We start from the raw sequence: 144,179 nt of genomic DNA on the forward strand, positions 1-144,179 counted from the left end.
GCAGTCGTCCTGTCCCCTTTGCAGAAAAGCATCCCCAAAGAATAATGTTTCCACCTCCATGCTTCACGGTTGGGATGGTGTTCTTGGGGTTGTACTCATCCTTCTTCTTCCCCCAAACACGGCGAGTGGAGTTTAGACCAAAAATCTCTATTTTTGTCTCATCAGACCACATGACCTTCTCCCATTCCTCCTCTGGATCATCCAGATGGTCATTGGCAAACCTCAGACGGGCCTGGACATGCGCTCCCTTGAGCAGGGGGACCTTGCGTGCGCTACAGGATTTTAATCCATGACGGCGTAGTGTGTTACTAATGGTTTTCTTTGAGACTGTGGTCCCAGCTCTCTTCAGGTCATTGGCCAGGTCCTGCCATGTAGTTCGGGCTGATCCCACACCTTCCTCATTATCATTGATGCCCCACGAGGTGAGATATTGCATGGAGCCCCAGACCGAGGGTGATTGACCGTCATCTTGAACTTCTTCCATTTTCTAATAATTGCGCCAACAGTTGTTGCCTTCTCACCAAGCTGCTTGCCTATTGTCCTGTAGCCCATCCCAGCCTTGTGCAGGTCTACAATTTTATCCCTGATGTCCTTACGCAGCTCTCTGGTCTTAGCCATTGTGGAGATTTTGGAGTCTGTTTGATTGAGTGTGTGGACAGGTGTCTTTTATACAGGTAACGAGTTTAAACAGGTGCAGTTAATACAGGTAATGAGTGGAGAACAGGAGGGCTTCTCAAAGAAAAACTAACAGGTCTGTGACAGCCGGAATTCTTACTGGTTGGTAGGTGATCAAATACTTATGTCATGCAATAAAATGCAAATTAATTACTTAAAAATCATACAATGTGATTTTCTGGATTTTTGTTTTAGATTCCGTCTCTCACAGTTGAAGTGTACCTATGATAAAAAATTACAGACCTCTACATGCTTTGTAAGTAGGAAAACCTGCAAAATCGGCAGTGTTTCAAATACTTGTTCTCCCCACTGTATATTTTTTGTACCATACTGTTTCACGGAAACATGGCTCTCTCTGGAAATACTGTCCCCGTTCTTTATGCCATCTGGGTTCTCAGTACATCGCGCAGACAGGAATAAAGACCTCTCAGGGAAGAAGAAAGGCGGGGGTGTATGTTTCATTATTAACCACTCATGGTGTGATTGTGATAACATACAGAGTCCTTTTGTTCACCCAACCTAGAATACCTCACAATCAAATTCTGACCGTATTACCTCCCGAGAGAATTCTCTTCGGTTGTAGTATTCCCCTTCAAGCCGATACCACAACGGCCCTCAAAGAACTACACTGGACTTTATGCAAACTGGGAACCACATATCTTGAGACCGCATTTACTGTCACTCTGAATTTTAACAAAGCAAATTTGATGAAAATGCTACGAAAGTTCTACCAACCCATTGACTGTAGTACTCGTGCTGGTAAAACATTGGACAACTGCTACACAACAGTTGCTAATCAACTGCTCTCCCTTCGGCAAATCTAATCACGACTCCATTTTACTCTTCCCTTCCTATAGGCAGAAACTCAAACAGGAAGTACTCGATTAATGTCTATTTAACGCTGGTCTGACTAATTGGAATCCATGCTTCAAGATTGTTTTGCTCACGCGGCCTGGGATATGTTCTGGGTAGCCTCTGAGAATAACATCAACGAATACACAGATATAGTGACTGAGTTCATCAGGAAGTGTATAGGAGATGTTGTACTCACAATGACTATTAAAACCTACCCAAACCAGAAGCCATGGATAGATGGCAGCATTCTCGCAAAACCGAAAGCGCGAACCACCGCATTTAACCCTGACAAGGTGACTGGAAATATGGCCAAATTCAAACAATGTAGTTATTCCCTCCGTACGGATGCAATTCAACGGGTCTACAGACAATCACGGACTACAAAGGGAAAACCAGCCACGTCGCGGACACCAATGTTTTGCTTCCGGACAAGCTGTATGGTCACATACACATTAGCAGATGATATTGCGGGTGTAGCGAAATGCTTGTGTTCCTAGCTCCAACAGTGCAGTACAGTCGGGGCCAAAAGTTTTGAGAATGACACAAATATTAATTTCCACAAAGTTTGTTGCTTCAGTGTTTAGATATTTTTGTCAGATGTTACTATGGAATACTGACATATAATTACAAGCATTTTATAAGTGTCAAAGGCTTTTTATAAGGTCAAAGTTGATGCATAGAGTCAATCTTGCACTGTTGACCCTTCTTTTTTCAAGACCTCTGCAATCCGCCCTAGCATGCTGTCAATTAACTTCTGGGCCACATCCTGACTGATGGCAGTCCATTCTTGCATAATCAATGCTTGAAGTTTGTCAGAATTTGTGGGTTTTTGTTTGTCCACCCGCCTCTTGAGGATTGACCACAAATTCTCAATGGGATTAGGTTTAGTATCAGCTCCGATAGTACCAGTTATGTCCTCTGGGTGGAGACTTATTCAAAGGATTGCAGTATAGGTTTGCCTGGGTATTTTGTAGACAGCAATCAGTCAGTACCATGGGTAGCCTACTTGTATTGTTAAAATTGTTTTCTTCAGGTTTGTTTCAGGACCTCAATACGCTAAAGCAGAGTGAATATTAAACAATGAGCACAGCCATATATACATACATCCCTATACATGACCTTATACATGGACAGCACATTTGTTCTGTTTGCAAAAGAGAATACATGCACAGGGGTGTCTGGACCATTTCATTGTTTTGTAGACAATGCCATTCACTCTACCCTTCACTTGCATAGTGCATTTTTTGAATTACATCATACAAAGAAAAGTGCATATCTATTCTATATAGAGAATACAAAGACAGATATGGACATGCCATATGCATGTGTGTACTGAGCACTCCTCCATCAAGCTTTACAGCTGTCACTATGCATGGGGCAGGTAGCGTTCTCCTGGCATCTGCCAAACCCAGATTCGTCCATCGGACTGCCAGATGGTGAAGCATGATTCATCATTCAAGAGAAAGCCTTTCCACTGCTCTAGAGTCCAATGGTGGTGAGCTTTGCACCACTCCAGCCGATGCTTGGCATTGCGCATGGTGATCTTAGGCTGCTCGGCCATGGAAACCCATTTCACGAAGCTCTCCACGAACAGTTCTTGTGCTGACGTTGCTTCCAGAGGCAGTTTGGAACTCGGTAGTGAGTGTTGCAACCAAGGACAGACAATTTTCAGCACTCGGCGGATTCTTATTTACAATGATGGCCTACCAAAAGGCAAAGGCCTCCTGCGGGGATGGGGGCTGGGATTACAAATAAAAATAAATTCAATAAAAATATAGGACAAAACACACATCACGACAAGAGAGACAACACAACACTACGTAAAGAGAGACCTAAGATGACAACATAGCATGGCAGCAACACAACATGACAACAACATGGTAGCAACACAACATGACAACAACATGGTAGCAACACAACATGCCAGCAGCACAACATGGTAGCAGCACAAAATAGGGTACAAACATTGTTGGGCACAGACAACAGCACAAAGGGCAAGAAGTTAGAGACAACAATACATCACACAAAGCAGCCACAACTGTCAGTAAGAGGGTCCATGATTGAGTCTTTGAATGAAGAGATTGAGATAAAACTGTCCAGTTTGAGTGTTGTTTGCAGCTCGTTCCAGTCGCTAGATGCAGCGAACTGAAAAGACGAGCGACCCAGGGATGTGTGTGCTTTGGGGACCTTTAACAGAATGTGACTGGCAGAACGGGTGTTGTATGTGGAGGATGAGGGCTGCAGTAGATATTTCAGATAGGGGGGAGTGAAGCCTAAGAGGGTTTTATAACATGATTCCATATGTGTTATTTCATAGTTTTGATGTCTTTACTGTTATTCTACAATGTAGAAAATAGTAAAAATAAAGAAAACCTCTGGAATGAGTAGGTGTGGCTACCCAGACGATTTGCATTACCACCCCCCCACTCCCCTTTTTAACGCTGCTGCTACTCCCTGTTATTATCTATGCATAGCCACTTTAATAACTCTACCTACCTGTACATAATTACCTCAATTACCTTGACTAACCAGTGGCCCCGCACATTGACTCTGTACCGGTACCCCCTGTATATAGCCTCGCTATTGTTAAAATTGGATTTGATTTGAAAATAGTAAAAATAAGAAAAATCCTTGAATGAGTAGGTGTCCAAACCTTTGACTGGTACTGTATGTATGTAACGGCTTTCTTCCTGGGATGAAGGAGAGGACCAAAATGCAGCGCAGTTAGTGTTCAACATGTTTAATAAAGAATGACAATAACGTGAACACTATACAAACTACAAAATAACAAACGTGAAAACCGAGACAGTCCTATCTGGTGCAGAACACAAACACAGAGACAGGAAACAACCACCCACAATCCCCAACACAAAACAAGCCACCTATATATGATTCTCAATCAGGGACAACGATTGACAGCTGTCTCTGATTGAGAACCATATTAGGCTGAACACAGAAACAGACGAACTAGACACACAACATAGAATTCCCACCCAGCTCACATCCTGACCAACACTAAACAAGCAAAACACATAAGAACTCTGGTCAGGACGTTACAGTACCCCCCTCCTGAGGTGCGGACTCCGAACGCACCCCTAAAACTCAAGAGGAGGGCCTGGGTGGGCATCTGTCCGCGGTGGCGGCTCCGGCGCAGGACGAGGACACCACTCCACCACTGTCTTTGTCCCCCTCCTTAGCGTCCTTTGAGTGGCAACGCTCGCCCACGACCTCGGCCTAAGAATCCTCCCCAAGGCCCCCACATGATTTAGGAGGTAGCTCAGGACAGAGAGGTAGCTCAAGACAAAGGGGCAACTCCGGACAGAGAGGCAGCTCCGGACTGAGTGGCAGCTCATGACTGTAGGGCGGCTCATGACTGTAGGGCGGCTCATGACTGTAGGGCGGCTCATGACTGTAGGGCGGCTCCTGACTGGCTGGCGGCTCCTGACTGGCTGGCGGCACTGGCGGCTCCTGACTGGCTGGCGGCTCTGGCGGCTCCTGACTGGCGGCTCTGGCGGCTCCTGACTGGCTGGCGGCTCTGGCGGCTCCTGACTGGCTGGCGGCTCTGGCGGCTCCTGACTGGCTGGCGGCTCTGGCGGCTCCTGACTGGCTGGCGGCTCTGGCGGCTCCTGACTGGCTGGCGGCTCTGGCGGCTCCTGACTGGCTGGCGGCTCCTGACTGGCTGGCGGCTCCTGACTGGCTGGCGGCTCCTGACTGGCTGGCGGCTCTGGCGGCGCTGGGCAGACGGATGGCTCAGATGGCGCTGGGCAGACGGATGGCTCAGATGGCGCTGGGCAGACGGATGGCTCAGATGGCGCTGGGCAGACGGATGGCTCAGACGGCGCTGGGCAGACGGATGGCTCAGACGGCGCTGGGCAGACGGATAGCTCAGACGGCGCTGGGCAGGCGGATGGCTCAGACGGCGCTGGGCAGGCGGATGGCTCAGACGGCGCTGGGCAGGCGGATGGCTCAGACGGCGCTGGGCAGGCAGATGGCTCAGACGGCGCTGGGCAGGCAGATGGCTCAGACGGCGCTGCGCAGGCGGATGGCTCAGACGGCGCTGGACAGGCGGATGGCTCAGACGGCGCTGGGCAGGCGGATGGCTCAGACGGCGCTGGGCAGGCGGATGGCTCAGATGGTGCTGGGCAGACGAGCAGTGCAGGCGGCGTTGGGCCTACGGCCGACTCTGACCTGCTGAGGCGCACAGTAGGCCTGGTGCGTGGTGCCGGAACTGGTGGTACCGGACTGGAGACACGCACCTCAGGGCGAGTGCGGGGAGAAGGAACAGGGCACACTGGTTTCTCAAAGCGCACTATAGGCCTGGTGCGTGGTGCCGGAACTGGTGGTACCGGACTGAGGGCACGCACCTCAGGGCGAGTGCGGGGAGAAGGAACAGTGCGTACAGGGCTCTGGAGACGCACAGGAGGCTTGGTGCGTGGTGCCGGAACTGGAGGCACTGGGCTGGAGACACGCACCATAGGGAGAGTGTGTGGAGGAGGAACTGGGCTCACTGGAAACATGGTGCGTGGTGTAGGCAGTGGTGGTACTGGACAGACCGGACCGTGAAGACGCACTGGAGGTCTTGAGAGCAGGGCTGGCACCATCCGCCCTGGCTGGATCTTCACCCTAGCCCGGCAGATGTGGGGAGCTGAGATGTTGCGCACCGGGCTAAGCACACTCACCGGGGACACCGTGCGCTCCACCGCATAACACGGTGCCTGCCCGGGACGACGCCCTCTCTCGCCACTGGAAGCACGGCTGGGAGAGCTGTAGCGGCGAGCTGGCAGAGGACGTGCAGGGCTAGGAAGGCGCACAGGAGGCCTGGTGCGTGAGGCTGGCACAGTCTTAACCAGACGGCTAGCACGCACCTCAGGACGAGTATGGAGAGCTGTTCCCGGTGACATCAACTCCCCGACACGTTCAGTCGGGCGGATGTCGTGCCTTATGCACCAAACCAGCACCTCCCTCATAACTCTCTCCTCCAATTTCCCCATTAACTCCTTCACTGTCTCTGCGTCGCTCACCTCCAATTCCACCCTGACCGGCTCCTTACGGTAAGCAGGGGGAGTTGGCTCAGGTCTGAATCCTGACTCTGCCACACTCCCCGTGTGCCCCCCCCCCCCCCCCCCCCAAGAAATTTTTGGGGCTGCCTCTCGGGCCTCCAGCCGCTCTGCCGTGCTAGCGCCTCATAATAGCGCCTCTCCGCCTTCGCTGCCTCCAGCTCTTCTTTGGGGCGGCGATATTCCCCTGGCTCTGCCCAGGGTCCTTTGCCGTCTAGGTCGTCCTCCCATGTCCATTTCTCCAAATAGTGCAGCCTCTCCTGCTGCTGCTGCTGCTGCTGCAGCCTCTCCTGCTGCTGCTGCTTGGTCCGGGTTAGGTGGGTGGTTCTGTAACGGCTTTCTTCCTGGGATGAAGGAGAGGACCAAAATGCAGCGCAGTTAGTGTTCAACATGTTTAATAAAGAATGACAATAACGTGAACACTATACAAACTACAAAATAACAAACGTGAAAACCGAGACAGTCCTATCTGGTGCAGAACACAAACACAGAGACAGCAAACAACCACCCACAATCCCCAACACAAAACAAGCCACCTATATATGATTCTCAATCAGGGACAACGATTGACAGCTGTCTCTGCTTGAGAACCATATTAGGCTGAACACAGAAACAGACGAACTAGACACACAACATAGAATTCCCACCCAGCTCACGTCCTGACCAACACTAAACAAGCAAAACACATAAGAACTCTGGTCAGGACGTTACAATGTACATATATTTTACTTATATATTTGCTAAATATATTTCTCCAATATATTTAAATATATTCATATTGTATTGAAATATATTATTTTTCGTATGGGCCAGGTTGTAACATCAGATCCAGCTCAGATATGAGCCCCAGTTCCAGTCAGTGTATAAACTGTGAGACTGACACCAACCAGCATCCCTTTATGAAACGATGCAGTGTCTGTCTGTCTGTCTGTCTGTCTGTCTAATACAGCCATAAGCACATAAATCAGTGCTTGTAAGGAAAACAATGGCATTTCATGAGGGTCTATTGTTTCACCAAGCAGCCCGGGGATGCTTTGGATTTAATTATTCGATTTGATGATACATTTCTCTCTGTTTGTACCAGTGACAGTATAATTCACTGTTTGTTCTGAGGCCAGTGTGTACAGTGTGCAATAAAGACAGCTGCGAGAGATGAGTCTCTCATTGTGATTGTTAGCCTGCCAGCTGAACTACTAATGCAAGCTGCCATTTGAAATCAGCTATCAGTAATGGGCTATTACTAATAGGGTATAAGTTCTGAGCAGTGCGCAATACTCAAATGTAAACAGTTATAATAAATAACAGCTTTTTCAACTATATTTGTCCCATGTAACCTGTCAGATCTGATATAGATCTTCATCTCATCTCGAGTTAGCTGTCTGTTGAGAGATAATAAAATGATAATAAACTATTAGTTATGTCAGAGTGGGATGATTTTACATGACAGTTATCAGCTTCTGCCAACTGATGGGGTTAAACCTGTGAAATCAATCAAATCTGATCTCTGGTCAGTCTCTCTGGGTGCTAAAACATTTTGAAAATGATTGGTGTTAAATTGAATACATTTTATGTTTATGAACACTATAGGCCAATTGCTAATGGATAAGGGGGCCTTCACCAGAATAAATGTGCACGTTGGTGCTTGCCATCTGTATTCATGGGAGTCTTGTATGTTAATCCAAAACAAAAATCTATCAACAATTTCTAGTGTGGGCTGTATGAAAAATGTCATGGTCAACTGTTAAGAGAAATGTCAAAGTAAATAGTGCAGTCAATGGGGAGCCATCTTGTCTCTTAGGCCTGTGGTGTATGATGAGTTATATGCGGCAAGCTGAGCGAATCTAAGGCTTTCTTGGCTAGTAAAATTTCTGACTAGTAGCACAGCTGGATGAGGAGTTTATCAATGTATAGAGACCATTTTTATCATAGGGGAATTAGGTTAGTGTTTGTCATGTGTCTTAAAACGTGTATGGTTTGATATGGCTCTATCTCTGCATGGCAATGTGAATGGCGTGTCACTCATAAATTGTGTAAAGACATACTTTTCCCTGGCAGGGCGACAATTTACTCTGGTAGAGCAGATATCTATGGAGTGCACGTATCTGGGGCTTAGTGTTGTAAACATGGTGGGTTTTAAGACTTGACTGTCAGAGATTGACAGGATAGTATAAACTCCACCGGTCATTTAAAGGAAGCATTTGGTCTTGTTTATCTTCCTTCCTTTATTTTAATGGCATGGTTTACTATGTCACAAACTCCATGTTTACCTTTAAAACAAAACTGTAAATTTGGTGAGCATTATGCTAGGAGAAGCTACAAAATACCCTGGGTGTTTAGGTTGGGGAGATGGTTCAATTTGGTATTTTTATAAACAGGAAGACCAACTTGACCAAGGTTGTTGTGTTTTCAGCATCAATCTCCAGCTGTCAAATGACATCATCGCTATGGAAACAGAGCTCCTATGGAATATTTTTCAGAGGGATTATGTGATCATATTTTTTACGATATTTTCTCACTTTTTTCTAACTCTTTGACCCTTCTGACTGCCATCTTAGTCTTTTCAACTTTGTTTAAATAGAACTTCACAGATCTCTTTTGTGCTTCTTGTCCATTCAGATGCAGTGATATTCCAAAGAAAAGCCTGTCACAACCACATTTAACTCCCTTTCTATACCTCAAGGCCAGATTAGGTTAAATAACTAAAATTGTAATCAGCAGAGAGCAGGAAACGTTCTAACAATCCCTTGCATTGTTGCACAAGAAGCATAGGAACATGAAGCAATGAATGACTGAGGATGAAATCAACAAGCTGGGTTTAATACATCTTTCTGTCGAGCATATACCTTGTATCACTGATCTGACATCGATGTTTTGAAACATTCGTTTTTCTCTCAGCTTTACAAAAAACATTTTCAGAGGAAAATTTGATTTGATTTTAGTTTGCTGGAGAGAAGGAACAAATTATTGAATATATAAATAAATGTGTGTTATTTTACTCCACCTAAGAAGAACTCAGACACTTTCCATCTGACAACTTTGTGAGACAATAAGAGACTAGGGTTTGAGGTCTGCACCTTTCAGAAAAAAAGGGGGACAGAACTAGAAAGAACTAGAAACTAGAAACCTTAACTTTTGAAAAGCAATGGAACCTAAAGGATTCTGCCTGTCATAGTTGAGGCAGGGGAAATATGGGGGAAATTTACAAAAATAATAGAATATTTCAGTCATCCAGTCTTCAAAATGAATGATTGTCCCTATAAGTTTAAATGTCTCTAGAAGCAGATTTCAAGGGGAATTGTAATGGTGTTCTAGGGATGTCTATAGGGAACAGTGTTGACCACCACCAAGGAATTCCACTTAAAACTTTTACCTCAGTATTCAGCACTTAGGCCAGAAATGCATCCTTACATAAAAGCATAATGACTCAAGACATTGTTGTCTGATGTTTCTGATGTTGATTCATACACTGGCTCAAAGTTGTACCTGGGACATACAAAGGTAGGCTGCACAGTGTTGGTCACAGGAAGGTAGCTAAGGTGGGCAATAAACTGTTTTTTTGTTGTTTACACAACTCACTGTGCTGTAACCGTTTGGCCCCTGAGTCTGTTGCTAAGGCCCTGGGGCCTGGGATGTTTGTGTGCTATCAGGCCCCTTCATACCTAATGACGGCAGGTGGGTGAGTCATAGGATGAGGCAAGGAGCACCTGGCACGCTCCCTGTCAGCCCCTACCTGTGAAAAAGGCAGACCAGACAGATATGTATTTGTGTATTTGAGCTGTGAAATGAATCAGCCATGACTCAAAGGATCCAGTGGACAGTAATTGTCATGTTCATAGAGCTTCAAAGGCGGAGGTGAATTCCAAACCTCTAGGGTAGTTGGTTGACTGACAGGTCATCCATGTTTTTGTTCATGAGAACACTGAAAAAGGTGCCAGTTAATGATACTGTATGGGAATAGTAGGCTACACAAAAAAATGGAAACAGACTTATAATTTTAACATGAATGAGTTACCAATGAGTGTGATAATCATTGAAACTGTTTCAGCCAATTGATTGCACACACTCACAGACTTAGATGTGTGACATTGCACCAGCAGATAGCCTACACACAATCCCACACTGATCTGTACAAACACTCATACTCACTCTCTTCCTCCACCCTTTCAGTTTTGATACAATAGCTTGGTAACCAATAGCATTGCTGGCCAGCATTGATGACTTCAAATCATGCTGGATACTAGAAACAGACTACAATATCAAACACTTAACAGTGAACACAATAACCTATTTTAAAGTACTTCTTATGAGCACTTCGCGTTTTCAGTGATTTAATAGAATGTAAGATATACATTTCAGTATTATCAACAGCATTTCAATAAAACGGTGACGTTTGTTACATTTCAAAATGAGTTTATTAACTTTTTCCAAGGATTGGACAGTTGGAATATGGACACTACCCACAGCGGATTGCGCGCGTCGTCAACTCTGCGCGCGCTGTCAAGTGCCGTCTCCTCCACGAAAGAGAAAACAGTGGTGCGCGCTCTGTCAGCTGGCAATAACTACTACAGAGTTCATTGAACACAACAAACTGTATGAATGCATTCAGCTTCCATAACTCTGAACTTCCGAAGCATATTTATTTTGACATGTTCTCTTCTATCTGAATTGATGTGTGGAACTGGGACATCATCATGTCGCGCAGGAAACAAGCAAAGCCTCAACATGTACAGTCGGATCATAATTTGGCTTTATCAGAACGCATTGGTAAGTTTTGGACGAAACTGTAGGCTAAATGATTAATAGGGGACATATGATGCAATTGAAAATGATATGAAGATCATTTAATAGTTGTGTGCAATTCTGTAATAGGTTTAGGGCAATTTTAGGCTTACAGAAGTTGAAAATGATAACTTTTTCATTGTGTGATGATTGACAATGGAGGCTTCATTTTTTTATAATGTCAAATATTATTGTTAGGCTAATTGTCCATAGCCTACATTTTATTACTAATAATGTCTCAAAAACAGTCATCACAAATCAACTTTTTTTAAAAATTTTATTTCACCTTTATTTAACCAGGTAGGCTAGTTGAGAACAAGTTCTCATTTGCAACTGCGACCTGGCCAAGATAAAGCATAGCAGTGTGAACAGACAACAACACAGAGTTACACATGGAGTAAACAATAAACAAGTCAATAACATGGTAGAAAAAAAGAGAATCTATATACAATGTGTGCAAAAGGCATGAGGAGTTAGGCAATAAATCGAATAATTACAATTTAGCAGATTAACACTGGAGTGATAAATCATCAGATGATCATGTGCAAGTAGAGATACTTTCATGTCAGACATGAAATCTGTGTGTCTGCCCCTTTCAATTGAACAGAAATTATGTAGTCATAAATTATGAGTTAACATTTTCTACTATTCCTGGCTAAATAAGTAATACATCTTTTTTATAGTCAATAATTCATTGCATCTAACGTATTAGTTTATTTGGAAATTTATGAATTTATGAATTTTTTACTTAACTAGGCAAGTTCAGGGGAAAAACAACAGATTTTTACCTTGTCAGCTCGGGGATTCGACCCAGCAACCTTTCGGTTACTGGCACAACTTTCTATCCACTAGGCTACCTGCTGCTAAAAAGGGTGGGTAATGTGGCTGCTAAACTACAGGACCAACAAATTATTTTTGATCACTGTCCTTGTGATACTCTTAACTGCAATACTATTAATTGGTGGAAAAAGTACCCAATTGTCATACTTGAGTAAAAGTAAAGATACCTTAATAGAAAATGACTCAAGTAAAAGTGAGTCACCCAGTAAAATCCTACATGAGTCTAAAAGTATTTGGTTTAAATATACTTAAGTATCAAAAGTAAATGTCATTTGTCAAATATACAGTACCAGTCAAAGGTTTGGACACACCTACTCATTCCAGGGTTTTTCTTTATTTTTTACAATGTAGAATAATAGTGAAGACATCAAAACTATGAAATAACACATATGGAATCATGTAGTAAGCAAAAAAGTGTTGAACAAATCAAAATATATTTTATATTTGAGATTCTTCAAAGTAGCCACCATTTGCCTTGATGACAGCTTTGCACACTTCTTGGCATTCTCTCAACCAGCTTCATGAAGTAGTCACCTGGAATGCATTTCAATTAACAGGTGTGTCTTGTTAAAAGTTAATTTGTGGAATTTCTTTCCTTCTTAATGCGTTTGAGCCAATCAGTTGTGTTGTGACAAGGTCGGGGTGGTATACAGAAGATAGACCTATTTGGTAAAAAACCAAGTCCATATTATGGCAAGAACAGCTCAAATAATCAAAGAGAAACGACAGTCCATCATTACTTTAAGATATGAAGGTCAGTCAATGCGGAACATTTCAAGAACTTTGAACGCTTCTTCAAGTGCATTCGCAAAACCGTCAAGGTCTATGATGAAACTGGTTCTCATGAGGACCGCCACAGGAAAGGAAGACCCAGAGTTACCTCTGCTGCAGAGGATAAGTTAATTTGAGTTACCAGCCCAAATAAATGCTTCACAGAGTTCAAGTAACAGACACATCTCAACATCAACTGTTCAAAGGAGACTGCGTGAATCAGGCCTTCATGGTCAAATTGATGCAAAGAAACCACTACTAAAGGACACCAATAATAAGAAGAGACTTGCTTGGGCCAAGAAACACGAGCAATGGACATTAGACCGGCGGAAATCCGTCCTTTGGTCGGATGAGTCCAAATTTGAGATTTTTGGTTTCAACCACCGTGTCTTTGTGAGACGCAGAGTAGGTGAACGGATGATCTCTGCATGTGTGGTTCCCACCGTGAAGCATGGAGGAGGAGTGATGGTGTGGAGGTGCTTTGCTGGTGACACTGTCTGGGATTTATTTAGAATTCAAGGCACACTTAACCAGCATGGCTACCACAGCATTCTGCAGCGATACACCATCCCATCTGGTTTGTGCTTAGTGGGACTATCATTTGATTTTCAACAGGACAATGACCCAACACACCTCCAAGCCGTGTAAGGGCTATTTGACCAAAAAGGAGAGTGATGGAGTGCTGCATCAGATGACCTGGCCTCCACAATCACCCGACCTCAACCCAATTGAGATGGTTTGGGATGAGTTGGACCACAGAGTGAAAGAAAAGCAGCCAACAAGTGATCAGTATATGTGGGAACTCCTTCAAGACTGTTGGAAAAGCATTCCTCATGAAAAATGCCAAAAGTGTGTGAAGCTGTCATCAAGGCAAAGGGTGGCAACATTAAAAAATGTGTTTAACACTTTTAGGTTACTGCATGACTCCATATGTGTTATTTCATAGTTTTGATGTCTTCACTATTACTCTACAATGTAGAAAATAGTAAAAATAAAGAAGAACCCTTGAATGAGTAGGTGTGTCCAAATGTTTTACTGGTACTGTATAAATAAATAACCTTTGCCTCCTTCTTGTCTGTTTCAGGGGACACACACGACAGTTTAGCGACTCCCCCCATTTTGGTCTCTTGTACTCATGTCTGCAGCAGATGCTGTGCTGAGTTTGTTGAACTATCAGATCTGGAACTACATGTCAGGGATTGCTCTCCCAATCAGTTAGTCCTGATCGTCAATGGTAATGAAGATCCAGTGTCGTCTGCTGAAATGTTCCATCTAGCCTTGTCGCCTCGTAAAGCAGTGGAACCAGGCGAAACAGTCAACAACTCTGAAATGGAAGAGTGCGGTGATCTGTCGGAGGAGAAGTCAGAAGTGAAGGAAGAATCCATGAATGTTTCCAGAACTAAGAATAGCCATTGCCGGCTAGATAGCCCCAGTAGCATCAGTAGCAGCCGGAAAAGCAGTACAGACAGCATGACTGACATTGTTTCATGTACCTCAGTTCTCCCAATTTCACTACCTCAACCTGGCAGCGATCTGTTGGAACATCAGGGGACATTCTCATGGTTCAACAGCAATGTCATCTTTGAAAACCTAGAGAGCACTAAAGTGGCAGTGGCCCAGTTTCCCCAGCAGAGCCGATCGGACACCGGCAGCAGTGGCAGCAGTAAGATGGCTGTCTCATCTCTGATGGAACAACTCCTGGCCTTGCAGCTGCATCAGATCCAACAGCTGCAGCTGATTGATCAGATTCGTCACCAGGTCTTACTATTTGCTTCCCAGAGGTCTGAGGTATCAGAGACACTGACACAAACACCCATCAGCTGCCCTCAGGTTAGTCTAGCATCAACGCAGGCCAGTCAGTTGACAACCCTCAGTTCCCAACTCTCCCAGCAGCTAGCTGCAGCTGCTGGGTTAGCCCAGAGTCTCGCCAGCCAGTCTGCCAGCATCGGACACTTTAAACGATTAACAGCAAAAGTACAATTACCACAGAGCCACTTTAGAAGGAGTATTGTGCACTCTAGCACTGAACCCTTACAAAGTATACATAAACACATAGCTTCAGCAGTTAGCAAGCCCCACTCTAGAAAGAAGTACACTCCTGCTAGCGGTCTGCACCCTCAACTCAATTTTTCAGCCCAAACCATAAGGAGCTCACCGGCACTTGGCACAGGTAGCTCGCTAAACCGATCAAATACACCACGTCTACCTCAGCCACCACCTAGCAATCAAACACTCTCTAGCGCTAGACCAAGCATTGGCACAATTGTGCAGGACCTGAATGCCTTAAAGGTGCTAGCCGAACAAAGGAAAGGAAAACCACCCAATGTGGCTTCTTTCAAACCCAAAAGCTCTTCCAAAGAGGCTTTCTTTAAACATAAATGCAGGTTTTGCTCTAAGGTTTTTGGAAGTGACAGTGCCTTACAGATCCATTTGCGATCCCACACTGGGGAGAGGCCATACAAGTGCAACATCTGCGGGAATCGTTTCTCCACCCGTGGGAACTTGAAGGTACACTTCCAGCGGCACAAAGAGAGGTTCCCCCATATCCAAATGAACCCTTACCCTGTTCCAGAACACCTGGACAACATCCCAAACAGCACAGGAATCCCTTATGGCATGTTTATGCCACCAGAAAAAACAGTTACATGCTGGCAAGATAGTAAACCATCCCTAGCCACCTTGACTACTTCTGTAGGCCTGTTGCTCCAAACTGGATCACCCAACTTACCCTTTCTCATCAAGAAAGAGGAGCAGCCTGTTTCAATAACTGCATATTCCAGTCCAGTTGTACGTGATTCATCTAGTCCAGTAAAGTCTACCAAGAGCGTAGACTTGATAGAGGCTGGAAAAGTCCCAACGCTCCCCACCATGAATCTGAAAACAGACAACCTTATACCTCCATTGACCTTTAGCTCGAAGATGAGCTCCACAACAGAAAGATCAGCTGACTATGTATCTGCCAATGTCACTTCCAACAGCACAAATCCCATTAAGTTGGAGCAGTTCAAGACCAAACATCCCTTCAGAGGAGGAGTCCTTGATCCCATGCAGACATCAGAGACCTTGAAACTCCAGCAGCTGGTTGAGAACATTGACAAGAAGGTGACAGACCCCAATGAGTGCGTCATTTGCAACCGCATACTCAGTTGTCAGAGCGCCCTCAAGATGCACTACATCACCCACACAGGAGAGCGGCCCTTCAGATGTAAAGTGTGCGGTCGGGCGTTCTCCACCAAAGGGAACCTGAAGACGCACCATGCGGTTCATCGCACCACACCGCCACTGAGGGTCCACCACTCCTGCCCTATCTGCCAGAGGAAGTTCACTAACGCTGTTGTCCTTCAGGAGCACATCCGTATGCATATGGGTTGCCAGATTGCCAACACCCTTCTCTCTGAACAGAACTACCCAATGTCAAGGGAGTCTGATGGAGGTTCAATAGATGAGAGGAAATTAGAAGAGTTGGAGAACCCTTCTGATGATATAGACTTCAATGACAGTGGGATCGCAGGCATGTCTAGGTTTAATAACTCCTCGTCCGGCAGCATATCTTCCTCTCCATCTGATAGTACAGAAGCAGGCTCCTCTGATGCCGAAAGGACAACTAACTATCATAGGCCAGTGGAGAAGAAGCAGGTCAACTGGCTTAAGTCAAAGGGAATGGCTAAAGAGGATCAGAAGGTCTATGACTCGTCATCTCTTGGAGGTGACCAAAGTGGTAGGAGCCTTGCTGTTTCTGAGAATACCGTTGACAAGCAGTCTCTTTCCCAAAGCAAGAGTGTTCCAGTATGTTCTAGCCACACAAGCTTTGAGGAAATGTACCAGAAAGCTTTATCCCAGGCACATATCACTGGCACTGGTCCTCTGGTGTCCCTTGACCACCTAAAATCTTTAAACCCACTGAAGGATCCCACTAACATGGTCTACACTTTCCATGAACAACTAGAAATATTCAAGAACACTGAATGTGATATTTGTGGTAAGACCTTTGCCTGCCAAAGTGCCTTGGACATCCATTATCGAAGCCATACCAGGGAGAGACCATTTATTTGTACAGTGTGCAACAGAGGGTTTTCCACCAAGGGGAACCTCAAGCAGCACATGCTAACACATCAGATGAGGGACCTGCCATCCCAGTTGTTTGAGCCCACCACTCCCAGCCTTGCCTCCAGCCCCAACAACTCTGTACATCCTCTGAGCTCCCAAATGATCAAGACAGAAGTGAACAGTTTCCTGGGTAGTGCCCGCTATGGGGTACCAAGGGATCTTCAAGGCAGTTTGAGTTTGAGGACGTCCTCTGCCTCTTCCTCCCCAGCGCTTGCCACACCGCCAGCTCGACGGACTCCCAAGCAGCATTACTGCCACACTTGTGGGAAAACCTTCTCTTCTTCTAGTGCTCTGCAAATCCACGAGAGGACTCACACTGGGGAGAAGCCGTTTGCCTGCACTGTCTGTGGTCGGGCATTCACCACCAAAGGGAATCTGAAGGTACATTCCACTTTTACACTTATGAAATAGGGTTTGGAGAGATTGTCAAGAAACAAAATGTGAAAACTGTGAAAGAGATGGACACTTGATATAAAATCATGCAAAGTTCAGCTTTTTTTTCTTCATTAATTCAGTATATATAATTTAGAAAACCCAGAACGGAAATCTTGCGCCAGTTACTCGATTCAAGTCTATGGGCCAAATGTCCCCTCCCGTTCCGAATTTAAAAAGATGCTCACACCTGCTAAATCTTAATCTTAATCTTCCAACTAATCAGTGGCGAAAAGAAAGTTCACCGGAACAACTGTTGCTTGTTAGTCTTCTGACAGATGTTACGATACCATTTATATTACGTACTCTGTCCACGAGAAATGTAGTATATCGAACCATTTGTCTTGATAAAAGGAGTGTGACTCAACCTTGCTCTCTTCCCCATGTAGGTCCATATGGGAACTCACATGTGGTGTAGCACCCCCACCAGGCGAGGACGCAGACTGTCTGTGGACGGACCATTGACGTTTATGGGAACTCATCCTGTGAAGCTACCAGAGCCTCCCCAGAGGCCAGACATTAGGTCCAGTAATGGAGACTCCTTTTTTATCTGGAACCACTGTACAGACTCCTTCTCCAAGAACTTGGCCATGAGGACCAATGATATCTCAGTCGGAGGTGGGCCTTACCTCTCTGGACCAATGGGGCATGGGACCAGCTCACCCATAGGGGGCGTAAATGTTGGTCGGGACAAATTTCACCATACAGAACACAATGCTGCTCTTGCGCTGCCTGGTAAAGATGATACCAAAAGAGCGACTCACTTCTGTTTCACTCGTTTGATAGATGAGAGGAAGGAAATGATTACAAATTAAAGAGACTGAATATTATCTTAGGAGGAAATGAACTGCGATGTTGGAATAAACAGAGTTTTTAGGAGTTTGTATATAAATGATAATAACCTTATTTGGAGTCAAGTGGCTAGGAAAGTCTCCTTGCTTTTCAGTGTGCTTATTAGAGTTGGACTATTTGTATTACCTATTCACATGGGTAGAGTAGCATACTGGTTGTGTACAGATGTAGGGTCTTAATTTGAGCCAGTTTGCTTCCTGCAGCGACAGGAAATCTGAATTATTATGTGGATCATAATTAATGGACATTTTTTGTAGGGGTTGATAGGGCAAAAACGTTCAAATAGCTCTTCGTTAACTGTTGCTTGGTGTTATCAACAATCATCAGCACCGGCCTGTACCCTACCTGGCCTAAACTCTCCTGGCCCCTTACACTAAGTCTGAATTTGTCCTGCTAGGTGACCTAAACTGGGACATGCTTAAACAACCTGACCAAGTCCTCAAGTAATGGGACTCCCTACATCTTTCTCAGTTTATTACCAATCCCACAAGGTATGACTCCAAACACCCAGAAAAGGCTACTCTCCTTGATGTTATCCTCACAAATAATCTTGATAGGTATCAAGATGGTGTTTTCTGTAATGACCTTAGTGGTCACTGTTTTACAGCCTGTGTTCGTAATGACTGCTCAGTGAAACGACCTGTCCTAATTTGTCATAGACGCTTGCTAGAAAACTTCCATCATGACCTGTCCTGGTACAGAACCAGCTTGATCCCCTCTATCGAAGACGATTGGACCTTCTTTTTTTGATATTTTCAGTGATATTGTTAACAACCACGCCACTATACAGAAAATGAGAATTAAAAACAGGTTCAGCCCCTGGTTCGACCTTGATCTTGCAGAGTTACTTCACCTCAAGGCTCGGCACACACATACTCAGGCTGACTGGCTCTCTTTCAGGCAAACGAGAAATAAGTGCACTCAGGCCTTCGGGAAACCAAAGTTAGTTACTTTAAGCAGCAGTTCTCTCTCTGTGGGTCTAACATCAAGAAGTTCTGGAAAACGGTTAAAGACCTGGAGAATAAACCCTCCTCCTTACAGCTGTCCATGTCCCTTAAAGTTGATGTGGTTGTTACTGACAAGAAGCACATGGCTGAGCTTTTTAATTACCACTTCATTAAGTCAGGATTCCTTTTTGACTCAGCCATGCCTCCTTGCCAGTCCAACATTTACTAATCTCCCAACCCTTCTAATGTGACTAGCCCCGATGCTCCTCCCTCTTTTTCCCCTGCCCCGCTACAAAGCTTCTGCCTGCAGGCGGTCTGCTAAAGAAGCTCCTTAAACTTGACCCCCAAAAAACATATGGGTCAGACGGTTTAGACCCTTTCTTCTTTAAGGTTGCTGCCCCTATAATCGCCAAGCCTGTCTCTGACCTTTTTACCTGCCTCTCCTCTCTGGGGAGGTTCCCATTGCTTGGAAGGCAGCCACAGTTTGTCCTTTATTTAGAGGGGGAGATCAAGCTGATCCTAACTGTTATAGGCCTATTTCTATTTTGCCCTGTTTATCAAAAGTGTTGGAAAAACATGGCAATAATCAACTAACTGGCTTTCTTGATGTCTATAGTCTTCTCTCTGGTATACAATCTGGTTTCCGCTCAGGTTATGGATGTGTCACTGCAACCTTAAATATCTTTAATGATGTCACTATTGCCCTTGACTCTAAGCAATGTTGTGCTGCTATTGACTTGGCCAAAGCTTTTGATACGGTAGACCATTCCATTCTTGTGGGCCGGCTAAGGAGTATTGGTGTCTCTGAGGGGTCTTTAGCCTGGTTTGCTAACTACCTCTCTCAAAGAATGCAGTGTATAAAGTCAGAACATCTGCTGTCTCAGCCACTGCCTGTCGCCAAGGGTGTACCCCAAGGCTCGATCCTAGGCCCCACGCTCTTCTCAATTTACATCAACAACATAGCTCAGGCAGTAGGAAGATCTCTCATCCATTTATATGCAGATGATACAGTATTGTACTCAGCTGGCCCCTCCCCGTATTTTGTGTTTAGCGCTTCACAACAAAGCTTTCTTAGTGTCGAACAAGCTTTCTCTACCCTTAACCTTGGTCGGAACACCGCCAAAACAAAGGTCATATGTTTTGGTAAGAAGAATGTCCCTCTCCCCACAGGTGTGATTACTACCCCTGAGGTTTTAAAGCTTGAGGTAGTCACCTCATACAAGTACTTGGGAGTATGGCTAGATAGTACATTGTCTTTCTCTCAGCACATATCAAAGCTGCAGGCTAAAGTTAAATCTAGACTTGGTTTCCTCTATTGTAATCTCTCCTCTTTCACCCCAGCTGCCAAACTAACCCTGATTCAGATGACCATCCTCCCATGCTAGATTACAGAGACGTAATTTATAGATTGGCAGGTAAGGGTGCTCTCGAGCTGCTAGATGTTCTTTACCATTCGGCCATCAAATTTGCCACCAATGCTCCTTATAGGACACACCACTGCACTCTATACTCTTCTGTAAACTGGTCATCTCTGTATACCCTTCGCAAGACCCACTGGTTGATGCTTATTTATAAAACCCTCTTAGGCCTCACCCCCCCCCTATCTGAGACATCTACTGCAGCCCTCATCCTCCATATACAACCCCGTTCTGCCACTCACGTACTGTTAAAGGTCCCCAAAGCACACACATCCCTGGGTCGCTCGTCTTTTCAGTTCACTGCAGCTAGCGACTGGAACAAGCTGCAACAAACACTCAAACTGGACAGTTTTATCTCAATCTTTTCATTCAAAGACTCAATCATGGACACTCTTACTGACAGTTGTGGCTGCTTTGCGTAATGTATTGTTGTCTCTATGTTTGTAAACTGTGCTGCTGCCATGTTGTGTTGCTACCATGTTGTTGTCATGTTGTGTTGCTACCATGCTGTGTTGTCATGTGTTGCTGCCTTGCTATGTTGTTGTCTTAGGTCTATCTTTATGTAGTGATTTTGATTTAGATTTTTAATCCCAGCCCCCACCCCCACAGGAGGCCTTTTGCCTTTTGGTAGGCCGTCAGTGTAGATAAGAATTTGTTCTTAACTGACTTGCCTAGTTAAATAAAGGTTAAATCAATTTTTATTTTTATTTTTTTAAGTCTGACATTTTAAAGTGGAAATTACAAACTTTGGAAGCGTTTTAAAACCTTGAATACACTACAAGTTTGCGTTTCCTGCTGAGCAGGAAAATTCTCAGCAACAAAAGAGTGATCAAATTAAAATCCTATAATCTGCATTTATGTTTTTTTTTTAATCATTGAGGTGTTGATGTTATTGAAAAGGAATTCAACTTGTAACATACAGTATCTTGTCATATATTTGTAAAATACATGGTTAGATCATTTATTTGTGTCAATATCAGTGTTCTATTGTAATTTGTGTTAGTTTGATATTTCTCAAAACAACAACATATGAGTAGTATGTAATAACGATGTTCAATATGTAACGGATGTGAAATGGCTAGCTAGTTAGCGGGTACGCGCTAGTAGCGTTTCAATCAGTTACGTCACTTGCTCTGAAACCTAGATGTAGTGTTGCCCCTTGCTCTGCAAGGGCTGCGGCTTTTGTGGAGCGATGGGTAACGATGCTTCGTGGGTGACTGTTTTTGATGTGTGCAGAGGGTCCCTGGTTCGCGCCCGTGTTGGGTCGAGGGGACGCCGTAAAGTTAAAACTGTTACATTGATGCTGTTGACCCGGATCACTGGTTGCTGCGGAAAAGGAGGAGGTTGAAAGGGGGGTGAGTGTAACGGATGTGAAATGGCTAGCTAGTTAGCGGGTACGCGCTAGTAGCGTTTCAATCAGTTACGTCACTTGCTCTGAAATCTAGATGTAGTGTTGCCCCTTGCTCTGCAAGGGCTGCGGCTGTGTGTGTGTGCTTGCACACCTGCATCTGATGCCCTCTGCTGAAGATACTCTGTGTTCATTTGATATGACATATCACTTTCCAGGTAACAGCTAATGCAGACATGTTGCCCTAAAGCAGATGAATTTTGTGACTTGTTGTCTTTCCTGTTGTGTAATATACCGTGTCACTGTTAAATTGGAGAGAATGCGATGTCAGTCACTCAGGATCACCTCAGGATATTATGTGTGGTTATCTTGACACCTGGACTCAACATTGTCTTGCTATCATATTGTCAATTTGTCAGTGTTTAAACGAAGACCAATGACCGTATTTTGGCTTTGCTGCAAGTTTAATTTCACATTTTCAATAAATTCTGAAACGTTTTCTGTTTGAATATTTTCATGTTGATACAATAACTCACCAAATGAAGATTTGAGCCAGGACTGTTGTCTCCTGTTCTACACTAGGGAGTAAACCTGATATAAAATGCACCACCAGTCTGACTTCCCGCTGGTTGTGAAACACTACCCCATTGAGTCATCTATGCAGCATGTATGGCTGTAGCAGGATCCCAGTGAAAAGCTTAACGAAATGCACAACACCTCTGACTAATAATGGCCACTAATATGTCCATTGACAGTAACCACATTCATCCCACATATCAAATCTCCTGTGAAAGAGACATGGTCCCTGTGCCACTGTCACAACCTATTGCACATATGTCACAGTCCCACTGACCAGCTGACAGGGCTGAAACCTTAAACCAGCCCTCTGTCATTAGCATTAGAACATGAGTAATCAACTGGAATGAACCATCGCAGAGCCCTAAACAAAGGCCAGTTGGTCTGAAGCTTTTCAAAGATATATATCTGATAAAGACAGCGATGAATCAGTCACACGCATGCGGACACACGCACGCACACGCACGCGCACACGCACACGCACCCAATACAATTTGTTAAAGTGTGTTATCACTTGAGATATAACTAATTTAAGTCATAAGCCATGTTAAATTTGGAGAATTTTGATGTTCTCTTTTTGAGAAATTAGATACTGGCAAGCGGAAAAGTTTTCAACAACATGTATTGATTGTCAGACTGAGTTTGCCCTTGACTTGCCAATAAATAACAGATAAAGTCAAAACAGTTGGTTAACTAGTTCACATTTGATAATCTTTTGAATGTGAGTCTGCCACCGCAGAAAAATATCTCTGGTGATATCAATCTTACAAATTAATGGTTTGTGTGGGTGTGAGTGAGTGTATGTGCTTCACAGTGGAATAACGTCCTTGGTGTTGACTCGTTCCACAATAGAACCATAGAATACTCTGGACTGGAGTGTCAGAATACATTCCAAAATGATTATACCTCTGTCCAGGTTTCCAGTGTATTTTTTAAATGTCTTCAGTGTTTTTCAGAATACATTGAAGAGGAACAGACAGAGGAGTAAGGCAGGTGGGGGTTTCAGAAGCGGCACACTCATTGCAGGAAAACAAACGTGCCTGTCTAATCATTGCATATTTCACTTCAAAACTGCAGAGGTCAGCGTGCTGTTTGCAAGATGGCATTTCCTTTGTAAGCATTTGAACAGTGATCATCACACTTTTGTTGCAGTGACAATGGAAATATTCAATAACAGAAGACCTGCCAAATCTCCGGCAGGGTGAAAATCTAACCCCCCCCCCTCCCCGAACCAGAGCGTTGTCAACATTGTTCTTATGCTTTTGTGTCTATCTGACGTGCCTATTGCACAGATAATTTCTGATCATAAACTTGCATGGGTCAACTGTTTCATGGTGACCCGCCGGCCGGGCCGGGACTGTTTATGCCTGTGTTTCTAGAGCGAGGTTGGCAGTAGGCAGCTTTAGCCTGGTCCATATTTGTCAACCTTCTGATAGCTCAACGTTCATAGCTGGCTTAGTTCCGTCGCATAGTGCTGTATAGCCTCTCAATTTGAACATGACAAGAATTGTGTTATTATCTGAATAGAGTTATAGGCCCCACTTCAAATTAACTGCAACTCGTGAATGTAATCTTTACAGGCATTAAAGGTCTATGAAGGTTTATTGTGGCATTAAGCCTTAAAAGTATTACTTTGTTGAAAGTATGACTAGAAGGGTGATTCCATACTAATAATAATCAGTTATTTAAAATGACTTGGTGGGCTACTTTTTTGTAAATGTTTTCTGTTAGCTGCAATTTGCATTTTTCTACAAATAACCTCATGTATGAAATCTTTAATAAATGAAGCTGTTCTTCCATCCAGACATTTCTCTTCTCGTCCATTAGTAAAGGCTGGGGCCTCATAACTGACACTTAACGTTAACATAATCTTTCAAGTCTGCTTGATTTTATACAGGTATGTATTTGTCAGTCACTGCCTGAATCCATAAAACCGCATTGTGTGGATTTAGTTAGTTAACAGTGACAAATAGCATTGTGTTGATGCGTCTGTCATCAGTCATACTGTATGATCACTTCTTCTTCCATTATCAACGAATCACGCCATTGCCCTCATGATAGGATAACAGCCCCTGTCTGTGATATTAGTAGATATGGATTTAGTGGTGTGTCAGTAATACTATTGTTTGTGTCCTCACTCCTCTCACTGCTGTAAGCTGCCCTCTCCTTTTACAAGCTTACTGTTTATCATACCTGTATTAAATCAATCAATATCTCATCTCTCAATGTTGCATTGAGGCATATGCCAAAATCAGAGAGCCAACATCCAATATACCTTTCTTATTCAGTATGTCCTATACAGTGGTGTAAGCTCTACTTTGAGTGACATTGTATCAGGTGTAGCGGTGTATAAGTTATCCTTCCCTCAGGGTTGGCTAGTTCTCTGTCTATCCTAATATCACTCAGCAACTGTCATCTTAACCTCATATCCTCACTAAACACCTGATCTCCACTTTGTCACACACAGCGGCCCCCTGCTGATATGCTTTAATACATTATTAGCCTGTGGCTAGGAGAGTCTGCACCTGGGCTGCATTCCTCTAGGGCTACTGGACTGCGTTTGTTTTCTAGTAATCTTGTATCTTTTCGACCCAGTTGATGTACAAAAGACATGACAGTATTTCATTCTGACCAGCAGGCCTCTGACCTCCAATACATGGGATGTGTACAAAATTGCACTCTATTCCCTATATAGTGCATTACTTGGAGTTTTAGAAAAAATGTTCAAGTTGATGATTGGCAGGGACAGATAGCCCTTTAAAAATCCAGCTGAGAGAGATGGGTAACCCTAAAAACAACCGTTGGATGTGCCCCAAATGGCACCCTAGTCCCTGTATAGTGCACCACATTTGACCAGAGCCCTATGAAGTACGCTACACAGGGAATCAAGTACCCTTTGGGACATAGATCTAGTGTGGTGTTTCATTCAGTGAGAGAGCTGTGTGCTTTCTGAATAGTAATAGCTGGGTGCTGCTGTGATGTCTGTCACAGAGGAGAGACGGGGGATTTGAGCAGGGTGGTGGGGGTGAGGGTGGACATGGAAGGAGATAGTGAGAGAGGTGAAACATTGGCGTTCACAAGGTTTTGATCCACCCAAGAGGAGCAAGAGAGAGATCACCTGCGCTTCACTGAGATTAGTAGGGGGAGAATGGGGAAGGAGGGGATAGAGAAGGAGAGAGAGAGAGAGATACAGCATATACCCCCCATTCACTTCCTATTCTGCTCTTTAACTTGACACACCGTAGAGGAAACTGTCATTGTAAATAACAGTATTACCCATGCATTGTGAATAATGCCTGTATAATAATAATAAAAACCTGATAGGGTATAGCCTACTGGATCCATCTGAAAATCTTAGTAAGAATCCTGTGTTGTCCAAGCAAGTGGTTAATACCAGTTCAGTTAAGGTGAATGACAAACATGCATCTCCTACTATCTGCAGCTACACCTTTTATCAGTAACCTATAATATAAATATGCAAATCTACTGCTCAGTCATTACAATCTTCACTAGAGGCTATTCACCTCCTAATATATTTAATTTGCATTGGTAGAGGGACCATGCATCATTGCGTGACACTTTTGAAACCAAATTTAAATAAATTGTGAGACCGAGGCCTGAATTGGCCCAAAGCTGGCAGGCTGATGTACACACAGCAAGGCTATGGACTTAAAACTCTGATGTACATATTCACCCCTATAGTGGGGACGAACGTCAGATGATAATTCTGCTTTGGCATCAAAATTCATTATTAAGGAGCAAGAGCTGCCATTATCAAATCAAATCTTATTGGTCACATGCACATGGTTAGCAGATGTTATTGCGAGTCTAGCCAAATGCTTGTGCTTCTAGTTCCGACAGTGCAGCAATATCTAAAATGTAATCTAACAATTCCACAACATCTACCTAGTACACACAAATCTAGTGAAGGAATGGAATAAGAATATATAAATATAAATATATGGATGAGCAATGACAGAGCAGCATTGGCAAGATCCAATAGATGGTATAAAACACAGTATATACATATGAGATGAGTAATTCAAGATATATAAACATTATTAAGTGAGGAGTGATCCATTTATTAAAGTGGCCAATGATTTCATGTCTGTATGTTAGCAGCAGCCTCTCTGTGTTAGCGATGGCTGTTTAACAGTCTGATGGCCTTGAGATAGAAGCTGTTTTTCAGTCTCTCGGTCCCAGCTTTGTTGCTCCTGTACAGACCTCGCCTTCTGGATGGTAGCGAGGTGAACAGGCAGTGGCTCGGGTGGTTGTTGTCCTTGATGATCTTTTTGGCCTTCCTGTGACATCGGGTGCTGTAGGTGTCCTGGAGGGCAGGTAGTTTGCCCCGGTGATACGTTGTGCAGACCGCACCACCCTCTGGAGAACCCTGCGGTTGTGGGCGGTGCAGTTGCCATACCAATTGGTGATACAGCCCGACAGGATGCTCTCAATTGTGCATCTGTAAAAGTTTGTGAGGGTTTTAGGTGACAAGCCAAATTTCTTCAGCCCTCTGAGGTTGAAGAGGCGCTGTTGTGCCTTCTTCACCACACTGTCTGTGTGGGTGGACCATTTCAGTTTGTTCGTGATGTGTACGCCGAGGAACTGCTGTCCCGTCGATGTGGATAGGGGGGTGCTCCCTCTGCTGTCCACGATCATCTCCTTTGATTTGTTGACGTTGAGTGAGAGTTTGTTTTCCTGACACCACACTCCGAGTGCCCTCACCTCCTCCCTGTAGGCTGTCTCGTCATTGTTGGTAATCAAGCCTACTACTGTTGTGTCGTCTGCAAACATGATGATTGAGTTAGAGGCATGCGTGGCCACGCAGTCATGGGTGAACAGAGAGTACAGGAGGGTGCTGAGCACGCCCTCTTGTGGTGCCCCAGTGTTGAGGATCAGTGAAGTAGAGATGTTGTTTCCTACCTTCAACACCTGGGGGGTGGCCTCTCAGGAAGTCCAGGACCCAATTGCATTGAAGTGGGTCTAGGGTGACAGGTAAGGTGGAGGTGATATGATCCTTGACTAGTCTCTCAAAGCACTTCATGATGACAAAAGGCAGCGCTACGGGGCGATAGTCATTTAGTTCAGACTACGGGGCGATAGTCATTTAGTTCAGACTATGGAGCGCTAGGCTCTGACTGTGCTACAAGATTGATAATGACTGTCTACTGTGGGGATCATGCACTGTGGGCTGCACCGCTCCGCTCAGATAGTTAACTTTGACTTTAAAAGGTGTTGAAAGTGTTCCACAGGGATTCTGGCCCATGTTGACTCCAATGCTTCCAACAGTTGTGTCAAGTTGGCTGGATGCCCTTTGGGTGGTTGACCATTCTTGATACACACGGGAAATTGTTGAACGTGAAAAACCGAACAGCGTTGCAGTTCTTGACACAAACTGGTGCGCCTGGCACCTACTACCATACCCCATTCAAAGGCACTTAAATATTTTGTCTTGTCTGAATGGCACACAATTGTCTCAAGGCTTAACAATCCGTCTTTAACCTGTCTCCTTTATCTACACTGATCAAGTGACATCAATAAGGAATCATAGCTTCCACCTGGATTCACCTGGTCAGTCTATGTCATGGGATGAGTGGATGTTCTTGATGTTTTGTATACTCAGTGTATAAGCATCGTGTCTGTCTGGGAAGAAATTGATGTGAACAGATTGTACGTAGAACACTATTTATGGTATTCACTGGAATTGTACAAAAACATCACATCATCATTATTAAACTTCCTTGATTTGAAATAATTTGTCAGCATTCTGTTCAAAGTTGCTGTAACTACTTAGTATTGCCATTAGAGGCCTTCCATTCTATTTCTGTTTCATTGGTCTTTTCTGTGCTGACATCATGAGAAAATGACACTGTCCAGACCAGCTGTGTTACAGTGGTCTGGACAGTGTCATATAGTGCACTACCTATGGGCCCTTGTCGAAAGTAGTGCACTATATAGGGCATAGGGTACCATTTGGGATCCAACCACTGACTGTACAACAACTGGATTAACTGGTACTGAATATGACTATGAATACTGTCCGCCAAGCATGGCACGCTGCCCGGCTGGCACATGCTGGTACATCATTGTTCACAAATTATGTCCCAGGGCAGCTGGCTGATATGATAATCGAGAGTAACTGATGAGCCATTGTTTGTGTTCATCTGTGTGTGTGTGTGTTTCTGGTTTTACTATCCTTGTGGGGACCAGAAGTCCTTACAAGGATAGTCCCCACAAGGAAAATGCCATTTTAGGCCAAGGGTTAGGTTTAGGGTTACAATTAGGGTTAGGATTTTGGGGTTACAGTTAGGGTTAGGATTTTGAATGGGTATCAATTGTTTGGTCCCCACACGGACAGTAAAACAACATGTGTGTGTGTGTGTGTGTGTGTGTGACTCAGCACTACAAGAACAGATACGATGTACAGTGCATTCGGAAAGCATTCAGACCCCTTCCCTTTTCCACATTTTGTAATGTTACAGCCTTATTCTAAAATTGATGAATACATTTTTTCCCTCATCAACCTACACATAATACCCCATAATGACAAAGCCAAAACCGTTAATTTTTTTGTGAAAAAAAATAAAATAAAAAATACCTTATTTACATAACTATTCAGACCCTTTGCTATGAGACTCGAAATTGAGCTCGGGTGCATCCTGTTTCCATTGATCATCCTTGAGATTCTATAACTTGATTGGAGTACACCTGTGGTAAATTCAACTGATTGGACATGATTTGGAAAGGCACACATGTCTATATAAGTAAGATGGCGATGGAGAGAAAGGCAGACGTTTTACGTGTCCCCAACCTATTGTGTTTTTTTTGTTTGTTTATTTGCGTTGTTTGTAACTTATTGCTTTACTTATTTTGTACATAATGTTGCCGCTACCGTCTCTTATGATCGAAAATCACTTCTAGACATCAGGACTGCGATTACTCACCATGTATTAGCAGAATCCTTTTTTTCCTTTAACGACTCTGACTAGCCCAACGCGAAGAATATACTGCCTTCTCGGGAACAGGCCCAGATCCCCACGATTTGCGTCAAGAGGAGGTCAGAGAAAAAGGGGCCAAAGGGTGGACTGCCTTCTGAGAATTCGTAGGCGATTGAATAAACCCCCACTTCCCTCCATTCTGCTAGCAAATGTGCAATCTTTGGAGAATAAAATTGACGAGGTATGCGGAAGATTAAACTACCAACAGGACATTAAAAAATGTAACATCTTATGCTTCACAGAGTCGTGGCTGAACGACAACACTATCAACATACAGCTGGCTGGTTACATGCTATACCGGCAGGATAGAACAGCGCCGTCTGGTAAGACAAGGGGCGGCAGACTATGTATTTTTGTAAATAACTGCTGGTGAGCGATATCTATGGAAGTCTCGAGCTATTGCTCGCCTGAGGTAGAGTATCTCATGACAAGCTGTAGACCACAATATACATCTATAGTTTTCATCTGTATTTTTCGTAGCTGTTTACATAGCACCACAGTTTGCCAAAAGGCACCTAAATGACTCTCAGACCATGAGAAACAAGATTTTCGAGAGATTGAGGGAAAGATGAACAGAGCAAAGTACTGGCACTAAGACAGCATTGAATGAGCTGTATTCCGCCATAAGCAAACAAGAAAACGCTTACCCAGAGGCGGTGCTTCTAGTAGCTGGGGACTTTAATGCAGAGAAACTTAAATCCGTTTTACCAAATTTCTATCAGCATGTTAATTGTGCAACCAGAGGGACAAAAAACTCTGGACCACCTATACTCCACACACAGAGACGCACACAAAGCTCTCCCTCACCGTCCATTTTGCAAATCTGACCATAATTCTAACCTCCTGATTCCTGCTTACAAGTTAAAATTAAAGAATGAAGCAACAGTGACTAGATCAATAAAAAAGTGGTCAGATGAAGCAGATGCTAAGCTACAGGACTGTTTTGCTAGCACAGACTGGAATATGTTCCGGGATCCCTCCGATGGCATTGAGGAGTACACCACATCAGTCATTGGCTTCATCATTAAGTGCTTTGATGACGTCATCCCCACAGTGACCGTACGTACATACCGCAACCAGAAGCCATGGATAACAGGCAGCATCTGCACTGAGCTAAAGGCTAGAGCTGCCGCTTTCAAGGTGCGGGATTCTAAACCGCAAGCTTATAAGAAATGCCACTTATGCCCTCCGGCAAACCATCAAACAGGCAAAGCGTCAATACAGGACTAATATCGAATCATACTACACCGGATCTGACGCTCGTCGGATATGGCAGGGCTTGCAAACCATTACAGTCTACAAAGGGAAGCACAGCCGAGTGCTGCCTAGTGATACGAGCCTACCAGACGAGCTAAACTACTCCTATGCTTGCTTCAAGGCAAATAACACTGAAACATGCATGAGAGCACCAGCTGTTCCAGAACATTGTGTGATCACGCTCTCCACAGCCGATGTGAGTAAGACCTTTGAACAGATCAACATTCACAAGGCCGCAGGGCCAGACGGATTACCAGGACGTGTACTGTGAGCATGCGCTGACCAACTGGCAAGTGTCTTCACTGACATTTTCAGCTTCTCCCTGTCCGAGTCTGTAATACCAACATGTTTTAAGCAGACCACCATAGTGCCTGTGCCCAAGAACATTAAGGTAACCTGCCCAAATGACAACCGACCCGTAGGACTCACATCTGTAGCCATGAAGTGCTTTGAAAGGCTGGTCATGTTTTACATCAACACCATTATCCCAGAAACCCTAGACCCACCTCAATTTGCATACTGCCCCAACAGATCCACAGATGATACAATCTCTATTGCACTCCACACTGCCCTTTCCCACCTGGACAAAAGGCACACCTATGTGACAATGCTGTTCATTGACTACAGCTCAGCGTTCAAAACCATAGTGCCCTCAAAGCTCCTCACTAAGCTAAGGACCCTGGGACTAAACACCTCCCTCTGCAACTGGATCCTGGACTTCCTGACGGGCCGCCCCCAGGTGATAGAGGTAGGTAACAACACATCCGCCACGCTGATCCTCAACACAGGGGCCCCTAAGTGGTGCGTGCTCAGTACCTTCCTGTACTCCCTGTTCACTCATGACTGCACGGCCAGGCACGACTCGACTCCAACACCATCATTAAATTTGCCAATGACACAACGGTGGTAGTCCTGATCACCGACAGTGTCGAAACAGCCGATAGGGAGGATGTCAGAGACCTGGCCGTGTGGTGCCAGGACAAGAACCTCTCCCTCAACGTGACCAAGACAAAGGAGATGATTGTGGACTAGAGGAAAAAGAGGACCGAGCATGCCCCCATTCTCATCGAAGGGGCTGCAGTGGAGCAGGTTGAGAGCTTCAAGTTCCTTGGTGTCCACATCACCAACAAACTAACATGGTCCAAGCACACCAAGACAGTTGTGAAGAGGGCCCGACAAAACCTATTCCCACTCAGGAGACTGAAAAGATTTGGCATGGGTCCTCAGATCCTCAAAAGGTTCTACAGCTGCACCATTGAGAGCATCCTGACTGGTTGCATCACTGCCTGGTATGGCAACTCCTCGGCCTCCGACCGCAAGGCACTACAGAGGGTAGTGCGAACGGCCCAGTACATCACTGGGGCCAAGCTTCCTGCCATCCAGGACCTCTATACCAGGCGGTGTCAGAGGAAGGCCCTAAAAATTGTTAAAGACTTCAGCCACCCTAGTCGTAGACTGTTCTCTCTGCTACCGCACGGCAAGCGGTACCGGAGTGCCAAGTCGAGGTCCAAGAGGCTTCTAAACAGCTTCTATCCCCAAGCCATAAGACTCCTGAACATCTAATCAAATGGCTACCCAGACTATTTGCATTGCCCCCACTCTCTTTACACCGCTGCTACTCTCTGTTGTTGTCATCTATGCATAGTTACGTCAATAACTCTACCTACATGTACATACTACCTCAACTAACCGGTACCCCCCTGTATATAGTCTCACTATTGTTGTTTTACTGCTTCTCTATAATTACTTGTTACTTTTGTCTCTTATTCTTGTCCGTATTTTTTGAAACTGCATTGTTGGTTGTGGGCTCTTCACTGTAAGATCTACACCTGTTGTATCCGGCGCATGTGACTAATACAATTTGATTTGATAAGGTCCCACAGTTGACAGAGCATGTCAGAGCAAAAACAAAGCCATGAGGCCTGAAGGAATTGTCCATGGAGCTCTGAGACGGGATTATGTCGAGGCACAGATCTGGGGGTACTTAAAAATGTCTGCAGCATTGAACGTCCCCCAGTGGCCTCCATCATTCTTAAATGGAAATAGTTTGGAACTACCAAGACTCGTCCTAGAACTTTCCAAATGCACTGTATACTACCACTAAACACAATTAGCATTTTCCCCCTTCAATTTCTCCAAGGGTTGCTGAAATGTGTAATACTGTACTTTACAATGGTCTGCATTAGTAATAATTTCAACAAGCAATGGGTGTTTGTTGGGTTTCTATTTAAGCTGCCATTCCTAAAGATGTAGGATCTTAATTTGATCACTCTTTTGTTGTTGAGAATTTTACTGCCCCCCAGGGAATGCAGATGAGCTTCCTGATTTCCATAAATTCACTGAAAACCCACACTAACAGATGTTTATATATATTAATAGTATTGCACGTTTCATGTAAGCTACTTTAGGCCAGATAATTGCCCAGGGGTATTAAACTCTTACCCTACGACAGGCCTGGGCAATTCCAGTCCTTGGGGGCAATGATTGGTGTCACACTTCTCCCCCACTCCTAGCATACACACCTGATTTAAACAAGTTGCATTATTAACTGAAGATCATGATTAGTTGATTATTGGAGTCAGGTGTGTTAGCTGGGGCTGGGGCAAAAGTGTGACACCAATCAGGCTCCCGAGGACTGGAGATGCCCAGACCTGCCCTACGAGGTTCGGAGCCTGCTGGTGTTCTGTTCTACCTGATAACTAATGGCACACACCTGGTGTTCCAGGTAAAACTGCAGTGGAACTGGGTTCGAGGTCCAGAGTTGAGTTTGTAGGTAATACTGATCAAGCAACATTATGGACTAAACATAAAAATCCTGTTGCTGCAGAACTATTTTGCTGTGACAATATAGGTCAAATTAAGATCCTACATCTGTATAACAGACACATCAAATCCATAGAGGGAGAGATGCTATGTATAAATGTATTTAAAAGGTGAATATCAACATGAAAATATAAGGATGAGAGTGTTGTCGCTCTGTGACACTCACGACCATAGCAGCTCATGCAAATAGCATTTTGTAGCACAGTGGCAGGTGCATTTTGAGTGCCAAAAGGTATCTGACTTGATTTGAAGAGACCAAAGGGTCTGGAAGGACATGGATAATTAAGAGAGAAACATCCTGCCTGAGTTTAGGTCACAATAGTACAGTGGGAGCAAAAACAGCATGATGCTTTTTACCATGAGCCAATCATGTTTTACTATCACTCTTCAGGAAGCACATAGGGCCATTGACAAATCTCCATCACATTCTGTTCTGGGCAGTCTTCTCCAGCTCGCTCCACCCTATCCCGGTTTTCTTAGTATCTGCCTCAAGCTCCTGCCTCCATGTGTTTCTTGGCCTATTCCCTTGTGGGTTTCAGGTTAAGGCCTAACAGCATGGAGTAAAGGCAAACAAAAAGAGTACTAATTTAAAAAATGATTGGGCGTCATTTAGACAGTTCACCTTTTGAGTAGGAGCAATTAATTACCTGACCCCAGAAAAAAAACTTCAAACATATCAAAGAAAAGAAGCCAAAGGCACGGGAGGTAGAGCTTTCGTGTTCTTTCAGGAAGCATCCAGCTTCAGTGGCGGAGAAGCACAGCCCAGGAGTCTTTTTTGTTGTTGTTGTTGCTAATTTCTCCTCAATTGACCAATAAACCATGAAATGAATGAGCTTCTTTTCCAATCACAACTTTATTTAAGAGCCAACACTTTGTCTCCGACAAGACCAACAGGTAGATAAGTTGCATCTTCTGCTCCAGCCACCCCCAGAACCACCAATTGAGAGAACTGGATCTACTCCACATCTGCCCACTAAAGCTATGTTTACACAGGCAGCCCATTCTGATCTTATTGGCAAAAGAGCTGATCTGATTGGTCAAAAGACCAATTAGTGGAAAAATATAAAAAATGGTCTGCCTGTGTAAACACAGCATTAGTGCCACAGATCCTGCCAAATGTCAAAAGGTGGAAAATTGAAGGGGTTGATTTTGGATTGAGCAGCAGCATGAAGTAGAAGCTAACACAAATGAGTACACATTTAATAAATAATAGAATGGTTTATACAGTTTTTCACCTCAGCCGGGGAAATTATCTGAACACATTCACACAGTCTCAGAAACAAGCATTCAATAAACCATACAAATAAAACGGTTCAAAAGAAAATAAGTGAAAAGCACAGGAAGTGGTGCAGCCCAGGAAGCAGCCGTCTGCTTTCCTTGTAGTTTTTGTCTGTCAAATACATTCACCACTTTCTCAACAAGACAGAACAAAGGGTTAAATATAGTACAGATGACCACTTAAATAGTCAATTATTTAATTTCCATTAGAGTCAATTAATACATTTAAATTATAGGCAATTAGTTACATCTGTGACATAGCCATAGTCACATTTTGTTGTGTGAATGCCTTTTAGTTGGGTTTATTGAATGTATCTTTAACCCAGGTATCTTTGCTGTGGACAGAGCTTTGTCAAAGTCACAACATAACACACCACTGTCCATGTTGTGATTATTGTAACCTTGACATATTTCAGTTCAAGAGCAGGAAGCTTTGTATTCTGTACCATTGAAGTTAAGAGATGGGATTATGGCACATTGCTTATTTACGTTTGAGTAATTTAGCAGACATTCTTATCCAGAGTGACTTACACAAGCAATTAGGGTTAAGTGCCTTGCTCAAGGGCACATCGACCAAATTTTCACCTAGTCAGCTCGTGGATTCAAACCAGCAACCTTTTGGTTACTGGCACAATGCTCCTAATCGCTACGCTACCTGCTGCTTATGACCTAGTCAGGTTTCAGCCCTGGCTATCTTCAACAGCTGCGGTCGGACTGTCCCCCTTACAAATCAGATGTGGAGAGAAAATACGTATTATTATGATCTGATAAACTATTGGCTCATGGTATTCCCAGACAAAAGCACTAGCAACACAAGAGAAGGAACAACATTGACATATGTACATGTGGAGACAGTTGAATGCCTAATTGAAAAACTAACAACAAAGACATTCACATAAAGCACAATCCCTGTCCTCCTGTATACTCCTCACACATTATAGAAGTCTGTGATTTTTGTGATTCAGTGATTCTGTACTTTGTAAAGACCTCAGGTCATCTCACCGTAGTATTTTACTACTGGATATACATACAGCACCATCTAGTGGTGAACATCTAGTGGTGAGCTTACTGACAATCACAAACATAACATCTTGTGATGAATTAAGGGCACTTTTGCATGGTTCCTAAGTAGATCTTTTTATTTCCAAAGGATGATTCTTTTTAAAGGAAAGACAAGTTAAACAAAGACATGTACAAGTACTACATCGCTTAAATTAATTGCTTCAGAAACGGATAAAGGCACTAATCACACTGCCTACGATAAAATAATATGCTTTATTTTTTATTTATTTTACAACAATGTTAAGACAAAGACATTTGCCATGACTTTTCAGTTGCTGATCAACAAAACGATAACATGCCATTGTGACTAACAACACAATTATAAAATGTATTGGATACTAAAAGTATTACTGTATAATTAATGGAAGCTACATGAGACAGAAAACAAATATTGTTGTCAGTGATTCTACTACTAAGTATCGTCATTGCTAAAAAGGAAAGTTACTGTTTCTTGCTAACATATCTAAAGTTAGAAAAATAGCATACATATGTTACGGCGGCAGGTAGCCTAGTGGTTGTGTTGGACTAGTAACCAAAAGGTTGCAAGATTGAATCCCTGAGCTGACAAAGTAAAAATGTGTTGTTCTGCCCCTGAACAAGGCAGTTCCTTCCCACTGTTCCAAGGCTGTCATTGAAAATAAGAGTTTGTCCTTAACTGACCTGCCTAGTTAAATAATTATACACAAAATAACAACATAAAATTAAGCTCAAAGACTTTGGAAAAGAAACCCGGCAGTGTTACAAAAGCTTTAAAAATACTTATTTGAAATGCTTGCATGTACTCAAGACCAAACAAGGTACAAAATATTTTAAGAACATGGTCATTGTTAAGTGCTTTCTTCTCTTCTGACGCAACTCATTAAAAAACTCATCTTATAAACTTCTGAGATATGAAATCCTAAATAGATACTGAATATGAGTGTAATGATGGATTTTGTCTCAAGAAGAATATCAAAACACTGAAAGGAATTCATTCATAGTATATAGAACAGCTAAATTCTGAGCATGAGCATGTTAGTAACACTGATAGAATACACTTCAAAATGCATGTGATTTTGAATTATACTCCACCATATATGCAAACTTGCAAAGCTCCATAACAATGGCGGTCCATTCTGTAATTGCTGTGTATTCTAGACAAAATATATTCGACTCTGGACATACACAGTGTCCAAAACATTAAGAACACCTGCTCTTTCCATGACATAGACTGACCAGGTGAATCCAGGTGAAAGCTATGGTACGTTATTGATGTTAAATCCACTTCAATCAGCGTAGATGAAGAGGAGGAGACAGGTTAAATAAGGATTTTTAAGCCTTGAGACAATTGAGACGTGGATTGTGTATTTAAGTGCCTTTGAACGGTTTATGGTAGTAGATGCCAGGCGCACCAGTTTGAGTGTGTCAAGAACTGCAACGCCGCCGGGATTTTCACTATCAAGTTTCCTGTGTGTCAAGAATGGTCCACCATCCAAAGGACATCCAGCCAACTTGACACAACTGTGGGAAGCATTGGAGGCAACATCGGCCAGCATCCCTTTGGAATGCTTTCGACAGCTTGTAGTCCATGCCCCAACGAATTGAGACTGTTTTGAGGGCAAAATGGGGGGAGCAACTCAACATTAGGAAGGTGTTCCTAATATTTTGTGCACTCGGTGTATATAGAAAAATATGGTGTTAAGGGACTCACAATCTGGCCATGCTAGAACAGACGGAAGTAACCTCAAATCTGATGTTTAACTACCAACCACCAATAGTTCAGGCTAACTTTGAACTTAAACCATCATACTAACCTTAGACTAGAAGATCTTATCCTTTATGAAAAACAAATGTATCCTCATCAATTTTGATATTGATGATGTTGCCAGTTTATTTGTTTCTAACATGGCAGTCTAGTATGGTGACTACCGACTTCAGCCAGTGGTGTGTTCTGAAGGGGGTGTGTTCAACCTTAGTGGGAGGAGCTACAATGGTTGGCCACGTCTTGTAGCCTGCGGAAGAGGGCTGTCTGGTTGTTCGGACACAACCTCTTGGGGGACGGCTCCTCCTCCAGCTGCATGCTGCGCTTCTTGGTGGGCGTCTCCCCGGTGCGGATCATACTGTTGATCTCCGCCAGGCGCTGCACATAAAGAGATAGAGGTCAGAGACACAGGTTAGGGAGGTTCATCATCATCATAGGTCAGGTAAGGTTCCAGAAACAGTTAGGGTTTTTAGATTAAGGACACTAGTACGAGACGCCATCAAAACCTGGTCCTGAAGCTCCACTATAGGGAGTGTAGGCTTTTGTTCTACTCCAGCATTAACACACCTGATTCAACCAATCAATTAGCCACTGTAAGGCTATGAAAAATACTGTGCTGAAACAGTGTACATGTGTGCATGAGTAATGTATGTGCGTGTACTTGTGACTCACGTTGGCTGGGCCGCTGCAGATGTAGTAGAATATCTTGTCCTGTGCGGTAGCGGTGGGGGGGCTGTCACTAGCCTTATGGGGAGAGATATAGATGGAGTGGTTGTGGGACAGGAGGACCCTGCGAGGGGAGCTGGTCCTCAGGGAGGGGTACAGGCACAGGGGAGGAGACTCTAGCTGTCAAGGATAAACACACGCAGCAGAGTTCGTTTTCAAAACAAAAGACAATGCAAAAAGTGAAAGGTTTGCAGAATAGAGGCTAGTTTGTAAACATAACTTCCTTCTTTTCTCTCTCTCTCTCACCCCTGCAGAGGATGAGCTGGGCGAGTAGCGCAGGGCAAAGTGGCGCATCTGTTTGATGTAGACCCGGTTGTAGAAGTGGATGAGGTCTCCTCGTTGCTCCCCCCCCACCACCACTCCCCCTTCATCATCCTGCTGCTGGGAGGGAGGGAGGGATGAGGAGAGGAAGGTGGAGGGGGACAGGGTGGGGGTGGATGGGGTGCTGCCAGGCTGAGGGGTGGGTAGGGTGCTGGTGGAACGCATGGGTACGGGGCTGCTGTCTCCACTTCCTAAGGGGCGTAGAGAGAAAGGGAGATGGAAAATAGCGTTTGTATGTGTGTGTGTGTGTGTGTGTGTGTGTGTGTGTGTGTGTGTGTGTGTGTGTGTGTGTGTGTGTGTGTGTGTGTGTGTGTGTGTTTGTGTTCCTACCCTCATGGCTGGTCTGTGTAGGAGAGCTCTGTCCATTTCCCTCACTGCTTCCTGAGTGACGTCTCTTCCTCCCAGAGATCAACACACTCCTGTAGACCTAGTAAACAAAATCAGACAGCTGGTGGTCCAATGATAGCTTTGCCACTACCAACTGACAATACTCCAGTGTCTATAAGGGAAAAACAATGACGCTGCCACAGTACAATAGGCTCAAACTAGAGCCTGGAGTTATTACTGGTCAGGAAAATCTCCTGACCCTAGTCATAAGGCCCTAGTACATTACTCACGCTGCTGCTGGCCTGGGGCTGAGAGCGGTAACACTTCATGATGTTCTGGAAGGACTTGTCCTCTTTGGTCACCTTAACAACGGTAGGAAACACAAATACAAGTCTTTAGGAAGAGGACACACAAACAATCTGCATGCTACACATAAACGGCATGGTACAGTACCTTATGCACACGCACACCCATAACCCCCGCCCCACACAAACATCCCACACACACACACTCTAACCTACCTTGGTCATGACGTACACAGCACACATGAGGAGCTGGTCTAGGTGTCGGTCCATCATGAGCTCTGTGTAGTGCACCAGAGAGTACTCGAAACACGTCCAGATCTTCCTCCGCAGCTCACTAGAGATGTCCAGCTTGGCACACATGTCTCTGAGACGCACACTGGCCAGGTGGTACACCTGTTGGCACAGCACAGTGGCTTTAAGTCTTTAAACTCAAGCAAAAATGTATGGTATGAAGCACTATAGTTGTAGGGTTCTTAAAGCTTGGCAGAAACAGACTACTAGGACGGATCCAAACGATTTTATCCATATCCAAAAGATGAGTTAGATTTGTAACATGCCTGAAGTATCCCTTTAAATTCCGTGCCAGATGAAGATGGTGTTTGTGTTCCCTTACCTTGCGGAAGAACAGCGAGAGGGAACTCTTTTTCTGAGGCCCGTTATTGGACGGGCCCTGGGCTGCCGGCTTCTTGATTGGCTTGCCGGCGGCGTGGCTGCCCTGGAGAGTGGGTCTGTTCAGGGTGGTGGTGGTCTGTGGTTGGCTGGTCAAAGTGCCAGTCAGGGACTGGGCAGACAGGGGCTGGAGCGTGGCCATACCTTGTCCCGTCACACTGACCTTGACAGGGATGAAGGTGATGCCTCCGTTCTCATTGGCTATTCCTAAAAAGGTCAGAGAGCATGATATTGCTCATTTATAATATGAAATATTTGTATAGGATTCATCATAGTGTAGCAACCTGCATGCTGCATTGGAGTCAGAAACCCCCCTATATAATGCATATAGGAGTCATACAGTAATTTGGCAGTAGGGGCATAAGGTGTACAAAAAAACAATGACATACTGTACAGTAATTCATCTGCAAATGTCACCTTGCACAGGTATGGTGACCGTCTGTCCGTTGTTAGCGGTAACTTTGGGCGTTTCCATGGTGACCACCGTCTGTCCAGCAGGGATGGCCTGGGAGGTCCTGAGGTTGGTAGTAGGGGTGGTGGTGGAGGGGTCCGAGGGGGCGTCGCAGGACACATCCACAAACAGCCGTCTCCTGGCCGAGCCCATGGTGGGGCAGCTGTAGCGGTCCAACATGGTGGTGGTGGACACACCTGGGGGGGAGAGGAAAGGGAGGGGTGACATGGTTAACTTGACATGGTTAATAGGACCACCACCCAGGACAATGGACCTAATCCCAGAAGCCGACCCAAAACAACGGCACTGCAGAAGGGGCAGACGGAGTGGCCTCCTGTTCTGGCTCCGTAGACGTGCACGTCGCCCACGAGTATACTACTCGCTAATGTCCAGTCTCTTGACAACAAGGGAGATTCGAGCAAAGGTTGCCTTCCAGAGAGACATTAGAGATTGTAACATTCTCTGTTTCACGGAAACATGGCTCTCTCTGGATATGTTGTCAGAATCGGTTCAGCCACCTGGTTTCTCCATGCATCACGCAGATAGAGGTAAACTCCTCTCTGGGAAGAGGAAGGGCGGGGGGTGTATGCTTCATGATTAACGACTCATGGTGTAATCCTAACAACATACAGGAACTCAAGTCCATCTGCTCACCAGACCTAGAATTCCTTACAATCAAATGCCAGTCATTTATCTCCCAAGGGAATTATTGTAAATTATCGTCACAGCTGTTTACATTCCCCCTCAAGCAGACACCACGACGGCCCTCAAGGAACTTCACTGGACTCTATGTAAACTGGTAATCATATATCCTGAATTAGCATTTATTGTAGCTGGGGATTTTAACAAAGCAAATTTGAGAACAAGGCTACCTAAATTCTATCAGCATTTTGATTGCACTACGCGCGGGTGTAATACACTCGATCATGTATACAAAGCCCTCCCCCGCCCTCCCTTCGGCAAATTCCACCACGACGCCATCTTGCTCCTACTGTCTTATAGGCAGAAACTCAAACAGGATGTACCAGTGACTAGAACCATTCAAAGCTGGTCTGACCAATTGGAATCTACGCTTCAAGATTGTTTTGATCACGCGGACTGGGATACGTTCCGGTCAGCCTCAGATAACAACATTGATCTATACGCTGACTTGGTGAGTGAGTTATTAAAAAAGTGCATTGGAGATGTTGTACCTACTGTGACTATTAAAACCTACACTAACCCGAAATTCCGGATGGATGGCAGCATTCACGCAAAACTGAAAGCGCGAACCACCTCATTTAACCATGGAAAGAGGTCTGGGAATATGACTGAATATAAAATATAAACAGTGTAGTTACAGTGTAGGCAAAATGTCAGTATAGAGACAAAGTGGAGTCGCAATTCAACGGCTCAGACACGAGACATATGTGGCAGGGTCTACAGGAAATCACGGACTACAAAAAGAAAACCAGCCACGCTTCCAGACTAACTAAACACTTTCTTTGCCCGCATTGAGGATAATACAGTGCCATCGTCGCGGCCCACTAACAAGGACTGCGCCCCCCCCCCCTCTCTTTCTCTGTGGCCGACGTGAGTAAAATATTTAAATGTGTTAACCCTCGCAAGGCTGCTGGCTCAGACGGCATCCCTAGCCGCGTCCTCAGAGTACACGTAAACCAGCTGGCTGGTGTGTTTACAGACATATTCAATAGCTCCCTATCCCAGTCTGCTGTCCCCACATGCTTCAAGATGGCCACCATTGTTCCTGTACCCAAGAAGGCCAAGATAATTGAACTAAATGACTACCGCCCCGTAGCACTCACTTCTGTCATCATGAAGTGCTTTGAGAGACTAGTCAAGGATCATATCACCTCCACCTTACCGGCCACCCTAAACCCACTTCAGTTTGCATTAGGCCCCAACAGGTCCAGAGACAATGCCCTATCCCATCTGGACAAGAGGAATACCTTTGTAAGAATGCTGTTCATTGACTACAGCTCAGTACCCTCCAAGCTCATCATCAAGCTGGTGGCCCTGGGCCTCAACCCTACCCTGTGCAATTGGGTCCTGGATTTTCTGACGGGCCGACCCAGGTGGTGAAGGTAGGGAACAACATCTCCACTTCGCTGACCCTCAACACTGGGGCCCCACAAGGGTGCGTGCCCAGCCCCCTCCTGTACTCCCTGTCACCCATGACTGCGTGGCCATGCACGCATACAACTCAATCATCAAGTTTGCAGACGACACAACAGCAGTGGGCTTGATTACCAACAACGACGAAACAGCCTACAGGGAGGAGGCGAGGGCACTCGGAGTGTGGTGTCAGGAAAACAACCTCTCACTCAACGTCAACAAAACAAAAAAGATGATTGTGGACTTCAGGAAACAGCAGAGGGAGCACCCCCTATTCATATCGAAGGGACAGGAGTGGAGAAGGTGTAAAGTTTTAAGTTCCTCAGCGTACACATCACGAACAAACTGAAATGGTCCACCCACACAGACAGCGTGGTGAAAAAGACGCAACAGCGCATCTTAAACCTCAGGAGGCTGAAGAAATTTGGCTTGTCACCCAATTGAGAGCATCCTGTCGGGCTGTATCACAGCCTGGTACGGCAACCGCAAGGCCTTCAACCGCAAGGCTCTCCAGAGGGTGGTGCGGTCTGCACAACACATCACCGGAGGCAAACTGCTCATCTGCGTGAACGTGCCTTATGCATGCTGCAAGGAGGCATGAGGACTGCAGATGTGGCCTGGGCAATAAATTGCAATGTCCGTACTGTGACACGCCTAAAACAGCGCTACAGGGAGACAGGACGGACAGCTGATCGTCCTCGCAATGGCAGACCACGGGTAACAACACCTGCACAGGATCGGTACATTTGAACATCACACCTGCGGGACAGGTACAGGATGGCAACAACAACTGCCCGAGTTACACCAGGAACGCACAATCCCTCCATCAGTGCTCAGACTGTCCGCAATAGGCTGAGAGAGGCTGGACTGAGTGCTTGTAGGCCTGTTGTAAGGCAGGTCCTCACCAGATATCAGCGGAAACAACGTCGGCTATGGGCACAAACCCACCGTCGCTGGACCAGAAAGGACTGGCAAAAAGTGCTCTTCACTTTTATCGTCAAAGGAATGAGCATTTATCGTCAAAGGAATGAGCGTTACACCGAGGCCTGTACTCTGGAACGGGAGGTGGAGGGTCCGTCGTGGTCTGGGGTGGTGTGTCACAGCATCATCGGACTGAGCTTGTTGTCATTGCAGGCAATCTCAACGCTGTGCGTTACAGGGAAGACATCCTCCTCCCTCATGTGGTACCCTTCCTACAGGCTCATCCTGATATGACCCTCCAGCATGACAATACCACCAGCCATACTGCTCGTTCTGTGCGTGATTTCCTGCAAGACAGGAATGTCAGTGTTCTGCCATGGTCAGCGAAGAGCCCGGATCTCAATCCCATTGAGCACGTCTGGGACCTGTTGGATCGGAGGGTGAGAGGGCCATTCCCCCCAGAAATGTCTGGGGACATGCAGGTGCCTTGGTAGAAGAGTGGGGTAACATCTCACAGCAAGTACTGGCAAATCTGGTGCAGTCCATGAGGAGATGCACTGCAGTACTTAATGCAGCTGGTGGCCACACCAGATATTGACTGTTACTTTTGATTTTGACCCCCCTTTGTTCAGGGACACATTATTCCATTTCTGTTAGTCACATGTCTGTGGAACTTGTTCAGTTTATGTCTCAGTTGTTGAATCTTGTTATGTTCATACAAATATTTACACATGTTAAGTTTGCTGAAAATAAACGCAGTTGACAGTGAGAAGACGTTACTTTTTTTGCAGAGTTTATGTACATATTCTCATTCACCCCTTTAGATTTGTGTGTATTAGGTAGTTGTTGGGAAATTGTTAGATTACTTGTTAGATATTACTGCACTGTCGGAACTAGAAGCACAAGCATTTTGCTGCACTCACATTAACATTTGCTAACCATGTGTATGTGACCAATAGAATTTCACTTGATTTGATTTTGAGCTAAATGACAAACTGACTTTCTGAATAAAAAGCTAACTGACTAACCTTTCCCACCACGGTTGGCGCCCAGGTCAGTGCCATGGTTGTTGGGGGTGAGAGGGGCGGCTCCGTCCCCATCTTCCAGATGCTGTGATGGCATCACCTGAACATCAATGAGAACAATTATTATTTTGTACTAATTTCAGTCCAGTCCATCTTTTTCAAGACATTGAATTCAGTATTCCTTTGGGTTCACATGATTCAGCATGTGGGTGAGAAGTGAGACTTGGCATCATTTTCCTGTCTGTTAATGTGATGAGGATTGGGAGGGGTACTGTGGATGTCCTACCTCCTGGCAGGAGGGTGGTTGGTTCTTGGCGCCCTTGACGCTGTCCCACAGCGGGGATCCCCCCCTCCAGGCCAGGCTCTCCAGAACCTGCTCCTCCACCTGGTTCAGATGCTTCACCACCTTCCTGAACAGACCCTGCTCCACCCGCACCAGCACCTCGATCACCTGAGATACATTAAACAGATATGATATGCATGCACACATATATCCATAAACACATGGAAGCACTCAGACAGGGGTTACATGCAGTCTAATCAATTACTCGTGAATAGAACAGTCAACACATACAGTATGTGTGATGATTCCAAGATGGCGTAGCAGTCAGACGTCTTTGTCCTTTCGTGTCCCTTGTATATATCTTTTTATATATTTTTCTTCGCATATCTTTTAAAAATATTTTCCTAAACCTCAACTTCTAAATACTCTCCTGCAACCCGCCTCACCCAATGCGGCGTGGATCTGTTTTTTTCTAAAGTATTTCTATTTACTTCGGATCTGGAATCCCTCAACTGAAGCTAGCCAGCTAACTAGCTACCAGCTATCAGTCAGCAAACCACTGCTAGCGGTCATCAGCTAACCTTTAGCTCGGAAAGCTCTCGCCAGTTCATACAATGTGACTCAAAAAAGTGCATAACGGACCTATTTTTCTCTCCATATCCCCGGATTCCTACCACAAACTCTGAACCTTTTCATCTGGATCTTCGCAACTAGCTAACCGCAATCCCGGGTGACTACTTCTGGCTAGCGTTTCCATCCTGGAGCAAGCACCAATTAGCCTGAAGCTAGCCCGGCTAGGCTACCCACTCCTGGGCTACAATATCCGGACCCCTTCTACTGCCGGTACGGTGCAGGGAACACCGCCAATCCTCTACGACTGGAATACCGACATAATCTGCCCGAGGATTCCAACAAGCCCCTCAGGCGCGACGTCTGCAGAAGGCCCATTCTGCTAACTTTGGCCTGCTAGCTATCTAGAGCTACTTGGAACCATACTAATCCACGACTGGTCTATCGACGTCACAGCACGAGGAGGTAAAAACAGACTTACCTCCATCGTGACGTCCCCCAAAGGCCCTTCTGCTAACTTACTATCCCCGGTCTGCTAACTGCTAGCTTGCGAGCCTCGGTCTGCAACTGCTAGCTTGCTAGCCCCGGTTTGCTAATTGCTTGCTTGCTAGCCTCGGTCTGCTAACTGCTAGCTTGTTAGCCCCGGCCTACTAACTGTCTGAATCGCCATGTCCCCAGCCAGCCCAACCACTCACTGGACCCATATGATCACTTGGCTACGCATACCTCCCTCTAAAATCAATATTCCTTGTCCATTACTGTCCTCGTTAGTGATTACTGTCTTATTTCACTGTAGAGCCTCTAGCCCTGCTCAATAGGCCTTAACCAACCATGTTGTTCCACCTCCTACATATGAGATGACATCACCTGGTTTAAACGTCTCTAGAGACTATATCTCTCTCATAATTACTCAATGCCTAGGTTAACCTCCAATGTACTCACATCCTACCTTACCTTTGTCTGTACACTATGCCTTGAATCTATGCTATCGTGCCCAGAAACCTGCTCCTTTTACTCTTTGTTCCGAACGTGCTAGACGGCCAGTTCGTATAGCCTTTAGCCGTACCCTTATCCTACTTCTCCTCTGTTCCTCTGGTGATGTAGAGGTTAATCCAGGTCCTGCAGTGCCTAGCTCCACTCCTACTCCCCAGGTGCTCTCATTTGTTGACTTATGTAACCGTAAAAGCCTTGGTTTCATGCATGTTAACATTAGAAGCCTACTCCCTAAGTTTGTTTTACTCACTGCTTTAGCACACTCTGCCAACCCGGATGTCTTAGCCGTGTCTGAATCCTGGCTCTGGAAAACCACCAAAAACCCCTGAAATCTACATCCCTAACTATAACATTTTCCGCCAAGATAGAACTGCCAAAGGGGGCGGTGTTACAATCTACTGCAAAGATAGCCTGCAGAGTTCTGTCTTACTATGCAGGTCTGTACCCAAACAATTCGAGCTTCTAAAAATTCACCTTTCTAGAAACAAGTCTCTCCCCGTTGCCGTCTGCTATAGACCACCCTCTGATCCCAGCTGTGCCCTCGACACCATATGCGAATTGATTGCCCATCTATCGTCTGAGCTCGTGCTACTAGGTGACCTAAACTGGGACATGCTTAACACCCCGGCCATCCTACAATCTAAGCTTGATGTCCTCAATCTCACACAAATTATCAATGAACCTACCAGGTACAACCCCAAATCCGTAAACACGGGCACCCTCATAGACATCATCCTAACTAACCCGCCCTCCAAATACACCTCTGCTGTTTTCAATCAAGATCTCAGCGATCACTGCTTCATTGCATGCATCCGTAATGGGTCTGCGATCAAACGACCACCCCTCATCACTGTCAAACGCTCCCTAAAACACTTCTGCGAGCAGGCCTTTCTAATCGACCTGGCCGGGGTATCCTGGAATGACATTGACCTCATCCCGTCAGTAGAGGATGCCTGGTTATTCTTTAAAAGTGCCTTTCTCACCATCTTAAATAAGCATGCTCAATTAAAAAAATATAGAACTAGAAATAGATATAGACCTTGGTTCACTCCAGACCTGTCTGCCCTTGACCAGCACAAAAACATCCTGTGGCGTTCTGCATTAGCATTGAATAGCCCCCGTGATATGCAACTTTTCTGGGAAGTTAGGAACAAATATACACAGGCAGTTAGGAAAGCTAAGGCTAGCTTTTTCAAACAGAAATTTGCATCCTGTAGTAGAAACTCAGAAAAGTTCTGGGACACTGTAAAGTCCATGGAGAATAAGCGCACCTCCTCCCAGCTGCCCACTGCTCTGAGGCTAGGAAACACTGTTACCACCGATAAATCCACTATAATTGAGAATTTCAATAAGCATTTCTCTATGGCTGGCCATGCTTTCCACCTGGCTACCCCTACCCTGGTCAACTGCCCGGCACCCTCCACAGCAACCCGCCCAAGCCCCCACCATTTCTCCTTCACCCAAATCCAGATAGCTGATGTTCTGAAAGAGCGGCAAAATCTGGACCCCTACAAATCAGCCGGGCTAGACCATCGGGACCCTCTCTTTCTAAAATTATCTGCCGAAATTGTTGCAACCCCTATTACTAGTCTGTTCAACCTCTCTTTAGTATCATCTGAGATTCCCAAAGATTGGAAACCTGCCGCGGTCATCCCCCTCTTCAAAGGGGGTGACACTCTAGACCCAAACTGCTACAGACCTATATCTACACTACCCTGTCTTTCTAAGGTCTTTGAAAGCCAAGTTAACAGATTACCGACCATTTTGAATCCCACCGTACCTTCTCCGCTATGCAATCTGATTTGAGTCTGATTAGACTGTAAACTCTCCTTCCAGACTCACATTAAGCATCTCCAATCCAAAATTAAATCTAGAATCGCAACAAAGCATCCTTCACACATGCTGCCAAACATCAGTAAAACTGACCATCCTACCGATCCTCGACTTCGGCGATGTCATCTATAAAATAGCCTCCAACACTCTACTCAACAAATTGGATGCAGTCTATCACAGTGCCATCCGTTTTGTCACCAAAGCCCCATACACTACACACCACTGCAACCTGTATGCTCTCGTTGGTTGGCCTTCATACTCGTCGCCAAACCCACTGGCTACAGGTTATCTACAAGTCTCTGCTAGGTAAAGCCCCGCCTTATCTCAGCTCACTGGTCACCATAGCAGCACCCACTCGTAGCACGCGCTCCAGCAGGTATATCTCACTGGTCACCCCCAAAGCCAATTCCTTCTTTGGTCGCCTTTCCTTACAGTTCTCTGCTGCCAATGACTGGAACAAACTGCAAAAATCACTTTTGTATGACTGATGCCTTTAGTGAGAGGTCTAATGCTTTAATATTAAATAATTTCTGCCCTCCGAATTCATATTCGTTATATAAATAAGCCCTTTTAATTTTATCTGGCTTGCAGTTCCAAATAAGATTTAATATTTTTTGTTCATATAATTTAAAAATCAGGTCACTAGGTGTAGGCAAAACCATAAGCAAATAGGTAACCTGTGATATAACTAAAGAGTTAATCAGGGTGATTTTTCCACAAATAGACAGGTATTTTCCTTTCCATGGTAGCAAGATCTTATCTATTTTAGCTAACTTTCTATAAAAATGTATTGTAGTGAGATCATTTCTTTCTTTTGGGATTTGTATACTGAGTATGACCACATCTCCGTCAGACCATTTAATTGGTAAACTACATGGTAATGTAAAATGTGCATTTTTTAGTGATCCAATACGTAATATGGTACATTTATCATAATTTGGTTTTAATCCAGAGAGGATAGCAAAAGTATCTAGATCCTCTAAGAGGCCATGGAGAGACTCTAATTGTGGTTTTAAAAGAAAACATGAATCATCAGCTTACAATGACACCTTAGTTTTTAAGCCACGGATATCTAATCCCTTAATATTATTGTTTAATCTAATCTTAACAGCTAACATTTCAATGGCAATAATGAATCGATATGCCGATAGTGGACAACCTTGTTTTACTCCTCTAGATAGTTTAAAACTTTCTGAGATGTAGCCATTATTTACTATTTTACACCTAGGGTTACTATACATAACTTTAACCCATTTTATAAGAGATTCCCCAAAATTGAAATATTCTAGGCATTTATATATAAACTCCAGTTGTAGTTTATCAAAAGCCTTTTCAAAATCAGCTATGAAAACCAGGCCTGGTGTCCCCGATATTTCATAGTGTTCTATTGTTTCCAGTACTTGTCTTATATTATCTCCAATGTATCGTCCATGTAAAAAACCTGTCTGATTAGGATGAATAATATCTGACAATACTTTTTAAATTCTATGCGCCAAGCATTTTGCTAGGATTTTTGCATCACAACACTGAAGTGTAAGAGGTCTCCAATTTTTTTAATGGACTGGATCTTTATATATACCACTTGGGTCCTGTTTCAGTAATAATGATATCAGACCTTCTTGTTGCGTGTCTGATAATCTACCATTTATATAGGAGTGGTTAAAACAAGCTAATAATGGTGCTTTGAGTATATCAAAAAAAGTTTTGTATACTTCCACTGGTATGCCATCCATCCCTGGAGTTTTCCCATCCTTAAAGGCCCCAATTGCATCAAGCAGTTCCTCCTCTGTAATTTGGCCTTCACATGAGTCTTTCTGTACAGACGTTAATTATACATTATTATTAGGAAAAAAATCCATACAATAAGTTTCAGTTAGTGGAGATGGAGGAGCCTGAAATGAAAACATATTCTTAAAGTACTTTACTTCCTCTTTCAAAATATAATTTGGTGAATCATGCGTGACTCATTTGTAACAAGTTTTAATAAATGAGAACCTTGACGACCTTATTTTCCTCATCTATGAGAACTTTGTAATTTTTTAAATAACCATGGAGTAGTCTTTGTGTCTCTGAACAACTGGTTATCAATATATAGTTTATCAACAACGAGAGCTACTCGTTTCGCTTTTAATCTATTTTCTTTGAAAATTGGATACAGAACTTTGCGCCGTTCTGCAATTTCCTTCGGAAACTGATCATTCATACCAATTTTGGTCCCAGAAAGTCTGTTACCCAGGCTTTTAACCATTATTTTATCTTTAAATGAAGCAAATTTGGCAACGATTGGGCGTTCATACCTTTGGCCTCTCTGTCTGAATCGGTGTACACGTTCAAGTTGGATTTTGTCGATAACTTCTTGTGGGATCTGAAGCGCTGTAAGGAGGAACTCTCTAACTATAGATTCAGGAACTTCCCCTTCTTTCTCCTGGATACCTGTAAGTACCAGATTCTCTCTCATTGATCTAGTCTTTATGTCAAGTAAAGTTCATTCATTTCGGTTTCAATCTTATTGACTGTCCCTTTTAGCTTGTGTGTTTCCTTCTCCAATGTCACTCTTTTATATCCTTACTAACTAATTCAAGTATACCCAGTTTGTCATTTATTGATTTTAACAGATCGGTTTTGACCTTTACCATTCCCGGTGGTTAAAATATTAAATCGTCTGTGTCTGTAGAAGAGTCACGTTTGCGTTTTGAAATCGGTTCCCCTGTCTTACTCTCCGTCCTGTTTGGGTGCTGCTTGTTTTCATAATATTTGTCGATAAATGTCTCTAGTCTTAAGATTTGTTTTGTGTTATTATCCAGATTGAAGGTTATCACCCACCAGATTATGTAGTGCTAATATTTTAGTCTAACTTGCCGATATTGAATATTACGTTTTATCTTGAGGTGCTCTACATAACGTCGCTCAGTCCGCCATTACCTTTACGTCCGCCACCATTGGTTATCTATGGGGATTTTGTATTGTCTAGGGGTATGTAGGTTTATGGTGGCCTGAATGGGTATCCAATCAGAGACAGCTGTTTATCGTTGTCTCTGATTGGGGAGCCTATTTAGGTTGCCATTTTCCATGTTGGTTTTGTGGGTAGTTGTCCATGTTTAGTTGCCTCGATGCACTACGTTGGCGTCACGTGTCGGTTGGATGTTTATTGTTTTGTTGGCGACATCGTTAAATAAAGAAGTATGTACGCTCAAAACGCTGCGCCTTGGTCCACTCCTTTAAACGGCCGTGACAGCTATATTGGAATTACTTCGCCACCATGGCCTATTTATTGCCTTAACTCCCTTATCTTACCTCATTTGCACTGACTTTATATATAGTTTTTGTTTTCTTTTTTCTACTGTATTATTGACTGTATGTTTTGTTTATTCCATGTGTAACTCTGTGCTGTTGTATGTGTCGAATTGCTATGCTTTATCTTGGCCAGGTCGCAGTTGCAAATGAGAACTTGTTCTCAACTAGCCTACCTGGTTAAATAAAGGTGAAATAAAATTAAATAAATAAAAAGTACAAATACATAATACAGAAATAAGTACAAGTATGTACCTTATAAAAGTGGTATGCAGGGAGATGGAAAATGTGTATGATTCGTGGGAAGTCCCCTGGGGGTCGGTAGGAGAAGATGACAATCTCCAGACAGCAGGCCAGCAGAGAGCGCTGGAACACATCCTGCTCCAGAATACCCTAAGGACAGACACCAGAACACAGGGCTGATTGTTCATATTTTACAAGCAAGACTGGCAGGGACAACAGTGTCAAAGGTGTCATAACATGCAATATCTCAACATATGGATAAATTCTAACACATCTGTGAACCAAAAATACAAGAGCGTAACTTGGACCTTTCTATAAATCATGCTTTGACGTCAATTGGAAACTTCTGTGAAATGTCTAGTTAGTTACAGCAAACTGAGCTAAGCTAGCAAGGCAGGTGAGACTCACAGAGAGATCCAAGTTGCCCAGTCTCTTCTTCTCCTGGTCAATGACGGCCTCCAGGGTTTTATAGTAGAGCGCCTCCGCCAGGCAGAAGTACACCGTGATGTCTTTCCCCAGTCCTGTTTTCTCTTCCCCGTTGCCCTCATAGTGCTGGCAGAAGAGCTGACACATGTCCTTCAGCCTAGTGGAGATGACCTCACTGGGGTCTCTGGCACACGCCCTGACACAAGACAACACAGAAGAACGTACTCTTACTACACCACTGCTGTTACAACACCCCTGCTGTTACTACACCACTGCTGTTACAACACCACTGCTGTTACAACACCCCTGCTGTTACTACACCACTGCTGTTACAACACCCCTGCTGTTACTACACCACTGCTGTTACAACACCCCTGCTGTTACTACACCACTGCTGTTACAACACCACTGCTGTTACAACACCCCTGCTGTTACTACACCACTGCTGTTACTACACCACTGCTGTTACTACACCCCTGCTGTTACTACAACCCTGCTGTTACTACACCACTGCTGTTACTACACCACTGCTGTTACAACACCACTGCTGTTACTACACCACTGCTGTTACAGCACCCCTGCTGTTACTACACCACTGCTGTTACTACACCACTGCTGTTACTACACCACTGCTGTTACAACACCCCTGCTGTTACTACACCACTGCTGTTACTACACCACTGCTGTTACTACACCCCTGCTGTTACAACACCACTGCTGTTACTACACCCCTGCTGTTACAACACCACTGCTGTTACTACACACCTGCTGTTACAACACCACTGCTGTTACAACACCCCTGCTGTTACTACACCCCTGCTGTTACAACACCACTGCTGTTACTACACCCCTGCTGTTACAACACCCCTGCTGTTACAACACCCCTGCTGTTACAACACCACTGCTGTTACAACACCACTGCTGTTACAACACCCCTGCTGTTACTACACCACTGCTGTTACAACACCACTGATGTTACAACACCACTGCTGTTACAACACCCCTGCTGTTACAACACCCCTGCTGTTACAACACCCCTGCTGTTACTACACCACTGCTGTTACTACACCCCTGCTGTTACAACACCACTGCTGTTACTACACCCCTGCTGTTACAACACCACTGCTGTTACTACACACCTGCTGTTACTACACCCCTGCTGTTACAACACCACTGCTGTTACTACACCCCTGCTGTTACAACACCACTGCTGTTACAACACCCCTGCTGTTACAACACCACTGCTGTTACAACACCCCTGCTGTTACTACACCACTGCTGTTACTACACCACTGCTGTTACTACACCACTGCTGTTACAACACCACTGCTGTTACAACACCACTGCTGTTACAACACCCCTGCTGTTACTACACCACTGCTGTTACAACACCACTGATGTTACAACACCACTGCTGTTACAACACCCCTGCTGTTACAACACCCCTGCTGTTACAACACCCCTGCTGTTACTACACCACTGCTGTTACTACACCACTGCTGTTACAACACCCCTGCTATTACTACACCCCTGCTGTTACTACACCACTGCTGTTACAACACCCCTGCTGTTACTACACCACTGCTGTTACAACACCCCTGCTGTTACAACACCACTGCTGTTACAACACCCCTGCTGTTACTACACCCCTGCTGTTACTACACCACTGCTGTTACTACACCACTGCTGTTACTACACCACTGCTGTTACTACACCCCTGCTGTTACTACACCACTGCTGTTACAACACCACTGCTGTTACAACACCACTGCTGTTACAACACCCCTGCTGTTACTACACCACTGCTGTTACAACACCACTGATGTTACAACACCACTGCTGTTACAACACCCCTGCTGTTACAACACCCCTGCTGTTACAACACCCCTGCTGTTACTACACCACTGCTGTTACTACACCACTGCTGTTACAACACCCCTGCTATTACTACACCCCTGCTGTTACTACACCACTGCTGTTACAACACCCCTGCTGTTACTACACCACTGCTGTTACAACACCCCTGCTGTTACAACACCACTGCTGTTACAACACCCCTGCTGTTACTACACCCCTGCTGTTACTACACCCCTGCTGTTACTACACCACTGCTGTTACTACACCACTGCTGTTACAACACCCCTGCTGTTACAACACCCCTGCTGTTACTACACCCCTGCTGTTACAACACCCCTGCTGTTATATCGTAGTTCCTGAAAAAACAACACTACTTGACTGCCTGTCTGCCTCCTGCACAGCTAAGCCAGTGTTTGCAATGATGATGAAAAGAGAACATTCAATCGCTGTTTAGACTGCATGTCTGTGTCTTGCTGCGTTCCACCTCTGGGCAGCCGAACATTCTAAGCAGCCGAGCGTGTATCCGGACTGGTAAACATGGGCGAGTTCGTTTTGCATCGCTCGGTGCCATAGCTATGCCACAGGCCATATATGCAGACATACAGTTGAAGTCGGAAGTTTACATACACCTTAGCCAAATACATTTTTACTCAGTTTTTCACAATTCCTGACATTTAATCCTACAAAAAATTCCCTGTCTTAGGTCAGTTAGGATCACCACTTTATTTTAAGAATGTGAAATGTCAGAATAATAATAGAGAGAATGATTTATTTCAGCTTTTATTTCTTTCATCACATTCCCAGTGGGTCAGAAGTTTACATACACTCAATTAGTATTTGGTAGCATTGCCTTTAAATTGTTTAATTTGGGTCAAATGTTTTCGGTAGCCTTCCACAAGCTTCCCACAATAAGTTGTGGGTGAATTTTGGCCCATTCCTCCTGACAGAGCTGGTGTAACTGAGTCAGGTTTGTAGGCATCCTTGCTCCCACACACTTTTTCAGTTCTGCCCACAAATTTTCTATGGTTTCTAGGTCTCTTACCTGGCTTCGCCACACTCCCCGTGTGCCCCCCCAAGACATTTTTGGGGCTGCCTCTCGGGCTTCCTACCGCGCCAACTCCCCGTGCTTACTATGGAGAGAGAGAGCGTCGTACTGGTCAGGCCCCGTGTTATGTGGTAGAACGCACGGTGTCTCCAGTACGCGTGCTTAGCCCGGTGCGCTACATCCCAGCTCCCCGCATCTGCCGAGCTAGGGTGAGGATCCAGCCAGGGAAGATGGTGCCAGCCCTGCTCTCCAGACAGCCAGTGGGTCTCCTCGGGCCAGGATATCCTGCGTCGGCGTTGTCTCCCGTATGTCTGCACAGCCCAGTGTGTCCTGTGCCTGCGCCCCGCACGTGCCGAGCTAGAGTTACCATCCAGCCAGGACGGGTTGTGCAGGCCATTAGCTCGAGACCTCCAGTGCGTCTTCACGGTCCGGTCTATCCAGTACCACCAGTGCCAACACCACGCACCAGGCTTCCTGTGCGAATTCCAGAGCCCTGTAAGCCCTGTTCCTCCTCCCCGCACTCGTCCAGTGGTGTGTGTCCCCAGTCCGGTACCACCAGTTCCAGCACCCTGCACCAGGCTTACTGTGCGTATCCAGGGTCCAGTATGCCCTGTTCCTGCTCCCCGCACTCGTCCAGTGGTGCGTGTTCCCAGCCCGGTACCAACAGTTCCGGCACCACGCACCAGGCCTACTGTGCGCCTCCAGGGTCCAGTATGCCCTGTTCCTGCTCCCCGCACTCGCCCAGTGGTGCGTGTCCCCAGCCCGGTACCACCAGTTCCGGCACCACGCACCAGGCCTACAGTTTGAGCTGCCCGTCTGCCCAGTGCCATCTGAGCTGCCCATCTGTCCAGCGCCGTCTGAGCTGCCCGTCTGCCCAGCGCCGTCTGAGCTGCCCGTCTGTCCTGAGCCGTCAGAACCGCCCGTCTGTCCTGAGCCGTCAGAGCCGCCCGTCTGTCCTGAGCCGCCCGCCAGTCAGGAGCCGCCCGCCAGTCAGGAGCCGCCAGAGCCGCCCGCCAGTCAGGAGCCGCCAGAGCCGCTCTTCAGTCATGAGCTACCCCTCAGTCATGAGCTACCCCTCAGTCATGAGCTACCCCTCAGTCATGAGCTACCCCTCAGTCATGAGCTGCTCTTCAGTCATGAGCTGCCCTTCAGTCATGAGCTGCCCTTCAGTCCAGGGCTGCCCTTCAGTCCGGAGCTGCTTTTCAATCCTGAGCTGCCCCTCAGTCCTGAGCTGCCCCTCAGTCTGGAGCTGCCCCTCAGTCCAGAGGCGCCCCTCAGTCCAGAGGCGCCCCTCAGTGGAGTGGGGTCATTTAGGAGGGTCGTCGTTCCTAGGAGGCCGTCTGAGCTGCCCGTCTGCCCAGCGCCGTCTGAGCTGCCCGTCTGTCCTGAGCCGTCAGAACCGCCCGTCTGTCCTGAGCCGTCAGAGCCGCCCGTCTGTCCTGAGCCGCCCGCCAGTCAGGAGCCGCCCGCCAGTCAGGAGCCGCCAGAGCCGCCCGCCAGTCAGGAGCCGCCAGAGCCGCTCTTCAGTCATGAGCTACCCCTCAGTCATGAGCTACCCCTCAGTCATGAGCTACCCCTCAGTCATGAGCTACCCCTCAGTCATGAGCTGCTCTTCAGTCATGAGCTGCCCTTCAGTCATGAGCTGCCCTTCAGTCCGGAGCTGCCCTTCAGTCCGGAGCTGCTTTTCAATCCTGAGCTGCCCCTCAGTCTGGAGCTGCCCCTCAGTCCAGAGGCGCCCCTCAGTCCAGAGGCGCCCCTCAGTGGAGTGGGGTCATTTAGGAGGGTCGTCGTTCCTAGGAGGCCACGGAAGTGGGAAGTTGACTATGGTGGAGTGGGGGCCACGTCCAGCGCCAGAGCCACCGCGGATAGATGCCCACCCAGACCCTCCCCTATAGGATCAGGTTTTGCGGCCAGAGTCCGCACCTGGGGGGGGGGGGGTGGGTACGGTCACGCACAGCCTAGTTTGCTCTGTATGTTTTATGTTTTGGTTGGTCAGGGTGTGATCTGTGTGGGCATTCTATGTTGTATGTCTGGTTTGTATATTTCTATGTGTTTGGCCTGATATGGTTCTCAATCAGAGACAGGTGTTTTGCATTGTCTCTGATTGGGAACCATATTTAGGTATTTGTATTGTGGGTTGTGGGTTATTGTCTATGTTATGTTGCATGTTAGCACAGTGTTTATATAGCGGTCACGTTCGTCTTATTCGTTTTGTTATTTTTGTTTAAGTGTTCTTCATTAAAATATAGAAGAATGTATTCAAACCGCGCTGCGTTTTGGTCCGCTTCTTACGACGATCGTGACAATTTGCGACCAAGCTTTAACTTCCTGACCGATGTCTTGAGATGTTGCTTCAATATATCCACATAATTTTCCCTCTTCATGATGCCATCTATTTTGTGAAGTGCACCAATCCCTCCTGCAGCAAAGGACCCCCACAACATGATGCTGCCACCCCCGTGCTTCACGGTTGGGATGGTGTTCTTCGGCTTGCAAGCATCACCCTTTTTCCTCCAAACATAATGATGGTCATTATGGCCAAACAGTTCTATTTTTGTTTCATCAGACCAGAGGACATTTCTCCAAAAAGTACAATCTTTGTCCCCATGTGCAGCTGCAAACCATAGTCTGGCTTTTTTATGGCGGTTTTGGAGCAGTGGCTTCTTCCTTGCTGAGCGGCCTTTCAGGTTATGTTGATATAGGACTCGTTTTACTGTGAATATAGATAATTTTGTACCTGTTTCCTCCAGCATCTTCACAAGGTCCTTTGCTGTTGTTCTGGGATTGATTTGCACTTTTCACACCAAAGTACGTTCATCTCTAGGAGACAGAATGCGTCTCCTTCCTGAGTGGTATGATGGCTGCGTGGTCCCATGGTGTTTATACTTGCGTACTATTGTTTGTACAGATGAACGTGGTACCTTCAGGCGTTTGAAAATTGGTACCAAGGATGAACCAGTCTTGTGGAGGTTAACAAATTTTTTTCTGAGGTCATTGCTGATTTATTTTGATTTTCTCCATGGTGTCAAGCAAAGAGGCACTGAGTTTGAAGGTAGGCCTTGAAATATATCCACAGGTTCACCTACAATTGAGTCAAATTATGCCAATTAGCCTATCAAAAGCTTCTAAAGCCATGACATCATTTTCTAGAATTTTCCAAGCTGTTTAAAGGCAGAGTCAACTTCATGTATGTAAACTTCTGACCCACTGGAATTGTGATACAGTGAATTACAAGTGAAATAATCTGCCTGTAAACAATTGTTGGAAAAATTACTTGTGTCATGCACAAAGTAGATTTCCTAACCGACTTGCCAAAACTATAGTTTGTTAACAAGAAATTTGTGGAGTGGTTGAAAAACGAGTTGTAATGACTCTAATCTAAGTGTCTCTAAACTTCCGACTTCAACTGTGGCTGCATGTAACTCAGCAGCTAAGAAGATCATGAAATCGCCAGACTGCCTGTTTGTGTCGTGCTTATGTTTGCAATACTGACAACAAAGTTTGTACGAACATGTCGATAATGTATTTTGTATAAAACATGTAAATAGCTGCATGTAGCCTACTCCCCTCCTGAAAAAGGAACATGAAATGGCTATTTTGCTTACTGAGACAGGGAACGCAATAGTGAGAACAGTTTTGTGTACAACATGAAGTTTGTAGGCTACACCAGCGACCAGACAAAGGAGATGAAGGAAGGGGGAGAGGCAGCGCAGCACTCAGCACAGCAGCTACGTTGACAGCGGAGCACTCAGCACAGCAGCTACATTGGCAGCGGAGCACTCAGCACAGCAGCTACGTTGACAGCGGAGCACTCAGCACAGCAGCTAAGTTGACAGCGGAGCACTCAGCACAGCAGCTACGTTGACAGCGGAGCACTCAGCACAGCAGCTACGTTGACAGCGGAGCACTCAGCACAGCAGCTAAGTTGACAGCGGAGCACTCAGCACAGCAGCTACGTTGACAGCGGAGCACTCAGCACAGCAGCTAAGTTGACAGCGGAGCACTCAGCACAGCAGCTACGTTGACAGCGGAGCACTCAGCACAGCAGCTAAGTTGACAGCGGAGCACTCAGCACAGCAGCTACGTTGGCAGCGGAGCACTCAGCACAGCAGCTACATTGACAGCGGAGCACTCAGCACAGCAGCTACGTTGACAGCGGAGCACTCAGCACAGCAGCTACGTTGACAGCGGAGCACTCAGCACAGCAGCTACGTTGGCAGCGGAGCACTCAGCACAGCAGCTACGTTGACAGCGGAGCACTCAGCACAGCAGCTACATTGACAGCGGAGCACTCAGCACAGCAGCTACGTTGACAGCGGAGCACTCAGCACAGCAGCTACGTTGACAGCGGAGCACTCAGCACAGCAGCTACGTTGACAGCGGAGCACTCAGCACAGCAGCTACATTGACAGCGGAGCACTCAGCACAGCAGCTACGTTGACAGCGGAGCACTCAGCACAGCAGCTACGTTGACAGCGGAGCACTCAGCACAGCAGCTACGTTGGCAGCGGAGCACTCAGCACAGCAGCTACGTTGACAGCGGAGCACTCAGCACAGCAGCTACATTGACAGCGGAGCACTCAGCACAGCAGCTACGTTGACAGCGGAGCACTCAGCACAGTAGCTACGTTGACAGCGGAGCACTCAGCACAGCAGCTACGTTGACAGCGGAGCACTCAGCACAGCAGCTACATTGACAGCGGAGCACTCAGCACAGCAGCTACGTTGACAGCGGAGCACTCAGCACAGTAGCTACGTTGACAGCGGAGCACTCAGCACAGCAGCTACGTTGACAGCGGAGCACTCAGCACAGCAGCTACATTGACAGCGGAGCACTCAGCACAGCAGCTACGTTGACAGCGGAGCACTCAGCACAGTAGCTACGTTGACAGCGGAGCACTCAGCACAGCAGCTACATTGGCAGCGGAGCACTCAGCACAGTAGCTACGTTGACAGCGGAGCACTCAGCACAGCAGCTACATTGGCAGCGGAGTGGGCACTCGGCCAAGTAAAAAACAATCCTGCTCATGCGCAGAAATATCCGTAATTTTTGCCTGGGCAAATTGGGATAGAGAAACTCCGTATCCCGTAGTCGCTCTGTAAATGTATTATTTGTATGGTGTGCAATACCTCAGTAAGTCTGTGAGTCTCCGACTGGGGCCGCGCTTCAGTCCAGTGAGCAGGCTGTGTAGTCGACCAACACTCTGCATGGCAGTAGAGACCGGCGTACACAGACTGTTGTCCTGGACATAATTAAGACCCGTAAAGGGAGTGGACACCTTCAGGACTGAGGCCTACAGGGCACACACAGGAGACATAACACAGGGATTACTGTACATGTGATTGAATTCAGACTCAAAGACACAAGTAACGGATGTGTGTGTGTGTGTGTCTTACAGTCTGACTGCTGTCGAGTCTGTATGCTGAGGCGTCCTGGTTCTCCCCTCCCTCACAGAGACAGGGGCCTGGGGTGCCAATGTCTTCATTGGCCCCCTCTCCCAAAAATATCCTATCATCCAGACCTCCAGTGGCCAGAACATGCTCCTCATACACACGGCCCATGGACACACTACACAAACAAATGTATACACAAATATATGAGTAATGTCACTCAAAAGACTATCAATATAGTCTTATAGGATTGACACATACGAACTGTCTCCAAAATTCATAGGATCTAAGAAGCCAGTCAAGCTCTCTTCTTTCCCTTTGAGAATCTGTTGAGGACACAGAATATCCAAGATGAGGCAGAGCATACAAGTAGGACTGAGGCGTGTGTGTGTGTGTGTGTATGCGTGTTTGTACGTGCCTGTGCGTGTGTTTGAGTGCATGTGTATGTGTGTCTGTGTGGCTCGTGTGTGTGTGTATTTGCCTAACCTTCTTATGGAAGAGCCTATTAATGAAGGGTTTCCAGAAGTGTTCCTTCACCCCTTTGGCCTCCAGCACCAGGCCATCATGCAGTTCACACAGCTGCTCTATGAAGCAGTAAGGCCCTGCAGTGGGCTTGTAGTGCTTACTGCTGAAGTCATCAGGAAGGCCTGTGGATCAGAGGAGACATAATAGCTTCCTGCATTAGATGCGTGATAAGGTATTTCAGTAACTATGCATATTTGTATACACAAACGTACCATACAGATTTAACATACTCTACGTACACAGGGTAGCGTATACTAGAGGTCGGCATGGCCGATTAATTAGGGCCGATTTCGAGTTTTCATAACAATCGGTAATCTGCATTTTTGGACGCCGATTACATTGCAATCCATGAGGAGACTGCGTGGCAGGCTGACCACCTGTTACGCGAGTGCAGCAAGGAGTCAAGGTAAGTTGCTGGCTAGAATTAAACTTATCTTATAAAAAAACAATCAATCTTAACATAATCACTAGTTAACTACACATGGTTGATGATATTACTAGTTTAACTAGCTTGTCCTGTGTTGCATATAATCAATGCGATGCCTGTTAGTTTATCATAGAATCACAACCTACTTCGCCAAACGGGTGATGATTTAACAAAAGTGCATTCGCGTCAGGGTATATGCAGCAGTTTGGGCTGCCTGGCTCGTTGCAAACTGTGTGAAGACCATTTCTTACTAACAAAGACCGTAATTAATTTGCCAGAATTGTACATAATTATGACATAACATTGAAGGTTGTACAATGTAACAGCAATATTTAGACTTAGGGATACCACCCGTTAGATAAAATACGGAACAGTTCCGTATTTCACTGAAAGAATAAACGTTTTGTTTTCGGAATGATAGTTTCCGGATTTGACCATATTAATGACCTAAGGCTCGTATTTCTGTGTGTTTATTATATTATAATTAAGTCTACGATTTGATATTTGATAGAGCAGTCTGACTGAGCGGTGGAAGGCAGCAGCAGGCTCGTAAGCATTCATTCAAACAGCACTTTCCTGTGTTTGCCAACAGCTCTTCGCAATGCCTGAAGCTAGAGGTCGACCGATTATGATTTTTCAACGCCTATACCGATACCGATTATTGGAGGACCAAAAAAGCCGATACCGATTAATCGGCCGATTAAAAAAGAATAATATTTGTAATAATGACAATTACAACAATAATGAATTAACACTTATTTTAACTTAATATAATACATCAATAAAATCAATTTAGCCTCAAGTAAATAATGAAACATGTTCAATTTGGTTTAAATAATGCAAAAACAAAGTGTTGGAGAAAAAAGTAAAAGTGCAATATGTGCTATGTAAGAAAGCTAACGTTTCAGTTCCTTTCTCAGAACATGAGAACATATGAAAGCTGGTGGTTCCTTTTAACATGAGTCTTCAATATTCCCAGGTAAGAAGTTTTAGGTTGTAGTTATTATAGGAATTATAGGACTATTTCCCTCTATACAGCCACCCAGGTCATAGACTGTTCTCTCTGCTACTGCATGGCAAGCAGTACAGATGCACCAAGTCTAAAACCAATAGGACCCTGAACAGCTTCTACCCCAAGCTATAAGACTGCTAAATAGTTAGTTAAATAGTTAACCAATAGCTACCTGGAGTATCTGCATTGATCCTGTTTTTCACTAAAATTTGACTCATCACATATGCTTTATTTCCTGTTTATTTTCTATCCTGTTGCCTAGTCACTTTATCCCTACCTTCAGTGCATTCGGAAAGCATTCAGACCCCTTCCCTTTTTCCACATTTTGTTACGTTACAGCATTATTCAAAAAAGAAAAATAATACAAATAAATCCTCATCAATCTACACACAATACCCCATAATGACAAAGTGAAAACAGGTTTCTAGAAATTTTAGCAAATGCATTAAAAATTAAAAACTGAAATACCTTATTGAAATAAGTATTTAGACCCTTTTGTTACGGTCGTCTTGTGGTGATTGAGCGGACCAAGGCGCAGCGGGTTGTGAATACATAATGAATTTATTTACAAACAGACGAAAAACGAAGAACACTTGAAATGATTACCAAATACCAAAACGAACGTAGACAGACCTGAACTATGAGAACTTGCATACAACACGAAGAACGCACGAACAGGTACAGAATACAAAACAAACGAACGAACAAACGAACGAAACAGTCCCGTGTGGTGCACAGACACAAACACGGAAGACAATCACCCACAAACAAACAGTGAGAACAGCCTACCTTAATATGGTTCTCAATCAGAGGAAACGTCAAACACCTGCCTCTAATTGAGAACCATATCAGGCAACACAATAAACCCAACATAGAAACACAATACATAGAATGCCCACCCCAACTCACGCCCTGACCAACTAAACACATACAAAAACAAGAGAAAACAGGTCAGGAACGTGACACCTTTGCTATGAGACTCGAAATTGAGCTCAGGTGCATCCTGTTTCCATTGCTCATCTCATCCTTGAGATCTTTCTACAACTTGATTGGAGTCCACCTGTGGTAAATTCAATTGATTGGACATGATTTGCAAAGGCTGTCTATATAAGGTCCCACAGTTGACAGTGCATGTCAGAGCAAAAACTAAGCCATAAGGTCGAAGGAATTGTCCGTAGAGCTCCGTAACAGGATTGTGTCGAGGCACAGATCTGGGGAAGTGCACCAAAAAATGTCTACAGCATTGAAGGTCCCCAAGAACACAGTGGCTTCCATCATTCTTAAATGGAAGAAGTTTGGAACCACCAAGGCGCCCGGCCAAACTGAGCAATCGTGGGAGATGGGCCTTGATCGGGGAGGTGACCAAGAACCCAACGGTCAATCTGACAGAGCTCCTGAGTTCCTCTGTGGAGATAGGAGAACCTTCCAAAATGACAACCATCTCTGCAGCACTCCTCCAATCAGGCCTTTATGGTAGAGTGGACAGATGGAAGCAACTCCTCAGTAAAAGACACAGGACAGCCCACTTGGAGTTTGCCAAAAGGCACCTAAAGGCTATCAGGCCATGAGAAACAAGATTCCCTGGTCTGATGAAAACAAGATTGAACTCTTTGGCCTGAATGCCAAGTGTCACGTCTGGAGGAAACCTGGCACCAACCCTACGGTGAAGCATGGTGGTGGCAGCATCATGCTGTGGGGATGTTTTTCCGTGGCAGGGACTGGGAGACTAGTCAGGATTGAGGGAAAGATAAACGAAGCAAAGTACAGAGAGATCCTTGATGAAAACCTGCTCCAGAGCGCTCAGTACCTCAGACTATGGCGAATGTTCACTTTCCAACAGGACAACGACCCTAAGCACACAGCCAAGACAATGCAGGAGTGGCTTCGGGACAAGCCTCTGAATGTCCTTGAGTGGCGCAGCCAGAGCCCGGACTTGAACCCGATCAAACATCTTTGGAGAGACCTGAAAATAGCTGTGCAGCGACGCTCCCCATCCAACCTGACAGAGCTTGAGAGAATCTCCAAAGAATGGGAGAAACTCCCTAAATGTCATATTTCCGTTTAAATTTTTCATAAATTTTCCAACATTCCCAAAAACCTGTTTTTACTTTGTCATAATGGGGGGGGAAACAATTTCATAAAATGTTACAATAAGGATGCAACGTAACAAAATGTGGAAAAAGTAAAGAGGTCTGAATCTTTTCAAATGCACTGTATGTACATATCTACCTCAATTACCTTGTACCCCTGCACATCGACTTGGTACTGGTACCCCGTGTAAATAGCGAAGTTGTTACTCAATGTGTATTTATTCCTTGTGTTATTATTTTTTATTTATTCCTCTATTATTTTCATTTTTTCCTACTGTTTCAAATAACATTCTCTCTGCATTGTTGGGATATAGGCCTACGAAGGGGATATAGGCCTACGAAGGGGATATAGGCCAACGAAGGGGATATAGGCCTACGAAGGGGATATAGGCCTACGAAGGGGATATAGGCCTAGGGAGGGGATATAGGCCTATGGAGGGGATATAGGCCTACGGAGGGGATATAGGTCTACAAAGGGGATATAGGTCTACGAAGGGGATATAGGTCTACAAAGGGGATATAAGGCTACGGAGGGGATATAGCCTACGGAGGTAATGCAGACCTACGGAGGGGATGCAGGCCTATGGTGGGGGAGGCAGGCCTATGAGGGGGATGCGGACCTACGAAGGGGATATAGGCCTTCGAAGGGGATACAGGCCTACGGAGGGGATATAGGCCTACGGAGGGGACATAGGCCTATGGAGGGGATGTAGGTCTACGGAGGGGATGTAGGCCTATGGAGGGGATATAGGCGTGGGCTGGGAGTGCACCTTTGAAGTTGGGGTTGAGCAGCTCCTTCCTGGTATTACAGAGCAGGGCGTTGGAGAAGACCAGGTCCAGAGCACACAGAAGGAGATGGTACGAGTTCACCAGGTCATCACTGATCATAGGGAAGTTTCCTGGCAGAGGGAGAGAGAGAGAAGTGACATGTCAGAGAAATGTAGGAGACATAATCATACATAGGATTTTATTGTGTTCTTCTAAAGACCAAAATACGCTTTGACACAACGGACAATGGAATCCCCCTCAATGATCTGGTCATTCCAATAAAGCTTGTTGAATAGAATTAATCTGAAGGATAGAGGTATTGTATTGACTGCAGAGTAGTGCTGGTAGCCTCAAACATTGATTTTGCGTAACACTGCAATTTGCGTATCCAAAATGTCACCGCAAATGTATCTATCTGAAAGTAGCAATCACTGCATTCCAAGCTAAATAGGCTGCTCTGTCGTATTGCCAACTATTATAAACACATGTGCCTGCTGGCAGTGCTAAATCCAGGCTGTGACACAGGCAAGTCCTGACCTGCCCCAATGCAATATGTTGCCAAGATAATGATACACCCTGAAGGATCTGACTGTGTGTGTGTGTGTTATTATTAATGATTACAGAGATATAAAAAGGACACATCTACAGTACTTGCCTTGGCACCTGGTCTCCTGCTGCTCAACACATCAGTGCAGGCCTTGGCATGCCCAGTGTAGAGTACCTAGCCCTTGTCACTGACTTATACTTTGACTGTAACCAAGCAGCGAACACTTCAAATACAATCAAACCAGCCTTTTCTCCTTCAAAGTACCCCACTGAGCCCTAGCCCTTTCCCTCTGTCCTCCCTTCTTTTCCTGTATTTTACAATGAACAAAACAGAAGTACTCACCTTTAGCGTGGACAAACAGAATCCAGCAGAAGTTGAACACTTCAGCAACGGTGCAGGGATGGCGTCTAAATCAGAATAAGTCCATACATAAGTAAAATCAGAATGAGTCCACACATAAGTAAAATCAGAATGAGTCCATACATGAGTTAAATCAGAATAAGTCCATACATAAGTAAAATCAGAATGAGTCCATACATGAGTTAAATCAGAATAAGTCCATACATAAGTAAAATCAGAATGAGTCCACACATAAGTGCGATCAGAATGAGTCCATACATAAGTTAAATCAGAATAAGAATAATATCTGGAGTACTTCTCCTGTCTTATCCGGTGTCCTGTGTGAATTTAAGTATGCTCTCTCTAATTCTCTCTTTCTCTCTTTCTTTCTCTCTCTTGGAGGACCTGAGCCCTAGGACCATGCCTCGGGACTACCTGGCATGATGACTCCTTGCTGTCCCCAGTCCACCTGGCCGTGCTGCTGCTCCAGTTTCAACTGTTCTGCCTACGGCTATGGAACGCTGACCTTTTCACCGGACGTGCTACCTGTCCCAGACCTGCTGTTTTCAACTCTCTAGAGGCCGCAGGAGCGGTAGAGATACTCTTAATGATCGACTATGAAAAGCCAATTGACATTTACTCCTGAGGTGCTGACTTGCTGCACCCTCGACAACTACTGTGATATTATTATTTGACCATGCTGGTCATTTATGAACATTTGAACATCTTGGCCATGTTCTGTTATAATCTCCACCCGGCACAGCCAGAAGAGGACTGGCCACCCCTCATAGCCTGGTTCCTCTCTAGGTTTCTTCCTAGATTTTGGCCTTTCTAGGGAGTTTTTCCTGGCCACCGTGCTTCTACACCTGCATTGCTTGCTGTTTGGGGTTTTAGGCTGGGTTTCTTTAATCAGAAATTTAATCAGAATAAGTCCATACATAAGTTTAATCTGAATATGTCCATACATGAGTTATATCTGAATAAGTCCATACATAAATTAAATCTGAATAAATCCATAAATAAATGTAATCTGAATAAATCCATAAATAAATTTAATCTGAATAAACCCATATATAAGGTAAATCAGAATAAGTCCATACATACATTTAATCAGAATAAATCCATACATACATTTAATCAGAATAAATCCATACATAAGTTTAATCAGAATAAGTCCATACATAAGTTATTTCTGAATAAGTCCATACATAAATGAAATAAGAATAAATCCATAAATAAATTAAATCAGAATAAATCCATATATACATTTAATCTGAATAAGTCCATACATAAGTTTAATCAGAATAAGTTCATACATAATTTATATCTGAATAAGTCCATACATAAATTAAATCAGAATAAATCCATAAATAAACTGAATCTGAATAAATCCATACATACGTTTAATCAGAATGCTTAAGCCTGGTCAAGCAGACTGACCCCGTTGATCAGATATATCGCGTGATCAGGCTGGCACCAGGAAAGAAACCCCTTGGCTTTGTTCAAGAGTGGCCAAACTACAGTATAAAATAGTAAAGCATCAAAAGTTCATATCTATCTACAGTATCAACAACTGACTCACCTCTGTTTATGGCTCCTGTGGACTCTGTGCGGTTCATCCAAGGGCGCCTTAAAGATGGCTTTGAAGATGGGGACGTATTTCTTGAAGATGACGGCGGAAACTGTGAAATTTCTCTCTAGCTTCTCCGTGCTCTGGCGGAAGTCCTGAGGAACACTGGCCATATCCTGCCATTTCTTTATCTTGTTGAAGAACTCAATGAGGCTGGAATCAGAAAACAGGGCAACTGTTTGAGTAATTCCGTTAGTACTGTATTTTACTGTTCTTTAAATTATATATTACAATAAATAGATATGATTAGTTGATGTGTGGTCATTTGTTCAGCATTTTTAAACATTAATACATAATTTATTGCACAAAGAACCAGGCTGGAACAAGAATCTAAGATCTGGCCAAGATACCATAAAGACATGTATGAAAGTCAATGATGAATTTGGATGAGGATTTGGGTCCTACAGTAAATTGTGTACTGTATGATAAGGGATACATTTAGGGCCAGTTTCCTGGACACAGAATAAGCCTAGTCCTGGAATAAGAGGCACGTTCAGTGTGTAATCTCCATTGAACACGCTGTTTTGTCCGGGATTTCGCGTAATCTGAATTTGGCAAACCATTCCATTTAGATAAGTGCATGGGCGTACGTACCTTTGTTCTGAACAGCGAAGTATTCGGGTCAGAGAGACGTAGTTTCCCTCTGCAGTACCCTTATCCACTGTTGGTACTGGTGTTCTACAGGCCACATAGATGGCACAGGCCAGCCAGTGTAGGTCACTGCCCTGTGTGTGTGTATGCGTGAACGAGAGTGTGAGAGAGGTTCAATGATTGTTCTGTCACAGGGTTCTCTCTCAATAGTAAGCCAGAGCTGATGGGGCCAGGGACTAGAGTTGTCATGTTGGAAATTCTCCCCTCAAGGGGTTTCTTATTTTCTTCATATTTCATGTTACCTTATGCTTCTTCAAAACCACTGTCACGCCCTGGCCTTAGTATTTTTTGTTTTCTTAGTTATTTTAGTTAGGTCAGGGTGTGACATGGGGAGTGTATGTGTTTTTTGTAGTGTCTATGGTGGTTGTAAGGTTTAGGGGGTTTATTAGAGTAGTTGGGTTTATGTTTAGTATAGAAGTCTAGCTGTGTCTATGGTTGAGTGTAGGTATCTAGGAAAGTCTATGGTTGCCTGAATTGGGTCTCAATTAGAGACAGCTGGTTATTGTTGTCTCTGATTGGGAGCCATATTTAAGGCAACCATAGGCTTTAGCTGTTTGTGGGGAATTGTCTATGTCAGAGTGTTTAGTGTAAGCACTTATGTTTGTATAGCTTCACGGTCGTCTGTTTTGTTGTTTTGTTGTATAGTGTTCGTGTCTTTTCATCTTCTTTCTTTAATAAAGAAGATGTACTTTCCACGCGCTGCGCCTTGGTCCTCCCTCAGTCCCTTTGGATCGTGACAACCACAACCAAAATAAACCATTAAGATGTACACAAATATATACACATAGTGATTATAATGACTACTATTACCATTCGCTGCTGTGGTGATTATTACCATTAGTAATTATCCTGCTACCAGCCACTTTCTACCCTTTCTATTATTATGATTATCATTATTGCCATTGGTATTTATACTGCTACTACTAGTCACTTTTATCAGACTTCACATGTTCATACCTACCTCAATCACTCCAGTACCCCTGCAGATTATATTAATGGTACTGGCACTGACCTGTATATAACTGCATTGTCATGTTTTTCTTATCTCGTATTTCACGTGTTTTTTTCTTCTGAGCTATATTATTACCTTTATTCTGCATTGCAGAGAATGAGCTCGCAAATTAAACATTTCACTGTACTGTACACCTGCTGTATCCTGTGCATGTGACAATAAAACGTTGAAACTTGAAATAGGCACACCACTGCATATCCCTAAGGACATTTTTAAATTAGGCCAATGTAAAATGCACACTGTCATTTGAATTTAGAGGTTGCGGACTATATTATAACAATATATTATAGAACATTTCAACAACATAATAGGCTAAAAACTGAATTATGTTAAAAGTTTGATCATACTCAGTGTTATGAGTAAGCAACCTAGTCCTATTCTAGACCCTGAGATTGGTCCGCCTCCAAACCTGACAAACACCGGAAAACTCCTCCCCTTTCCATAGACAAATATTAGCAATAATGCCGTTTTATGATATATTTCTACAAAAAATCTACAAAAAATATTAGAAGCTGCGTCTTTAAATAGAAAATGTCACGACTTAACATGCGTGTCATATAAGGTAGAGGCGAGACAGACTACTCTGCACGTGAACTACCGCTAAACCGGTTGCCAAAATAGGAACAATTATAATTTACTGTACAATATACAATACAACAGACATAATTAGGCATACCTCTAATGTGTATTTTTTGCTTATGCTTTCGTAACTCCTCCATGCTTCGTTGCTCGCCTCCACGTCCATATTCAAAGCTCGACAGAGTTCTTCAAACCCCAGCCTTATTTTCTGCAAAAAGTCTTTCTCCTCGTTCATTTCAAATGCGTGTCAAAAACGTCGGGGCAAATTAGATTCGGGTACAAATAACAATGAGGTTGCAAAGCAGAGTCAACTCGAGCGCGGTTTGTTACAAAGTACATGGAAACAATGTTACTCTTCGTACATTTTGAGTACCGATATACAGTGCTGTACAGTGTAGGCATTTAAATGTCATTTGAGTGAAAGCTACTATCGTGCGTAGAAGACTACGCCAAATTCTAGCGTACAGTACAACGTCACATTTTGGATGGTATGTTGTTTGGTGAATGCAACATCAAGCGTACAGGAGGTTTCCGCCCACAAAAAATGCGTTCGGGTGTTTATGCTCAACATTCGACGATCAACAACGTATGCCACTTCATACTAAAATACATCTGATAACTTTGATACTTTCCTTTTTAGATGGATGGATGTTTTGAAAAAGTTCCCATTCTGGCCACTATACGGTGTAACTTTGTAGCAACCACCACCCACGTGCTGCCAGTCAACGTTCAAGTGCTGTGCAGGAAACTTGGTAACAACTATGTAACAACAACTTGCATCTTAGCCCAATAGGCCGCCAGATGTCACTATTATTCGTTTTACGGCGCTTGTCATCTGCAGTAATAGTGCCATCAGGCGGCCGGTTGGGCTACTTGCGGCTATATGCAGATTGAAATTATACAATGTAAAACGTGAAAATCCTTTGTGGTTCTTTTGTTCCATCAACACTACATCCAATATTTATTAAATGGCATCTTATTTTGTCAGTCAACTCATTGTTGAAAAACCCAATGTTTATCAGCACAAAGGACTGTCCCATTAGATGAGATTGCTATGCAATGAGTGGTTTGGGAAGGGACAAGCATTTTTATTTTGTATTTTATTTAACTAGGCAAGTCAACTAAGAACAAATTCTTATTTACAATGATGGCCTACCTGGCCAAACCCTAACTCGTATGACGCTGGGCCAATTATGCACCACCTCTAAGGGACTCCCAATCACAGCCAGTTATGATACAGCCTGGAATCAAACCAGGGTCTGTAGTGATGCCTCTAGCACTGAGATGCAGTGCCTTATACCGCTGCGCCACTTGGGAGCCCCTGAGTTTTGATACAGTTCTCATATGGTAACAAAGCTTATACCATGGCATCGTTGAATACTTGTTTCTGATTTGCTTGAAGGGCATTCTAGAGCTTACATTATTTCCATATAACGCACGGAATTCATGGGTTACGTGTATCGTCACAATAGTTTTTTGAACATTAGTTTTGGACAGATGCCCAACTGAGCATTCTACTCAATGTGCCGTCAATGAGCGCTGATGAAGATTGAATCAAAGTGCATTACAGTGGCTTGGAAATACAATAACATTCAAAAGGAGGCAAATAAAAAAGTACTTAAGTAAAAATATTTATTACTTAAGTTGTTTTTTTGGGGTACAGTGCCTTGCAAAAGTTTTCATCCCCTTGGCGTTTTTTCCTATTTTTTTGCATTACAACCTGTAATTTAAATGGATTTTATTTGGATTTCATGTATTGGACATACACAAAATAGTCCAAATCGATGAAGTGAAAAAATAATAATAATTTGTTTTAAATAACGGAAAAGTGGTGCGTGCATATGTATTTACCCCTTTCCTATGAAGCCCCTAAATAAGATCTGGGGCAACCAATTACCTTCAGAAGTCACATAATTTGTTAAATAAAGTCCACCTGTGTGCAATCTAAGTGTCACATGATCTGTCACATGATCTCAGTATATATACACCTGTTCTGAAAGGCCACAGATTCTGCAACACCACTAAGCAAGGGGCACCACCAAGCAAGTGGCACAATGAAGACCAAGGAGCTCTACACACAGGTCAGGGGCAAAGTTGTGGAGAAGTACAGATCAGGGTTGGGTTATAAAAAAATATCCGACATTTTGAACAACCCATGAAGCACCATTAAATCCATTATTGAAAAATTGAAAGAATATGGCACCACAGCAAACCTGCCAAGAGAGGGCCGCCCACAAAAACTCATGGACCAGCGAAGGAGGGCATTAATCAGAGGCAACACGGAGACCAAAGATAACCCTGAAGGAGCTGCAAAGCTCCACAGTGGAGATTGGAATATCTGTCCATAGGACCACTTTAAGCCATACACTCCACAGAGCTGGGCTTTACGGAGGAGTGGCCAGAAAAAAGCCATTGCTTAAAGAAAATAAGAAGCTAACACATTTGGTGTTTGCCAAAAGGCATGTGGGAGACTCCCCAAACATATGGAAGAAAGTACTCTGCTCAGATGAGACTAAATTTGAGCTTTTTGGACATCAAGGAAAACGCTATGTCTGCTGCAAACCCAACACCTCTCATGACCCCGAGAACACAATCATACTGTGGGAATGTTTTTCATCGGCAAGGACTGGGAAACTGGTCAGAATTGAAGGAATGATGGATGGTGCTAAATACAGGGAAATTCTTGATGGAAACCTGTTTCAGTCTTCCAGAGATTTGAGACTGGGACGGGGGTTCACCTGTCATCAGAAGAGGTGGTATAATGGTTCCAGACACTGCCACACTCCTCCCCAGAAAGGGAAAATAAGGGAGTGACTGGATTACAGACATAATGGAGCCCTTCACAGGGTTTCACAAATGATTCACATATTACCAGACATGTAAAAGACAAGCCTGACTTCTCCCCTCTCTGGGCCCCAAGTGACTTTTCCCTAGAGAGAAAGGAAAATGCAACTGCCAACAGTATAGTCCAAAAGAAGACATTCTAATGAAAAGCATAAAGATATCTAAAACATCTTATTTATATATGTTACCGAACTAATTCTGATTCAGCTACGGCACACCTTCCAGCAGGACAATGCCCCTAAGCATACTGTTAAAGCAACACTTGAGTGGTTTAAGGGGAAACATTTAAATGTCTTGGAATGGCCTAGTCAATGCCCAGACCTCAATCCAATTGAGAATCGGTGGTATGACTTAAACATTTCTGTACACCAGTGGAACCCATCCAACTTGAAGAAGCTGGAGCAGTTTGCCTTGAAGAATGGGCAAAAGCTTATAGAGACATACCCCAAGAGACTTGCAGCTGTAATTGCTGCAAAAGGTGGCTCTTCAAAGTATTGACTTGGGGGGGGGGGGGGTGAATAGTTATGCAAGCTCAAGTTTTCATTTTTTTTGGTCTTATTTCTTGTTTGTTTCACAATAAAACATATTTTGCATCTTCAAAGTGGTAGGCGTGTTGTGTAAAAATCCAATGATACAAACCCCACAAAAATCTATTTTAGTTCCAGGTTGTAAGGCAACAAAATAGCAAAAATGCCAAGGGGGTGAATACTTTCACAAGCCACTGTATCTGTACTTACCTATCTATATATTTCACAACTTTTACTTTACTACATTCCTAAAGAAAATAATATAATTTTTTCTCCATACATATTCCCTGACACCCAAAAGTTACATTTTAATTAGCAAGACAGGAAAATAGTCCAATTCACACGCTTATCAAGATAACATCCCTGGTCATCCCTACTGCCTCTGATCTGGCAGACTAACTAAAGGCACATGCTTCATTTGTAAATTATGTCTGATTGTTGGAGTGTGCCCCTGGCTATCTGTGAATAGAAAAAAACAGAAAATGGCACAGTCCGGTTTGCTAAATATAAGGAATTTGAAATGATTTATACTTTTACTTTTGATACTAAAGTATATGTTATTATTTACATTTACTTTTTGCTATCATTTTGATACAGCCAGATTGACTTTAGATGCAGTATAAAGTTACTCCACCTCAAAAATTCCATTTGGCGAAGGGCTCGGCACACGCATACTCAGAATGGCAAATGAGAAATAAGTGACATCAGGCTATCCGGAAGGCCAAAGTTAGTTACTTTAAGGAGCAGTTCTCTCTCTGTGGGTCTAACCCCAAGAAGTTCTGGAAAACAGTTAAAGACCTGGAGAATAAACCCTCCTCCTCACAGCTGCCCATGTCCTTTAATGTTGATGATGTGGTTGTTACTGACAAGGAGCACATGGCTGAGCTCTTTAATCACCACTTCCTTAAGTCAGGATTCCTATTTGACTCAGCCAGGCCTCCTTGCCCGTCCAACATTTACTAATCTCCCAACCCTTCTAATGTGACTAGCCCCGATGCTCCTCCCGCTTTTTCTCTTGCCCCGTTACAAAGTTTCTTCCTGCAGGTGGTCACCGAGTCCGAGATGCTAAAGGAGCTTCTTCTTTAAGGTTGCTGCCCCTATCATCGCCAAGCCTGTCTCTCCTCTCTAGGGAGGTTCCCATTACTTGGAAGGCAGCCATGGTCCTTTATTTAGAGGGGGAGATCAAGCAGATCCTAACTGTTATAGGCCAATTTCTATTTTGCCCTGTTTATCAAAAGTGTTGGAAAAACTTGCCAATAATCAACTTACTGGCTTTCTGATGGCTACAGTATTCTCTCTGGTATGCAATCTGGTTTCCGCTCAGGTTATGGATGTGTCACTGCAACCTTAAAGATCCTCAATGATGTCACCATTGCCCTTGATTCTAAGCAATGTTGTGCTGCTATTGACTTGGCCAAAGCTTTTGATACGGTAGACCATTCCATTCTTGTGGGCTGGCTAAGGTGTATTGGTGTCACTGAGGGGTTTTAGCCTGGTTTGCTAACTACCTCTCTCAAAGAGTGCAGTGTATAAAGTCAGAACATCTGCTGTCTCAGCCACTGCCTGTCACCAAGGGTGTACCCCAAGGCTCGATCCTAGGCCCCACGCTCTTCTCAACAACAACATAGCTCAGGCAGTAGGAAACTATCTCATCCATTTATATGCAGATGATACAGTATTATACTCAGCAGTCCCCTCCCCGGATTTTGTGTTAAACGCTGTACAACAAAGCTTTCCTAGTGTCCCACATGCTTTCTCTGCCCTTAACCCTGTTCTGAACACCTCTAAAACAAAGGTCATGTGGTTTGAGAAGAAGAAGAATGCCCCTCTCCCCACTGGTATGATTACTACCTCTGAGGGTTTCGAGCTTGAGGTAGTCACCTCATACAAGTACTTGGGAGTATGGCTAGGCGTTATACTGGGCTTCTCTCAATACATATCAAAGCTGCAGGGTATGGTTACATCTAGACTTGGTTTCCTCTATCGTAATTGTTCCTCTTTCACCCCAGCTGCCAAACTAACCCTGATTCAGATGACCATCCTACCCATGATAGATTACGAGACGTAATTTATAGATCATTGGATAAGGGTGCACTCGAGCTGCTAGATGTTCTTTACCATTCGTCCGTCAGTTTTGCCAGCAATGCTCATTATACAACAACACATCACTGCACTCTATACTCCTCTGTTAACTGGTCATCTCTGTATGCCGTCGCAGGACCCACTGGTTGTTGCTTATTTATAAAACTCTCTTAGGCTTCACTCCCCCCTATCTGAGACATCTACTGCAGCCCTCATCCTCCACATACAACACCTGTTCTGCCAGTCACATTCTGTTAAAAGTCCCCAAAGCACACACGTCCCTGGGTCACTTCTCTTTTCAGTTCGCTGCATCTAGCGACTGGAACGAGCTGCAAAAAAACACTCAAACTGGACAGTTATATCTCAATCTCTTCATTCAAAGACTCAATCATGGACACTTACTGACAGTTGTGGCTGCTTCACATGATGTATTGTTGTCTCTACCTTCTTGCCCTTTGTGCTGTTGTCTGTGCCCAATACTGTTTGTACCATGTTTTGTGCTGCTGCCATGTTGTTGTCATGTTGTGTTGCTTCCATGCTGTGTTAGCATGGCTGCAAGACATGACATGTTGTTGTCTTAGGTCTCTCTTTATGTAATTCTGTGGTGTCTCTCTCATCGTAATGTGTGTTTTGTCCTATATTATTATAATTTTTCTTAAATCCCAGCTCCCGTCCCCGCAGGGGGCCCTTTGCCTTTTGGCAGGACCTCATTGTAAATAAGAATTTGTTCTTAACTGACTTGCTTAGTTAAACAAAGGTTAAATAAGATTAAGAGGACACCGAATTTTAGATAGCTACCGTTAGCATTGCTAGCTATTTTTCACGAACTTTGCTAGCTAATGACATTGCCATGTCTTAAGTAAATTTGACGACACAATAATGCTGGCAAAGTTGTTTCATACTAAAAACTACTTTAGCAATGTCACCGTATTTCCAGGCACTATAGTGTAATTTAATCTAAATTTGTTAGCCTTCGTCCAGAATTACTGTGTTAATCACAACTTTAGGGCTCCAGAGGGCGGCTTGAGAACATTCATAAAAATGGCAACCTATGAATATTTGCACGGTAGAATTCAATGGCTATAGTTTATTCTTACATGTTCTTTGTTTGAGCTGCTTTTGAAAGTGTCAGGTTTTGGCCAAGACTGTTCGGGTTTTGGTCACTAGATGTCCCCATTGCCCCTTTTTTGTACCTTTTGTTTTTCTTGCTCTAATTATTGTTTGCACCTGTAGGTCATTCCCTTGTTAGTATTTAAACCCTGTGTGTTCCTCAGTTCCTTGCTCAGTGTTTGTAAGTTAGCACCCAGCCGCAGCCCAAGCCTTGTTTTATACAGATATTTCTCTTGTTGGATTTTCCAGAGGTTCTCTGGTTTAGTTCTTGTGTATTATTTGAGTAGTCTTTTGAGGTTTGTTTTTCCCTGCTGTTTTTTACCACTTTGTGGAGTTTCTTTTGTTTTTTTTGGAGGATTTCCATTTTGTGCCTCTTGGCTTTATTTTTGGACATTGTGGATTTAGTTTCTTTGCCTGAAGATTTTGTTCTTTTATTAAACCACCATCTCTAGTACTGCTGTGTCTGCCTCATCTTCTGGGTTCTGACGATTATTAGTGACTGTTTCTCGCACCGGGTCCTGACAGAAACATTGAGCCATTATAATGAACCCAGAGGCAGCCAGTACCCAGGATTTTTTTTCCATGCTGTCCCACCACGAGGGGACTGTCCAACGCCACGAAGCTGCTCTGGTTCAGCAAGAGGCCTTAATGGCTAGACATTCTCAACTTCTGTCAGAGATGCTGACTTCCATAAAGCAGATTTCGGATCGACTTTCCCCGGCAACCGCTTCTGCTCCAGTTCATCCGATTCAAGTGCCCCTGGCAGTTAACCCCCTGGCTGAACCTCGTCTGCCGCCTCCCCAACGGTTCTCAGGGGATCCGAGTGTTTGTAAGGGGTTTTTCACCCAATGTTCTCTCTCCTTTGAGCTGCAACCATCGTTGTTTCCCACCGACCGGTCCAAGATAGCATATATCATCACCCTGCTGTCGGAAAAAGCCCTAGCCTGGGCTACTGCTGTGTGGGATGCCCAAAGTCCCTGCTGTGCCAGCTACTCTACCTTTGCTGAAGAATTCAAGTGAGTGTTTCAAGGTCCTATCAACGGCCCTGACTCAGCCAAACAGCTCCTGACTCTCCGCCAAGGTCGGCTCAGCGTGACGGACTATGCCATCCAGTTCCGCAAGTGGCTGGAACGACGAGGCGCTCACAGTGTGTTTTTTGAAGGGTCTTTCTGACACCATCCAAGATGAACTGGCCACTCGGGAACCACCGGACAACCTCGAGTCCCTTATCAAGTTGGCTTCACGCATAGACCAGCGTCTGAGAGAGAGAGAACTCAACCGTAGACCGCTCACCCTAGCTCCTATCGGTTCCAGCTCCGAGTCTCCACCTTTATCCTCGCTGGCTCCACCAGAACCCATGCGGGTTGGACGCATCTCCCAGGCTGAGAGAGACCGCCGGATGAGGGAGCGATGCTGTCTATATTGCGGCAAACCGGGCCATTTCCGCTCCACGTGTCCCGGGCTCCAGGGAAACGCACTCTCCCGTGCAGGCCTGGGAGGACTGTAACGGGAAACATAACCTCCTCCCATCCATCCAACTCCCGCCTGCTCATTCCAGTTACCCTTTCCTGGGACGACCACGAGTTTTCTCTTCAAGCTTTGGTAGACTCTGGAGCCGCAGGTAACTTCATGGATGGGGTCTGGGCGAAGGAGAATGGCGTTCCTTCTGAACCTCTAAGTGACCCCATAAGGGTTACTACGTTGGATAGAAGCCCTTTGGGATCTGGACTTGTCACTCGTGCCACTACCCCCTTGCGACTTTCAGTTTCCCAACACCAGGAAGTGATGAACTTTCATCTGATCTCCTGTTCCGAGTTCCCTCTAGTCCTTGGTTATCCCTGGCTTCACAGCCATAACCCTCACATCGACTGGTCTGTGGGCACTATCAAGCAGTGGGGTCCTACGTGCCAAGCCACTTGTATCTTCCCGAGTTCCCAGAGTTCCCCTTCCGAGTCTCTAGAATCCATCGACCTGTCCCGAGTTCCCGAGTGTTACCATGACCTCAAACTGGTATTTAGCAAACAGAGAGCCACCAAACTACCACCCCATAGACCTTACGATTGCACCATCGACCTGTTTCCGGGGACCCGCCCTCCCAGGGGTCGGATCTTTTCCCTTTCTCCTCCCGAACGAGCTGCTATGGATACCTACATCAAGGACGCTCTGGCAGCAGGCCTCATGCGTCCATCTACCTCGCCGGCGGGAGCAGGGTTTTTCTTTGTGGCCAAGAAAGACGGTGGATTACGACCTTGCATTGACTACCGGGGACTCAATGCCATAACTGTCCGTAACCGCTACCCGCTACCCGCTACCCCTTATGGCCACAGCCTTTGAGCTGCTCCAGGAAGCAGTTGTGTTCACTAAGCTTGACCTGCGGAACGCATACCATCTTGTGCGGATCAAACCCGGGGACGAGTGGAAGACCGCTTTCAACACGCCTACTGGTCACTACGAATACTCGGTGATGCCCTTCGGCCTGACCAACGCCCCGGCTGTGTTCCAAGCGCTCATAAACGATGTGCATAGGGATATGCTTAACATCTTCGTGTTTGTTTACTTGGATGACATCCTCATCTTTTCGAGCTCCCTTCAAGAACACACTAAGCATGTCAGACAAGTGCTCAAACGCCTCCTAGACAGCCATTTGTACGTTAAGCCGGAAAAGTGTGAATTCCATTCCTCTCGAGTACAATTCCTGGGATCTATAGTGGAACCCGGTCGAGTCCAGATGGACCCCAAGAAGATAGGGGCGGTAGCGGATTGGCCCACCCCCAAGTCTGTTAAGGAAGTTCAGCGTTTCCTGGGCTTCACCAACTTTTACCGCAAGTTCATCAAGAACTTCAGCTCGGTGGCAGCCTCTCTCTCAGCTGTAACCAAGGGTGGCAACACAAGGTTTCTGTGGGGAAGAGAAGCTGAGACGGCCTTCCAAGGACTCAAGCAGCGCATCCTCTCTGCTCCCATCCTGACACTACCAACGGCGGATGAACCTTTTGTGGTGGAGGTAGACGCATCAGAGGTTGGGGTTGGAGCTGTCCTGTCTCAGAGGGGGGAAGACAAGAAGCTTCATCCTTGCGCCTTCTTCTCTCACCGGCTTACCCCGGCCGAGAGGAATTACGATGTGGGGGATCGTGAACTCCTAGCGGTTAAGATGGCATTGAAGGAATGGAGACACTGGCTCGAGGGGGCTTCTCAACCGTTTCAAGTGCTTTTGGACCACAAAAATCTGGAGTATATCCAGCAGGCGAAGCGGTTGAACTCCAGACAAGCTCGATGGTCTCTTTTCTTCAGCCGATTTCAGTTTATCCTCACCTATAGACCCGGGTCGAAGAATCTCAAACCGGACGCCTTGTCACGAATCTACTCTCCTGCCATTCGAGAAGATACTGACATGACTGTCCTTCCGGCCGCTAAGATCGTGGCTCCAATCTCGTGGCAAGTGGAGGATTCCGTGAAACAAGCTCAAGCCATCGAACCGGGCCCTGGAGGAGGTCTTGCTAATCGGTTGTTTGTTCCCAAGGCAGCAAGGTCCCAAGTCCTTCTGTGGGGGCACTCCTCTCGCCTCACCTGTCACCCGGGCGTAGGTCGCACCTTGGAGTTCATCCAGCGTAAGTTCTGGTGGCCCGCCATAAAAGAAGACGTTGCCACTTTCGTCAAGGCCTGTTCCGTATGCTGCCAGGGCAAATCTTCTCACCTCCGCCCTCAAGGACTCCTTCATCCTCTATCTATTCCCCACCGACCCTGGTCCCATATCTCGTTGGACTTTATTACTGGCCTTCCTCCGTCCCATGGTAATACTACGATCCTAGTCATCATCGACAGGTTTTCTAAGGCGGCCAGGTTTGTTCCCTTGACCAAATTACCTTCTGCCAAGGAAACAGCTGAGTTGGTGATTAACCATGTATTCCGAGTCTTTGGGATTCCGCAAGATATGGTTTCCGACAGAGGTCCCCAGTTCGCCTCAAGGTTTTGGAAGGCCTTCTGCCAACTCATAGGGGCCACGGCCAGTTTATCTTCAGGGTACCATCCGGAGTCCAATGGCCAAACTGAGAGGATGAATCAGGAGCTGGAAACCACCCTCAGATGCATGGTTTCCAACAACCCGTCCACATGGTCATCCTTCATTGTTTGGGCCGAGTACGCGCACAACACCTTGTGCTCCTCCTCCACTGGTATATCCCCGCATGAGTGTCAGTTTGGCTATGCGCCTCTATTGTTCCCAGACCAGGAGGCAGAAGTCAGAGTGCCTTCAGCCTCGAGGTTCATCAGACGCTGTCGGCTTACGTGGAAGAAGGCACGTCTTAATCTTCTGCGTTCCTCTCAGCAGTACCAACGACAAGCCAACAGACGTCGCCGTCCCGGTCCTACCCTGTACCCCGGCCAGAGAGTATGGCTCTCAACTAAGAACTTACCACTACGGGTGGAGTCTCGCAAGCTGTCCCAGAGGTTCATCGGTCTCTTTAAGATTGCCAGGAGAGTCAGTCCCGTTACTTTTCGCCTGCACTTACCCAGATCCCTTAAGATCAATCCAACATTTCACATTTCTTTATTAAAACCTGTTGTTTTTTCTCCCCTTATCCCGGCAGGCAGACCTCCCCCTCCGCCCCGTGTCATCGGTGGCCAGTCGGCTTATACCGTCCACCGGATACTGGATTCCCGCCGGGTGCAGCGGTCCTGGCAGTATCTGGTGGACTGGGAAGGCTACGGTCCCGAGGAGCGCTCCTGGGTTCCTGCCAAGGACATACTGGACCCTGACCTCATTCGTCAGTTCAGGACACTCCACCCTGAGAAGGCTGGTAGGAACGTCAGGAGCCGTTCCTAGGAGGGGGATTCTGTCAGGTTTTGGCCAAGACTGTTCGGGTTTTGGTCACTAGATGTCCCCATTGCACCTTTTTTGTACCTTTTGTTTTTCTTGCTCTAATTATTGTTTGCACCTGTAGGTCATTCCCTTGTTAGTATTTAAACCCTGTGTGTTCCTCAGTTCCTTGCTCAGTGTTTGTAAGTTAGCACCCAGCCCCAGCCCAAGCCTTGTTTTATACAGATATTTCTCTTGTTGGATTTTCCAGAGGTTCTCTGGTTTAGTTCTTGTGTATTATTTGAGTAGTCTTTTGAGGTTTGTTTTTCCCTGCTGTTTTTTACCACTTTGTGGAGTTTCTTTTGTTTTTTTTGGAGGATTTCCATTTTGTGCCTCTTGGCTTTATTTTTGGACATTGTGGATTTAGTTTCTTTGCCTGAAGATTTTGTTCTTTTATTAAACCACCATCTCTAGTACTGCTGTGTCTGCCTCATCTTCTGGGTTCTGACGATTATTAGTGACTGTTTCTCGCACCGGGTCCTGACACAAAGCAAACGTTGTTGAAAACATTATTGAAGTCGATTTTCATAATGGCAAGCTAGGACTGATGGTTTGGTTAGCTAAACTAGCAAGTATGTTTGTTTACTAAGGCAACTACTGACTGTAGCTATCTAGTAAACCTGCTAGCTACTTCTGTGGATGTTGAACACATTTCTACCAGCTAATGAGGACATTTCTAGAGGCAAATGTGTTGCCATTAGCACAGTTACAGTCACCAACACTCTGGATAACATGAAAACAGCCTAACCAGCTCTGCTAGGGTGAGTAAAATGTTCAGAGTGTCTGGAAGTAGTTGGCAAGTTAGCCAACTTTAGCCAGTTAGCTTGGGTGCTTGACTGTCGTTGTGAGGTCAGAACGCTCGGATCAACCCTACTCCTCGGCCAGAGCGTCCGGTGTGCGCTCTGAACGCTCTGAGAGAAAAATGCTCTGAATTTACAAACGGATAATCTGACAATGTTCTGAATTTATGAACGCACAGAACGCACTCTGGCACTCCATAGTGAATTTGAGGTAATTTAGTCATTTACGAACGCACCCTAATTCCCTCAACCACAGGCCATTAGCAGAATGTGAGGATTTGCTAATATGAGTATGAGCCTGATGTCAAAGGGCTTTATAAGACAAATGAGTGGGCACCCAATTGCTTTGGGAAATGTCGTAGGGACATTGAGCACATGTTATCGGAGCGAGTGGACCTTGCGATATGAAATCCTGCCAAATACTTGACATATACCAAAAGGATAAGGTTTGCAAATATAGGTTGTGCTGGCAATCATTAAAACTAAACTAATGGATAGAAACCAATACAAAATTGAGAAAATAAAATACAGACACAGATAAAAAAGAAATTACATGCTCAATGCTTTGGACATTCTATAGCTCTACTAAACAACCTAATTTGAGAAATAAACTTGATCTAAAATATGTTCTGGAGGTACACATTTTCACAAACCATACATTACTCCTGATTTGAAATGTCCTAAACAGGATTTTGAAAGTGCTAATTATAAAATTATAATAAAGTAACATCATAGCCAATGTCACAAGGCCCTATAAAACACACTGTTTAACAAACACAATTTCATACATTACGCCATTGACATTGAGTGCCAAGTTGTCTCATAAAACAATCCCTTTCAACTATTAAAAAAAACACATAAATAAAATACAGTACCTAAATACAGTATAATTGTCAAATTACTGATTTGATACATACTGTATATATATAACAGTATCATGACATAGAAAATAAGTTAATAGACCATATTCGCCATTACGTTTCATGTTTTACTTCTTGTAGCTTCCAGAATAAATAAGCAAATTGATGATTGCATGTGTAAACAGCAGTAAAATGTATTTATAGTGTTACAGTGGTGATTTGGTGAACAATATTTATGAGATAAGTAACCTTGCCTGAGACCAGAAGACTTGTGCTAGCTAATACCTAGGCTTTAGCTCAGTGAGCCAACACAGTCTTGTGGCATGCAGGAGACAGTGATGCAGTCTTTCGCACTAGTGAAATGTGTGGTGTGATTTAACCCTCTGCCTCTGATTCCAGTGAGAACAGGAGTGTGGTTATGGTCTGGGTCCTCCATGATAGACTGTAGTGCCTCCAGTCCCTCTACAGACACACAGACTACCCATCCCCACACTGCTGTCCTGCACATCGACAACTACACACCCAGGCAGACAAAGAGGGGGAGGAGGAGCGGAAAGGGAGAAGAAGTAAAAGAAAAGGAGGGAAGACAGAGAGTTGCACACAGAAAAAGAGAGGGATTACTTCCTGTTGCACAAGTTGACATAAACACCTAGTTTGCAACACTCTATACACACACACAATACTTACTGTTCAGGCTGGTCTCAATCAAGTCCTGTTGTTGCTCCAGGATATTAGGGATCCTTAAGTAGGTCACACACCAGAGGTCAGACAGGACCAATCACAACAGGTCAGTTGTCAGGCAACGGTCTGTACATTCACAGATCTACAGTCTGTCATCTCTAGACCAATTCAGTCTACAACAGTCTTCCATGACGAGCGACGCCACATAGAAACACATAGCTCATCACTATCTGGTCTATTGATTTAGGTTATTTTCTACCTGGCAGTAATGTTGTCTAATGTTACTTTCAGTCTTGCCAGGGAAATCTCAGCTTTGTCAAATTTTTTATATGCATGCACAGGTAATGTACAAAACACTATTTTTTCCTAACCTTTCCATTTGTGGGTTGCGTCCCTCTAGTACCCCCCTCAGAATCACCTGTCTGGTCTTGTTATTCTTTATGTCCACATGAATCACTGTCAGTAGAAACAAGGCATGGCTTACTGAATCACATCTGACACTCCAAGTATACACACCTGACCCAATAGAGGAAACATTTCAGAGTTGCTCCATCAAGCCTGTCAGTTTTTCTCTAGATACCTGATCGGAAGCTAAAATTCTACACTGGCATGGGTTCCATCAAGGACAATAACAGAGTATTTACACTGGGTGGACAAAACATTATGAACACCTGCTCTTTACCATGACCTGACTGAACAGGTGAATTCAGGTGAAAGCTATGGTTCCTTATTGATGCCACTTGGCTACATAGCTGATGCCTGCTTGACTGTCCATTAATTCACGGTACTCCATTCTGTTTATTTGTGTTTATCTGTCGGCTCTGTGCCTTAACTCAGGATCTGTGTGTAGTTAATCCGACCCTCTCTGCCCAGTCGTCGCCATTTTTACCTTCTGTTGCTGTGTTAGCTGACTAGCTGCTGTTATTTCACCTGCTGTTTTAGCTAGCTCTCCCAATCATGACCTGCAATCACTTTATGCCTTATTGTATGTCTCTCTCTAATATCAATATGCCTTACATACTGTTGTTCAGGCTAGTTATCATTGTTTTGGCTTGCAATGGACCCCGTAGTTCCACTCTCCGTACCTCTGATACCTCCTTTGTCCCACCCCCCACACATGCGGTGACCTCACCCATTGAGACCAGCATGTCCAGAGATACAACCTCTCTTATCATCACCCAGTGCCTGGGCTTGCCTCCGCTGTACCCGTGCCCCACCATACCCTGGTCTGCACATTATGCCCAGAATCTATTCTACCACGCCCATAAATCTGCTCCTTTTATTCCTTGTCCCCAACGCTCTAGGCGACCAGTTTTGATAGCCTTTAGCCGCACCCTCATTCTACTACTCCTCTGTTCCTCGGGTGATGTGGAGGTAAACCCAGGCCCTGCATGTCCCCAGTCACCCTCATTTGTTGACTTCTGTGATCGAAAAAGCCTTGGCCTCATGCATGTCAACATCAGAAGCCTCCTCCCCAAGTTTGCCTTACTCACCGCTTTAGCACACTCTGCCAACCCTGATGTCCTTGCCGTGTCTGAATCCTGGCTTAGGAAGGCCACCAAAAACTCTGAGATTTCCATACCCAACTATAACACTTTCCGTCAAGATAGAACTGCCAAAGGGGGAGGAGTTGCAATCTACTGCAGAGATAGCCTGCAAAGTTCTGTCATACTTTCCAAGTCTATGCCCAAACAGTTCGAACTTCTAATTTTAAAAATTAATCTCTCCAGAAATAAGTCTCTCACTGTTGCCGCCTGCTACCGACCCCCCTCAGCTCCCAGCTGTGCCCTGGACACCATCTGTGAATTGATCGCTCCCCATCTAGCTTCAGAGTTTGTTCTGTTAGGTGACCTAAACTGGGATATGCTTAACACCCCGGCAGTCCTACAATCTAAGCTTGATGCCCTCAATCTCATACAAATCATCAAGGAACCCACCAGGTACAACCCTAAATCCGTAAACATGGGCACCCTAATAGACATTATCCTGACCAACTCGCCCTCCAAATACACCTCTGCTGTCTTCAATCAAGATCTCAGCGATCACTGCCTCATTGCCTGTATCCGCCACGGGTCCACGGTCAAACGACCACCCCTCATCACTGTCAAACGCTCCCTGAAACACTTCTGCGAGCAGGCCTTTCTAATCGACCTGGCCCGGGTACCCTGGAAGGATATTGACCTCATCCCGTCAGTTGAGGATGCCTGGTCATTCTTTAAAAGTTACTTCCTCACAATATTAGACAAGCATGCTCCGTTCAAAAAATGCAGAACCAAGAACAGATATAGCCCTTGGTTCACTCCAGACCTGACTGCCCTCGACCAGCACAAAAACATCCTGTGGCGAACTGCAATAGCATCGAAGAGCCCCCGTGATATACAACTGTTCAGGGAAGTCAGGAACCAATACACGCAGTCAGTCAGGAAAGCAAAGGCCAGCTTTTTCAAGCAGAAATTTGCATCCTGTAGCTCTAACTCCAAAAAGTTCTGGGATACTGTAAAGTCCATGGAAAACAAGAGCACCTCCTCCCAGCTGCCCACTGCACTGAGGCTAGATAACACGGTCACCACTGATAAGTCCGTGATAATCGAAAACTTCAACAAACATTTCTCAATGGCTGGCCATGCCTTCCACCTGGCGACTCCAACCTTGGCCAACAGCCCCGCTCCCCCCGCTGCTACTCGCCCAAGCCTCCCCAGCTTCTCCTTTACCCATATCCAGATAGCAGATGTTCTGAAAGAGCTGGAAAACCTGGACCCATACAAATCAGCTGGGCTTGACAATCTGGGCCCCCTATTTCTGAAACTGTCCGCTGCCATTGTCGCACCCCCTATTACCAGCCTGTTCAACCTCTCCTTCGTATCATCTGAGATCCCCAAGGATTGGAAAGCTGCCGCTGTCATCCCCCTCTTCAAAGGAGGAGACACCCTGGACCCAAACTGTTACAGACCTATATCCATCCTGCCCTGCCTAGCTAAGGTCTTCGAAAGCCAAGTCAACAAACAGATCACTGACCATCTCGAATCCCACCGTACCTTCTCCGCTGTGCAATCCGGTTTCCGAGCCGGTCACGGGTGCACCTCAGCCACGCTCAAGGTACTAAACGATATCATAACCGCCATCGATAAAAGACATTACTGTGCAGCCGTCTTCATCGACCTGGCCAAGGCTTTCGACTCTGTCAATCACCATATTCTTATCGGCAGACTCAATAGCCTCGGTTTTTCTATTGACTGCCTTGCCTGGTTCACCAACTACTTTGCAGACAGAGTTCAGTGTGTCAAATCGGAGGGCATGTTGTCCGGTCCTCTGGCAGTCTCTATGGGGGTACCACAGGGTTCAATTCTCGGGCCGACTCTTTTCTCTGTATACATCAATGATGTTGCTCTTGCTGCGGGCGATTCCCTGATCCACCTCTACGCAGACGACACCATTCTGTATACTTCCGGCCCTTCCCTGGACACTGTGCTATCTAACCTCCAAACGAGCTTCAATGCCATACAACACTCCTTCCGTGGCCTCCAACTGCTCTTAAACGCTAGTAAAACCAAATGCATGCTTTTCAACCGTTCGATGCCTACACCCGCACGCCCGACTAGCATCACCACCCTGGACGGTTCCGAACTAGAATATGTGGACATCTATAAGTACCTAGGTGTCTGGCTAGACCGCAAACTCTCCTTCCAGACTCATATCAAACATCTCCAATCCAAAATCAAATCTAGAGTCGGGTTTCTATTCCGGAACAAAGCCTCCTTCACTCATGCCGCCAAACTTACCCTAGTAAAACTGACTATCCTACCGATCCTCGACTTCGGCGATGTCATCTACAAAATAGCCTCCAATACTCTACTCAGCAAACTGGATGCAGTTTATCACAGTGCCATCCGTTTTGTTACTAAAGCACCTTATACGACCCACCACTGCGACCTGTATGCCCTAGTCGGCTGGCCCTCGCTACATGTTCGTCGTCAGACCCACTGGCTCCAGGTCATCTACAAGGCTATGCTAGGCAAAGTGCCGCATTATCTCAGTTCACTGGTCATGATGGCTACACCCACCCGTAGCACGCGCTCCAGCAGGTGTATCTCACTGATCATCCCTAAAGCCAAAACCTCATTTGGACGCCTTTCCTTCCAGTTCTCTGCTGCCTGCGACTGGAACGAATTGCAAAAATCTCTGAAGTTGGAGACTTTTATCTCCCTCAAAAACTTTAAAAATCTGCTATCCGAGCAGCTAACCGATCGCTGCAGCTGTACATAGTCCATCTGTAAACCACCCACCCAATTTACCTACCTCACCCCCATACTGCTTTTATTTATTTTACTTTTCTGCACTTTTGCACACCAGTATCTCTTCTTGCACATGATCATCTGATGATTTATCACTCCAGTGTTAATCTGCTAAATTGTAATTATTCGATTTATTGCCTACCTCATGCCTTTTGCACACATTGTATATAGATTCTCTTTTTTCTACCATGTTATTGACTTGTCTATTGTTTACTCCATGTGTAACTCTGTGTTGTTGTCTGTTCACACTGCTATGCTTTATCTTGGCCAGGTCGCAGTTGCAAATGAGAACTTGTTCTCAACTAGCCTACCTGGTTAAATAAAGGTGAAATAAAAAAATAAAATAAAAACTTGTTAAATCCACGTCAAATCACTGTAGATGAAGGGGAGAAGACAGTTTAAAGAAGGATTTTTAAGCCTTGAGACAATTATGTGCCATTCAGAGGGTGAATGGGCAAGACAAAATATATAAGTGCCTTTGAACGGGGTATGGTAGTAGGTGCCAGGCGCACTGGTTTGAGTCAAGAACTGCAACGCTGCTGGGTTTTTCACACTCAACAGTTCCCATGTGTATCAAAAATGGTCCAACACCCAAAGGACATTCAGCCAACTAGACACAAGTGTGGGAAGCATTGGCGTCAAATTGGGCCAGCATCCCAGTGGAATGGTTTTGACACCTTGTAGTTCATGCCCCGACGAATTGAGGCTGTTCTGAGGGGGGTGCAAGTCAATATTAGGAAGGTGTTATTAATGTTTTGTACAGTGTATGAGTGAGTGAGTCAGTGTATGAGTGAGTGACTGTGTGTATGTGAACACTCTCCATTATCCCTTACCATTGCTGTAGTTGTAGTGGCTGGTCTTGCCAGGTGGGGGCTTGGGCAGGGACAGAGGGGTCTTCTCAGAGGGAATGTCCAACAGGAAGTACTCTACAAACAGCCTGACCACGCTGCTGTCTGCTGCCGCCCGAGACTCAGGCCTCAGTGTCTGAGACACGATCTCCAAACGCACACGCTCAGATTTTGGATTGGATTTTGGAAAGTCTAGTGGTTATTATTGCTGTTGTGGATCCCTATTCAGTAGGCTGATGATGGGTCTATAGGAACACACCATAGAATCTTAACTTATCAACCAGGGTAGTAATGACGGAAGTATTCCACACAGTCATGGCCCCATGAAAATCTTTGGTGAAGAGAGGTGTCAGTAAGTAATTGAACATTTTATAAAATGCATAAAAGAAAACAACACGCTCTAGTCAAAACATTGAAAGACTTAAATACATATAAGTCTTCTCTGTTGATATCCATTTCTTCAGACAACAGCTCCGCCTCAGATAGAAACAGATAGTGTTTAGGTGATGGACGGCTGGAACCATGTCTGTCTGTCTAACTAGCCTGGGATTTGCCTGAAGGCTCCGCTCTCCTGTGCTCTGATTGGCTTAATGCCGTTCTCGCTGTCCAATCTGTTGCAATGAGTGCACAGAAATAAATATTTTTTATACTTCCTAATATGTTTGAAGGGTCAGGTAGCCTAGCGGCAGGTAGCCTGGAGTGTTGGACTTGTAACCGAAAGGTTGCAAGATTAAATCCCTGAGCGGATGAGGTAAAAATCTGTCGTTCTGCCCCTGAACAAGGCTGTTAACCCACTGTTCCTAGGCCATCATTGAAAATAAGAATTTGTTCTTAACTGACTTGCCTAGTTAAATAATGGTTAAAAAAATGTACTGAAATATAAACTTCTACAATAATCAAAGTAAATTGTAATTTCAGTGTAAAATAAAATTCTAAGCAGATGATGTGAAAGGGACATACTTGCAGAACAATCGCTCCCATCCAGATGATCAGTAAGAAATATTTTTCTAGCTATCTTTCTAAGCTTTTCTATCCATCAACAACAATAATGCTGCTAATATTAAATTCGACATCATATCTCTACAGTGCAAACCCACACCATGAATGATTCATGAACACCTGTGTTTTGTTTTGGGCTTTCAATAAGAAGAAAAAATCCAATCTGCCAAACTGGTTAAAGGCGATCAGTACCAAACCTCAGCATGAAGCAGATATACCTACAGCACTAGACGTTCGTCCAAACAACGGCGTTGGCAAGATAAACAATACAAATCTAATAAAAACAAACAAAGGCAACTAGACTTGTTGAAAAAAAACTTGTCTTTCCAAAGCTGATATACAGCTTTCACCTGGATGCTGCTGTTTTTTTCCTGTGATACTGGACCCTCAAGATCCAATGGCCTTGATATAAACACAACAAGCCCAATAACCTTGATACAGTACTTCCTATCCAACGGTACTATACTCCTATCCTCTACGGACTGAGGTTCATGGAAGTGTACAAGGTAAACAGGCTAGGTTCTATCCTGTATCCCTGGTTCACCCACCTTCCGTCCCATGGAGGACTGCCCAGGAACAATGCAGTCATCACTGTCTGAGAGGATCGATTCAGTCTGATCCTCATCTTCTGCTGCTGGCGCCTCTTCTGCATTTGGGGGAGGGAGAGATGGAAAGAGGGGGGAGGATAACATGCTGACCAGACCGCTCGTGCACACGTGCGTCAGCGTGCGCATCTTGAATTTGTCCATCCACACCAGATGTGATCAGGACACGCAGGTTGAAATATCAAAACTAACTCTGAATCAACTATATTAATTTGGGAACAGGTCGAAAAGCAAACATTTATGGCAATTTAGCTAGCTAGCTTGTGGTTGCTAGCTAATTTGTCCTGGGATATAAACATTGGGTTGTTATTTTGCCTGAAATGCACAAGGTCCTCTACTCCGACAATTAATCCACAGATAAAAGGGTAAACCAAGTTACTTTTTAGTAATCTCTCCTCCTTCAGGGTTCTTCTTCTTCTTTGGACATTATATGGCGGTTGGCAAACAACTCTAAGGTACATTTCCACCACCAACTGGACTGGAGTGTGGACCGCAGTTCATCTTCATCTAAAAACCAATGAGGAGATGGGAGACGCAGGACTTGCAGACCGTCAAGCTTCACAAATAGAACCAAGTTCTATTTTCAAGCGCAAAACATTTTAGCGGGGGCTAGTTAATTCCCAACAATTCTACACATTTTGCCATGGGACGGAGAGACAATTTGAAAGTTGTATAACTAATTTGCTGGAATTCTACTAATTTTGCCATGGGTGGAGGGAAAATCAGCAGTCTTAATTGCACATTTACTGCAATTCCACACATTTTGCCATAGGATGGCAATAAATGTATGCAGTTTTTAATATATTGAGTGAGATTGACTTACAAATCAAATGGGGGCCCCCCGGTCGGTAACGATTACAGGGTTTTCTTCTGGATCAAAATGGGGCTTAGGTGGTATGGCATGGTTGGGTCTGGCCATGGACGTGACCAATTAAGCACTTGCGGATTGAACCTCCTGTTGGCTACAGTGATTTTTTTTTTGCTATTTTAAAGCTAATTTCCTGAAATTATACACATTTTGAAATGTGGCAGAGACTACATTTTCTTTAACACACACACACACACACACACACACACACACACACACACACACACACACACACACACACACACACACACACACACACACACACACACACACACACACACACACACACACACAGAAGAAAAGCAACTTTTTTGTCCATTAAAATGAAAACATCAAATTGTAGACATAGTGTCACAATCGTTGGAATAAATGGACCAAGGCGCAGCGTGTGTAGAGTTCCACATGTTTATTAGATGAAACTCACAAAAAAACAATAAAGAGTAACGATACGTGAAGCAAATGCAGTGCTCACAGGCACTACACAAAAACAAGATCCCACAAAAACCCAGTGGGAAAAGGCTGCCTAAATATGATCCCCAATCAGAGACAACGATAAACAGCTGCCTCTGATTGGGAACCATACCAGGCCAACATAGAAATACAAAAACGAGAGTACCCACCCTAGTCACACCCTGACCTAACCAAAATAGAGAATAAAAAGTCTCTCTAAGGTCAGGGCATGACACATAGTTAATGCTGTAAATGACTATTGTAGCTGGAAACGGCAGATTTTTCATGGAATATCTACATAGGCGTACAGAGGCCCATTATCATCAACCATCACTCCTGTGTTCCAATGGCACATTGTGTTAGCTAATCCAAGTTTATAATTTTAAAAAGCTAATTGATCATTAGAAAACCATTTTGCAATTATGTTAGCACAGCTGAAAACTGTTGTGCTGTTTAATGCTGATTAAAGAAGCAACAAAACTGGCCTTCTTTAGACTAGATGAGTATCTGGAGCATCAGCATTTGTGGGTTCGATTACAGGCTGAAAATGTCCAGAAACAAAACTTTATTCTGAAATTTGTCAGTCTATTCTTGTTCTGAGAAATGAAGGCTATTCCATGCGAGAAATTGCAGAGAAACTGAAGATCTCATACAATGCTGTGTACTACTCCCTTCACAGAACAGCGCAAGCTGGCTCTAACCAGAATAGAAAGAGGAGTGGGAGGCCCCGGTGCACAACTGAGCAAGAGGACAAGTACATTAGTACATAGTTTGAGAAAGAGACACATCACAAGTCCTCAACTGGCAGCTTCATTAAATAGTACCTGAAAAACACCAGTCTCAACGTCAACAGTAAAGAGGCGACACCGGGATGCTGGCCTTCTAGGCAGAGTTGAAAAGAAAAAGCCATATCTCAGACCGGCCGATACAAATACAAGATTTAGATGGGTAAAAGAACACAGACACTGGACAGATGTACTCTGCCTAGAAGGCCAGCACCTCGGAGTCATCTATTCACTGTTGACCTTTAGACTGGTGTTTTGCGGGTACTATTTAATGAAGCTGCCAGTTGAGGACTTGTGATGTGTCTGTTTCTCAAATAGTCGCCGTGCCGATGTGGATTTCCTGGAGGTTCTCTCCTCGCTCCAGGTGAATGGTCTTGTCAAACTCTTCGGCCACGTCGTCGTCGGAGATGTTGGGTTTGGTGCCTTAGGCGATGTCTTTCAGTTGGGCTGCAGGATGAATGGAGAGAGCACAGTACAACAATGTCTTTCAGTTGGGCTGCAGGGTGAATGGAGAGAGCACAGTACAACAATGTCTTTCAGTTTGGCTGCAGGGTGAATGGAGAGAGCACAGTACAACGATGTCTTTCAGTTGGGCTGCAGGATGAATGGAGAGAGCACAGTACAACAATGTCTTTCAGTTGGGCTGCAGGGTGAATGGAGAGAGCACAGTACAACGATGTCTTTCAGTTGGGCTGCAGGATGAATGGAGAGAGCACAGTACAACGATGTCTTTCAGTTGGGCTGCAGGATGAATGGAGAGAGCACAGTACAACGATGTCTTTCAGTTGGGCTGCAGGATGAATGGAGAGAGCACAGTAAAACAAGAACACCTGTTTCAGTTACAGAGAGAAAGACTAAACCGGACACGACCAAACTACACAAAATTAGACAAAACAACACAAAACAACTAAATCAACACAACACAGTACACAACAATCTTGTAGGAAGAAATCAACACCCTCTAGTTTCTTAATCTTGACAGCCCTCATGTCCAGCAGCTGGGAAAGATGTTCCAATTTCAGCTCGTACTCTAGTTTGGAGTCATTCATCTTACGTGTCACTGCTTCAAGTTCCACCTGAGACACAGGAAAACAGTGACATTTTCTACAAAGTATGTCACCTGATCAAGTAAAAAAAAAATTTTTTTTTTTTTTTGTAAATCTGAATTCACACAAAACAATTTTAAAGACACAAAGGTCCTGGTCGACTGATACTTCTTTCAACCTTGATCTTGTCCAGAATCTTGTTTTGGTCTGTCAGGTCAGACTTCAGTGCTACCTCTAGCTGGGCTAGATGTTCCCGGATTACGTAGAAAGGACCTGGAACACAAAACCAAATGTAATCCACAAAATAGTCATGCAGAAAAAAGTTTTTAATATAGGATTTCAACATGCAAAGAAAAATACAAACGTGGAGTCAAATCCCTCACCTGTTCATTAGTTTATCACAGTTCTCCTTTAGCAGCTCTTTCTCCTTCTCCAGGTCATGGATTCGCTCCTGCAACTGTGTTTCATTTAAAAGAGGATAGTTAATTAGTCAAAAGGTTAGCCAAGAGTTTCCCTACGATGTTGAGACTGTATCAGCCTCATCAAATTGCTCTTGATAAGAGAGTCTACTAAAAGGCTAAACCAAAGGGCTGTTTCCCAGACACAGATTAAGCCTAGTCCAGGACTATAAAGCATGCTCAACGGAGAATCTCCATTGAAAGTGCTTTTTTAGTCGAGGACTTGGCTTAACCTGTGTCTGGGAAACCAGCCCAAATGTATTGCAAGGTTACCTCCTCTGTGAGAATGAGTTGGCCTGTAGTTGGCTCTCCAGGCCAAGACTCCTCACTTGCTCGTCTTTCAGATGGCCCGTGAGCTCGTCCATCTTGGCCATCACAGCTTCATGACTGGTTTTCGGGGTCCGCTGATTCTGCAATCACAACATAGGGGTCATTACCATGGTGACTGGGTTTAAACAGTATGTGTTCTTTAGAAAGAACAAGTTATTTGAAGTTTCCATGACGACTATTGATTACAATGTGCTGGGGAGAACAAAACATTTTCCAAAAGTTTGCCCACCCATGTGCTAGAGCATTGCTAATCAACTAGTGTCTCCTGTAACATGCTGTTGTGTTTCACCTCTTGGAGTTGTAGGAATCTGCCCTCGAGCACAGTGAATGCGTTGCCCTTCTCAACTAGCTGTTTCTGCAGCCGGATCATCTCCACCTTGTCCTTGATAGTAGACCTGGAGACACCACAACACAATACAAGGGGTATGCTTTTGTTCACTATTCCCCATATAGTGTGTGTGTATTTGTACGTTATTTATTATTTCAAATAATTACCGAGGGGGTAGATCAGCTTTAACATTGCAAATAGACTTTAGCTTCCATCTATGTAATTGTCTGCATCATTTCCAATCCACAATATAAACTCAGAAAAAAAAGAAACGTCCTCTCACTGTCAACTGCGTTTATTTTCAGCAAACTTAACATGTGTAAATATTTGTATGAACATAACAAGATTCAACAACTGAGACATAAACTGAACAAGTTCCACAGACATGTGACTAACAGAAATGGAATAATGTGTCCCTGAACAAAGGGGGGTCAAATCAAAAGTAACAGTCAGTATCTGGTGTGGCCACCAGCTGCATTAAGTACTGCAGTGAATCTCCTCCTCATGGACTGCACCAGATTTGCCAGTTCTTGCTGTGAGATGTTACCCCACTCTTCCACCAAGGCACCTGCAAGTTCCCGGACATTTTTTGGGGGAATGGCCCTACCCTCACCCTCCGATCCAACAGGTCCCAGACGTGCTCAATGGAATTGAGATCCGGGCTCTTCGCTGGCCATGGCAGAACACTGACATTCCTGTCTTGCAGGAAATCATGCACAGAACGAGCAGTATGGCTGGTGGTATTATCATGCTGGAGGGTCATGTCAGGATGAGCCTGCAGGAAGGGTACCACATGAGGGAAGAGGATGTCTTCCCTGTAACGCACAGTGTTGAGATTGCCTGCAATGACAACAAGCTCAGTCCGATGAGGCTGTGACACACCACCCCAGACCATGACGGACCCTCCACGTCCAAATCGATCCCGCTCCAGAGTACAGGCCTCGGTGTAATGCTCATTCCTTCGACGATAAACGCGAATCCGACCATCACCCCTGGTGAGACAAAACCAAAACTTGTCAGTGAAGAGCACTTTTTGTAAGTCCTTTCTGGTTCAGCGATGGTGGGTTTGTGCCCATAGGCAACGTTGTTTCCGGTGATGTCTGGTGAGGACCTGCCTTACAACAGACCTACTATTGTGGACAGTCTGAGCACTGATGGAGGAATTGTGCGTTCCTGGTGTAACTCGGGCAGTTGTTGTTGCCATCCTGTACCTGTCCCGCAAGTGTGGTGTTCAGATGTACCGATCCTGTGCAGGTGTTGTTTCCCATGGTCTGCCACTGCGAGGAGGATCAGCTGTCCGTCCTGTCTCCTGTAGCGCTTATGCGTCTCACAGTACAGACATTGCAATTTATTGCCCAGGCTACATCTGCAGTCCTCATGCCTCCTTGCAGCATGCCTAAGGCACGTTCACGCAGATGAGCAGGGACCCTGGGCATTTTTCTTTTGGTGTTTTTCAGAATCAGTAGAAAGGCCTCTTTAGTGTCCTATGTTTTCATAACTGTGACTGTAATTGCCTACCTTCTGTAAGCTGTTAGTGTCTTAACGACTGTTCCACAGGTGCATGTTCATAAATTGTGCATGTTCAAAAAAAGCATGGGAAACAGGGTTTAAACCCATTACAATGAAGACCTGTGAAGTTATTTTGATTTTTACGAGACAGGGTCCTGAAAAAGGGACGTTTCTTTTTTTGCTGAGTTTATATTGTTTTGCTACAACTTTTTCAAAATGGGACTTCATGTTACACAATACATATATGTTTTGTTCAATAAAGTTCATATTTATATCCAAAAACCTCAGTTTACATCGGCGCCATGTTCAGAAATGCCTCCAAAATATCCAGAGAAATTGCAGAGCCACATCAAATAATAGAAATACTCATCATAAACTTTGATGAAAGATACATGTTTTACATAGAATTAAAGATACACTTGTTCTTAATGCAACCGCTGTGTCAGATTTCAAAAAGCTTTACGGAAAAAGCACAATATTCAATAATCTGAGAACAGCGTTCCGCCACGAAAGGAAGCCATACAGTTACCCGCCAAATTGTGCAGGCAACAAAACTCATAAATAGCATTATAAATCTTCACTTACCTTTGCTGATCTTCGTCGGAATGCACTCCCAGGACTCCCACTTCCACAAGAAATGTTTGTTTTGTTCGGTAATGTCCATCATTTATGTTCAAATAGCTATTTTTGTTAGCGTGTTTGGTAAACAAATCCAAAGTCAGGAAGCGCGTTCACTAAAAGCAGACAAAATGTCAAAAAGTTCCATAACAGTCAGTAAAAACATGTCAAACGATGTTTTGAATCAATCTTTAGGATGTTTTTTACATAAATCTACAATAAAGTTCCAACCGGAGAATTCCATTGTCTTCAGAAGTGCGATGGAACAGAGCTCCCTCTCATGTCATGGTCAGCGCATGGTCAGAGCATGGTCAGCTCATGATAGACCTTACTCATTCCCGTCCCCTTCGGCCCCACTTCACAGTACAAGCATCAGACAAGGTTCTAAAGACTGTTGACATCTAGTGGAAACCGTAGGAAGTGCAAACTGACCCATACCCCACTGTGTATTCGATAGGCGATGAGTTGAAAACCTACAAACCTCAGATTTCCCACTTCCTGGTTGGATTTTCTTCTCAGGTTTTTGCCTGCCATATGAGTTCTGTTATACTCACAGACATCATTCAAACAGTTTTAGAAACTCCAGAGTGTTTTCTATCCATTACTAATAATAATATGCATATATTAGCAACTGGGACTGAGGAGCAGGCAGTTTACTCTGGGCATCTCTGGGCACCTTTTCATCCAAGCTACTCAATACTGCCCCTGCAGCCATAAGAATTTCCAGCTTCACCTGGAATGATTTTCCAACAGTCCTGAAGGAGTTCCCACATGTGCTGAGCACTTGTTGGCTACTTTACCTTCACTCTGTGGTCAGAATCATCCCAAACCATCTCAATTTGGTTGAGGTCGGGGGATTGTGAAGGCCAGTAAAAATAGTAAAAATAAAGAAAAACCCTTGAATGAGTAGGTGTTCTAAAACTTTTTACCAATAGTGTATATGTTACCTCTGTCCAGTGGTCTACTGATTCACAGGTGGAGGAGTGATTATTCAAACCCTCTCTCTTTCCTCCTCACCTGGTCTCTCAGCAGCTCTGCTGCTCTGTCCATATCCTCTATGTGAGACCGTTCAGTCTCGATCACATTCTCACTAACAGACACAGAGAGAAAGGGTGAGGCAGAGAGAGGAGAGACAGAAAGAGAGAGAGAGAGGAGAGAGCGAGAGATGAAAGAGGGGGAGAGAGAGGAGGGAGAGAGAGAGAGAGAGAGAGAGAGAGAGAGAGAGAGAAAGGCATTACTATAACAGATGGAATGTTGCTAACATGGAGCAAAAACACTACAGAGGCACTGAATCCTTCACAGTGTAGCTGATGAGAACCGTTTATACAGGTTCCGGATCTCAGCTCTGGTGTCGTCCAGCAGACGGTGTCCATATTTGGGGGGGGCGGGGGGCCTGCCACTCACCTCCACCTCCACACTCCTGGGTCCTGGAGGGGACACAGACACATCAAGGCTTACAGTTTAATCAGGTGTATTAGTGCAGGTCAAAAACAAACATGTGCATTAAAGGGGGGGAGAAATACTGCTAACACAGGCATGCCCAGAGTTTGAGGCTTTGTTGGCCAGAGTATAAAGCATAGACATCATATATTCATCATACATGACAGAGTTTTAGAGAGCAACAGGTCAGAGGTCTCAGCTGACCCTGTGACTCTCAACATGTGTGTTTCTGGGGGTTGGGGAAAAGGCTGAAGATACATTTCCCTTCTAACCAAATGGAAAATAAAGTATCTATTCTATTTCTTTTCACCTCTGGGAGCAGTGGGGGGTATGACCGTGTCTTCCCTCAGCCTCCGCAGGCCCGTGTTGACGCGTGATTGGACATGGCCGTAGGGGGTTGTTTGTTTGCTCTGCGTCTGCAGGTGCTGTTTGGCGGCCAGCAGACACTGCTTCAGGGCCTCATTCTGCATCTGCAGCTCCTGGACCTTGAATTCAATTTTATTTGGGGTTGCAAATAAACAAAACATACAATCGATAAGATGCGCATTTCAAATCCCAGAAGATAACACATGGAAACACTGTCTGTGTCCCAAATGGCACCCTATTCCCTGCACTACTTTTGACCAGAGCTCTAGTAAAAACTAGTGCACTATACAGGGAATAATAAGGGTACCATTTTGGACGCATCCACTTATTTTCGAAGTGGTCCACCTTCTCCTGCAGCTCCTCCATCATCTCTTCTAGCTCCACGTCCCAGCTCCCTGGATGCACCACGCCTGCAGATATTTGCTCCAACCGCCAACGGTCCTTCACCAAGTGCACCAGCTTGGTGGCCATCCTGTGAAAAGCCAAGGTGAAATTAAATAAGTTAGAGCGTCTATATAATGGGAATAGAAGAAAAAGTTAGAAGTCCACATATGGCCTCCCGAGTGGTGCAGTGGTCTAAGGCATTGTATTGCAGTTCTTCAAGCATCACTACAGACCCGGGTTCGATCTCAGGCTGTGTCACAGGCGGCCGTGCCCGGGAGACCAATGAGGCGGTGCACAGTTAGCCCAGCGTTGTCTGGGTTAGGGGAGAGTATGGCCGGCTGGGATTTCCTTGTTCCATCTCGCTCTAGCGACTCCTTGTGGCGGGCCGGGCGCCTGCAAGCTGACTTCGGTTGCCAGATGGATGTGATTCCTCCAACACATTGGTGTGGCTGGCTTCTGAGTTAAGCGAGCAGTGTGTCAAGAAGCAGTGCGGCTTGGCAGGGTCGTGTTTCGGAGGATGTATGGCTCTTGACCTTCACCTCTCCCGTGTCCTTAAGGGAATTGCAGCGATGGTACAAGACTGTAACTATCAATTGGATTTCATGAAATTGGGGAGAAAAGGGGTTAAAAATACCCGCCCCCCCCAAAAAATATACACTGCTCAAAAAAATAAAGGGAACACTTAAACAACACAATGTAACTCCAAGTCAATCACACTTCTGTGAAATCAAACTGTCCACTTAGGAAGCAACACTGATTGACAATAAATTTCACATGCTGTTGTGCAAATGGAATAGACAAAAGGTGGAAATTATAGGCAATTAGTAAGACACCCCCAAAAAAGGAATGGTTCTGCAGGTGGTGACCACACACCACTTCTCAGCTCCTATGCTTCCTGGCTGATGTTTTGATCACTTTTGAATGCTGGCGGTGCTTTCACTCTAGTGGTAGCATGAGACAGAGTCTACAACCCGCACAAGTGGCTCAGGTAGTGCAGTTCATCCAGGATGGCACATCAATGCGAGCTGTGGCAAAAAGGTTTGTTGTGTCTGTCAGCGTAGTGTCCAGAGCATGGAGGCGCTACCAGGAGACAGGCCAGTACATCAGGAGACGTGCACATTTGTGGCCTGCTGGAGTTAATTTTGCAGGGCTCTGGCAGTGCACCTCCTTGCACAAAGGCGGAGGTAGCGTCCTGCTGCTGGGTTGTTGCCCTCCTACGGCCTCCTCCACGTCTCCTGATGTACTGGCCTGTCTCCTGGTAGCGCCTACATGCTCTGGACACTACGCTGACAGACACAGCAAACCTTTTTGCCACAGCTCGCATTGATGTGTCATCCTGGATGAACTGCACTACCTGAGCCACTTGTGTGGGTTGTAGACTCCGTCTCATGCTACCACTAGAGTGAGAACACCGCCAGCATTCAAAAGTGACCAAAACATCAGCCACGAAGCATAGGAACTGAGAAGTGGTCTGTGGTCACCACCTGCAGAATCACTCCTTTATTGGGGGTGTCTTGCTAATTGCCTATAATTTCCACCTTTTGTCTATTCCATTTGCACAACAGCATGTGAAATTTGTTGTCAATCAGTGTTGTTTCCTAAGTGGACAGTTTGATTTCATAGAAGTGTGATTGACTTGGAGTTACATTGTGATGTTTAAGTGTTCCCTTTATTTTTTTGAGCAGTGTATATATTTAAGAAATCCACATATGAAGAATTCTCAGACGCTAAGGTTTGATACTGTAGGGTCATGCATTGGGATTGAAACCTTTATTGTGTGTATGCAGGCGTGCAGTTCTCACTGCTCACCGGGTGAGCAGGTTTTCCTCATGGAGCTGTAGGAACCGGTCTTCCACCTCCTCTCTGCTCACCCGCGAGATCGCCTGCCGTGCACAGGCATTCTGGGCCATCAGCGACTCTGCATGCAGAGCCAGGAAGTTACCGCCAGTTTAGAGACAAACATAAGGTAAAGTAAAGTAAGGTGAAGTTCAAGCCATTACTAACCTGGTAATCCCACTCCAACTTGAGGGAGGTTTAGGGTGATGTCTTTAACGGGCACATCACCCGCCGTCTCGTCAGCAAATGAAGACATGGTTCAATCTGGAAATAAAGGTTGAGAGACATTATAACCCATCTATGAAACCTTACAACCCATCTATGAAAGACAACTAACAGTACACAGCCTCCTAAAAGGGCATAGCCTGCCCCACTGTAATACTTGGTTGCTTTAATAGCCAAATGTGACTTGTTGTAGCTAGGAAGGACAGAGGAAAACCATGCAACTACTAGATCACTGTCTTGAATAGGTGTGCATCTTATTCTTTCCCTACTAGCTTAATCCGTTTCTATCTTTTTAGGTCAAAAGACTGAGCTCACAAACAGTCTAGGTAGCTAGGTTTGGCTACCTAAAGTAGCTAGCTAGCAAAACAAGCAGCTCGAATCTGATACTAAGAATAAATTAGCTAGTTTTAGATTGACTAAGCAAGCTAGCTATTGTTAAGTTTAAAAATATCTGTCCAAGTGTAAAACATACATGAATTATTTGGACAGTTAACTATCAATTCCCTAAACATTTCACTCCTCAGCGACAGTTGCTAGTAAACAACCTTCTTCCTGTTCCCATGTGTGCATGCGTTTCAAAATAATCATTGGATATGTAGTTTCAAGAGTGGACGAGTAGCCTACAGTCAGAGAGGAAGAGGCAAATTAATATATTCCAAAATCTTTGGTGCAGTCAGTATCTAAAAGTATATGGTACAGTAGCCTACTTTGTAATGCTGATTGGCATTATTTGCACATTAATTCAGTTAATGTTCTTATGCATTGTGTGTCTGTCTTTTATACTGTCTCTACCGTAGGCCTACAAGATCAGTAATGCTGTAGCCTAAATGTTTAGGGAATTTTCTAATGAAGTTGATGCTATTCTTTCTATGCCTTTTCATGTTTTGTATGTTTCTTCTTTCATCTGAAATAGGACCATTTCTTTCCCTCTTACCACCCTCTGTGAATGGAAGCAGCAGGGCCACCAATCAGGTCCTGTTCTATACATAATCCCAAAACTTTGCATGTAGGCCTATTTGTAATCTGAGATGGAAAAATAGCCCTGGTTTACAGCCAGGGATTTGACAGGCAGACTGTCAGCTCTCTGCCTTTCATGAATTGGCAATGGGGCTAATTTAGAAGGCTGAGATGAGAGCCGGACTGGACAGAATGAGTTCACTCTGCATGCTCCTCTCCAGGCCTGCCACGCAGAGAGCGCTGGGGCATGACAGTCTCCTCTCATGGCTGCCTCCTTAAGTCCTAACCTTTGACCCCCCCACTCTGCCCTCCCATCTCTCCTTTATTGGAGGGTTGGAGTGGGTCAGGGTGCTTTTTCGTTTTGGTGGTTGGTCTGCCGTGGAGTGAAGGCAAGTCGTGCCTGCCTATCTGTCTGTATGTCAGGTCAGTGTTAGTTTGACTGTCAGAGCTGGCCTGTCGTTGAGTTCCATGATGCTTTTCAGCCTTTTGTTCAACAGGCCGTACCCCCTCCACTGCAAAACAGAACTGTCAAGCACATGATCAGACGAGCATGTAAAGGGCACTTTTTTCGCACCTCCTTTCCCCTCCCTCCCCCATTGTAATATAGGGAGATTTCCCCCCCAATGTGTCCTAGCTGTCTCTGGTTCTATTCAATTTATTCAGATGAGTGTCACTAGGGGCAGCGGGTCAGATCCTGTTGTCGGTTAGAAACCAGAGAGGTTAGTGAAACGAAACGAGTGAAAATAAAAAAGTGAACAAGGTCAGAAGAAAGGGTGAATACTTTACATACTTTATCTGGGTATAGCTAATTTATTGTTATGTTATCCCTATAGGCATGCCACATCCATACTGTAGCCCTACATTCACATCAATCTATTATTTTATCTATCTATCTATCTATCTATCTATCTATCTAGCTATCTATCTGTAATTTTTTTTTTAAACTTTATTTAACTAGGCAAGTCAGTTAAGATCAAATTCTTATTTACAATGGCCTACCGGTGGGTTAACTGCCTTGTGGGTTAACTGCCTTGTTCAGGGGCAGAACGATTTTTACCTTGTCAGCTCTGGGATTCTAACCTTTCGGTTACTGGGTCAACGCTCTAACCACTAGGCTACCTGCCGCCCCTATCTATCTATTGTATTTTGTGCCTTGAGGAACAGGGTCAGAGAAGCAGACTAGACAGAGCTAGATACAACATCATGGCTCTTGAAATAACTGGAAAAGTAACTATAGGCTACAGTAACAGCAGGAAAGACAACTAGGCCTAGACACATATAAATCCCATGTGACACTAGGTGGCACTTGGTTACCGCTATCTGTGAGGCCGTACTCCCTCACTCACCCTTTTTCTGGCTTAGCCTCCTGTCCTGTCCTGTTCCTGTTCTGTTGTGTTTGTTTTCATGCAGGGCAGCGCAGGGCCATGGCAGCCTTATGTTATCATAGGTCATAATGTTGAATATTCATTCACCTCTGCCACGCTACACCTGCTACACATGTTTCAAAGGTGTCTATGAGCGTGACGTTTGTAGGTACGTTTTGGGTCACCGCTTCTACAGCAGTCTAGTTTTAAATTGGTTTCATATTAACATAAACATATGCACTTTAGTGTTATTGCAGTGGTTCGTTTTTAGATAGCTTCAGTGGACTGTATCGGAGAAGCTTCTGTACACTAAGGAAGGTTAACTTATTGATGTCTGGGTAGAATATTGACAGTATATTTTCGGGATCGAGATAATGTAATTCAGTCATCTGCAGGTTGTCTAATGTCATTGCGTAGCCTCACTCAACTCACATAGAAAGTAAAGTAAAAACAATACTTTGGTATCATTTTGTGTGTTCTGTCATATGACGTGATTGACTTAGCAATGAAAATATCCTTTGAGTGTATATGTGTGACAAAGGGAAGTTTGGTATCCTACATGATGTCCCTTAGCTCTTTGTCTTTGTCATGATAAAATGGTAAATGGTCAGCCATGTATGTACCATAATGGTAACTCGGTTGTATTGTTCTTTTAAGAGTAAATACACTTGGGCCATGAGAAGCTTGAGATCACTGTACTGTACTGGACTTCTCTCCATCAAATCTAGGCCACACATTCAGAGAGAAAGAGAGAGATCCATCTTCATAGGAGTGATTTCACCTCTGCCAACCCTGCTGTTTAGACCAATGAATAGCACTTCCCCCCCGGACTGAAAGAACAATTAGTGGACTCTTCTATTGGGTATCACTGTGAGAGAGCAGAAGAGGTCTGTTGGCATACTCATTTTTCATGGTGGTTTTACAGAATAAATGCCATAGTGATGGAGTGCTTGGCAATGGCTTGTGTGTGTGTGTGTGTGTGTGTGTGTGAGTGCGTGCATGCGTGCGTTTGTGCTTGTGTGTGTGGGAGGACCACCACAGGGACTTGTGTGATTTATAGACAAGGCTGACTGAGCTGTTACAATACAATACAAAACTGCAGCCAGGGCCCGATTGGCCCGGCCCGGCATCCAGGAATATCAACTAGGTTTAAGATGAATGTTCCCTCTAAGTTAGCAATACGTTAATTATCACTTATTATAAACCGGGATGTTTGGGTCCTGGATCAGACAATATACCACAGGTATGATGCAAAATTACTTGTTTACTGTTCTAATTATGTTGCTAACCAGTTTATAATACCAATAAGGCTTTGCGTGGTGCCTAAGATCAGCCCCTTAGCTGGGTTTTTGGCCATATACCTCACCTCCTCGAACCCTATTGCTTAAGTAGTCCATGAGTCAAACTGAGTGCATACCAAATGGCACCCTATTCCCTGCATAGTGCACTACTTTTTGACCAGGGCCCATAGGGCTCAGGTCAATAGTAGTGCACTATGTAGGGAATAGGGGGCTATTTGGGACGAAGGTTGTCTGTTCTTCTTGTTAATGACTGATTACTGGATCAGACTGTGTCCGTTGCTGTGTCTGATGTGGTGTTTACACACATGAATTAATCTTTGATTTGACACCACAGAGGTTTCTTAGAATAGCTTGTATATATTAAAGTGTCACTAATCTAATATTTTTGTTCTGTTTACGGAACAGGGAAATATCAAGAGTTGATTTTTAACATCGTCAAAGTATTCTCTGCTGCCACAACAGACTTAACCACTAAACAATACAGTCACATAGTTGTAGAAATGCAGCAGTTTTATATTGATGTTAAAGTGATGTTGATATTTGATATCACAATAAAGCGATCATCTATTTTCACAATTATCTCCTGATGGTGTGGCAACTGAGAACATGTTCTTGGGCCTGCCTGCATAACGTAGTCAAAAAGTGACTGTTGTGTGCATATCCAATGACTTTAATGAGAAGTTTCATTGTCTGACACTACACTCCCAAGACAGTTGAGCACAGTGCAGCAGACCCAGCCTGAATCCAAAATTGCACCCTATTCCCTATTCTGGTAGGAAGTAGTGCACTATAGGTAATAGGGTGCCATTTGGGATGTAGCCCAGTCTGCCCTGAACACTAATTACTGCTGGTTATTGACCAGGATGTTTAAATGGTGAGGAGGAGGAGGTTAAGGTCAATGTCAATGCTAATGTTAATGTACTGCGTTGAGTGCTTGTCGGTATGCTCAAAGCTGCAGAGAGGTTAAGTATATGTAGTGTCAGTGTGGAGTTGTCAGACTGCCACCATATGCATCCTTACTTGGAAATTATATATTTTACAACCATAAGGGCCCCCCTTATTCAGATACAACATACAAGCAAACAGAATGATACTGTAGCCTTTGGTTGATAGTAAAGTCTTGTTGAGATAAATATATATTTGTGATGAGTTTTTGTTTATGCCATAGAATATATAGTATCAGTAGATATGACAGTGTAAAGAATTGACGTGCCTCTGTTGTTACGGACTGGTTATAATCCACCACACTGTTCCAGTTCACTTCAAGCATATTGTCTGTTCAAGGCTCCTGAGCAGGTAATAAATTATGCTGAAGGTGAACGGTGACTTGGGGAAAGAAAGCCGTTATGAAAAATTCATCAATCTGGCGAGGGGAGACCCAGCTGCTCCTGTCAGTGGCCATTTCTGTGGAGCCGCTGGGCTGGGTGGTGGGGATCAGACCTGGGGGGTGGGGGGAATAGGGATGGGGTGACCTATGGTGGCTGAAGGGTTGGTGGCTTCGGGGGGGATAGGGCCTGGCTGTCAAAGTACTCAGTTGGGATGGCTGGGCCTACACTCTCAGAAAAAATGGTTCCTAAAGGGTTTTTCGGGTGTCCCCATAGGAGAACCCTTTTTTGTTCCAGGTAGAATCCTTTTTTGTTCCAGGTAGAACCCTTTTTTGTTCCAGGTAGAACCTTTTTTTTGTTCCAGGTAGAACCCTTTTAGGTTCCATGTAGAACCCTTTCCACAGAGGGTTCTATATGGAACCCAAAAGGGTTCTTTTTGGAACCAAACATGGTTCTCCAAAGGGTTCTCCTATGGGGATAGCCGATGAACTCTTTCAGGTTCTAGATAGCAACTTTTTTTCTAAGACTGTATATTGTTTCTTCTGCAACCAGAATACACAAACACACACACATCAGGGTAGAAAGTTATTCATTAAATGGCACGTATTGTGCAGAAACTGCACATCATCTCTAATAGTTCACAAGAATGCTATGTTTACATCCAAGAAAACTTCATCATTCAAGAGCACCGTAACATTTACGGGGGCGTCATTTCTCATCCACCACCACTGGTCCTCTTCCTTCTGAGTGCCTTTCTTCCTGCTGGGTGAATGACTTCTAAAGCAGGAGGGTCCGTGACCTTTTGTGTCTGGGTCGCGATCTTCGGTGAAAGCTGTCTCGTCCCGAAGGCCAGCGCATTCTGGCACCTCTGACAGACGTGTAAACAGATGCAGCCGTTGTTTGCATTGACAGGTGATTATAGCTGGCACCGGTGCCAAGGCAATTAAACCCGGGGGCTGACAGCACCATTTGGTGGGCTGCCTGGTTGTTATTCCAGCGTCGGTCTGAATAATTGTAGCGGCACATTTTCACCTGCTAGGCTGCGGCTCTGAACATCATTAATTGAACAGAGGAACACGCCAGCTGGCTGGAAGTTCAGGCTACAGTGTTGTAGTGGGGCTATGTAACGCTGGCTTTGGCCCATATGTGGTTTGATCATGTAATGAGATGAGATATCTGTCGGTCGCGGACTGAATGAGATTCTCCCTTTGATAATTACCCTTGGCCAGTCTGGGTGGGTTTCCATGTATTTATTTATTTTCAACTTTGCACAGCCAGGAACACATGCATACACAAATTCCCATTAGGTTATGGTACTAATTCCCAATGGTAATGTAAACACCGTACTTTACATACTGACAAGGGAAAAGGACAAGACAAGAGAAATTCATTACTATCTAAAACCTAAAATGGTTATTTGGCTGTCCTCATAGGATAACCCTTTGAAGAACCCTTTTTTGGTTCCAGGTAGAACCATTTTTGGTTCCATGTAGGACTCTTTCCAGATAGGGTTCTATATGGAACCAAAAAGTGTTCTATGCAGAACCAAAAAGGGTTCTCCCTGGAACCATGAATGGTTATCCTATGGGGACAGCTGAAGAAACCTTTTGGAAGCTTTTCTTCTAAGAGTGGAGAGTTCTGTGAAGTCAATCTTGTTTTCTGGGACAGGACAGGACAAGAGACATTCATTAGAGTTCAGTAACATCAATATTGTTGTCTTCTACCTGAGCAGTATAGTATGAGTGTGGCATTTCTGACAAGACCCGGGGGGACAACAACCCACCAGAAACAGGTCTTGCCAAATCAAAGATCCCAATGCATGCATTCTAGCTAAATCTACCGTTTTAGAAGGAATCACAATGCATTGTAATGGTTACCCCATACATATCAGGAACTGGAGCTACCACAGCAATTTCACAAACTGATTCGTTGACGTCTGAGTTGTAGTTGTGTGTTGTTGTCTCTGCTGTTTGCGGATGTATGTGTGTGCCATTTCAAAGTACAGGACACCTGACCTGTATTGATAGCAGACTAACAGCTGCATCCCCATTTGCACATTACACCATCACACCATCACTTAACTGACAGATCAGCTAAATGTAATCTGCTGCATGCATTCTAAATCTCATGCCTAATTCCAACTGTCTGGAACTGACAATAACCGCCCATCCCTCGTGAAAGAATGACTGTGAGGAACTTTAATCGCCAGCAGGCCGAGGTAGTATTCTTAAACAGCCCTGGGCTCAGTCTTAATGTGAGAGGGGCTTGTCTGGTTTTATAAGGCAGTTAACCATAGATTCCAGGACCCAGCTCAGCTCAGCTCAGCCTTAGCTCAATAAATCCTAACCAGATAAGTGTCGGTCGGATGTTTGCGCTGGCAGGCAGCTGGTCTGGAGAGCATATGACACCATTTGCCTTCTCAGAATGTCGCACGCTGTTATTCTTTAATTATGACGGTGGGACTCAGTTGTCCTCCGCTAACAACGTTTAATCAACTGAGATTTACTGAAGAGCAAGAGACAGAATGAAACGGCATGCACTGACTTCAGCACACATTCAACCACTGTGACTGCCTAGACTACAGTAGACCAACTACCACCACCCACTTAACCACTCAACGCCTCTCTATTTTAGACTGCAGCTTGAGGAGGGGGGGGGGGGTCCCTCTTAGTTATATCTCAAGGGGGCAAATTAATACAGATGTAGGATCTTAATTTGGGCTAGTATGCTCCAACAGGAAAATAATCCTGCAGCAACAGGAGATGTGAATTATTATGCGGATTATAATTCATGGACATTTTGGTAGGGGTTGATAGATTTAGTTTGCATTTCTTGCTGTGAATGAAAATTCCCAGCAACAAAAGAGTGATCAAATTATGATCCTACATCTGTAGCTCTCTTATCCCTTCATCTCCAATCACAGTCCACTCACACTGACTTATGCTTTTTATCAGCTGCCGTACGTCTCTACTCCATTTTTACGCCGCCCCTGGCTGACGGCAAGGGAATGAGGAGGTATTGTTTGTTGTCTGTTCGTCTGACCCTGCAGGTGGGGAAGATGGTGGCAGAAGGCTAAGGGGTAATTAGGACTAGACTGGTGGATCTGGCAGGAGAGCATCTTTGATGCTGTTGGCACTCAGGGCTCTCAGGATGGTCAAGGCCAAATACCTTTAAATATTGGGCCAAAGACCTGTGTTTTTATGGTTCCTGTGTTTTTATGGGTCCTGTGTTTGTATGGGTCCGGTGTTTTTATGGGTCCTGTGTTTTTACGGGTCCAATTATTGTTTGTCACCCATCCTCTCCACCCTGGGATCCCTATGTCTATTTGAGCTCGAAGTCCTTTATACAGTAAAGAAAAACTGAAAATCAATCCAAATCCAACATCTCCTGCATGTGACTTTCAATTAAATGTCGACAGTCTAGACAGTAGTGCATATTTTGGGATACACATGTAATTTTACCCCAAACAATGTCATTGTGGTCACAGCTATCATATTGCAGCTGTTGTTCATCATAGAACAAATGCCAAGGTGTTAATCTCAACTAACCCTGTTTCATTTGTCAAAGGGATTATTGGCTAATAATGCAAAATGAAGAGTCTGAACATGTCCGTTGCTATTATTAGAAGAATAGAGGTTACTCTTAACAGATGTCCAATAGAGTTTATATGCAATAATAATCCCACTATGACAAACAATGTCAGAGACGAGGAAGGCAACATGACTTGACATTGATTTTAAAGTATTCCCACATATTCAGATTCAATCAGGTATCATTGTTGGGGGTTTTGACAGTGTTTCATAAATCATGAATCATCACATTTATGGATAACAGCGTCTGCTAAATGTCATGAATTGTAAATTAATCAGATGAGATAATTCTGAGACTGACATATTCTAATTTCCACTAAAAGAAAGATGGATCATTTGTCATTTACAAAATAAATAATTTCCCTTGTAACGTAAAAAATAAAGTCAATGTGTGACTTTTGTGCTTTTTCATTTGTAAACTATTCCTTTTTGAGTCTGAACTCAAACTCAAAAACTCTTGAAAGAAATGTCACGGTTAAAACAATGTTTTTATTCCGGTCTCTGGGGGATCATTGAATGTTGTTTTAAGTAGATGAGTGTAGCAATTAAAATGTAAAAAATTTTAGACATTTAAACTTTGAAATGGTTAAAACGCTCCCTACTGAATTGGCTCCTCCATGAAAAATACTGTCAAAGAGCACAACTTATTTTGAATTATACTCAAAAAGGAACAGACACATGGTAAATATTTACTATGCTTTTGCTGTCAACCGCCTTTTGCCCTTCTGTCTCTCCCAGCTCTCTCTCTCTTCCCTGTCACAGAGACACTGAGGTATTTCAAAAGATTTAGCAGAGGCCATACATTCGGGAGCTTCTAGAGAGATAAAGTCAAAGACATCTTTGCTTCCTCGTTTTGGAAGTGCCAAGTGTAAGAAACAAGACTAACAGAGAGGAAGATAGATTCTGTACCTGTAATTATTATCTCCTCAGTTCCAGAAGGTAATGGAACATTCTAACATTCTGCCCCATTGTTCCCATTGTTCCAGTAAACAAACACTTGATGTGATTATAATGGGCAGATTCCACCTCAGAGAGCTCAAAATTGGTCTCCATCCCAAATGGCACCCTATTCCCTTTATTGTACACTACTTTTGACCAGGGCCCAAGGGGCCCAGGTCAAAAGTAGAGCACTATTTAGGGAATAGGGAGCCATTTGGAAAGAAAGCTTTATGTTTTATTTACAGTCCGCCATTATGAGGTCTGTCTCCAGACTGTGGGTGTTAAACGGACTCAATCTCTCCCAGCAATGCAGTCAGAGATTTACAAACGTAGCAAATTAAAAATGCTATCATTGACAGAGACAATAATAACCCATAAGAGAGGTCTTTAAGAGTGCATTGAGTAAAGTGGTGCAGAATAAGTGCAGTCTTGCTGGTCATTAAATTGTGCCTGCAGCTGACAGGTCATCAATGTAAACAACAGTGGTTATGGATTTAACTATGAGATGAGGAGAGACCTTTGGAAGCTATGAAGCTAAATCACTATGCGGAATAGTGAACTCTCCACAATTCAGGTGAGGGTGAAGATTCAGAAATGCTTGTCAAACTAAAACAATATTTGTAGAGGGTTTGGATAATCTGGATTTTTCAACTCATCTGTTTCCATTTAAGTGCTAGAATATGTTTGATCACATCCTGTTATTTTACAGCAAATTCTGTGACAAGGGCTGTAATTGACAAAACAATTTAGATTGTCACTGACCTCTTTTTTGCATAATGTCATTTTACCACTATAATCAGGTCTCAGCAGAAAACTTCAATCACACTCCTTAAACTTCAGCTGCCCTCTAAAGTGCTGTTGACACTGTGGAGAAACGTCTAATATCAATGTGTAATGGATTCTGATGACAAACTACATGGTTGGAAGACCATGTAATCTCCCCTCAATTAATTAAAGCACACAGGGTTTTCCAACCCATCTACTCCTGGCCATGCCGAACCAGCTGCCACTAAATGGCTTCACTTGCACTGCTGTCAAGTGGAAAAGATTGAGCTCCTCATGCTCAGGAAGGTGCTTAGGCAGATGCTGGCTGGCTGGCTGGCTGGTGTGTGTGTGTGTGTGTGTGTGTGTGTGTGTGTGTGTGTGTGTGTGTGTGTGTGTGTGTGTGTGTGTGTGTGTGTGTGTGTGTGTGTGTGTGTGTGTGTGTGTGTGCGTGTGTGCGTGCGTGCGTGCGTGCGAGTGTGTGCGTGTGTGTGCGTGTGTGCGTGCTAACGCCATGAGTCCTCAGAAACATCTGCACATTCAATGAGTTAATTACCCGCACCAGTTCCCCAGTCCATCAGCACTTTACTACGCACACACACACACACACACACACACACACACACACACACACACACACACACACACACACACACACACACACACACACACACACACACACACACACACACACACACACACACACACACACACACACACACACACACACACACACACACACACACACACACACACACACACACACACACACACACCTATAGGCACACAGAGACATGTTCGCAAGCATGTCTAAAGAAACTCTCTTGAACACACACATATTAGAGTTTGTATCATACATACATACATTCTACAAAATAAATAACAAAATCAAAAACAGAAGTGGAGTTACCAGTCATAACAATGCCATTACTTTTGTATATTTAATACTCAACGACCATGCACCTTTGCTCAAGAACATTAGGCCTACTGCTAAACCAAAGAGACAAAAATCATCTTGTTTTTTTCTAACACAAATCCCAGCTCTGACTTTATACTCATAATTAAATGAGAAAAGACTGAAGCTTTACTCAGTTTGGAGTTGCTTTGGCTATTGATTTGATTAAGGGGCTTATACGTTGTTTAATGAGTTTTCTACTTGACTGCACACACAGTAATCAGGCTGATTGGCAGTCCTGGGATCTCACTCTCTCTGGCAGCTGAGCTGCTGCTTACCGCACTGAACAACCAAACCATTCTGAGCAGTGCAAGGAGGAGGCTGTCCAAATCAATGTGGCTATTTACTTTTAACTCAGAGTTGAAAAGCTTTATTTCCACATCCCATAAATATTTGATCCCCGTATTTATGCCTGATTAGACTGAGACAAAGAAATCCAGCTGTGTTAAGAGGTGCAATTAAAGGGGACGTATAAACGTTTTTATTGCATGGTTTCATATATAAAGTAAATGAAAGAGTATGTACAGTGAATGTCAAAAATGATCTACGAAGCATCTATAAATAAAATACAGATATGTAAACCTATTAACTGTTTACAAACATGGAAAATAACAAATGACACTTGGGGGGAGTTTTGCGCCACTTGAAGCAGACAAAAGCAACAACCCGAACACTTAGCTCACTACATATGAATGAGAAAAATCTGGATGAGATCTGCACATATTTGCTCAGTTCCATTGTAAATGTCGGGGCTGTAGATTGCCCTGGGCAGAGGCCTTACACACTAAAGTGATCACCTCAGTGGGTGACTGGGTGAAGAATAATGTGGATATAATTATAATTTGAGGAGGAGAAGATATCTAAGTGTAATGCTATATATAAATATAGAAATATATATAACGTGGAAATCATTCTCGTTTAAGAGTCCCCCCCTGCCCTCCGAGACAGCTTTATGCACCTCTGTTATGAAAACAGCTAGCGCTCACCGCTCAATCCTGCCCATGATTGACAATTATAGCTGCATAATTCTCTCCCGGGCCGTCATCCCCTCATCTCCTCCTTCACTCTCCCGGCCGATGACAGCCACCTCAGATAGCGGCAGATAAATATGTCATAAATCACAGCGGCCGTGGCTTTCAGGTTCTCAGGGGAGTAATCTCCCGCTGCTTCCCGGGGCACTATTCATCATTAGATTGAGAGTCACTCACAGCCTCTTTACTGGCTCCGACAGAGGGACCGTGAAGAGGCACGGACTCAAAGCCAGAGCAAACAGCGGGAACAAAGCCTACTCTGCCTGGTGCCAATAACCCAGCATTAAAGATGAGATTGCCTTGGCTTGCTTTCTCTCTTTCTCTCTCTCTGTCTATCTCTCCCTCTCTCTCCATCCTCAAACCTTTCTCCCTTTCCTCTCGGAGATAACTCGATTTGATGTCAACATTTCCCTTTTTTCTTCCCGGCATCCAAGGGAGCGTCGTGTCAGCTGTTGTTAGCCTCTTGAGTTATAAGCACCCTTCAACCGCCGCTTTTCCCGCCGTCAGTTTCGTTAGCGTCTGTTAGTTTGACAGTTGCAAAGTTAATTAGCTCGGCTAATGAGAAGCCGGTGTTTGGCTGGACGTGACATTTGAGGTGTGATGGTAGAGAAAACAAACAAATCAACCATTTTATTAGCAGAATGTGACAGCTTCCTTTTTACCTTCTCTCTCTATCTCTCTCCCTCTCAAACTGAGCTGAGCACACATTGTGTTTGTTTTGAGGCTATAATGAACTAGGCTACTGTAGCCTTTACATCCAGGCATAATTCTTCCCTATCTGGAGGGAATAACAGACCGTATGGTATTCTGTCTTTACTGGCTACCACTTATTTATAGAAATTAAATCACTGTTAGTTTCCTCTGGATGTACTGTATAACGACACATTAATAATTTATCTGTGCAATAAGTCTGTGATGCGCTCCCCTCCTCCTGTTGCCAGAACTAAAACGCTTCAGTCGATTTGAAGCCAGATAATGATCAATGGAGTGTGAAGACTCTGTGCTGTGTGAGTGCGACAGTCCTAATTATATTTCACTGTGTTCCCCAACGTAGTCAGTTCCTGTCCCTGTAGTGGCAATGATGAGTGTGGTGGAGCCGGAGCACAGGCCTCCATATCACTTCAACAGCCAGGAGACAGCTGAGAAAAGGATACTTCAGTAAGTCAGTTTTGTGACAGGAGCTGAGCACTGCCACCATATAATAATATTAACTTCCACAGTAGCCTACAGTATGCTCTCATATAGGCCTTTTGGCCTAATCCTTTTCTGGTCGCCCCAGCCAGTCCAAGCTTATGAACTGCATCATGGCAATGGATATTTCTACCCATGATATTCCACGAGTTAACACTTTCTTTATACTTGTTTGAATCATTGAGTCACGATTTCAGTTGATTCAAGTTAATTTGCCTAAGATGTACCTGCATTATATCAGTGTTAAAGTTAGCAATGGGGGCTTCTTCAAATTTCATGATAAAGTAGTAAACCTGCCATCCCAGGATATGTACTTTCAGGTCATCTTCATGTCAGATTTGTTTCCTGGTATATTAGCAAGTCGTATTGCTGGTGACCCATCTTTGGATTACAATAGGTAGCTGAAATATTAGCCATTTACCAGTGTACACCCTTCTAACTTTGAAGAGTTTACACTTTATCATGTTGTCCCATTCCAACACTCTTGAATACCTCTGGGCATCTCTGTTTACTTCCAAACCAAGAATTCCCTCTCTTCCCTCTCTCTACCCCTATCTCTTTCCTTCACAATTCCTTTAATTTCTTTATTTTCCCCATTTCCTTAATTCTTGTCTTGCTAAATACCCCCCCCCCCCCCCCCCCATAAATAAATCATTGGAGGAGATGCTCTACTTTGTCAGGCACCATTCACATCGTCTCTGCCATGAGGTGATAACCGTTCCCATCTCTCACCCAGCCATGGAGATTTATAGGGCTCTGATAAGCAACAAGCCTGCCATCATTCTCAGCAGCCAAAAAGAGCTGCGCTGCCTGGCATTTATGCATTTATGCTTATTGTGTTTGTGTGTTTCCCCTCTGGAGGCCTGGGGTCCTGTCAAAGAGGGCCGGAGACACAGTCTGTATCATTACTTTCTATTAGATAAAGAAATAAATGTGCCACAAAGGGATTGTGCTGCGTTGATGAGAAAGAGAGAAGACAGGCTATCCATCGAGAGCTCCTTCAGGACCGTTCACTCTGCTATGCTAGTCTGTTTCATGTTGGTTTGTTTTATGTGCTAGCTTCCATTGTTTTGTTTGTTGGTGTTGTCATTATTTATTTTAAACTTTTTTATATCATATCTGCTATTGTGGCTGTTATTCCCCCAGCTGTGGTCACCTATGGTTGAATTCTCCTTCTATTGTCACATAGCAATGAGAATGACAGCACTTCTTTTAACTGTGCTCACACAGTGGTCACTGTTCTGTTTCGGCCGTGTCATTCAAATCAAATCGAATCAAATTTTATTGGGCACATATACATGATTAGCAGATGTTATTGCGAGTGTAGCGAAATGCTTGTGCTTCTACTTCCGACAGTGCAGCAATATCTATGATGTAATCTAACAATTCCACAACAACTACCTAATACACACAAATCTAGTGAAGGAATGAAATAAGAATATATACATATCAATATATGGATGAGCAATGACAGAGCGACACAGACAAGATGGTATAAAATACAGTATATACATATGCGATGAGTAATGCAAGATATGTAAACATTATTAAAGTGGCATTATTAAAGTGACTAGTGATCCATTTATTAATGTGGCCAATGCTTTCAAGTCTGTGTGTAGGCAGCAGCCTCTCTGTGTTAGTGATGGCTGTTTAACAGTCTGATGGCCTGGAGATAGAAGCTGTATTTCAGACTCTCGGTCCCAGCTTTGATGCACCTGCACTGACCTCGCCTTCTGGATGGTAGCGGGGTGAACAGGCAATGGCTCCGGTGGTTGTTGTCCTTGATGATCTTTTTGTCCTTCCTGTGACATCGGGTGCTGTACATTACACAGAGGTACTATTCGTTTTGGCCACATAATACCATAGTTACAATAACATTAATACTGTTGGCTTTGGTCACATACGGTTGAGTTACACCTACTGTTTGTGTTTCGGTCACACATTTCACAGTACATCAATCAGAGCTGTAACCCCAGCTCATAGAAGCCATATTTAAAGCCTGCTGTGTTAATAGCCATTTGTTATCACTCCACCCAGATGTCTATTGACATATAAGTGAGTCTCCTGTGAGCCCTACTGGCCCTGTTAGAGGAGCGGTGGCTAATGTCCCATGAAGGAACCTTATGGCACCACAGAGATCATCACAGCATTATTTACATTTCAGCATTTACGTTATGATGTGAGTCAAACCCCTTCCTGGTTCTCATTCATTATCATTTCAGAGAGCCGGAGTAATACGCTCATCTCTTTTTCAACATCTCTCTCTCTCTCTCTCTCTCTCTCTCTCTCTCTCTCTCTCTCTCTCTCTCTCTCTCTCTCTCTCTCTCTCTCTCTCTCTCTCTCTCTCTCTCTCTCTCTCTCTCTCTCTCTCTCTCTCCTCTCTCTCTCTCTCTCTCTCTCTCTCTCTCTCTCTCTCTCTCTCTCTCTCTCTCTCTCTCTCTCTCTCTCTCTCTCTCTCTCTCTCTCTCTCTCTCTCTCTCTGTCATGATGAATTAGACTGTGTGTGATTTATCAGCTTTATGTGAAGATAATGTTGCACATGCTGGCAGCTCAATGTAAAACGAGGCAGAGTCACTGCGCTGGTTTAGCTGTATATCTTAGTTATGTTCGCTCAACTGGACGCAGTGAGGAAATGCGATATGAAGACCTTACTAATTATCATCAGAATATGCTGCTGTTAGAGACCAGCTTCTGAATACTTTTTACCCTTAAAGCCCCACTCCTGAATATGATAATCAATGAGTATGTAATTCATTTAAATTACCAAAAAGGGCTGTACAAATCACCTAGTGGGCTTTAACAATATATTTTATTGGATCCATAGTATAGTATTGACTTGATGAAACATACAGTATTGTTATATAGGGTCAAGGTCAGGGAGCTATGCTAAAGGCTATATACCTTGCTAATATTCTGATTTTAGATATGAAAATGAGGCTGATTGCAATTCATTTCCATACTATAGTTTTTTTCCTCTATTATATTACTCTTTCTCCTCTGGCAAATTTCGGATTCATTTTTGTCAAACAATGAATAAATTGCCTGGCTGATTCAGTATCAGTACAATACGGCTCCACAAATAAAATATGCTCTTTGAATGTGTTGATTTTCTGGTTTGAGGGAAGCTGATTTAAAAAACAAATTCCCCCTCTGTTATCTTATCTGAGACTTATCAAAATTAGCTTTTGTAACTGTGAAAATTGGTCGAGACAATAGAGTGTGGTTCTGATGAGGTGAAAATGATGATTGTTCCACTGTGTCTCTACACATGTGTAGCACCAATTATTAGAACATGACTTAGACCTACGGTACTGTTCCACTGTCAAATATGTTTTTAAGCTTCGTAGCATGGTGGCTGATATTTCTTTTCAATATAGGTTTAATTCCTGACCACAACAGACACATAGATTCATTTATCTTGATCATTATGGTAAGTTACAAATATCATTTAAAACACAGTCGTTTCTATACTGTTCTCAGACTTCTTGTCTCAATATGACCAAATCTGCTCCACAAAACCACCCAAAAGTTAGCTTCATTTGTTTTAGCTTAACTTTTTTTTAAGAGTCTTCCTCTGATAAACATCTTCCAACAAAGAAAGAAGGAAAGAAGCACATTTAGCTGTTAGCATAATTTGAAGACAACAGAGCAGCGATTGATCATTAGGAAATTGGTTTGTCTTTTTGTCTGTGTTCCAAATAGACTAATTTAATAAATTCCCTACAAATACATGTAGTTAGTGCTGCTTGGTAATGGGATGGTACAATCATCATCATGACAGTGTTAGCCTACCCCTAATTGTTTTAGCCCGCTGTGTTAAAGTTGAGGTATTATCTTGGGGAACTAACACAAGTCTTCAGGCCTTAGGTAAGGTTGCTCATTACAGAGCAACATATGTGGAAAATGACAGATTTAGCTTGAGAAAGACAAAGCTTGAGAAAGACAACACAGATCTATACTGCATCTACAGTATAGCTAAGCCAACATAGCCAATCGGCCTTTATGTTTTCCATGACAAGTTTGATTACTAACCACGTGTACTTCAGACAACCAATAGATAGTGTATATGGGTCTTTCTATAAATAGAGTCAACATTTCAAAATGTATTGATATACAGCACATTTGGAAAGTATTCAGCCCCCTTCGCTTTTTATTGTTACGTTACAGCGTTATTCTAAAATTGATTAAAATTGTTTCCCCCCCTCATCAATCTACATACAATACACCATAATGACAAAGCAAAAACACGTTTTTAGAAATTTTTGCAAATTTATTACAAATAAAAAACTGAATATCTCATTGACATAATTATTCAGACCCTTTACTCAGTACTTTGTTGAAACACCTTTGGCAGCGATTCCAGCCTCAAGTCTTCTTAGGTATGATGCTACAAGCTTGGTACACCTGTATTTAGGGAGTTTCTCCCATTCCTCTCTGCAGATCCTCTCAAGCTCTGTCAGGTTGGATGGGTAGCGTCGCTGCACAGATATTTTCAAGTCTCTCCAGAGATGTTCGATCGGGTTCAAGTCTGGGCTCTGGCTGGGCCATTCAAGAACATCAGAGACTTGTCCCGAAGCCACTCCTGCGTTGTCTTGGCTCTGTGCTTAGGGTCGTTGTCCTATTGGAAGGTGAACAACCACCCGAGTCTGAGGTCCTGAGTGCTGTGGAGCAGGTTTCTATCAAGGATGTCTATGTACTTTGCTCTGTTCATCTTTCCCTTGATCCTGACTAGTCTCCCAGTCCCTGCCGCTGAAAAACATCCTCACATCATGATGCTGCCACCACAATGCTTCACCGTAGGGATTGTATTGGCCAGGTGATGAGTGGTGCCTGTTTCCTCTAGACCTTGACGCTTGGCGTTCAGGCCAAAGAGTTCAATCTTGGTTTCATCAGACCAGAGAATCTTGTTTCTCATGATCTGAGAGTTCTTTAGGTTCCTTTAGGCAAACTACCAGCGGGCTGACATGTGCCTTTTATTGAGGAGTGGCTTACGTCTGGCCACTCTACCATAAAGGCCTGATTGGTGGAGGGCTGTAGCGATGGAAGGTTCTGGAAGGTTCTCCCATCTCCACAGAGGAAATCAGGAGCTCTGTCAGAGTGACCATCGGGTTCTTGGCCACCTCCTTGACCAAGGCCCTTCATCTTGATTGCTCAGTTTGGCCGGGCGGCCAGCTCTAGGAAGAATGTTGGTGGTTACAAACTTCTTCCATTTAACATTGATGGAGGCCAGTGTGTTCTTGGGGACCTTCATTGCTGCAGAAATGTTTTGGTACCCTTCCCCAGATCTGTGCCTCGACACAATTCCTTCAACCTTATGGCTTGGATTTTACTCTGACGTATTGTTAACTATTGGGGCCTTATATAGACAGGTGTGTGCCTTTCCAAATCATGTCCAATCAATTGAATTTACCACAGGTGGACTCCAATCAATTTGTAGAAACATCTCAAGGATGATCAATGGAAACAGGATGCACCTGAGCTCAATTTCAAGTCTCATAGAACAGGGTCTGAATACTTATGTAAGTAAGGTATTTTTTTATTTGTTTTTAATACATTTTCAAAAATGTCTAAAAACCTGTATTTGCTTTGTCATTATGGGTTATTGTGTGTAGATTGATGAGGATTTTCTTTATTTAATCCATTTAAAAAAAGGGTGTAATGTAACAAAATGTGGAGTGTAGTTACAGGAATAAAAGTCTAGGTCGGCACAACGAGACCATAACTCCACCTAGCAACAACAAAACATCAAAATGTCACAAGAATTATGGACATTCTTACTGACAGTTGTCAGTAACTATTAAATTATGTGCCTGCTTTGCGTGATGTATTGTTGTCTCTACCTTCTTGTCCTTTGTGCGGTTGTCTGTGCCCAATAATGTTTGTACTATGATTTGTGCTGCTACCATGTTGTTCTGCTACCATGTTGTTGTCATGTTGTGTTGCTACCATGTTGTTCTGCTACCATGTTGTTGTCATGTTGTGTTGCTACCATGTTGTTCTGCTACCATGTTGTGTTGCTACCATGTTGTTGTCATGTTGTGTTGCTACCATGCTGTGTTGTCATGTGCTGCTGCCTTGCTATGTTGTTGTCTTAGGTCTCTCTTTATGTAGTGTTGTGTTGTCTCTCTTGTCGTGATTTGTGTTTTGTCCTATATTTTAAATGTTTAATTCCAGCCCCCGTCCCCGCAGGAGGCCTTTTGCCTTTTGGTAGGCCGTCATTGTAAGTAAGAATGTATTCTAAACTGACTTGCCTAGTTAAATAAAGGTTCATTAAAATAAAATAAAATCTTTGTTGTGCGTAGTTACCAGGTATTTTTGTTCTTTAGTCAACTTCTCTATTATTTATAGCCATACAAAACATTCCTTAAGAAAAAGATTAACAACATCATTTAATAGTCGATATAATAGTATAGTGATAACATAATACAATGGGTTCTGTCAACAAAATCATTGACAATAATAATAACCAATAATGAAATCATTATAATCAGTAATAATCTTCATGCATTATGTGTGTCAAATCAAATCAAATCTTATTGTGTGTGAGTCTGTGGCTGAAAACTAGCTGTAAAATTCTTGCTTCCTCTGTCCTTGATTCCTCCACTCCTTGCCTCTCTTTGATAGTGCATTGTAGTCTGAGGTTAGGAACCTTCACTCCTCTCCCCCAATGTGCTTTGAGATGGAGGTGAGGAATGGGGAGGATCTCAATTGCATTTCCTTGATTCCTCTCTCCTCATCATCTCTACTCGCCTGCTTCTCAAAATCCATTGGGCAAGAAGGTGAGAGGGGAAGGGGACCTTTGACCTTCTCATCCAGTGGGTTTTGTGAGAGGATGTGAGGAATCAAGGAAATGCAATTGAGATTCTCCCAAGGACATAGGAAGCAAGTATTTGACAGCTATTAAATCCCCCATGCAGTCTTTGTAATTTAAATTTTAAATATTCACTGTATGTCTAATAAATCACTGTGTGTGTTCATTTAATGAACATAACTATTTTCAATTATTTATTTCCCCGAGCCTCCCTTTGCCCTTGAAATGCTCAGTCTGATCATGTGGGCATTGGAAAACAAATGTGGCGATATTTACATTCACAGCCCTGATTGGCTGGTAGGATGGTCTAGAGCCCACCCCCTTACCCAGATGAACAGTCATTGGTCTATTATAATCAGATCACATTGTGACATTGTGATGTGTGCCAAAAGTTCCATCAAATCTGCACAGGCGGAAATTTCAGGCAATTTTCTCAAACTGCTCTTACACAAAAAGGGCATTATCATAATTTTCACAATTTCAGAGTGTTATTTCGACCTCATAGCGGGGCCGTAACGATACCAGTATCACGATAATCGTTAGTATCATGGCAATGAAACAAAACACTTAGTGGATTTAACTTCTGTAGAAAAAGAGCCCTAATGTTTGAAACAAACATCATTATGTTGTCATCCAGAGTCACATGTATTTATTTTCCAAGCTATAGCACACAATATTTTACATACAGCAGGTTTTAACAAACGATGAAAGAGTTTGGTCTGCTTCGTGTTCAAATTCTTGCCAAGGAAAAAACAATGCGATACTGATATCGTCCATGTTCTACCTCATAGTGTGTGTGCGGATATATCATAAAAAAATAGGCAAATCATGTTTTTAACTGCACTGCCCCTTTAACATTTTTAGACAGTGCCTGACTGACTGACTGCGCTACCATAATACCCATGGCCTGTCCAGAAACAACACCTAGACACTGAAGATCTGAGAGGGATTGATGGTTTGCACAGCTGTAAGCTGGACACACATGGCACCCTACCAGGCTGATCATAATGTTATGGGTAGCTGAAGACCTGCTGTAAACAGTGAAAGGATATATTTACATGTCTACTATTCACACCCTTGCTTCATTCCAGCTAGTTAGATGTGAAACCACTGACCAGCTATAGCTAGGGCAAATCTCTAGTCTAGCAATAGATACCTTTGTTTTGGCTGTATAGCATAATTTAATAAGATTACCAATGGTTAGCTAGGTAGCTAGGATATATCAGTCAGCTATCCAATTACACTAACATCAGTTCATTAATAAAGTTCATTAATAAGTCAATACAGACTACATTTTATGCATAAATGGAGAAATCTTACTTTATCTTCTTATGGCTGCAGGGGCAGTATTGAGCAGCTTGGATGAAAGGTGCCCAGAGGTGCCCATAGTAAACTGCCTGCTCCTCAGTCCCAGTTGCTAATATATGCATATTATTAGTTTTGGATAGAAAACACTCTGATGTTTCTAAAACTGTTTGAATGATGTCTGTGAGTATAACAGAACTCATATTTCAGGCAAAAACCTGAGACAAAATCCAACTAGAAAATGGGAAATCTGAGGTTGGTCGATTTTCAACCAAGGCCCTATTGAATACACAGTGGGATATGGATGAGTTTGCACTTCCTACGGCTTCCACTAGATGTCAACAGTCTGTAGAATCTTGTCTGATGCCTCTACTGTGAAGTGGGACCGAAGGAGACAGGAATTAGTCAGGTCTATCATGACCTGACCATGCTCTGACCATGCGCATTCACATGAGAGGGAGCTCTGTTCCATCGCACATCTGAAGTCAATGTAATTCTCCGGTTGGAACGTTACTAAAGATTTATGTTAAAAACATTCTAAAGATTCATTCAATACATCGTTTGACATGTTTCTACTGACTGTTATGGAACTTTTTGACATTTCGTCTGCTTTTAGTGAACGCGCTTCCTGACTTTGGATTTGTTTACCAAACACGCTAACAAAAATAGCTATTTGGACTTAAATTATGGACATTACCGAACAAAACAAACATTTCTTGTGGAAGTGGGAGTCCTGGGAGTGCATTCCGGCAAAGATCAGCAAAGGTAAGTGAAGATTTATAATGCGTTTTATGAGTTTTGTTGACTGCACAATTTGGCGGGTAACTGATGGCTTCCTTTTATGGCTGAACGCTGTTCTTAGATTATTAAATATTGTGCTTTTTCCAATAAAGCTTTTTGAAATCTGACACAGCGGTTGCATTAAGAACAAGTGTATCTTTAATTATATGTAAAACATGTATCTTTCATCAAAAATGATGATGAGTATTTATGTTATTTGATGTGGCTCTCTGCAATTTGTCCGGATATTTTGGAGGCATTTCTGAACATGGCGCCAATGTAAACTGAGGTTTTTGGATATAAATATGAACTTTATCGAACAAAACATACAGTATATGTATTGTGTAACATGAAGTCCTATGAGTGTCATCTGATGAAGATCATCAAAGGTTAGTGATTAATTTTATCTCTATTTCTGCTTTTTGTGACTCCTGTCTTTGGCTGGAAAAATGGCTGTGTTTTTCTGTGATTTTGCGGTGACCTAACATAATCGTTTGTGGTGCTTTCGCTGTAAAGCCTTTTTGAAATCGGACACTTTGGTGCGATTAACAAGAAGTGTATCTTTAAAATGGTATAAGATACATCTTAGTCTTAGGAATCTAAATTATGAGATTTCTGTTGTTTGAATTTAGCACCCTGCACTTTCACTGGCTGTTGTCATATCATCCCGTTAACGGGATTGCAGCCATAACAAGTTTTATCTTGGCACTGTGGCATGGTATAGGCAGCTAATTGTCACATCTGCTCCTGCCACGCCCTCTACCGCTCATCCTGTGTCTCCTTAACCTGCCGCCACTCCCCCAGTACTCTCTCCCTCTCCCTCCCTCTGTGTGTATGTGTGTATGATTGTGTTGGCGGAGACAGACGTGCTGGAGTCAGAGCAGATGCAACCTGTTCCATAATCAAGACCTCTACAAATACTCATCCCTGCCACTTCCACGCTCCCAGATCGTAATCTCTGCTCATTCTGCTCACTAGCTTACATTGTCCACAACATAAGCTAATTATCTTGAACGCTATAACAACATAGACACCAAAATGTTCTGTCAATTTTTCAGATAAATGTTAATTCTCGCATTTTGGCTGTCGCGTGCAGTATCACACCAGCTTTTTATCAGTTGACTGTCATTGAGAAAATCCTTTCCTGACTTGGTTGATGTTGCACGGTAATTTCCCCATGTAACTTAACAGTTAGATATCCAATGCGTATCAAACAACTATATGCATAATTATTGAAGAACCCTGTTAATGACAGTATCGATTTTAGTTTGATTCATCTTGTTAAAAGTGACTCTTTTTTTCAGAAGCATTCGATTTTGCAATCCATACATTATCTTGGATGTGTGCCCATGAAAACTGTTTTCAAAAGTAACTGGGAGATATGAAATGTTGTGAGGTTACAGTACACTTCGAGATCTTCATATAAAAAAAAGAGTCTGACAGCAATATCCAGGAATTTTACAGGATCAAATTCAATGTGTAATTCAATTGTTAAATGCTTAGTATATGATATAACAACAAACAGTAGTATCATAAATGAAAGGAAAGAAAGGTCGTGTTTTATGTCACACAATTCTTTGCCAAATCTGAGAAAGGGACTGAGAAAGGGTTTAAACATAGGGTTTGATTCAACTAATGAATTATATTGAATGTATCTATGTCCCCCCCTTTTATATCTTAATGTATTCACGTAATAAAAAAGGCAAATTATTATGGATGACTTTGTAACAGCTTCAAACAGTTGTCCACTACAAGAAAGGCTCACTAGTACCCTAGTTTATAGGAAGACCCACTAGTACCCTAGTTTATAGGAAGACCCACTAGTACCCTAGTTTATAGGAAGACCCACTGGTACCCTAGTTTATAGGAAGACCCACTAGTACCCTAGTTTATAGGAAGACCCACTGGTACCCTAGTTTATAGGAAGACCCACTGGTACCCTAGTTTATAGGAAGACCCACTAGTACCCTAGTTTATAGGAAGACCCACTGGTACCCTAGTTTATAGGAAGACCCACTAGTACCCTAGTTTATAGGAAGACCCACTGGTACCCTAGTTTATAGGAAGACCCACTGGTACCCTAGTTTATAGGAAGACCCACTGGTACCCTAGTTTATAGGAAGACCCACTGGTACCCTAGTTTATAGGAAGACCCACTAGTACCCTAGTTTATAGGAAGACCCACTGGTACCCTAGTTTATAGGAAGACCCACTGGTACCCTAGTTTATAGGAAGACCCACTGGTACCCTAGTTTATAGGAAGACCCACTGGTACCCTAGTTTATAGGAAGACTCACTAGTACCCTAGTTTATAGGAAGACTCACTAGTACCCTAGTTTATAGGAAGACCAGTGGCGATTTTAGCATGTAAATCTTGGTGGAGCAAAAAAAAAGAATGTTTTTAGATACATGCCAGCAAAGTTACACTACACCACACTACACAACACAACACTAAACAATACATTAATTCCACTATAACGGTGACAAACGATGCCCACAAACTGTCAGGGGAGCCTTGTCTGGCAGCAAAACAGTTCATTCAGCCACATTTTACTGCCTTTTAGTAAACATAGCTGATATGGCTGACTTTATTATTATTCATGATGATTATTTTTTTAAACAATTATTTTTATGGTATGGCTGACTTGCTCACACAAATGTGGTTTCTACTGACAATTGAGATGTACAAACTATGTGTCACGCCCTGACCGTAGATTGCTTTGTGTGTTTCTATTTTTAGTTTGGTCAGGGTGTGATGTGGGTGGGTATTCTATGTTGTAGGTCTAGGTTTTCTATTTCTATGTGTTTGGCCTGGTATGGTTCTTAATCAGAGGCAGCTGTCTATCGTTGTCTCTGATTGAGAGCCATACTTAGGTAGCCTGTTTTCCCACTTTTGTTTGTGGGTGGTTGTCTTCTGTTTAGTGTGTCACCTTGCAAAACTGTTTTTTTATCGTTTTTGTTGTTTTGTTCTAGTATTCGTATTCATTGTTCTAGTATTCGTATTACCACGCTGCACCTTGGTCTTCTCCTTCTCCTCTATACGACGATCGTTACACTATGGCATAAAGGGACAAGAAGCGGATAAGAGGCACTCTGTAATTTCGATTAAGACATCAATGAATGAGCTAGGACTGACGTAGATGATATAACTATTTGTTCAGCACTTTATAAATGTTCAGCGACAGAATTCCGAACATGGGCCGTTCTTACAGTGTACTCCCTCTACACCAAGTCAGAACCGTAGGATAAATAATTGGGGCATATAGGCTGACAATGAAAGCTATGATGTTGACATAATCAGTCCAATTAAATCTACGGTAGATATAATGTGATTTGAAATCATTTCATTTGTGGCCAATGACCTTGAGCCTTCTTGGATGGGCACTTCTAATGTAAATCTATGGTAGCAACCAAGGGGTTTGATTTTTCGAGCTCTCCACGTAGATTTTGCGGTGACAGAACACTGAGCCAATCACAGCGCAACTAGAGAACAGTACCAACCCCTATGTTCCGTATTTCCACTGGCTGCCTCACCACCACAGAAAGCGCTGAGCTAGGCTGAAACACCTGCATTTGGGAGCTGCCTTACTCAAGAAAGCAAAAATAAAATGAAATGTATTTATAAAGCTCTTCTTACATCAGCTGATGTCACAAAGTGCTGTACAGAAACCCAGCCTAAAACCCCAAACAGCAAGCAATGCAGATGTAGAAGCACGGTGGCTAGGAAAAACTCCTTGAGAAGGCCGGAAATTAGGAAAAAACCTAGAGGAACCAGGCTATTAGTATTTTTTTTAAACATTGTTTGCAGACTAAAATATGTCACATGTATTAATGTGAAAATAACATGCAAAACAGGCAACAACAATTTATAAAAATCTAAACAGATGGGACTCAAAACAGGTGGGTTAGTATTAAGAATCAAACATATTTTCATAAAACCATATGATGAGTCAACCTAAATTCTCTTTAAAAATGAATGTATTTTATTTGATCTTATCCTCTCTTAAAGGATCTATTCTTATATTATACAAAAAGCATTGCTTCATGTGGCACATCAAGAAAGATGCCACAGGATGACACCAATTCACCTTTTCTGCAAACAGGTAAAGAAAACTCTAGGGAATGACTCAGAGACATCTTTTAATTTTAGCAATTACATTCTAATTTTTGAGAGCATCAACCTTATAACGAAATTAGATATGCATTTTCTCCTGATCACATGGTGTGATCCCATCTATTATGTTTTCCTCGCTTGAGAAAAAGTCTCATTTCAGTTTCTGTTAAGTAATCATCTGATTAAAGCAGTCAATTGAGATTTCAGGCACAATACTGTATCATACATACATAAACACACACGCACGCACGCACGCACGCACGCACGCACACACACACACACACACACACACACACACACACACACACACACACACACACACACACACACACACACACACACACACACACACACACACACACACACACACACACACAGACACACACACACAGACACACACACATGGTCCAAGTTCTTTCGCCCTCTTAAAAACACAACCACGGGCCATCATTGCAAAAGAGAACGTGTCCACAATAACTCAGGATGCCTGTGCTAGAGCTTTCTAATTTATATAACTTTACCACTGTTGTCATTTCATGTTCTATCCCACCTCGTATCAGTAACAAACAGACATTGATTTAACGGTGAAGTCACTTTGCACAGCAAGTGACTCACTACAGGCTGCAGTGTCGTTGTACTACACAGGAATCGGCCTTGTAACAAGATGGAGATTGATTCAGCTCTATGCCTGATCAATATTGGAATAAGTAGGAGAACTTGGAACTCCAGACAGAGGCAAATTAGAGTGCCTGCCAGATTGACATCTCTTCTTGTCAGGATGTGAAAAAGCTGTTTCAGTTGAGATCAGGGTGGGTTGGTGGAATATTTGTATTTCTGTTATAGCTATCCTCATTCTATCTTCATGAGGTCATTTGGGTGTGTTCACACTGGGGTATTCGTTTTTAGGTGAGACATTCAATTGCCAATACCCCACCTCCTTCCAAAGTTTTTTATTACATTTCTTTAATTTAACCTTCACTAGTCAAGTCTTTTAGGAACAAATTATTAGTTCACAATGACTGCCTACCCCAGCCAAACCCTCCCTTAACCCAGACGATGCTGGGCAAATTGTGCGCCGCCCTATGGGACTCCCGATCACGGCCTGTTGTGATACAGCCCGGGATCGAACCAGGGTCTGTAGTGATGCCAGATAAGTAAATCCAGATAAATATTAGTTGTTGCATCTGCAGCTATAACATTACTCAATTCAATTTGGTAAGGGGGCAGGGGGAAAGGCATCGAGTTTGGGGATGGAATGGTAAATGGGGTTGTGGGATTTGTAGTCAAGCCTATGTCTACACATCAAGCCTTTAGGATTTCTGATTCGTGTCAGTGTTGTCTTCAAGCTGCATTGATTCTCTTAGTGAGACTAATACTGACCGTGAGGATCAATCACCAACTCCATTACCTGTTCTCTTCTGATTGGAAGAGTTGCAATGCCAAGATTATAGGATGCCAGGATCACCTGTGGTAACTAATTTACACTTCAAATTCATGTTTTACTGAGTCAAATAACCTGTACAATCAGTACGAATTACAACAAGTTAATATCTTGAGAAGTGGTTCATAGTACAATATTATTTAATTATCAAGCAAACACTATATATTCCTTTTTAGGGTCTCTCACCTCCTAAAAAGACTGTTGAATTGCTGAAGTAGCATCCATCAAGGTACTACAATTGCACCAAGGCTTTGTGTGCTGACTTGCCCTAGACTTAGTAGATCCAATACTCCCTCCCATCACAGCTTCACAGCCAGTTAGCTCTCAGTAATGTCTCTCGCCTTTGCTCACCAGACCAGAGCACATCACTATCTGGCTGCTTCCCAAATGGCACCCTACGTGTATTCCCTATTTAGTGCACTACTTTTGACCAGGGCCAATAGTAGTTCACTATATATAGGGTTGGGTAAGTTGCTTTCTAAATGTAATCCGTTACAGATACTAGTTACCTCCCACTGTGCACACGCTGGTTGAATCAACGTTGTTTCCACGTCATTTCAATGAAATTCAGTTGAACCAATGTGGAATAGATATTAAATTGACATCTGTATCCAGTGGGCTGTCCAAAATTGTAATGAGTAACATAACTCAGTAATGTAATTGGATTACTTTACATTTATGAAGGATTAGAAGAAGTGAAAAAGGATCCATCAAATGCATTTGGTGTTTTATCATAGTGGTCTCTGACTTGTGGTCAGACTCGCTCAGGTGGAACAAACTTACATTTGCGCCTTTTTTCAATGGTGAAGCAAATTTCATTGAGAAAACACAAAGGTTTCATCTATTTATTTATTTTTTTCGCAAACATCCTTTCTAAATTTAAAAGTAATCCAAGAAGTAATCATATGGTTTTTCAATAGTATCTGTAATCTGATTACAATATTTTTGCTGGTAACGTTACTCCATAAACCTGACTATATAGGGAATAGTTTTAAATGTATGTAAATTGTAAAGTCTTTTATCAGTAATGTCTTTTATGTTACATGTTGTACCCCAGTAGGACTAGCTGTTGCCATGGGATCCTAATAAAATCTCAAATCTAAATATTTTTGGGACAAACCCCAGAAGATGTGGCTCTGCTCTAGGCTGCTCTCTATTCTCCACCACAGATTACCCAAGTGAAAGGTATGACATACCATTTAAACAGCTTTGAGCAACCAGCCAATGTATTAAGCCCTTACTGCAAAAACAAAATGTATAACCGTTGACATTCTGAGCTATAGGTTACAGGTTAATTTAACAAAATTCTTAGTTGCTTTTCCAACCAAGTTGGGATGATTAGCCAGTTCAACCATGCCTGTGATTACAAAAGAACACGAAGCAGCCCTGGCCTGATGATCTACTGTGTTGATAAATCTCACCATCCAATTACAAGATGTAATAATTTTGCACTCAAGTTGGTAATGAGGTCTAATACTGGTCCATGTGATAATTCCCCTCCGGATGCTGGGTTTGATCAGATGTTGAGCTTTGTAATTAGACTGACAGAAAATCATTATTTGCTGTTCAAATAGAAAATTAGGTTGGTGGGAAGTCAAGTTGGCTACGCTCTGTGAAGCGTAGACAAGAATTTAATGATTTAATTACAGTTGTAAGCTCTTTGGATGAGACTTAAATTGAGCTGAGTGTTTCCCCAGCCTCTTGTGGTGCCTGTGAAATTCAGGCGGGCACACCAAGCTCTTGACATCCGTTTAGGATGATAGGGATGCCTGATGCTTCTGATGAAGGGGAAAATCCCAGTGCTTAATGCAGTGAGTCTTCTATTTGCCACTCAAAGTAACTGGTTGTTGCCTTTTACTTGTATTTAGCGAATCAAAATGATTTCTGTTTTCTACGCCTGGGCTGAGAGAAGTGAAGCGAACAATGCAGGCCCAGTTTTTGGGATGGTTCGTTTGGCTAGTTTAGTTGGACAGTAAACAGATGATCTCCGACTTTAGCATCATTACTCTACTACTTTCTTCATGCTGTTTCAGCGTTATGGTAATGTTGTGTCTGCACAGAGAGACAGTGTCCAAATGGCACCTATGGGTCCTGGTAAAAAGTAATGCACTGTATAGGGAATAGGGTGCCATTTGGGACTCAGTCACAGTGTAGCGTATGAGGTAGCTAAGCATGAGAACACAGATTGCATGAACTTATGAGGTAAACATTTGGCAAAGTAATGATCTTGAGTAAGACTTATTCATTTGTCTCATCATTTATTTCATATTTTATGTTTCTTCATACACCCATCATCCCCACATTTAACTGCAACTTATTATTCTCCAGGTTTACTAACTTGAACAAATAATATGAATATCTGGTGTATTTACATACAGACGGCAGATTTTTAAAGTAGTCATTCGAACAGCAGTCACCAAGCTGTCTTCCAGCTTTTTAAATAAATCTGGTGCCTTGCTACTGAGCATTAGCCAGATAGGGCAAGCTAAGTATAATGAAAGCAATGATTGTTTTTCCATCATGGGAATAAATTGTTTCATTTTGTCCTCCTGTCATCTCTCATAAATGTTAAAGCTGGCTGTAAATGTGTCTGTGGGTGTCCAGTAGCTCTGACCATATTAGATAATAATCATTAGTGCCCGAGCTTGGGTCATTACAACATTCGGCTGCTCTGTGAGTCATAGAGGCATTTGGAGTGAAAGCAATCTCTGCCTGGTTTCAGAGTCTTTCAACACTTTGCATTTTAACCTAAAACATTTGACAATACAGATAGATAGCTACTGCCAACAAGCACTTCATTGAAATGGTACTTTATATTATAGATGACTTATATTCTTATTTTAGAAATGCTAAGCTCAGGGTTACAACCTTCTTCATACCTAAGGCATCTCGTGTTTAAAACACTGTGACAAAGTTGTGAGGAGAGTTAGATGAATGGACATTTTAAATCAATCCAAACTAACATACATGCTTCGATAGTTGAATATGTATTTGATTTATTATACACTGCTCAAAAAAATAAAGGGAACACTTAAACAACACAATGTAAATCCAAGTCAATCACACTTCTGTGAAATCAAACTGTCCACTTAGGAAGCAACACTGATTGACAATAAATTTCACATGCTGTTGTGCAAATGGAATAGACAAAAGGTGGAAATTATAGGCAATTAGCAAGACACCCCCAAAAAAGGAGTGATTCTGCAGGTGGTGACCACAGACCACTTCTCAGTTCCTATGCTTCCTGGCTGATGTTTTGGTCACTTTTGAATGCTGGCGGTGCTCTCACTCTAGTGGTAGCATGAGACGGAGTCTACAACCCACACAAGTGGCTCAGGTAGTGCAGTTCATCCAGGATGGCACATCAATGCGAGCTGTGGCAAAAAGGTTTGCTGTGTCTGTCAGCGTAGTGTCCAGAGCATGTAGGCGCTACCAGGAGACAGGCCAGTACATCAGGAGACGTGGAGGAGGCCGTAGGAGGGCAACAACCCAGCAGCAGGAACGCTACCTCCACCTTTGTGCAAGGAGGTGCACTGCCAGCGCCCTGCAAAATGACCTCCAGCAGGCCACAAATGTGCATGTGTCTGCTCAAACGGTCAGAAACAGACTCCATGAGGGTGGTATGAGGGCCCGACGTCCACAGGTGGGGGTTGTGCTTACAGCCCAACACCGTGCAGGACATTTGGCATTTGCCAGAGAACACCAAGATTGGCAAATTCGCCACTGGCGCCCTGTGCTCTTCACAGATGAAAGCAGGTTCACACTGAGCACATGAGCACATGTGACAGACGTGACAGAGTCTGGAGACGCCGTGGAGAACGTTCTGCTGCCTGCAACATCCTCCAGCATGACCGGTTTAGCGATGGGTCAGTCATGGTGTGGGGTGGCATTTCTTTGTGGGGCCGCACAGCCCTCCATGTGCTCGCCAGAGGTAGCCTGACTGCCATTAGGTACCGAGATGAGATCCTCAGACCCCTTGTGAGACCATATGCTGACACATGCACATTTGTGGCCTGCTGAAGGTCATTTTGCAGGGCGCTGGCAGTGCACCTCCTTGCACAAAGGCGGAGGTAGCGGTCCTGCTGCTGGGTTGTTGCCCTCCTACGGCCTCCTCCACGTCTCCTGATGTACTGGCCTGTCTCCTGGTAGCGCCTACATGCTCTGGACACTACGCTGACAGACACAGCAAACCTTTTTGCCACAGCTCGCATTGATGTGCCATCCTGGATGAACTGCACTACCTGAGCCACTTGTGTGGGTTGTAGACTCCGTCTCATGCTACCACTAGAGTGAGAGCACCGCCAGCATTCAAAAGTGACCAAAACATCAGCCAGGAAGCATAGGAACTGAGAAGTGGTCTGTGGTCACCACCTGCAGAATCACTCCTTTTTTGGGGGTGTCTTGCTAATTGCCTATAATTTCCACCTTTTGTCTATTCCATTTGCACAACAGCATGTGAAATTTATTGTCAATCAGTGTTGCTTCCTAAGTGGACAGTTTGATTTCACAGAAGTGTGATTGACTTGGATTTACATTGTGTTGTTTAAGTGTTCCCTTTATTTTTTTGAGCAGTGTATATTAGTTGTCGGGAACCTCTGGTTTAGGTCTTATCACATGTGAACAAAAAATACTGTGATACTGTCCCTTCTTTTGATATCAACTGCAAATAGTGTCATGGGTCTAAAGTCTGCCTTTCAAAATGTGCATTTCTCTAATGACCTTTAAAATGTCTGACAGGTCCATTATTAACCATCCCAAAATGGTCTCTCATATGGCAACAATGGGTTTCAAATGTAGACTAAATGACACGGTAGTAGAGAGAACCATAGTAGCAGATATAACAACAGAACCAACTAACATGGTTACTTACATACACCGTTAATAGCATAAAAAGCCTGTTATTAAAGCTCCTTAGCAGAAGCACCTCTATTACAGCCTGGAGGTCTCTGCTTTTCTCTCTGGCCTGGAAGCAGAGATTAGTATGACATGGTGTGTTAGTTACACTAAATGCTATCTACTGTACATCTCTCTGTGATACCAAGGCATTGGTTAATCTCTGGGGAACAAGATAAATTCATTTAAAAATGTAAATGTGTTCACTTTCTTTCTCTTTCTTTCTCACTCTCTCACTCACACAGACACTGTATTATTTAGTTGGACAGAGTGATGCAGATGTCCTCAAAGTTTGAAGTCACTATTTTGTGTAAGTTGTTGTCAAAGGGCTCTGTTTGTGGCCTTTTTTAACAAGGTTTGTTTTCATTTGTTTATCTTTGTAGAATTTTTTTGCATCCTTCTCCCCTCTGCCAGTTGCCTGTACAGCTGTTTTTCGTAGCCTTGAGACTGGCATGCATACACAGTGTCCCTTGTTCAACATACACATTTCCTTTTCTCAGTGAGAGGAAACTCAACACTCAGTCACTCTGTGGCACACATTAAAGCTCATTTCTGTAACCAGAAAGGTACAAATATGAACTCAATATTATCTGAATAAACATAATACAAATATGGGGTCTTAAGGGGTCTTTTAGAGCAATGTTCATCTTGGTGGAACATACTATTTTGGTTCAGATCAGTAGCCAAGTGAAAGTCAGGTAAGACTTAAAGGGATACTTTGTGATTTTGGCAATTAAGCCCTTTACCTACTTCTCCAGAGTCAGATGAACTCATGGATACCATGTTTATGTCTCTGCATCCAGTATTAAAAAATAATAATGTTTGACCTTTTCTTAGAATGACACTCCTTTAAATTAACACAAAGGCCACACCCTACCTAAAACATGACAATGTTGTCATTGCACCAGTATTGTTTAGTCCTTTATTGTATGGTGCACACAGTTGTTCATGGGAGTGTCTCTGTTTATTGCACATCAGCCAATGAGGGTGACGCTGACAAAATCATTGACAACATTCTGAGCACAAGTCCCTTACTTTTCTGAATTGAGGAAAAATGTTATGCTTCGACCATTACTGACATGAGACTATCATCACTGAGTGTTTTGTGGGATGGTGAACATTTGAGTGACGATGATTATGATAATGATGATGATTTAGTGTGGGACAACTTGGAGCTTTCGCAAACATGACTGTGTATACATTAGGACGTGTGAGTGAGTCAGAGACACAGACACAGAGCCTAGATTACCTAGATGTGTGCTCTAAATCAATAACAATACAAACATATGGATCATAGTTTAATGTATACATTAGGACTTTTATATGCTGTGTTGATTAATACTGTAGGTATTGTCTCATCTGCTTAACACTTCAAAAGTCTTACGGTACGTAGTCTAGGGTATTATTGTTGTGGAAACAGGCCCTTTTACCATTGAGCTGTATGGAATGGTAGAATGTTTGCCATACACACACTATAATTACCTTCACTTGACTTCAATGAATAATCCAGATTTGGAAACATCAATGATCAGTGGATTGTACAGTATGACTTGATTGTAAATTAATTAGTTTAGTATTTTACCCCCTTTTTCTTCCCAATTTCGTGATATCCAGTTACGATCTTGTCTCATCACTGGAACTCCCCAACAGGCTCGGGAGAGGCGAAAGTCAAGTCATGCGTCCTCCGAAAACATGACCCGCCAAACCGCGCTTCTTAACACCCGCCCGCTTAACCCGGAAGCCAGCCACACCAATTTGTTGGAAGAAAGACGTCCAACTGACGACCAAAGTCAGCCTGCAGGTGCCCGGCTCACCACAAGGAGTCGCTAGAGTACGATGAGTCAAGTAAAGCACCCCCAGCCAAACCCTCCCCTAACCCAGACTACATTGGGCAAATTGTGCGTAGCCCTATGGGACTCTCGGTCACAGCCGGTTGTGACACAGCCTGGGAACGAACCCGGGTCTGCAGTGACGCCTCAAGCACTGCAATGCAACACCTTAGGCCACTGTGCCAGTTGACCCAGAAAACTGGGAAAAGGCTAGGCTATAGCAGTTGTGTTACTGCTCTTTCACAGTGTGCACATCACAGTCCATAACATTTATTCCTCTATAATATTTCAGACAGCAACAACAGGAAGAATGTAATTGCACAAATAAATGGTTCAAAAAAGGTACATAGAATATTTTCTGTTAATAATATTACACAAATAAAAGCAACAAAGAATGTAACGTTATGCAAGTAAATACACATGTTTTGTGAGTCTACATTGTCACTGGTTTCCGTACTACATCTTATTTCTTCTTTCCTACATTACTTCTCGAACTGTGGATTTTAAGATAACAATTTCCATTCTTGGGTCTCAGCAACAGCTGAAATCAATTGTCAATCCAGCTGAAATTAACTGTGCCTCTGTCTGCAGACAGTTTGTTCTTCTCACGGTGTAAGATCAGTTTGTGGTTGCTGATCCATAACGCTAGTTCTTCATAGTCCAATTTGTGCAACAGTTTTATTTGAAAGTTCTAGAAGCTTGGGTAGAACCTGCCAGGTGTCAAAGCAAACACCTTCTGATCTAGAAGCACACTTAAAATAAGGTTGATGTCCTCAGATCTACTTGATGTTATGTGCTTTCTAGACTCTGGCTTCAGCTCACAGTCTTGATCAAATCGTTTCATTAGGTATGTCTGCTCTCCAAGGTCCTGCTGACTTTCTGTGCAATGTCCAACTGGACATTGTCCACTTGATGTTGGATGAGGTCTTTTGTGAGGTGCACATGGTGTTCGTAGTTCAAGTCCAATGGTATGTTATTTCCTGATCCACCACCTGTATTCACTGTGCAGTTCCACTGAAGTCCATGAGACACACTGGGGTTTTGTAGTGCCAAATCAAACTGCAGTTTCAAACCCTCCAGGCTGTATTTTGTTCTCCTGGCTTGTCTAAAATGCAGCATTTTGAATTTCCACAGCCTGCAGGTTCTCTCTCCATCACCCTCATGTATAGAATCTAGAAAGTGCATCAGCTGCGTTTTAGATCTGTCTTCAATGTTAGCTTGATTATCGACAACTGATACTGTTTCTTTTTTTCTTTTTGCTCAAGGTGACTCAGTTGTTTCTGACTTCAGAAGGCTAGATGACTACGGCCAGGATAGTGACAGGTTAGCATCTGTTTGTCCTGTGCTTGACTTCTCTCCACTAGCTGGTGGTGGACATCTCTGTGCCATCGTTTATGACACAAGTGGCAAACATCTGAGCAACAAACCACTTCTGTTGAAGATGATGTGAAGATGTGAAGAAGATGTGAAATCTTCTGGTGGACTATGTCTGTGTATTGTGTCCTGCACTGAAGCCATGCCAAAGTAATGGAGTGTAGCTGTGATGATGGAGGCATCATTACATCTTTTAAAAATTCAGAACATGGCCTGTAATAGTATCCAACTGCACTTTGAGTCACATTTATTCTGTTTACCATGTTCCTTAATTGGAACATGGTGAACATTCTCCATTGGATATTGTATTGTAGACCTCCATGTGTATAAGGTCAGTAAAGTTCATTGCGCAGTGTCAACTTCACAAGCGTGGTCTGAGCGGTCTTGCGATCTACTTCTATGGGAGAATATGAGACATAACGCTCATCAAGATTGTTTTGATGTTCTTCAGAGAATAATATTGACGTACACGCTGATTCGGTCAGTGAGTTTATAAGGAAGTGTATAGGGGATGTTGTACCCACTGTGACTAATTAAACCTACCCTAACCAGAAACTGTGGATAGATGGCAGCATTCACGCAAAACTGAAAGCACGTACCACCGCATTTAACCATGGCAAGGCGACTGGGAATATGGCAGAATAGAAACAGAGTAGTCAATCCCTCCGCAAGGCAATCAAACAAGCAAAATGTCAGTATAGAGACAAAGTGGAGTTGCAATTCAACGGCTCAGACATGAGACATATGTGGCAGGGTCTACAGACAATCACGTACTACAAAAAGAAAACCAGCCACGTTGCAGACACCAACGTCTTGCTTCCAGACAAACTTAACACCTCCTTTGGCCGCTTTGAGGATAATACAATGCTACCGATGTGGCCCGCTACCAAGGACTGTGGGCTCTCCTTCTCCGTGGCCGACGTGAGTAAGACATTTATGTTTTTTAACTTCCTGAAGGGCCGCCCCCAGGTGGTGAAGGTAGGAAAAGTGTCTCCACTTCGCTGATCCTCAACACTGGGGCCCCACAAGGGTGCGTGCTCAGCTCTCTCCTGTACCCCTGTTCACCCATGACTGCGTGGCCATGCACGCCTCCAACTCAATCATCACATTTGCAGATGACACTACAGTAGTAGGCTTGATTACCAACAACAACGAGACAGCCTACAGGGAGGAGGTGAGGGCTCTTGGAGTGTGGTGTCAGGAAAATAACCTCTCACTCAACTAACCTCTCACTCAAATAACCTCTCGCTCTCACTCAAATGAGATGATCGTGGACTTCAGGAAACAGAAGAGGGAGCACCCCCTATCCACATCGTCTGGACAGCAGTGGAGAAGGTTTAAAGTCTTAAGTTCCTCGGCGTACATATCACTGACAAACTGAAATGCTCCACCCACACAGACAGTGTGGTGAAGAAAGCGCAACAGCGCCTCTTCAACCTCAGGAGGCTGAAGAAATTTGGCTTTTCACCTAAAACCCTCACTCACAAATGTTTACAGATGCACAATTGAGAGCATCCTGTCAGGCTGTATCACCGCCTGGTACGGCAACTGCACCGCCCACAACCGTAGGTCTCTGCAGAGAGTGGTGCGGTCTGCACAACGCATCACCAGGGGCAACTACCTGCCCTCCATGACATCAACAGCACCCGATGTCACAGGAAGGCCATCAAGGACAACAACCACCCAAGCCACTGGCCCTGAACGAACTTTATCTGACTCTATGTAAACTGGAAACCACACACCCTGAGGCTGCATTCATCGTAGCTGAGGATTTTAACAAGGCTAATCTGAAAACAAAACTCCCTAAATTCTATCAGCATATCGATTGTGCTACCAGGGCTGGTAAAACCCTGGATCATTGTTATTCTAACTTCCGCGACGCATATAAGGCCATCCCCCGCCCTCCTTTCGGAAAAGCTGACCACGACTCCATTTTGTTGCTTCCAGCCTACAAACAGAAACTAAAACAAGAAGCTCCAGCGCTCAGGTCTGTTCAACGCTGGTCCGACCAATCTGATTCCAAGCTTCAAGACGGCTTCGATCACGTGGATTGGAATATGTTTCGCATTGCGTCCAACAACAACATTGACGAATACGCTGATTCGGTGAGCGAGTTCATTAGAAAGTGCATCAGCGACGTAATACCCACAGCAACGATTAAAACATTCCCAAACCAGAAACCGTGGATTGATGGCAGCATTCGCGTGAAACTGAAAGCGCGAACCACTGCTTTTAACCAGGGCAAGGTGACCGGAAACATGACCGAATACAAACAGTGTAGCTATTCCCTCCGCAAGGCAATCAAACAAGCTAAGTGCCAGTATAGAGACAAAGTAGAGTCGCAATTCAACAGCTCAGACACAAGAGGTATGTGGCAGGGTCTACAGTCAATCACGGATTACAAAAAGAAAACCAGCCCCGTCGCGGAACAGGGTGTCTTGCTCCCAGACAGACTAAATAACTTTTTTGCTCGCTTTGAGGACAATACAGTGCCACTGACACGGGCCGCTACCAAAACCTGCGGACTCCCCTTCACTGCAGCCGAGGTGAGTAAAACATTTAAACGTGTTAACCCTCGCAAGGCTGCAGGCCCAGACGGCATTCCCAGCCGCGTCCTCAGAGCATGCGCAGACCAGCTGGCTGGTGTGTTTACGGACATATTCAATCAATCCTTATCCCAGTCTGCTGTTCCCACATGCTTCAAGAGGGCCACCATTGTTCCTGTTCCCAAGAAAGCTAAGGTAACTGAGCTAAACGACTACCGCCCCATAGCACTCACTTCCGTCATCATGAAGTGCTTTGAGAGACTAGTCAAGGACCATATCACCTCCACCCTATCTGACACCCTAGACCCACTCCAATTTGCTTACCGACCCAATAGGTCCACAGACGACGCAATCGCAACCACACTGCACACTGCCCTAACCCATCTGGACAAAAGGAATACCTATGTGAGAATGCTGTTCATCGACTACAGCTCAGCATTTAACACCATAGTACCATCCAAACTCGTCATCAAGATCGAGACCCTGGGTCTCGACCCCGCCCTGTGCAACTGGGTATTGGACTTCCTGCCCCCAGGTGGTGAGGGTAGGTAACAACATCTCCACCCCGCTGATCCTCAACACTGGGGCCCCACAAGGGTGCGTTCTGAGCCCTCTCCTGTACTCCCTGTTCACCCACGACTGCGTGGCCATGCACGCCTCCAACTCAATCATCAAGTTTGCGGACGACACTACAGTGGTAGGCTTGATTACCAACAATGACGAGACGGCCTACAGGGAGGAGGTGAGGGACCTCGGAGTGTGGTGTCAGTAAAATAACCTCACACTCAACGTCAACAAAACAAAGGAGATGATTGTGGACTTCAAGAAACAGCAGAGGGAGCACCCCCCTATCCACATCGACGGGACAGTAGTGGAGAGGGTAGTAAGTTTTAAGTTCCTCGGTGTACACATCACGGACAAACTGAATTGGTCCACCCACACAGACAGCGTTGTGAAGAAGACGCAGCAGCGCCTCTTCAACCTCAGGAGGCTGAAGAAATTCGGCTTGTCACCAAAAGCTCTCAAAAACTTCTACAGATGCACAATCGAGAGCATCCTGTCGAGCTGTATCACCGCCTGGTACGGCAACTGCTCCGCCCACAACCGTAAGGCTTTCCAGAGGGTAGTGAGGTCTGCACAACGCATCACCGGGGCCAAACTACCTGCCCTCCAGGACATCTACACCACCCGATGTCACAGGAAGGCCATAAAGATTATTCAAGGACAACAACCACCCGAGCCACTGCCTGTTCACCCCGCTATCATCCAGAAGGCGAGGTCAGTACAGGTGCATCAAAGCAGGGACCGAGAGACTGAAAATCAGCTTCTATCTCAAGGCCATCAGACTGTTAAAATACTGACTCAACTCCAGCCACTTTAATAATGGGAATTGATGGAAATGTATGTAAAAATGTATCACTAGCCACTTTAAACAATGCCACTTAATATAATGTTTACATACCCTACATTACTCATCTCATATGTATATATATATATACTGTACTCTATATCATCTACTGCATCTTGCCATCTTTATGTAATACATGTATCACTAGCCACTTTAAACTATGCCACTTTATGTTTATATACCCTACATTACTCATCTCATATGTATATTCTGTACTCTATACCATCTACTGCATCTTGCCTATGCCGTTCTGTACCATCACTCATTCATATATCTTATGTACATATTCTTTATCCCTTTACACTTGTGGGTATAAGGTAGTAGTTGTGGAATTGTTAGGTTAGATTACTCGTTGGTTATTACTGCATTGTCGGAACTAGGAGCACAAGCGTTTCGCTACACTCGCATTAAGACCCACTGGCTCCAGGTCATCTACAAGGCTATGCTAGGTAAAGTGCCGCCTTATCTCAGTTCACTGGTCACGATGGCTACACCCACCCGTAGCACGCGCTCCAGCAGGTGTATCTCACTGATCATCCCTAAAGCCAAAACCTCATTTGGACGCCTTTCCTTCCAGTTCTCTGCTGCCTGCGACTGGAACGAATTGCAAAAATCTCTGAAGTTGGAGACTTTTATCTCCCTCAACAACTTTAAAAATCTGCTATCCGAGCAGCTAACCGATCGCTGCAGCTGTACATAGTCCATCTGTAAACTACCCACCCAATTTACCTACCTCACCCCCCATACTGCTTTTATTTATTTACTTTTCTGCTCTTTTGCACACCAGTATCTCTTCTTGCACATGATCATCTGATGATTTATCACTCCAGTGTTAATCTGCTAAATTGTAATTAATCGACTTATTGCCTACCTCATGCCTTTTGCACACATTGTATATAGATTCTCTTTTTTCTACCATGTTATTGACTTGTTTATTGTTTACTCCATGTGTAACTCTGTGTTGTTGTCTGTTCACACTGCTATGCTTTATCTTGGCCAGGTCGCAGTTGCAAATGAGAACTTATTCTCAACTAGCCTACCTGGTTAAATAAAGGTTAAATAAAAAAAAAAAAAAAATTAACATCTGCTAACCATGTGTATGTGACAAATAAAATTTGATTTGATTTGTTCACCCCGCTACCATCCAGAAGGCTGAAAAACAGCTTCTATCTCAAAGCCATAAGACTGTTAAACAGCCATCACTAACACAGAGAGGCTGCTGCTAACATACAGACTTGAAATCATTGGCCACTTTAATAAATGGATCACTAGTCACTTTAATAATCCTACTTTAATAATGTTTACATATCTTGCATTAATCATCTCATATGTATATACCGTATTCTATACTATCTATTGCATCTTAGCCTATGCTGCTCTGACATTGCTCATCCATATGTTTATATATTCTTATTTCATTCCTTTACTTAGATTTGTGTGTATTAGGTATTTGTTAGATATTACTTGTTAGATATTGCTGCATTGTCGGAACTAGAAGCACAAGCATTTCGCTACACTCGCAATAACATCTGCTAAAAAATGTGTGTGACCAATAAAATTTGATTAGATTTGAAGTAGTTTGATCGTCCTCATCATGTCTTTTGACTGTCTTTCATCTTGATCCAGTAGCCCGAAAGGAATTATATCTGATTTCATTGCCATTACATCTGAGTATTTGTGAGGTAAGTGCCATTTAACATTAGACTTGTAGTGCTCAAATGTGGTAACTGTCTCACAACGACACATCCCACTAGCTCTTTGAATTCGTTCCTGATGTATTTTTTGTCTTCAGTATTTGGCACAAATTCAGATACAAGAACTTCAAGGGCTATCTGGAGACCTGTTGTGGGAGGTTATCTGCACCAACACGTTCCTGAGACGCGAGCATTATGATCCAGTGGTAGTCATTTTTTTGATGTTCAAGTGAAATTATGTGAGGTGTTACGCTCCTGTCAAAGTTGTCAATTGTAAGTTGATATGGATTTCTCCATGCACGAAAGAAGCACAGAAACAAGTTCATTAAGTTAAATGTTGCTTATTCACTCAAATGCCCAGCCAAATCTAGCTGCATATTACAGCCAAAATGATAGGTCATTCATACCATTGGTCATTGTTCAGTTGAAAATGTCTCTCCTCAGATCCAGGGGATGGGCTGTCAGGAAGAGCTTTGATCCCTGACATTAGGACCTGGCCACTGACAAGCTGGCCACCGTGTAAACATGACTTCGATAGCAACAATGAATCTTTTTAGATTTTGAGTGGAGATCTCAAAACAATCATTCTCACGGTAGCACAATGGTAATAGTCAGTGACAAACGCATTTTACACAGATTCCACATCACAATAAGTTGACAAATTATGTTGAAACAACTTTGATTCAACCAGTTTTTGCCCAGTGGGATATGAATGTAAAAACCATCAGTGAAAGGTGTTACCAAATATTGTATTTGTGAGCATTGATGCTTGCAAGTTTTAGACATGAGTAAGAAAGTATCTTTATTTAGGTTGTGACCTATTTTGTTCTTACAGAAATGAGGATGTGGATACTGCCCTTTTTAACAAACACAGTCACACTGACAATGAAGACACAAGGTGTGTGTGAGTGAGCCAGAGACACAGACACAGAGCCTAGATTACCTAGATGTGTGCTCTAACACAATACCAATACAAAAATATGTATCATAGTTTAATGTTCCAATTTATGGTTAATTATTTTTGTACCATTACTTCTTTTTGCACCAAAATCTATTTCTCTCACTCTCACCCTCACTCCCTCACTCTCACTGTTGACATAGTCCTAAAAGATTTTGCTTGACAGCAATCAAGTTTTCAAGATACGTGTCACGTTCCTGACCTATTTCTGTTAGTTTGTTGTATGTGTTAGTTGGTCAGGACGTGAGTTTGGGTGGGCATTCTATGTTTTCTGTTTCTA

General features: G+C 43.9%; 3 protein-coding genes across 4 annotated transcripts; 1 reads left to right on the plus strand and 2 right to left on the minus strand.

The window, feature by feature from the left end:
- Positions 1-11,257: 11,257 nt before the first annotated feature.
- Positions 11,258-22,579, plus strand: sall1b (spalt-like transcription factor 1b). Its single transcript, XM_055933492.1, has 3 exons — positions 11,258-11,351; positions 14,062-17,465; positions 17,906-22,579. Exons 1-3 carry the CDS (start codon positions 11,279-11,281, stop codon positions 18,329-18,331), a joined length of 3,903 nt encoding a protein of 1,300 aa, XP_055789467.1. The 5' UTR covers positions 11,258-11,278; the 3' UTR covers positions 18,332-22,579.
- Positions 22,580-36,269: 13,690 nt separating this feature from the next.
- Positions 36,270-70,942, minus strand: rbl2 (retinoblastoma-like 2 (p130)). Of its 2 annotated transcripts, XM_055933493.1 has the most exons (22): positions 70,286-70,942; positions 68,541-68,671; positions 67,899-68,099; positions 66,320-66,384; positions 65,433-65,561; positions 61,095-61,255; positions 60,870-60,934; positions 60,615-60,786; positions 60,348-60,511; positions 52,298-52,511; positions 51,902-52,039; positions 50,068-50,169; positions 44,963-45,127; positions 44,680-44,776; positions 40,582-40,812; positions 40,109-40,371; positions 39,712-39,888; positions 39,481-39,552; positions 39,194-39,290; positions 38,789-39,054; positions 38,489-38,662; positions 36,270-38,194 (listed from the first exon to the last, which is right to left on the minus strand). In XM_055933493.1, the coding sequence occupies exons 1-22, from the start codon at positions 70,421-70,423 to the stop codon at positions 38,027-38,029; spliced, it is 3,390 nt and encodes a 1,129-aa protein (XP_055789468.1). In that variant the 5' UTR covers positions 70,424-70,942; the 3' UTR covers positions 36,270-38,026. The 2 variants fall into 2 exon arrangements, with proteins under 2 accessions (XP_055789468.1, XP_055789469.1); XM_055933494.1 differs by lacking the exon at positions 50,068-50,169.
- A 12,798-nt stretch (positions 70,943-83,740) lies between these two features.
- rpgrip1l (RPGRIP1 like) lies at positions 83,741-101,635 on the minus strand. Its single transcript, XM_055935056.1, is given in 20 exon segments — positions 83,741-83,763; positions 83,951-84,003; positions 84,295-84,400; positions 89,070-89,276; positions 90,628-90,729; positions 93,107-93,238; positions 93,750-93,867; positions 94,016-94,110; positions 94,240-94,294; positions 94,421-94,427; positions 94,569-94,705; positions 94,915-95,020; positions 98,028-98,052; positions 98,055-98,170; positions 98,408-98,507; positions 98,831-99,005; positions 99,232-99,360; positions 99,798-99,811; positions 101,039-101,188; positions 101,275-101,635. Coding segments are annotated over 20 exon segments (1,938 nt in total). The 5' UTR covers positions 101,363-101,635.
- Positions 101,636-144,179: the final 42,544 nt, after the last annotated feature.

Source organism: Salvelinus fontinalis, chromosome 9, assembly GCF_029448725.1.
Source record: "Salvelinus fontinalis isolate EN_2023a chromosome 9, ASM2944872v1, whole genome shotgun sequence".
NCBI lineage: Eukaryota > Metazoa > Chordata > Actinopteri > Salmoniformes > Salmonidae > Salvelinus > Salvelinus fontinalis.

Excerpts from the sequence above, each read along its gene's own strand:
- sall1b (XM_055933492.1), top strand. The coding sequence starts at position 11,279 with ATGTCGCGCAGGAAACAAGCAAAGCCTCAACATGTACAGTCGGATCAT. Across the intron at positions 11,352-14,061 it reads GGCTTTATCAGAACGCATTG|GGGACACACACGACAGTTTA; the intron begins GTAAGTTTTGGA and ends TGTCTGTTTCAG. Across the intron at positions 17,466-17,905 it reads CCACCAAAGGGAATCTGAAG|GTCCATATGGGAACTCACAT; the intron begins GTACATTCCACT and ends TTCCCCATGTAG.
- rbl2 (XM_055933493.1), bottom strand. The coding sequence starts at position 70,423 with ATGAACGAGGAGAAAGACTTTTTGCAGAAAATAAGGCTGGGGTTTGAA. Across the intron at positions 68,100-68,540 it reads CTTCGCTGTTCAGAACAAAG|CCTCATTGAGTTCTTCAACA; the intron begins GTACGTACGCCC and ends TTCTGATTCCAG. Across the intron at positions 44,777-44,962 it reads AACCACCCTCCTGCCAGGAG|GTGATGCCATCACAGCATCT; the intron begins GTAGGACATCCA and ends ATTGATGTTCAG.